The sequence below is a fragment of the Pseudophryne corroboree genome, chromosome 3 (genome assembly GCF_028390025.1).
Source record: "Pseudophryne corroboree isolate aPseCor3 chromosome 3, aPseCor3.hap2, whole genome shotgun sequence".
Lineage (NCBI taxonomy): Eukaryota > Metazoa > Chordata > Amphibia > Anura > Myobatrachidae > Pseudophryne > Pseudophryne corroboree.
Genome location: NC_086446.1, coordinates 171,377,996 through 171,522,174, shown reverse-complemented (window position 1 = coordinate 171,522,174; position 144,179 = coordinate 171,377,996). Strand labels below are relative to the sequence as shown.

Sequence of the window (144,179 nt, the reverse complement as noted above, 5' to 3'; positions counted from 1 at the left end):
CAGAATTGGCGGCTTTGTCATGTAAAAGCCCTTATCTGATTTTCCATATGGATAGGGCAGAATTGAGGACTCATCCCCAATTTCTCCCTAAGGTGGTGTCAGCCTTTCATCTGAACCAACCTATCGTGGTGCCTGCGGCTACTAAAGACTTGGAGGCTTCCAAGTCGTTGGATGTAGTCAGGGCCCTGAAAATTTATGTTTCCAGGACAGCTGGAGTCAGAAAGACTGACTCGCTATTTATCCTGTATGCGCCCAACAAGTTGGGTGCACCTGCTTCAAAGCAGACCATTGCTCGCTGGATCTGTAGTACGATTCAGCTTGCACATTCTGCGGCTGGACTGCCGCATCCTAAATCAGTAAAAGCCCATTCCACGAGGAAGGTGGGCTCTTCTTGGGCGGCTGCCCGAGGGGTCTCGGCTCTTCAACTTTGCTGAGCAGCTACTTGGTCGGGGTCAAACACATTTGCTAAATTCCACAAGTTTGACACCCTGGCTGAGGAGGACCTAGAGTTTGCCCATTCGGTGCTGCAGAGTCATCCGCGCTCTCCCGCCCGTTTGGGAGCTTTGGTATAATCCCCATGGTCCTTACGGAGTCCCAGCATCCACTTAGGACGTCAGAGAAAATAAGAATTTACTCACCGGTAATTCTATTTCTCGTAGTCCGTAGTGGATGCTGGGCGCCCATCCCAAGTGCGGATTGTCTGCAATACTTGTATATAGTTATTGTTTAACTAAAGGGTTATTGTTGAGCCATCTGTTGAGAGGCTCAGTTGTTTTCATACTGTTAACTGGGTATTGTATCACGAGTTGTACTGTGTGATTGGTGTGGCTGGTATGAGTCTTACCCGGGATTCAAAATCCTTCCTTATTGTGTCAGCTCTTCCGGGCACAGTATCCTAACTGAAGTCTGGAAAAGGGTCATAGTGGGAGGAGCCAGTGCACACCAGTAGTCTAAAGCTTTCTTTTAGTTGTGCCCAGTCTCCTGCGGAGCAGCTATTCCCCATGTTCCTTACGGAGTCCCAGCATCCACTACGGACTACGAGAAATAGAATTACCGGTGAGTAAATTCTTATTTTTCCCTTCCCCATATATTATTATATATCTTTCCTCCCTTATCGTCCTCTCTCTTCCCATTTCCATTTTGCCTCTATAGGCTTCAATAAATATTTTAGAGTTAATTGAATGCATATAGGTGTAGCAGCCCTAACCCCTTAGTTTTTAGACATGAATATATTCAAGGTTTGAGAATTGGGATTAGCTTTTGTTTCTATTGAGAGAGGTATGGTGGACTCTAGGATTCACCAGCTAAAAAAAATACATGCCTCTATAGATTATTCATTGTACTGACATTCATAATAAAGCAGTTAAAAATATATATATATATATTTTTTTTTTTTGAGAGTATATGTTATTATGTACATTATCTGGTTCTAAATCATATTCTATTGATTAAACCACCATTATATATTTTTCCATCTTTATATCCCTATATAAGTGGTGTGTCTATTGTTTTCTGGAAACAGACCAATGACCTAAAATAACGAATTATTAATTATATTTTTCTTATCTTCATCATCTCTGCTCTGCTTATGTTCCATTGGTACTTGATACCATTTATTATAGAGCTTTAATATTTGAATAGTGATTGAAGGGTTTTTTTTTTGACTCAGTTCTAACGTATTTGAAGGATTATTAGGTTTAATTGATTGCATGTGGTAATGTCTGGTTATGAGACACTGATTTTTAACCTTGTTATTAGCCCAATGCCTTTTAAATGGCAGCTGTATTCATATATATATATATATATATATATATATATATATATATATATTTTTTTTTTATAAATTGGTTTTAACTCTCTGTGTAATAATTAAAATCATTTTCTACATTGTTATTTATAGATAACAAAAATAAGAATTTACTCACCGGTAATTCTATTTCTCATAGTCCGTAGTGGATGCTGGGGACTCCGTAAGGACCATGGGGATTAGCGGCTCTGCAGGAGACTGGGCACAACTACAAAGAAAGCTTTTAGACTACTGGTGTGCACTGGCTCCTCCCACTAAGACCCTCCTCCAGACCTCAGTTAGGATACTGTGCCCGGAAGAGCTGACACAATTAGGAAGGATTTTGAATCCCGGGTAAGACTCATACCAGCCACACCAATCACACCGTATAACTCGTGATACAATACCCAGTTAACAGCATGATAACAATTGAGCCTCTAAACAGATAGCTCAACAATAACCCTTTAGTTAAGCAATAACTATATACAAGTATTGCAGACAATCCGCACTTGGGATGGGCGCCCAGCATCCACTACGGACTATGAGAAATAGAATTACAGGTGAGTAAATTCTTTTTTTCTCTAACGTCCTAAGTGGATGCTGGGGACTCCGTAAGGACCATGGGGATTATACCAAAGCTCCCAAGCGGGCGGGAGAGTGCGGATGACTCTGCAGCACCGAATGAGAGAACTCAAGGTCCTCCTCAGCCAGGGTATCAAATTTGTAGAATTTAGCAAACGTGTTTGCCCCTGACCAAGTAGCAGCTCGGCAAAGTTGAAGAGCCGAGACCCCTCGGGCAGCCGCCCAAGAAGAGCCCACTTTCCTTGTGGAATGGGCTTTTACTGATTTAGGATGCGGCAGTCCAGCCGCAGAATGTGCAAGCTGAATCGTACTACAGATCCAGCGAGCAATAGTCTGCTTAGAAGCAGGTGCACCCAACTTGTTGGGCGCATACAGGATAAAAAGCGAGTCAGTCTTCCTGACTCCAGCTGTCCTGGAAACATACATTTTTAGGGCCCTGACTACATCCAACGACTTGGAAGCCTTCAAGTCATTCGTAGCCGCAGGCACCACGATAGGTTGGTTCAGATGAAAAGCTGATACCACTTTGGGGAGAAACTGGGGACGAGTCCTCAATTCTGCCCTATCCATATGGAAAATCAGATAAGGGCTTTTACATGACAAAGCCGCCAATTCTGAAACCCGCCTGGCCGAAGCCAAGGCCAACAACATGACCACTTTCCACGTGAGATATTTTAAATCCACGGTTTTCAGTGGCTCAAACCAATGTGACTTTAGGAAATCCAACACCACGTTGAGATCCCAAGGTGCCACTGGAGGCACAAAAGGGGGCTGAATAAGCAGCACTCCCTTAACAAAAGTCTGAACTTCAGGTAGTGAAGTCAATTCTCTCTGGAAGAAAATCGATAGAGCCGAAATCTGGACCTTAATGGAACCCAATTTAAGGCCCATAGTCACCCCTGACTGTAGGAAGTGCAGGAACCGGCCCAGCTGAAATTCTTCCGTTGGGGCCTTCCTGGCCTCACACCACGCAACATATTTTCGCCATATGCGGTGATAATGGTTCGCGGTTACTTCTTTCCTAGCTTTTATCAGCGTAGGAATGACATCCTCCGGAATGCCCTTTTCCTTCAGGATCCGGTGTTCAACCGCCATGCCGTCAAACGCAGCCGCGGTAAGTCTTGGAACAGACAGGGCCCCTGCTGCAGCAGGTCCTGTCTGAGCGGTAGAGGCCATGGGTCCTCTGACATCATTTCTTGAAGTTCCGGATACCACGCTCTTCTTGGCCAATCCGGAACAATGAGTATAGTTCTTACTCCTCTTCTCCTTATTATCCTCAGTACCTTTGGTATGAGAGGAAGAGGAGGGAACACATAAACCGATCGGTACACCCACGGTGTTACCAGAGCGTCCACAGCTATCGCCTGTGGGTCTCTTGACCTGGCGCAATATTTTTTTAGCTTTTTGTTTAAGCGGGACGCCATCATGTCCACCTGTGGTTTTTCCCACTGGTTTACATTCATTTGAAAGACTTCTGGATGAAGTCCCCACTCTCCCGGGAGGAGGTCGTGCCTGCTGAGGAAGTCTGCTTCCCAGTTGTCCACTCCCGGAATGAACACTGCTGACAGTGCTAACACGTGATTTTCCGCCCATCGGAGAATCCTTGTGGCTTCTGCCATCGCCGTCCTGCTTCTCGTGCCGCCCTGTCGATTTACATGGGCGACTGCCGTGATGTTGTCTGACTGGATCAGTACCGGCTGGTTTTGAAGCAGGGGTTTTGCCTGACTTAGGGCATTGTGAATGGCCCTTAGTTCCAGAATATTTATGTGCAGGGAAGTCTCCTGACTTGACCATAGTCCTTGGAAGTTTCTTCCCTGTGTGACTGCTCCCCAGCCTCGAAGGCTGGCATCCGTGGTCACCAGGACCCAGTCCTGTATGCCAAATCTGCGGCCCTCTTGAAGATGAGCACTCTGCAGCCACCACAGCAGAGACACCCTTGTCCTTGGAGACAGGGTTATCAGACGATGCATCTGAAGATGCGATCCGGACCACTTGTCCAACAGGTCCCACTGAAAGGTTCTTGCATGAAACCTGCCGAATGGAATCGCTTTGTAGGAAGCCACCATTTTTCCCAGGATCCGCGTGCAGTGATGCACCGACACCTGCTTTGGTTTTAGGAGGCCTCTGACTAGAGATGACAGCTCCTTGGCCTTCTCCTCCGGGAGAAACACTTTTCTCTGTTCTGTGTCCAGAACCATCCCTAGGAACAGCAGGCGTGTCGTAGGGACCAGCTGTGACTTTGGAATGTTTAGAATCCAGCCGTGCTGTTGTAGCACTTCCCGAGATAGTGCTACCCCTACCAACAACTGCTCTCTGGACCTCGCCTTTATCAGGAGATCGTCCAAGTATGGGATAATTAAAACTCCCTTCCTTCGAAGGAGTATCATCATTTCCGCCATTACCTTGGTAAAGACCCTCGGAGCCGTGGAGAGACCGAACGGCAACGTCTGGAATTGGTAATGACAATCTTGTACCACAAACCTGAGGTACTCCTGGTGAGGATGGTAAATGGGGACATGTAGGTAAGCATCCTTGATGTCCAGCGATACCATGTAATCTCCCTCGTCCAGGCTCGCAATAACCGCCCTGAGCGATTCCATCTTGTGTTCAAGGATTTCAAATTTAAAATGGGTCTCACCGAACCGTCCAGTTTCGGTACCACAAACATTGTGGAATAGTAACCCTTTCCTTGTTGAAGTAGGGGCACCTTTACTATCACTTGTAGTGAATACAGCTTTTGAATTGCCTGTAACACTGCCTCCCTGCCTGAGGGAGTGGTTGGCAAGGCAGATTTGAGGAAACGGCGGGGGGGAGACATCTCAAATTCCAGTTTGTACCCCTGAGATACTATTTGAAGGATCCAGGGATCCACCCGTGAGCGAGCCCACTGCTTGCTGAAATGCTTGAGATGGGCCCCCACCGTACCTGGCTCTGCCTGTGGAGCCCCAGCGTCATGCTGTGGACTTAGAGGAAGCGGGGGAGGACTTTTGCTCCTGGGAACTGGCTGTATGCTGCAGCTTTTTCCCTCTACCTCTGCCTCTGGGCAGAAAGGATGCGCCTTTAACCCGCTTGCCCCTATTGGGCTGAAAGGACTGTACCTGATAATACGGTGCTTTCTTTGGTTGTGAGGGAACATGGGGCAAAAATGTAGACTTCCCAGCTGTTGCTGTGGAAACGAGGTCCGAGAGACCATCCCCGAACAATTCCTCACCCTTATAAGGCAGAACTTCCATGTGTCGTTTGGAATCTGCATCACCTGTCCACTGCCGAGTCCATAACCCTCTCCTGGCAGAAATGGACATTGCACTAATTTTGGATGCCAGCCGGCAAATATCCCTCTGTGCATCCCTCATGTATAAAAGTGCGTCTTTTATATGCTCTACGTTCAGCAAAATAGTGTCCCTGTCTAGGGTATCTATATTTTCTGACAGGGAATCTGACCACGCAGCAGCAGCGCTGCACATCCAGGCTGAAGCTATAGCTGGCCTCAGTATCACACCTGTGTGTGTATATATAGATTTCAGGATAGCCTCCTGCTTTCTATCAGCAGATTCCTTCAGGGCGGCCGTCCCCGGAGACAGTAGTGCCACCTTCTTCGACAAGCGTGTGAACGCTTTATCCACCCTAGGGGATGTTTCCCAGCGTGACCTATCCTCTGGCGGGAAAGGGTACGCCATTAGTTACCTCTTTGAAATTACCATCTTTTTATCAGGGGAAGCCCACGCTTCTTCACACATTTCATTTAATTCTTCAGATGGAGGAAAAGCTACTGGTAGTTTTTTCTCTCCAAACATTATACCCTTTTTTGTGGTACCGGGGGTAACATCAGAAATGTGCAACACATTTTTCATTGCCTCAATCATGTAACGTGTGGCCCTACTGGAAGTTACATTAGTCTCTTCGTCGTCGACACTGGAGTCAGTATCCGTGTCGACATCTGTGTCAACCATCTGAGGTAGCGGGCGTTTTAGAGCCCCTGATGGTTTTTGAGACGCCTGGGCAGGCACATTAGGTATGTCGTCAAACCTTTTATGTAAAGAGTCGACACTATCACGTAATTCCTTCCACAGCACCATCCACTCAGGTGTCGACCCCGCAGGGGGTGACATCACATTTACAGGCATCTGCTCCGCCTCCACATAAGCCTCCTCATCAAACATGTCGACACAGCCGTACCGACACACCGCAAACACACAGGGAATGCTCTGACAGAGGACAGGACCCAAAAAAGCCCTTTGGGGAGACAGAGAGAGAGAGTATGCCAGCACACACCAGAGCGCTATATAACACTGGGATCCCACTATCAATGAGTGTTTTCCCTATAGCTGCTTTTTTATATATATTACATATATATATATATATATATATATATCTATACTGCGCCTAAATTTAGTGCCCCCCCTCTCTTTTTTACCCTTCTGTAGTTTTCTCAGACTGCAGGGGAGAGCCAGGGAGCTTCCTTCCAGCGGAACTGTGAGGGAAAAATGGCGCCAGTGTGCTGAGGGAGAAGCCCCGCCCCCTTTTCGGCTGACTTTCTCCCGCTTTTTCTGTGATACTGGCAGGGGTAATTTTACATCTATATAGCCTCCGGGACTATATATGATGTATATTTTGCCAGCCAAGGTGTTATCTATTGCCCTCAGGGCGCTCCCCCCCCAGCGCCCATCAGTGACCGAAGTATGAGGTGTACATGAGGAGCAATGGCGCACAGCTGCAGTGCTGTGCGCTACCTTGGTGAAGACTGAAGTCTTCTGCCGCCGATTTTCCGGACTTTCTTCGTGCTTCTGGCTCTGTAAGGGGGACGGCGGCGCGGCTCCGGGAACGAACACCAAGGTCGGGTCCTGCGGTCGATCCCTTTGGAGCTAATGGTGTCCAGTAGCCTAAGAAGCCCAAACTACCACCAGTTAGGTAGGTTCGCTTCTTCTCCCCTTAGTCCCTCGCTGCAGTGAGTCTGTTGCCAGCAGATCTCACTGAAAATAAAAAACCTAAATATACTTTCTTTCTAGGTGCTCAGGAGAGCCCCTAGTGTGCATCCAGCTCGGCCGGGCACAAGAATCTAACTGAGGTCTGGAGGAGGGTCTTAGTGGGAGGAGCCAGTGCACACCAGTAGTCTAAAAGCTTTCTTTGTAGTTGTGCCCAGTCTCCTGCGGAGCCGCTAATCCCCATGGTCCTTACGGAGTCCCCAGCATCCACTTAGGACGTTAGAGAAATGCTTTTTATCTGCACATTAATGTACTACCAATCGAGGGCTATGAACAAATAAGTAGACATAGCTCTGATCTCTTTGCCCGTTTGTTAGTTAATTGACAGCTGCAATAGTAATTAGGGAATAAAGGTGTATAAAAGAGCCCAAAGGTATTGGAGGCGGTACTTCTGATGAAACAGCCCCGGGATTGAGGCTGAGAAACGCGTCAAGCACCCCGCCTGGCAATTTGCCCATCATCCTGCTGAACACTTGCATATACACGGCTCACATCCAGCAGTACGGCCCGGACGGTTTTTAACGGCAAATTCACCGCCCGGCACTCTGCACGGCACATTGCTGACCGCCACGGAAACACAAGACACAAGCTGCTTCCGACAACCGCCTAACAATTACAGAGAGGGAGCGGTCGGTTTTATCCACACTATGGAGTAAAGTCTTTTCAGTCATCCACAGCTCCGGTTAGAACGTTCTCGGCTTCAGTGCCATCAAGTGGGCAGCCGGCGCCCACAAATTACTACACGATCAATTGCACCGTCTGAGGCTGGGGTAAGCATAATTAACAGACTGCCAAATAGCGTTCTTGCTTAACACTGTTATTGTGCCACATATAACAAATATACAAAATAAATTACCCCCTGCTAAGCCTCTTAAGTTGTGTCAAACATTACCGGAGCATTGGAGGAGTGGAATTATTAACCGTGAACTTTGCAAATTTCCTCATTATTGATGGACTTTCACGTACACTTTTAGAAGCATCTCATGGACCCTTCTGTCCAGTGAATACACGTGTGGAGTTTTATACAAAATAAATTGGTCTATTGCAGAGTGTCACATTATGTCATTCTAAACATTAATGGATACATTGTTATTAGGAGCATTTTGCTAGTGAGTTACAGTAAATTGTTACAGTGTTTTGTGCATGTTACTAAGAAGGTTTACATGTTTTTAGTCACAGGATGTTTAATAATACATTTTTAAATAAATATTTATATCGATAATGATAGCGCTTCATTTTGTTTGATATCCAGGTATTGAATACACCCCAAAGCATTCAAATCTTTAAATGCTCTCTGAAATCCCATCTGTTTGTTACAGCTGACTACTTCTACCTATACTAGCCAACCTCACAGCTTTTCTAAATGTCACTCAGATCCACACTCGTTTCTGTGATTTCCGTGGTGTCCTCTTCCAGTGAACATGTAAGCGCTCTCATAAGCAGGGTTCTGCATAGCCTAAAGCTGGATATACACTAAGATCTTTCCAATTTGGCTGGTTGGAACGAAAATCTTGTAATATGTCTTGGAACAAATGACAATCAACCATTTGCTCCAAAAATCCAGTAAACGGACAAAAACGCTTATTCGGATAAATTGATTAAAACAAACGGATTTAACCAATTTGTCTGAACGACCATTTTTGTCTGTTTACCAGTGTTTGGAAGCAAATGCATTTATTATTAGGGGCAGACTAGATGGGCCAAGTGGTTCTTATCTGCCGTCCAATTCTATGTTTATTTTCTCTACCATGCATGTATGTCACATGTTCCCCACTGGCGCAGAATACTGTGGCTGATTCAACAGCGACAACAACATAATAAATGGCTTTTAGCTAAATGCGCGGACAGCAGACTGTTCAGTGAGTTGGACATTAACAAGGGCTCCCATACACTGTGGTCCATGGATAAGCACGTAAAAAGCCAACATAGTAAATGGCCAATTACATTTGCCAGCCTATTGACCAATGTATGGAAGAAAGAAAAGCACTTTATCCAAGGGGTAAGGGATGTCTGAATTGCCTGGCAGTTTGGTTTTAGAACATATAATGCAGAATATACTGCTACCAGTGGATAAAAAGGAAGTGATGCAGATATGTTAATCCATGAATCCCCCAAATTCTGTCCTTGGTCCTCTTCATTTCTCGCTCTATACATCCTCACTAGGTAAGCTCATTAGTTCTTTTGATTTCCAATATCATCTCTATGCTGATGACACTCAAATCAATCTTTCCTCTCCGAACCTCTCCCCTGCTCCCCTCACTCGAATCTCTAACTGTCTCTCTGCTATCTCTGTTTGGATGTCCTAGCGCTTTCATTAACTTAATATGTCTAAGACCGAGCTGATCATCTTCCCTCCCTCCTGCATAACCTCGTCTCCCACAATTTCATTAGTGTGCTGTCTTGGAGTAATCCTTGACTCCTCCCTCTCCTTCAAACCACACATTCAGCACCTCTCACAAACCTGCCGTTTTCATCTAAAAAATATTTCCAGGATCAGACCTTTTCTCACCCAGGATGCTACTAAGACCCTCATCCACTCACTGGTCATCTCCAGACTGGACTACTGTAAACTCCTCCTGACTGTCATTCCTGACAAATACCTCTCTCCACTCCAATCTATCCTCAATGCTGCTGCCCGGCTCATCTTCCTCACCAAACGCACTATGTCCACCTCTTCTCACTTACAAGACGGTCACTTGCTCCCTTTCCCTTTCAGAATCCATTTCAAGCTTCTCACACTCACAAAGCCCTCGCCCACTCCTCTCCCATTTACATCTCTGAACTTATCTCCCTTTACACTCCCCTGTCCTCTTCGCTCTGCTAATGTTTGCCGACGCTCCTGCCTACTGAAAACTTCCTCCCACTCCTACCTCCAAGATTTTTCACGTGCTGCTCCATTTCTCTGGAATTTCCTACCTCTCCCCCTCAGACTGTTCACCTCTCTACAAAACTTCAAACGGGCTCTCAAGACCCACTTCTTCACCAAACCCAGCCAAATCTCATCCTAAGCCTCTGTTCCACGCTCTCTATGTACCCCATCTGTGTCACCCCTGTCTGTCTGCCCCTCCCTTTTAGAATGTAAGCTCTCATGAGTAGGGCCCTCTTCCCTCATGTGCTTATCCTTTTCTTACTTTAATAATCTTCAACTGCACCAAATCCAGCAGTCTTCTGCCACCTGATACTTATTTCAGTGTTATCTGCTGATGCAGCTATGTTTATATACCCTGTACTTGTCCTATATTGTCTTCAACTGTAAGTTGCTGTTTTCCTGTTTTGATTATTTGTTTATGTACTCTGTAATTGGGCACTGCGGAACCCTCGTGGAGCCATTTAAATAAAGGATAATAATAATAATAATAATAATATAAAAATAGGATTTTAATACCTACCGGTAAATCCTTTTCTCTTAGTCCGTAGAGGATGCTGGTGACACCAAAAGAACCATGGGGTATAGACGGGATCCGCAGGAGACATGGGCACTTTAAGACTTTGAAAAAGGGGTGTGCACTGGCTCCTCCCTCTATGCCCCTCCTCCAGACTCCAGTTATAGGAACTGTGCCCAGGGAGACGGACAAATTTAGAGGAAAGGATTTATTGTTAATTTAGGTGATATTCATACCAGCACAGACCACAAGCACGCCACACAACGTGGCATTCAACAGAACCCAAGCCAACGGCATGAACCAATGTCAGCAACAGGCTGACTATAAACATAACACAACATGCGTGTAACCAGAATTAATAACTGCAGATACAGTACGCACTGGGACGGGCGCCCAGCATCCTCTATGGACTAAGAAAAGGATTTACCGGTAGGTATTAAAATCCTATTTTCTCATACGTCCTAGAGTATGCTGGGGACACCAAAAGATCCATGGGGTTATACTAAAGCTCTAGAACGGGCGGGAAAGTGCGGATGACTCTGCAGCACCGATCAACCAAATTTTAGGTCGTCATCGGCCAGGGTATCAAACTTGCAAAACTTCGCAAAAAAAGTGTTCGAACCCGACCAAGTAGCAGCTCGGCAAAGTTGCAGCCGCCCAAGAAGAGCCCACCTTCCTAGTAGAATGAGCCTTCACCGATTCCGGTAATGGTAATCCGGCCGTGGAATGAGCATGCTGAATCATGTTACAGATCCAGCGTGCAATGGTCTGTTTGGAAGCAGGGCACCCAATCTTGTTGGGAGCATACAGGACAAACAGAGCCTCGGTTTTCCTAACCCGAGCCGTTTTCCGAGCTCTGACCACATCCAAAGATTTTGACTCAACGAAAGCATCAGTAGCCACTGGCACCACAATAGGTTGGTTCATGTGGAAAGATGAAACCACCTTCGGCAGAAATTGTTGCAGAGTCCTCAACTCTGCTCTATCTTCATGAAAGATTAAATAAGGGCTCTTGTGACACAAGGCTGCTAACTCAGACACGCGCCTTGCGGATGCCAAAGCCAACAGGATGACCACTTTCCAAGTGAGAAATTTCAACTCCACCGTCTGTAAAGGCTCAAACCAATGCGATTGAAGGGACTGCAACACCACGTTAAGATCCCATGGTGCCACAGGGGGCACAAATGGAGGTTGGATGTGCAACATACCCTTCAATAAAGTTTGAACTTCTGGAAGGGAGGCCAATTGCTTTTGAAAGAAAACCGATAAGGCTGAAATTTGAACCTTAATTGAGGCTAACTTTAGGCCCGCATCCACACCTGTTTGTAGGTAAATGGAGAAAACGTCCTAGCTGAAATTCTTCCGCAGGAGCCTTCTTGGATTCACACTTCCTCCAAATGCGGTTTTAATGGTTAGACGTTACTCCCTTCCTGGCCCTGCGGAGAACTTTTGTGACTTCTGCCATTGCCGCTCTGCTTTTTGTTCCGCCTTGGCGGTTTATGTACGCTACTGCTGTCACATTGTCCGATTGGATCAGCACGGGCAGATTGCGAAGATGTTCCGCTTGCACAAGGCCGTTGTAAATGGCCCTTAACTCCAGAACGTTTATGTGGAGACAAGTTTCCTGGCTTGACCATCTTCCTTCAAAGTTTACCCCTTGCGTGACCACACCCCATCCTCAGAGACTTGCATCCGTGGTCATTAGGATCCAGTTCTGGATTCCGAACCTGCGTCCCTCCAGGAGGTGAGAGCTGTGCAGCCACCACAGGAGCGATATTCTGGTCTTTGAAGACAGGACTATCTTCCGGTGCATGTGCAGGTGGGATCCGGACTACTTGTCCAACAGGTCCCACTGAAATACTCTGGCATGGAATCTGCCAAACTGAATGGCCTCGTAGGTCGCCACCATCTTCCCCAGCAACCGAGTGCACTGATGGCTTGACACTCTTGGTGGTTTCAGAATTCGTTTGACTAGGCTCTGAAGTTCCTGAGCCTTTTCCACCGGAAGAAAAATTCTCTGTAGTTCTGTGTCCAGTATCATCCCTAAAAATGACAACCTCGTTGCCGGAATCCACTGTGATTTTGGCAAGTTCAGGAGCCAACCGTGTTGTTGAAGAACTGTCAGAGACAGGGCCACGTTTTTCACCAACTGGTCCCTGGATCTCGCCTTTATCAGGAGATCGTCCAAGTACGGGATAATTGTGACTCCTTGCTTGCGAAGGAGAAACATAATTTCCGCCATTACTTTGGTGAAAATCCTCGGAGCCGTGGACAGACCAAATGGCAATGTCTGAAATTCGTAATGACAATCTTGAATTGCAAACCTTAGGTAAGCCTGATGCCGAGGATAAATGGGGATATGTAAGTAGGCATCCTTTATGTCCACCGACACCATAAAATCCCCTTCCTCCAGACTGGAGATCACTGCTCGGAGAGACTCCTTTTTGAATTTGAATTTTTATTTTATTTTTTTATTTTTATTTTTTTAGGTAGAAATTGAGGGATTTCAGGTTCAGGACTGGCCGGGCCGAGCCATCCGGCTTCGGAACCACAAAAAGACTTGAATAAAAGCCTTCTCTTTGTTGTGACCGGGGAACCCTGATGACAACCTGATTTTGACATAACCTTTGTATGGCGTTGCAAATTTCCTCTCTGTCCGGGAAAGAAACTGGCAAGGCCGATTTGAAAAATCGGTGAGGGGGGACGTCTTGAAACTCCAGTTTGTACCCTTGGGATATTATCTGCAAAACCCATGGGTCCAGGTCCGAACGAACCCAGCACTGACTTAAGAGTTTGAGACGTGCCCCACCGGTGCGGACTCCCGCATAGGAGCCCCAACGTCATGCGGTGGAATTGGCAGAAACCTGGGAGGACATCTGCTCCTGGGAGCCTGACAAGGCTGGTGACCACTTACCTCTTCCCCTTCCTCTAGTAGCAAGGAAGGAAGAACCTCGGCCCTTCCTGTATTTATTGGGACGAAAGGACTGCATCTGGCAGTGGTGCGTTTTCTTTTGTTGTGGAGGAACATACGGAAAAAAGGATGACTTACCCGCGGTAGCTGTAGATACCAAATCATCAAGGCCTTACCTTTATATGGAAGAGACTCCATACTTTTCTTGGAATCAGCATCAGCATTCCATTGGTTAATCCACAACGCTCGTCTAGCTGAGACAGCAATGGCATTGGCCTTTGATCCCAAAAGGCCAATATCCCTTGCAGCTTCCTTTAGGCAAACTGCCGCATCCTTAAAATAACCCAGCGTCAGGAGGATGTTATCCCTATCTAGGGTATCTATGTCAGATGACAAGTTATCTGCCCACTTTTCAATAGCACTACTCACCCACACCGAGGCAATGACCGGTCTGAGTAATGTGCCTGTGGTCGTATAAATGGATTTGAACGTAGCTTCCTGCTTACGATCTGCAGGATCTTTAAGGGCTGCCGTGTCCGGTGACGGGAGAGCTACATTTTTAGACAGCCGCGATAGGGCCTTGTCCACAATGGCCACAATGGGGGGGGGGGGGGGGGGGGGGGTGACTCCCACTTTTCCCTATTCCCCGTGGGGAACAGATAAACTACCGGAATCCTTTTGGGAATCTGAAACCTTCTGTCAGGATTTTCACAGACTTTATCAAATAAAGTATTCAGTTCATGAGAGGGAGGAAACGTTATTTCAGGTTTCTTTTACTTATACATACAGACCCTTTTATCCGGAACAGCAGGGTCCTCAGTAATACGCAATACCTCTTTAATAGCCACAATCATGTACTGAATACTCTTTGCCAATTTTGGATCTAATCTGGAATCACTATAGTCGACACTGGAATCAGTGTCCGTGTCGGTATCAGTGTCCACCAACTGGGTAAACGTACGTTTCTGTGACCCCGAGGGGACCTGAACCTGTAATAACATATCTTCCACAGATTTCTTCCAAGTTTGGGTCTGAGACTCAGACTTGTCCAATCTTTTACTAATACGAGCAACATTAGCATTTAAAGCACTTAATACATTTACCCAATCAGGAGTCGGCGGTGCCGACACGGTCACCCCCACCGCCTTCTGCATCTCCAATAGTCTCCTCTTGTGAAGAGCACTCAGCCTCAGACATGCCGACACACGTGTAATACACTCTCACAGACACACTGGGCTTATAGGGGACAGACCCACAGAGAAGCCTGTCAGAGAGACACAGAGGGAATTTGCCAGCTCACACCCCAGTGCCATATCAATGGGTCAGCAGCGGTAACTAAAATGCCCCAAAACCTCTGTAGCGCTTTTTATATAATATAGCACCAAATGACCTGCCTCCCCCCCGTTTTGCACCCGATACTTGTTCAGCAGTGTGAGCTAGGACCAGCGTCTCTGCAGCCAGCGGAGAGGAAATGGCGTCGAGTGTGCTGTGGGGACGAAGCTCCGCCCCCTTAATGGCACGTTTCCGTCCCTCTCTTAATAATATAAAATATACTGGCGGGGGTTAGGACAGTGTATAACACTAATGTCCCCTTGCCAGACTTTTTTCTGAGGTGACTTAAGCTGCCCAGCGCCCCCCCCAAACACCCTGCATCCAGTAGTGCTGTGTGAATGAGCGGGAGCTTGGCGCGCAGCGTCCGTGTGCTGTGCGGTACCTCATGGAAATGCCGTCACTGAAGTCTTTTTTCTTCTTCGACTCACCTGTCTTCTGGCTCTGTAAGGGGGGTGACGGCCGGCTGCAGGAGCAGCATCTGAGCGTACCCAGCGATCAAACCCTCAGGAGCTAATGGTGTCCTGTAGCCAGAAGCAGCCCTTGAACTCACTAGAAATGGGTCTTAACTTCTCTCACCTTAGTCCCACGAAGCAGGGAGGTTGTTGCCAGCAGCCTTCCTGCACATAAAAAAACCTAACAAAAAAGTATTTTCAGAGAAACTCAGTAGAGCTCCCTGTAGTGCGTCCAGTCTCACTGGGCACAATTCTAAAACTGGAGACTGGAGGAGGGGCATAGAGGGAGGAGCCAGTGCACACCCCTTTTTCAAAGTCTTAAAGTGCCCATGTCTCCTGCGGATCCCGTCTATACCCCATGGTTCTTTTGGTGTCCCCAGCATCCTCTAGAACGTATGAGAAACGAGATTTATGGTAAGAACTTACCATTGTTAAATCTTTCTGCGAGGTACACTGGGTTCCACAGGGAATAACATCAGGGTGTAGAGTAGGATCTTGATCCGAGGCACCAACAGGCTAGAAGCTTTCACTGTTCCCAGAATGCATAGCACCGCCTCCTCTATAACCCCGCCTCCGTGCAAAGGAGCTCAGTTTTGTCAACCAGTCCAATGCAGTAGCAGGTAAAAGATGACAACCGTTAGTAGCCACAAACACCACATTCTCACGACAGGAGAAGGTGTCAGCGGCTTATGCCATACAAACCCAAACAAGCTAAGTGCATCAGGGTGGGCGCCCTGTGGAACCCAGTGTACCTCGCAGAAAGATTTAACAACAGTAAGTTCTTACCATAAATCTCGGTTTCTGCAGTGGGGTACATTGGGTTCCACAGGGAATAACAATGGGGATGTACTAAAGCAGTTCCTCATGGGAGGGGACGCACTGTAGCGGGCACCAGAACCCGGCTTCCAAAGGAAGCATCCTGGGAGGCGGAAGTATCGAAGGCATAGAACCTTATGAACGCCCAAGAAGGTCCAACAGACCGAGTAGAATGGGCTTTGATGGTAGCAGGAGCTGGAAGGTCAGCCTGTACGTAAGCATGTGCAATAACCATTCTAATCCATCTGGCCAAGGTCTGCTGGTTAGCAGGCCAGCCACGTTTGTGAAAACCAAACAGTACAAAGAGAGAATCAGACTTCCTGATAGAAGCCGTCCTCTTCACATAGATACGGAGAGCCTGTACCACATCCAAAGACCGCTCTTTGGAAGACAAGTCAGGAGAGACATAGGCCGGAAACACAATCTCCTGATTAAGGTGGAAAGAAGACACCACCTTAGGTAGGTACCCAGGACGTGTTCCAAGAACCGCTCGGCCACGGTGAAAAATCAGATAGGGAGACCTACAAGACAAGGCACCCAAATCCGACACCCATCTAGCAGAGGCAATAGCCAGCAGAAACAACACCTTCAGAGAAAGCCACTTAAGGTCTGCAGATTGAAGAGGTTCAAACGGAGACTCCTGTAATGCCTCCAGAACCACCAACAAATTCCAAGGAGCCACAGGCGGGACGTAAGGAGGTTGAATCCATAACACACCCTGAGTGAATGTATGAACATCGGGCAGAGTGGCAATTTTTCTCTGAAACCAAACCAACAAGGCAGAAATATGAACCTTGATGGAGGCCAGACGAAGGCCCAAGTCCAGGTCCTGTTGTAGAAAGGCCAAAACTTTGCCCGTACTAAACTTGTAAGCATCATGATTGTTAGATGCGCACAAAGCAAAGTAAGAACTCCAGACCCTATGGTAAATCCGAGCAGAAGCCGGCTTACGGGCCTTCAACATAGTCTGAATGACCGCCTCAGAAAATCCTTTGGCCCTCAGTACGGAAGCTCAAGAGCCATGCTGTAAAAGCTAGGCGGGCCAAATCCTGGTAAACACAAGGGCCCTGAACGAGGTGGTCGGGTCGTTGTGGAAGCATAAGAGAATGCTCTAACGAGAGACCCTGAAGGTCTGAGAACCAATGCCGTCTGAAGTAGGATTCCTACTTCGTGCTTGAACTTCCTTATTACTCTGGGCAGGAGTGACACCGGAGGGAGCACGTATGGCAGCCGAAAGTTCCATGGAATTGCCAGAGCATCCACAAATGCTGCTTGAGGATCCCTTGTCCTTGCTCCGAAGACTGGAACCTTGTGATTGTGTCGAGACGCCATCAGGTCCACATCTGGGAGGCCCCAGTTGTCCACTAGGAGTTGAAATACTTCTGGATGGAGGCTCCACTCTCCGGCGTGTACGTCCTGACGACTGAGGAAGTCCGCTTCCCAGTTTATGACTGTGGCCGGAGAGACCCCCAGCCACGAGGAGAGTGGCCGCCGCGGCACTGAAGGGGTTAACCCCTAGTGCCCGGCGCCATTTTAAAAGACAATGGGCGCTTGGCGCCAGATTTGAAATATACTGTGGGCGCTAGGCGCCGTGTTTTATAAATGGTTAAAAAATGTATTTATATGTATGTGCCGTGGTCCCGGACCTCTCCGGAGACCACGGCAGTGAGGGCAGCCCCCGGCGCGCTCAGCAGAGTGTGCGCGCCGGGGGAGAGGGCAGCCGCTGACCGCCGGAGTCCGGGAGCTCCGCTCCCGGCAGCGGTCAGTGCAGCCCCGGGCGCACTAGCAGTGTGCGCGCCTGGGGAGAAGGGGACTGCTGCAGCCGGGAGATCAGCTCCCTCTGCAGCCGTCGGGTGTGCGCCGCCGGAGTCCGGGAGCTCCGCTCCCGGCAGCGGTGAGCACAACCCCCCGGCGCACTGAGCTGTGTGTGCGCCGGGGGGGGGGGGGAGAAGGGTGAGCCGCTGCGGCTGGGAGCTCGGCTCCCGCTGCAGTGCTCTCCGTGTGTGCCGCCGCTGGGGCTGCTGGCCGGCAAGGGGGGTGCGCCGCAGCCTGGCTCCCCGCCGGACGCTGCGAAGAGACACCAAAATCAGCGCCGCATACAGGGGACCGGGCTAGCCGGCTCCCTGCGCGGCGAGGCCACCACAGGCGCCGCTCATGGGGGACCAGGATAGCCGGCTCCCTAGCGGCGTGGGTGCAATTAGGCTGGTGAGCAGGATGATGAGCGCTGGGGTCCGGGAGCTACGCTCCCGGCACCTCAGCGCTGCAATAGAGCCAGAGTCACGGCGGCCGGGACAAGTGTCCCGGGCCACCGGGCTTCGGTACAGGGGGGTACGCCGCTGCGTGCGGCGAGGCCACAAAGTTAGTGCCACACTGGGGGGACAGGGAGAGCCAGCTCCCTGGACCCCAGTGGCAGGCAGGCAGGCTGGAGGGTGGGGGAAGCCAGCCCCATACCTCCAGCACTGAGAGAGCCCTAGCAGCCAGGCTGCAGGGCTAGGGGAGCCAGCACTGGGTACAGGATTTAACAAACCAGACATTGTGTAAAAAATTTATAACATGTACAGTGTGATCTAAATGTAATGTATTTAAAGGTAAATTGCACTTACTTGGTTGTGTGTCCCAGGAGGGGGGAATCCATGGCTGTGCAGGCTGATGGATTCTCCCAGACCTTTTCCCTAAAAACGGAATGCTTTCCCATCCAGCCTCACACTTCCAAGGGGCACAGGGAGAGAGAGAAGCAGCTCAGCTATGAAACAAGCTGAGTGGTTTCTTGGAGCTTCATGGAGATCACCCGTAGTGGCCTAGTGACCTGGACCGGGGAGCCAGGCTGCCCAGCTGTGGAGCCCAAATCCAGGCTGCAGGCAGTGAGCTGGGTCCCGGGCAGGTTTCTGGAAGTCAGATTTAGGAGGGAAAACTTCCCCCCAGCCAGACTGAACGGCACCGGGGCGTATCCTGATCCTCCAAGATGGGAGAGTCAAAGGAGACCGACCACTCCCCACTGTCCATAGGGAACAATGTAGCTGTGCATGTGACCAAGGCATGCACAGCTCATGGGTAAACATTGACTGGTTGTGCACCACAGGGCGGGCTTACCCCCTGTGGTAAGGGGTCTTGGAGAGGGATAAAAGGAGAGCAGTTGGCCCATAGGAGTGTGGATTGTAACATCTTATTCTGCTGAAAACATCTGATTGTATGCTGTTGCCCCTAGCAATAGGGAGGAGCCTTTTTAAAGGTTATTTATCATTGAGCAATAAACATCATTGCCTCAAGAAGACTGCTTCATCTTGTGACCAACAGGGTTAGGCCAAACCTAGCCCCGTCCTCCGGCTGTCCAGGGAAGCACCTAACGTCTCCAAGCTCCGCCTTCTGCCAGCTACCGGTAGAGGCCTAGCAAGTGGCTAGTGGGGATTCGTCAGCACCACACAGGGGTGGTAAGGCAGTGCGTCGGCACATACAGAGGAGAACCGTCGTTCCAAACGCCACGGACGGTTAGGAGTTTGGTGGTGGCAGCATAAACCCGCCCACAGCGCAGTGGGTGGAGTCAGTAACAGGCGGTTACTGACGGTAAGCGGGAATCCCCTATGTGGTCAGGCCTCGTGTGACTTGACCTTCCATTCTGTGCGCAGCCAACGGGACGCGAAAGCGGCGAGTGCTTTCGTACGGGACCGTCCTGTCACAATGACCCTGGGAATGAACACTGGCGATATGGCTGGCAAATAGTATTCTGCCCACCGAAGAATTCTTGATACCTCCCTCATTGCCATGTGGCTTTGAGTGCCGCCTTGATGATTTATGTACGCCACCGTGGTGGTGCTGTCTGACTGTACTTGAACAGGTCTGTTCTGTATTAGATGCTGGGTTAAGTTCAGTGCGTTGAACACCGCCCACAGTTCCAGAATGTTTATCGGGAGGAGAGACTCCTCCTTGTTCCACCGACCCTGAAGGGAGTGTTGCTCCAACACCGCGCCCCAACCTCTCAGACTGGCATCCGTCGTCAGAAGGACCCAGTTGGAGATCCAGAAGGGACGACCCCTGCTCAATCATTGGTCCTGCAGCCACCAGCTGAGTGACAGACGGACCTCTGGAGACAAGGAGATCATGTGAGACCTGATCCGGTGAGGCAGGCCGTCCCACTTGGCAATTTCTGCAGTGAGCGGGAATGGAATTGAGCATACTCCACCATTCGAAAGCTGACACCATGAGACCTAGCACTTGCATCGCCGAATGTATCAACACTTGTGGATGAGATAGGAAGCATCGAATCCTGTCCTGAAGTTTGAGGACTTTCTCCTGAGACAAGAACAACCGCTGGTTGAGAGTGTCCAACATTGCACCCAGGTGCACCATGCTCTGAGCAGGGACCAGGGTAGATTTCTTCCAGTTGATAAGCCACCCTTGTGCTTGCAGAAACTGGAGCGTCATATCCAGATGGCGTAGGAGAATCTCTGGGAAATTTGCCAGGATCAACAAATCATCCAGATACGGGAGGATCCTGACCCCTTGATGGCGGAGTACAGCCATCATTGCCGCCATGACCTTCGTGAAGACTCACGGGGCCGTTGTCAAACCAAAAGGTAAAGCACAAAATTTATAATGGAGGTTGCCTACAGCAAACCTCAGGTACTGTTGTTGCGACATTGCAATAGGAATATGCAGGTAAGTATCTTGAATGTCCAGGAAGACCATATAGTCCTCGGGCTCAGTGAGGTGGTAATTAAGAAATTCATCTCATGCTCTTATCAGTCTTCAGTGAACCAGTCTATTTCAGTTGACGTTTCATCTGCCCTTGTGCCTTGCCAGAGTTTTGAAAGGGGTCCACTTTGTCCGAGGTTTCTACCTAGCCGGGGCCATCCGAGGTTCCTGAACAGCCGGGGCCATCTGAGGTTCCTATCTATCTTGGTTCATCCGAGATTCCTGTTGCCAGCTCAGAGACTCCAGCAATCAGCTTACCTGTTGGTTTTCTTCAGCTTCAGTCTACTGTTCCTGCTGGGAAATCTACAAAAAGGAGAAAGAAGAAAAAAGGGAAAGTCTAAGTTGAAAGCCTCTGTTGGACTTCCTTGGCAGCATTAGGATACCCTGATATGCCCTCTACCTTTTGATTCAGACTCTGACATGTGTTGAGTGTCTGGAATCCGTTCCTTAGGGAGGGGGTACTGTCACGATCCATGCAGTTTCTCCTCCGTGCCTGGGGTGGCGCCCTCTGCTCTGGTGCTCATCACTCTGCTCTGTATCTGCAGCTTGGTAATAAGCTGTTGGGATAAGAAAAAGAGAGTGGCTGCGCAATGTGTAAGAGCATATATATGCTAATTAGGAGCTGACATGTAAGAATGTATAAATGTTTTATTATATGGATAGCATTGATTAAGCACGTAAAAACAATATTATAGTGCAATATAGTAAAATATAAAACAGAAACACCTTGAACTTAAAATTGTATAATGTCCTCCGGTTTTAATGAGGAAGCAGATCAAATTGAATGTCCATATACTGATCCACAATCAGGTAAGCAGCTGAACAACAGATGTTAATAAACGGAGGCCGTAATAGGAAGTCTGAGTGTGGCAACAAACAAAACTGCTGTATGAATAAATACCTCTCCGTGGGCTGGTTCCGACCGAGCGTCATCGGTCGTATGTTCCTGCAGTGCCCAACGCTGAATAATGCAGCAGAAGGAGAGTGTGTGTTTATCCCTGAATGGATGGAAGCAGTTAATCAGCAGCGTGCCGACGGAGGTCACCGGCGGCAGTTAGCAAAGCCGTGACCGGAGCCGAGGTCTCTCTGTAATTCACCCAGAGGATGGAAATCACCGGCAGCAGGTGGATAAGCCGGGACGGGAATCCGAGTGTGACAAACTCAGCAAGCAGATGGAAATTACCGGCGGTGGAGGAGGAAGCCGGGGCGAAGGCCGAGTTGTCACAGGCTATGGACAGCAGCTTGCTACCTGTGTGAGAAGATGAAGTCAAGGTGTGCAAGTAGGCGGGGTCCTGACGCGTTTCGTCACAGATCATGTGACTTTATCAAAGGTGTATCCCAGCCTGTAGGACTAGCAGTATTTAAAGCCCAAATTGAATTAGCAACATTTGTCAACAATTAACAATCTATTAAACAGATTACAAGTCAGCTCCTAAAAACTTAATTGATTATTGGTCCACATAAGAAAACAATAATCAGCAGATTAGTGTGTATAGAGAACAGCTATAGTGAGAGATAAAATAATATCGGTTTACATAATGCAAACTGAATGAATTTAAATCATTTAAATACGGATCCAAATTAGGGGTTAAATCCTAGTTATAGCAATGTGCATTTAAACACATAATTAGACAGCATAACAAATAAATAATACATAACTAAAATAAATCCAGAGCTAAGGTTGTGTGATGATAATATACCAAAACACAGCTACGATATATATAGGTCTATCAAAAATAAAAAAACAATATTTAAAAAGTATATAAAAAGGTATATAAGGGACAACAGCATGGAGACATAATAAAATAACAACTGAGGATCGAACACTCGGCTATGCCGTATAGTTGGAGTTCATAGAGAGAGATATATATATAGTGTAGTCCTCCAGCCCGTTGAGCCACAGGGCTCACTAGTGAATAACTAGATGCAATAGAAACATTTAAGATGGATGAAAAGCCAACAGATATTGTAGATCTATGATTAGAAAAAGAGTTATACGTATCATTAGTATAACCTAAAGAGGAGTTTCCAGAACTTCTGCATTGATGTAGAGTATACATTAAATGATAAATAATAATTGAGTCTGTGACTTCAATAATATTAATCTATATGAAATATGTATATTAGTTGTCAGATATAACAATTGAACACAAATGTAAAATAAATAAATAAAGAATGAAACATGAAAAAGGGTAAGGAATATGGAATAAAAGGTTTACAAAAAATGATGGCAGTATCATATACTATAATAGATGATGTCTATGTTAGACAAATATTAAAGTTATTAATCAAATGAAGATTAATCAATATAATAAAGATGTTAATCAAATTATTTGGTGTTTAATGGTAATTTTATTGTAAAGAAAAAAAAAGGAGAAAAAAAAAAAGGGAGACAAATAATTAAGCTGGTAGAGGAGGACCGCAGGAATAGAGTCAGGGTTAGCATAAATTCATTTCAATGGATTAATTCAATCCCTCAGGAACTAGAGTTTTAAGTTTATGAATCCAATAGTTTTCCCTGAGGCATAACTTTCTGTATCTATCTCCACCACGATCGGTAGGAGAGATGGTCTCAATGCCAATAAGTTTAATTTCCTCAGGATTTTTTTGATGTGTTTCTGAAAAATGTCTTGAGACACTATGAAAAAGGAATCCTTTAAGAATATTCCGTCTGTGTTCTAGAAATCTGATACGTAATCTGCGTGTCGTTCTACCTGCATAGATGAGATTACAGCTGCAAATTAATATATATATTACATAAATGCTGTTGCAATTAATGAAGGAACGTATGTTGAATGGTGAGTTGTCAGATGAAAAAAACTTCTTAGAGTTATTCTGAATGTAAGAGCAAGAGATACATTGTTTGGAACTGCATTTGAAACAGCCTATAGTTTTGGGAAGCCAATGTAACGTTTTATCTAAGGTATCGGAAATTTTGGGGATCCTTTTATCTGTAAAAAAAACTAGGAGCAAGATGTCGCTGAAGACTGTTCGACTTTTTAAAGATAACCGACGGGGTCTCACTCAGTTCAGTTCTTAAAGCTTGATCCGTGAGAAGAATGGGGTAATTGTTGTGAATAATCCTCCTAATCCTTGAAGAAGAACTATTGTATTGTGACATGAAATGTGGTTGATCATGATCAAATATTGAATGATTTTTCTTATTATAGGTTAATAAATCTTTTCGATCTAAAGCATCAACTTTTTCACGAGCTGTTTGAATAAGAGACAATGGATATCCTCTGTTACAGAGTGACCGAGATAGATCATCTGCCTGTGATCTGTAATTGTCATCATTACTACAGTTACGTTTGATGCGTCTTAATTGACCACAAGGAATGTTGTTTAACCAAGGTTTATAGTGAGAGCTATCATAGTGTAAGAAATTTTGAGTATCAACATCTTTCCTAAAAGTTTTAGTAGAGATTTGGCCATCAATTATGGTCAGGTAAATATCCAAAAAGGAAAATCGAGAATTTGTCCATGGTACTAGTGAAGCACAAATTAAAAGCATTATCATTAAGTGTATTGGAAAAATTGGAAAAAAGTGAAATATCCCCATCAAAAATAAAGAAGAAAGAAAAGGTCATCTATATAACGGCCATAGTAGACGAGGTCTGCGCCGAAGTCCCGCCCCCACAAATGGGCATCCTCAAAGGCACCCATATATAGGTTGGCGAAACTCGGCGCGAACCTCGTCCCCATGGCCGTTCCAAGTATCTGTAAATAATATTGTTTATTAAAGATAAAATAATTATGAGATAATATGAAGGTAATGGAATCAAGAATGAATTGTTGTAAATCCATGTCTATGGATTCTGATTTGATAATCAGCAACAACAGAGATGCCCTTCTGATGAGGGATATTGGAATATAGCGCTTGAACATCACAAGTCAAAAAGAAAAAGGAATCTTTCCATTTAATATTGGAAATTTCATTTAAGAAAAAGGTGGTGTCTTTGATATGTGAGCGAAGTGAAGATGCAATCGGCTGCAAAAAGTGATCAACAAAATGTGATAACCCTTTAGTTAGGCAATAACTATATACAAGTATTGCAGACAATCCGCACTTGGGATGGGCACCCAGCATCCACTACGGACTACGAGAAATAGATTTACCGGTGAGTAAAATCTTATTTTCTCTAACGTCCTAAGTGGATGCTGGGACTCCGTAAGGACCATGGGGATTATACCAAAGCTCCCAAACGGGCGGGAGAGTGCGGATGACTCTGCAGCACCGAATGAGCAAACTCTAGGTCCTCCTCAGCCAGGGTATCAAACTTGTAGACTCTTGCAAGAGTGTTTTAACCCGACCAAGTAACAGCTCGGCAAATTTGTAAAGCCGAGACCCCTCGGGCAGCCGCCCAAGAAGAGCCCCTTTCCTCGTGGAATGGGCTTTCACAGATTTAGGGTGCGGCATTCCAGCCGCAGAATGTGCAAGTTGAATCGTGCTACCGATCCAGCGAGCAATAGTCTGCTTAGAAGCAGGAGCACCCAGCTTGTTGGGTGCATACAGGATAAATAGCGAGTCAGTTTTCCTGACTCCAGCTGTCCTGGAAACATATACTTTTCAGGGCCCTGACTACGTCCAGAAAACTTGGAATCCTCCAAGTCCCAAGTAGCCGCAGGCACCACAATAGGTTGGTTCACATGAAAAACTGATACCACCTTAGGGAGAAATTGGGAACGAATCCTCAATTCCGCCTTATCCATATAGAATACAGATAAGGGCATTTGTATGACAAAGCCGCCAATTCTGATACACGCCTGGCCGACGCCAAGGCCAACAGCATGACCACTTTCCACGTGAGGTATTGTAGCTCCACGGATTTAAGTGGCTCAACTCAATGCGACTTCAGGAAATCCAACACTACGTTGAGATCCCACGGTGCCACTGGAGGCACAAACGGGGGTTGACTATGCAGCACTCCCTTAACAAAAGTCTGAACTTCAGGCAGTGAAGCCAGTTCTATTTTGGAAGAAAATCGATAGAGCCGAAATCTGGACCTTAATGGAACCCAATTTTAGGCCCATAGTCACCTCTGACTTGTAGGTAATGCAGAAAACGACCTAGCTGAAATTCCTCCTTTGGGGCCTTACTGGCCTCACAGCACGCAACATATTTCCGCCATATGCGGCGATAATGGTTTGCGTTCACTTCTTTCCTAGCTTTAAATAGCGTAGGGATAACTTCCTCCGGAATGCCCTTTTCCTTCAGGATGAGGCGTTCAACCGCCATGCCGTCAAACGCAGCCGCGGTACGTCTTGGAACAGACAGGCCCCCTGCTGCAGCAGGTCCTGTCTGAGCGGCAGAGGCCATGGGTCCTCTGAGATCATTTCTTGGAGTTCTGGGTACCAAGCTCTTCTTGGCCACCCGAAACAACGAGTATAGGTTTTACTCCTCTCCTTCTTATTATTCTCAATACCCTGGGTATGAGAGGCAGAGAAGGGAACACATACACTGACTGGTACACCCACGGTGTTACCAGAGCGTCTACAGCTATCGCCTGAGGGTCCCTTGACCTGGCGCAATATCTTGGTAGCTTTTTGTTGAGGCGGGACGCCATCCTGTCCACCTGTGGCCTTTCCCCACGGTGTACAATCATTTGGAAGACTTCTGGATGAAGTCCCCACTCTCTCGGGTGGAGGTCGTGTCTGCTGAGAAAGTTCTCAGTTGTCCACTCCGGGAATGAACACTGCTGACAGTGCTAACACATGATTTTCCGCCCATCGGAGAATTCTTGTGGCTTCTGCCATCGCCATCCTGCTTCTTGTGCCGCCCTGTCGGTTTACATGAGCGACCGCCGTGATGTTGTCTGACTGGATCAGCACCGGCCGGTGTTGAAGCAGGGGTCTAGCCTGGCTTAGGGCATTGTAAATGGCCCAAAGTTCCAGAACATTTATGTGTAGGGAAGTCTCCTGACTTTTCCATAGGCCTTGGAAGTTTCTTCCCTGTGTGACTGCCCCCCAGCCTTGAAGGCTGGCATCCGTGATCACCAGGACCCAGTCCTGTATGCCGAATCTGCGGCCCCCCAGAAGATGTGCAGTCACCACCACAGTGACACCCTGGCCCTTGGAGACAGGGTTATCCGCCGATGCATCTGAGAATGCGACCCGGACCACTAGTCCAACAGATCCCACTGGAAGATCCTTGCATGGGACTTGGCGAATGGAAATTCTTCATAAGAAGCTACCATCTTTCCCAAGGCTCGCGTGCATAGATGCACCGATACCTGTATTTGTATTAGGAGGTCTCCGTCTAGAGACGCCAAATCCTTGGACTTCTCCTCCGGGAGAAACCCTTTTTATCCTGTTCTGTGTCCAGAACCATACCCAGGAACAGTAGACGCATCGTAGGAACCAGCTGTGACTTTGGAATATTCAGAATCCAGCCGTGCTGTTGTAGCACTTCCCGAGATAGTGCTACTCCGACGAACAACTGCTCCCTGGACCTCGCCTTTATAAGTAGATCGTCCAAGTACGGGATAAGTACTTCGGCCATTACCTTGGTAAATACTCTCGGTGCCGGGGACAGACCAACGGCAACGTCTGGAATTGGTAATGACAATCCTGTACCACAATTTTGAGGTACACCTGGTGACGAGGGTAAATAGGGACATGCAGGTAAGTATCCTTGATGTCCAGTGATACCCTGAAATTTTCCAGGCTTGCAATAATCGCCCTGAGCGATTCCATTTTGAACTTGAACCTTCGTATATAAGTGTTCAAGGATTTCAATTTTAGCATGGGTCTCACCGAACCGTCTGGTTTCGGTACCACAACATTTTGGAATAGTAACCCCGGCCTTGTTGAAAGAGGGGTACCTTGATTTTGTCAGGATTTCTGATTTAGTATGTCCCCGGAGGGGGCACTAGTGGGTCAGTGTAGGAGTGATAGAGGAAACTGGGAAACGGACAAAAAGTTCAGCGCATGTGCGCTTGATATTTATTATCACACAGGGATAACCGATGACAGGAACAATGAATAATAACTTAATCCGATAAATGAATATTTCAAAAGTCACTGGTAACAAATAAGCAATGAAGATGAACTTGAAACTTGATATAAATGATAAGGCAATAATGAAATCAGATGCAGCAAACAAAACTCTGGTATATAACGAATAGCCATCAAGGCACACAGTCTCTGTAGAAGCATACGTCTTTAAGCCAAGCAAGGCCCTAGCAGGAGACAGTCCTAACACAGCAAGATGTTAAGTGCTAAAGGCAATGCACAGTGTGGAATGCTGGTAATTAGGTGAAGAGGCTGAGAACACACCTGAGGAAAGTCTCTTACTGCACATTGGTGTAGCAGACTGTGGCTGAAGTTTGTAGCAAACTGGAACAATGAAGACTGGAGACTGGAACACAGGAACTTGCACACTGAATGTGACTCGCAGGAGAGCTGGAGTGGTTGCTGCTACTTGTAGTTCCACAGGAACACTGGAACAGGGAAACAACTTGGAGATGCCAGAAATAGGAGATTGCTGGAAACAAAGAATTGAAGACTGGAACCTGGAACTGGAACGGAACTGCTGGGACCTGTAGTTCCACAGGTCCAATACACAGGGGTATCTCTGCAGACAGAGGACTGCAAACAGGAGACGCCTGTTCACAGAATGTGACGTGTTGTCCAAGGCTGGAACCTGGAACTGGAAAGGAACTGGAACTGCTGGGACCTGTAGTTCCACAGGACCAATACACAGGGGTATCTCTGCAGACAGAGGACTGCAAACAGGAGACGCCTGTTCACAGAATGTGACGTGTTGTCCAAGGCGATGAGACTGAGGCAGGAGCTGGAGTTTATACACCTTGGTCTGTGGTGATTGGGTGTGGCATCTCTGTGAGAGCACACCCCGCTGGATTAGGTGTTCAGATCAGCTGTGAGTTAGCTGAAGCACTGTGTACTCCAGGCTGCAGTAGACTGAAAACTAGAACTGGAACCGAAATGAACTGCTGGAACCTGTAGTTCCACAGTAGTGATGCGATGGAGAATGCAGATTCATGACCGTTTTCTCCTGCTGGAAGTACAGCTTGTGAATTTCCGCCAGTACTACCTTTCTCCGAGGGCAGCAGGCAAGGCTGATGTGAGGCAACGGCGAGGGGGAGTCGTCTCGAACTCCAGCCTATATCCCTGTGATACTACTTGCAGAACCTAGGGATCCACCTGTGGGCAAGCCCACTGATCCCTGCAGTTCCCGAGACGCGCCCCCACCGCACCTGTCTCCACCTGTGGAGCCCCAGCGTCATGCGGTGGACTCAGAGGAAGCGAGGGAAGATATTTGATCCTGGAACTGGCTGACTGGTGCAGCTTTTTCCTTCTTCCCTTGTCTCTGTGCAGAAAGGAAGCGCCTTTGAACCGCTTGCTTTTCTGAAGCCGAAAGGACTGTACCTGAAAATACGGTGCTTTCTTTAGGCTTTTGTGAGGAAACCTGAGGTAAAAATTTTTCTTCCCAGCTATTGCTGTGGATACAAGGTCCCAGAGACCATCCCCAAACAATTCCTCACCCTTATAAGGCAGAATCTCCATGTGCCTTTCAAATGCAGCATCACCTGTCCACTGCCGGGTTTCTACTAGCCTCCTGGCAGAATGGACATTGCATTAATTCTGGATGCCAGCCGGCAAATATCCCTCTGTGCATCCTTTATATATAAGACAACGTCTTAAATATGCTCAATGTTAGCAAATATTATTATCCCTGTCTTAGCGTATTAATATTATCTGACAGGGTGTCAGACCACGCTGCAGCAGCACTATTTATGCTGAGGCAATTGCAGGTTTCAGTATATAACCTGAGTGTGTAAATACAGACTTCAGGATCGCCTCCTGCTTTTTATCAGCAGGTTCCTTCAAGGTGGCCGTATCCTAAGACGGCAGTGCCACCTTTTGACAAACGTGTGAGCGCCTTATCCACCCTAAGGGATATCTCCCAACGTGACCTATCCTCTGGCGGGAAAGGGTACGCCATCAGTAACTTTTTAGAAATAACCAGTTTCTTATCGGGGGAAACCACGCTTCTTTACACACTCCATTCATTCATCTGATGGGGGAAAAAAACAGTGGCTGCTTTTTCTCCTCAAAAATAAAACCCCTTTTATGTGGTACTTGGGTTTATGTCAGAAAATGCGTAACACATTTTTCATTGCCGAGATCATGTAACGGATGTTCCTAGTGGATTGTGTATATGTCTCAACCTCGTCGACACTGGAGTCAGACTCCGTGTCGACATCTGTGTCTGCCATCTGAGGTAACGGGCGTTGTTTTGAGCCCCTGATGGCCTTTGAGACGCCTGGGCAGACGCGGGCTGAGAAGCCGGCTGTCCCACAGCTGTTACGTCATCCAGCCTTTTATGTAAGGAGTTGACACTGTCGGTTAATACCTTCCACCTATCCATCCACTCTGGTGTCGGCCCCACAGGGGGCGACATCCCATTTATCGGCCTCTGCTCCGCCTCCACGTAACCTTCCTCATCCAACATGTCGACACAGCCGTACCGACACCGCACACACACAGGGAATGCTCTGACTGAGGACAGGACCCCACAAAGTCCTTTGGGGAGACCGAGAGAGAGTATGCCAGCACACACCAGAGCGCTATATAATGCAGGGATTAACACTATAACTGAGTGATTTTTCCCCAAATAGCTGCTTGTATACATATATTGCGCCTAAATTTAGTGCCCCCCCCCCTCTCTTTTTAACCCTTTGAGCCTGAAAACTACAGGGGAGAGCCTGGGGAGCTGTCTTCCAGCTGCACTGTGAAGAGAAAATGGCGCCAGTGTGCTGAGGGAGAAGCCCCGCCCCCTTTTCGGTGGACTTTCTCCCGCTTTTTCTGTGATACTGGCAGGGGTAATTTTACATCTATATAGCCTCTGGGACTATATATGATGTATATTTTGCCAGCCAAGGTGTTATTTATTGCCCTCAGGGCGCCCCCCCCCCCAGCGCCCTGCACCCATCAGTGACCGAAGTGTGAGGTGTACATGAGGAGCAATGGCGCACAGCTGCAGTGCTGTGCGCTACCTTGGTGAAGACCGAAGTCTTCTGCCGCCGATTTTCCGGACCTTCTTCGTGCTTCTGGCTCTGTAAGGGGGACGGCGGCGCGGCTCCGGGAACGAACACCAAGGTCGGGTCCTGCGGTCGATCCCTCTGGAGCTAATGGTGTCCAGTAGCCTAAGAAGCCCAAACTACCACCTGTTAGGTAGGTTCGCTTCTTCTCCCCTTAGTCCCTCGCTGCAGTGAGTCTGTTGCCAGCAGATCTCACTGAAAATAAAAAACCTAAATATACTTTCTTTCTAGGTGCTCAGGAGAGCCCCTAGTGTGCATCCAGCTCAGCCGGGCACAGAAATCTAACTGAGGTCTGGAGGGGGGTCTTAGTGGGAGGAGCCAGTGCACACCAGGTAGTCCTAAAGCTTTCTTTAGTTGTGCCCAGTCTCCTGCGGAGCCGCTAATCCCCATGGTCCTTACGGAGTCCCAGCATCCACTTAGGACGTTAGAGAAATATATGTTAAGTGCTTATTTATGTATATAAACTCTTGCACGAATAACTGGGCAGCATTTACAAAACGTCCACTCTATGGATAGCTACATGCATGCTCCCCAGCCTGGACAGGAGTAATGTGATTATAACAGGTATAGCATTTGCATACTTCCCAACATGACCCTTTCCAGGGGGGGACAGAATGTTAAACTTCTGGACTTCGCGCTTAATTTATGATTGCCATCATCTGTACTGAAACATCTTTCTTATCCATTAACCTGTTTAAAACAGGTGCTAGCAATCATACATTAAGAGGGAAGTCCAGAAACAGAGTATTGTGTCCCTCCAGCAACATAAGAAAGTTTTCCTACTACTACATACAACAAGCCAACACAACCAATAAAATGACACCATATTAAGAGACCCTGGATAAAGTTTACACACAGCCAGAGCAAGACCATAAATTGCCGAAGTAAATCAATTGGAATTAATTTAGATCATCCCAGACTGACACATCACCCAGACAGCAGATTTGCCCCAACAAAGATGGACCTCGCCCGACAGGGGGTGTTCTGGCCTCCTGCAGGAAACTTCTCAGTACAAGTCACAAAATGTAGGTTATAGATGCAGACATCGCTATGAGCAGTGGGCTTTGTAATGAAATATCGCCGTCAGTACTACTAATAAATAAATATATCACTCATTGCTGAATAGTTAACAGTTCATACGTCGCTGGTGGAGCTTGATCTATGTGAGTATCAACATTATCTACAACGCATGGAAACTGCGTTGTGTTCACCAGTGTCAAAAGCTTAAATAAAAATTAGGAACACATCGATCTATATTAATATAATGTTACAAAAAAACAAACAAAAAAAAACAGGCACCATTGTGATCTACTAAGCGCCTAGTGAGGTAGGTGAACAGGGAGGGTCAGGGCCTGTGAGTGGGAGGGACTGCAAGTGAGGGTTGTGTCTATGTTCCTTTCGTGGAAAGGACCTGGAAGTGACAGCACGAGAGAGAAGAAGAGAATTTCCGCCCTTACAGCGCGTAAATGTTTTATCAATTCTCCCTTTGTTTTAGGTTATTTTGGTTTTATCTGTGCACCATTGTACACTCGCTACACTTCAGGGTCGGTGTCTCGCTCTGCTCGCCACACTATTCCAAGTAGTTGGTGACATGTACCTAGGGGATTATGGGAAAGGTCCTCTCCACGAAGGGAAACTAGAAGGTTGCTTCTATTGTTCCTCTCGTGGAAAGGACCTGGAAGTGACAGCACGAGAAGGCAGAAGGGAAGGGGCAGAAACAGGCCAGCAGCAGCAGCCGGGGGAGAGAGGGATAGACTGCAGGAACAAGTGTGATAGTCCCAGTGAGATGTCCACACATATAGTGCCCACAGAGACCCACAACCGGGCAACATGAAGGTAGCAGCAGAAGAGGCCCAGCCCAAGAAGCTGGAGGAGAAGGCACTGAGGTAACGTTGCATCCATCCCCCCATCATGCATGCTACAGGACCAGCAGAAAGCATGCTGCTCAGTCTCTGCATGTTTGCAGGCAGTGAGCTGTATGGTAGTAAGTGGTGGCCTGCTGGCTGTCCTGTGCTGGTGCACACACCCCTTTCCTAAAATCAGCGTGCACTCTTCCTTTCAGCCTTTATAGTATACACGTCTCTCTGTTATTGTGTTCATGTTGCCTATTTGTCACTGTATCAGTTGCAGATATTTTGTGGTAACCTGTTTATTTTGAGATTATTATTGATGGATGGTCAATGGGAAATATTATTGGTTCTTTCATGTTAATAGTGTTGTGTTTAGCACATCTGCACCGTATGGCTGCCTGAAAGCTGTAATATCTTGCCTGGAACACTGTATCCTGTGTATATTTTCCTTTATATTCTACAAGCATTTGCTGTTGAAAAGCATTATTTATAATTACCTTTTACCTCTGATTACCTGTCAAATTGAAATCCGTCTGCAGGGAGGAAAAGGGTGTTTGTTTTGGCGACTGCTCCTGTATAATATTATATAATAAGTGCTCCTGATCTGCATTTTACAATAAATGTGCAATATCTGCTCACCTGGTCTCAACAGGTGTAAATGTTTGCAGCCTTCTGGCCATAGGATGCATGCTCTTCTCCTTGAGGACGATTGCCTTCTCCCCCTCTTATGGTCTTGTCGTTTTCTATGCGGCTTTGTTGGCAAAAAAACTGAATACGGTTTCACTGTTTGGGAATTTGAGGGGCAGGAGACTGAATTGCAGTGCTAATGTTTGAAAGTGATTCCACTTACTTAACCCCAGTGTCCTCTATTGGAGGATTTTAAAAAAGTACGAAGTTCCTAATTTTCTTTGTATAGGTAGTCTGTATATGGTATGTCCAAATAAAATATTACTCCCAGGTCTTCTACAGTGAGATTTTATTGCTTCTATAGAAGCCTGAACACCACATCTGACACACAAATATAGGAAGAAGAAAGGCAATGTATTTGTATTTGCACAGGGAGCCTTCAAAATATTAACGTACTGTATAGTCAGAAAATGTTTGTGGTGTATGATGCCCACAAGTGAATGTTTCTGTGGATGTAGTTGGGTACGTGGCTGTACTATTGTTTCAGCATGGACTTTATTGTACACTCTATAGGGTGTGATATGATACATTTTATTCTTGGCACAAGTTGCTTGACATAGTTGCTTTGACAACCATGTTCTTTTGTATGGTTATTGACTAAAAATCATATTGGGGCTTCCTGTGTAAGTGACTGCTAAGGTGAGGGGGAGTGAGGAGCTGTGATACAGTGAGGGTCTACACCTGTTTGGACTTATGTAGACCATGGTGAATTGTAGACTGCTGTAAATATTGTTAAAGGAACTTTGTAGACTTCTTATTGTTCTTTGGGAGTGATTCATTTCTTTTAATCTGTGCCCATTGGAGAAATTAAATTGTTGATCCAATCATGCGCTCATCACGTTTTTCTCTAACGTCCTAAGTGGATGCTGGGACTCCGTAAGGACCATGGGGAATAGCGGCTCCGCAGGAGACTGGGCACAACTAAAAGAAAGCTTTTGGGCTAACTGGTGTGCACTGGCTCCTCCCTCTATGACCCTCCTCCAGACTTCAGTTAGAATCTTGTGCCCGGCTGAGCTGGATGCACACTAGGGGCTCACCTGAGCTCCTAGAAAAGAAAGTATATTTTAGGTTTTTTATTTTCAGTGAGATCTGCTGGCAACAGACTCACTGCTACGAGGGACTAAGGGGAGAAGAAGCGAACCTACCTGCTTGCAGATAGCTTGGGCTTCTTAGGCTACTGGACACCATTAGCTCCAGAGGGATCGAACACAGGACCCGACCTCGATCGTCCGGTCCCGGAGCCGCGCCGCCGTCCCCCTTACAGAGCCAGAAGCATGAAGATGGTCCTGAAAATCGGCGGCAGAAGACTTCGGTCTTCAACAAGGTAGCGCACAGCACTGCAGCTGTGCGCCATTGCTCCTTATGCACACCTCACACTCCGGTCACTGATGGGTGCAGGGCGCTGGGGGGGGGGGAGGGGAGGGGAGGGGGAGGGGGCGCCGCCGCCGCCCTGAGCAGCAATATTAATACCTTGGCTGGCAAATCATCACAATATATAGTCCCAGAGGCTATATATGTGAAAAAGACCCCTGCCAGAATCCATAAAAAAGCGGGAGAAAGTCAGCCGAAAAAGGGGCGGGGCTATCTCCCTCAGCACACTGGCGCCATTTTTCCCTCACAGGAAGGAAGGATCGCTCCCAGGCTCTCCCCTGCAGTTTTCAAGCTACAAAGGGTAAAAAAGAGAGGGGGGGCACTAAATTTAGGCGCAGATATATATATTTAAGCAGCTATAAGGGAAAATCACTCAGTTATAGTGTTCATCCCTGTGTTATATAGCGCTCTGTTGTGTGCTGGCATACTCTCTCTCTGTCTCCCCAAAGGGCTTTGTGGGGTCCTGTCCTCTGTCAGAGCATTCCCTGTGTGTGTGCGGTGTGTCGGTACGGCTGTGTCGACATGTTTGATGAGGATGCTTATGTGGAGGCGGAGCAGATGCCGATAAATGTGATGTCACCCCCTGCGGGGCCGACACCTGAGTTGATGGTTATGTGGAAGGAATTACGTGACAGTGTCGACTCCTTACATAAAAGGTTTGACGACATACCAAATATGGGACAGCCGGCTTCTCAGCCTGTGCCTGCCCAGGCGTCTCAAAAGCCATCAGGGGCTCTAAAACGCCCGCTACCTCAGATGGCAGACACAGATGTCGACACGGATACTGACTCCAGTGTCGACGACAATGAGACTAATGTAACTTCCAATAGGGCCACACGTTACATGATTGAGGCAATGAAAAATGTGTTGCACATTTCTGATGTTACCCCAGGTACCACAAAAAAGGGTATTATGTTTGGAGAGAAAAAACTACCAATAGTTTTTCCTCCATCTGAGGAATTAAATGAAGTGTGTGAAGAAGCGTGGGCTTCCCCCGATAGGAAACTGGTAATTTCTAAAAGGTTACTAATGACGTACCCTTTCCCGCCAGAGGATAGGTCACGTTGGGAAACATCCCCTAGGGTGGATAAAGCGCTCACACACTTGTCAAAGAAGGTGGCACTACCGTCTCCGGATACGGCCGCCCTAAAGGAACCTGCTGATAGAAAGCAGGAGGCTATCCTGAAGTCTGTATATACACACACACAGGTATTATACTGAGACCAGCTATTGCTTCAGCATGGATGTGCAGTGCTGCAGCTGCGTGGTCAGATTCCCTGTCGGAAAATATTGATACCCTAGACAGGGACACTATATTGCTAACTGTAGAGCATATTAAAGACGAAGTCTGATACATGAGATGCACAGAGGGATATTTGCCGGCTGGCATCTAAAATAAGTGCAATGTCCATTTCTGCCAGGAGAGGGTTATGGACTTAGCAGTGGACAGGTGAGGCAGATTCTAAAAGGCACATGGAAGTTTTGCCTTATAAGGGTGAGGAGTTGTTCGGGGATGGTCTCTCGGACCTCGTTTCCACAGCAACAGCTGGGAAGTCTGCATTTTTACCCCATGTTCCCTCACAGCCAAAGAAAGCACCGTATTATCAGGTACAGTCCTTTCGGCCCCATAAGGGCAAGCGGGTTAAAGGCGCGTCCTTTCTGCCCAGAGGCAGAGGTAGAGGGAAAAAGCTGCAGCATACAGCCAGTTCCCAGGAGCAAAAGTCCTCCCCTGCTTCCTCCAAGTCCACCGCATGACGCTGGGGCTCCACAGGCGGAGCCAGGTACGGTGGGGGCCCGTCTCAAAAACTTCAGCATTCAGTGGGCTCGCTCACGGGTGGATCCCTGGATCCTTCAAGTAGTATCTCAGGGGTACAAGCTGGAATTCGAGACGTCTCCCCCCCCCCCCCCCGTCGTTTCCTCAAATCTGCCTTGCCAACAACTCCCTCAGGCAGGGAGGCAAGTGCTAGAGGCAATTCACAAGCTGTATTCCCAGCAGGTGATAGTCAAGGTGCCCCTACTTCAACAAGGACGGGGTTACTATTCCACAATGTTTGTGGTACCGAAACCGGACGGTTCGGTGAGACCCATTTTAAATTTGAAATCCTTGAACACATATATAAAAAAATTCAAGTTCAAGATGGAATCGCTCAGGGCGGTTATTGCAAGCCTGGACGAGGGGGATTACATGGTATCACTGGACATCAAGGATGCTTACCTGCATGTCCCCATTTACCATCCTCACCAGGAGTACCTCAGATTTGTGGTACAGGATTGTCATTACCAATTCCAGACGTTGCCGTTTGGTCTATCCACGGCTCCGACGGTATTTACCAAGGTAATGGCCGAAATGATGATACTCCTTCGAAAGAAGGGAGTTTTAATTATCCCGTACTTGGACGATCTCCTGATAAAGGCGAGGTCCAGGAAGCAGTTGTTGGTCGGGGTAGCACTATCTTGGGAGGTGCTACAACAGCACGGCTGGATTCTAAATATTCCAAAGTCACAGCTGGTCCCTACGACACGTCTACTGTTCCTGGGGATGGTTCTGGACACAGAACAGAAAAAAGTGTTTCTCCGAGAGGAGAAGGCCAAGGAGCTGTCATCTCTAGTCAGAGGCCTCCTAAAACCAAAACAGGTGTCGGTGCATCACTGCACGCGGATCCTGGGAAAGATGGTAGCTTCCTACGAAGCAATTCCATTCGGCAGGTTCCATGCAAGAACCTTTCAGTGGGACCTGTTGGACAAGTGGTCCGGATCGCATCTTCAGATGCATCGGCTGATAACCCTGTCTCCAAGGACCAGGGTGTCTCTGCTGTGGTGGCTGCAAAGTGCTCATCTTCAAGAGGGCCGCAGATTCGGCATACAGGACTGGGTCCTGGTGACCACGGATGCCAGCCTTCGAGGCTGGGGGGCAGTCACACAGGGAAGAAACTTCCAAGGACTATGATCAAGTCAGGAGACTTCCCTACACATAAATATCCTGGAACTGAGGGCCATTTTCAATGCCCTAAGTCAGGCAAAACCCCTGCTTCAAAACCAGCCGGTACTGATCCAGTCAGACAACATCACGGCAGTCGCCCATGTAAACCGACAGGGCGGCACAAGAAGCAGGACGGCGGTGGCAGAAGCCACAAGGATTCTCCGATGGGCGGAAAATCACGTGTTAGCACTGTCATTCCGGGAGTGGACAACTGGGAAGCAGACTTCCTCAGCAGGCACGACCTCCACCCGGGAGAGTGGGGACTTCATCCAGAAGTCTTCCAACTGATTGTAAACCGTTGGGAAAGGCCACAGGTGGACATGATGGCGTCCCGCCTAAACAAAAAGCTAGAAAGATATTGCGCCAGGTCAAGAGACCCTCAGGCGATAGCTGTGGACGCTCTAGTGACACCGTGGGTGTACCGGTCGGTGTATGTGTTCCCTCCTCTTCCTCTCATACCAAAGGTACTGAGGATAATAAGGAGAAGAGGAGTAAGAACTATACTCATTGTTCCGGATTGGCCATGACAAAGCTAAATATTTATCTTATTTAAAACCCTTTAAGAGGTCTAAGAACACTGTACGCTATTGACGTATGGAGCACCGTAAGGGTATGCGTAACAATCGCTTAGCCGTGGTCGAGACGCTCAAGCGTCACGTTCGCTCACGGCCAAGAGATCACAGGCAGGCACGCTATTGGCTGCCGACTAACGTAATGGTTTGCTATAGCGTAGCGGACGCTCGGGACCACGAGGAGATCACCAGCGGCGCAGACGCTCACAATGTTAAACCTTTATATCTAAACCATAAACAATGTAATATGCAGTAAAACCTTAGTGTAGAGATAGGATGTAGATGCAACACCGTGTAACCTTATTAACTTAAAAGCTGTTCGAGCGTCACCGACGCTCTGGGAATACTTAACACTATAAGAAATACACAACTACCGGGCTTAGGGTCTAACGCCTTATATGGATGTTATACTTGCAAAAAGAATAATACAGTACAAGTCATACACTACAATATAACATAGACTAACTAACCAGATAACTACACAGGAAATACAATACAATACTATTACGTTTAAGGAAAAATGAGAGAGAAAGAGGAGAGAGAGAGAGATATGGCCCACAATAACAACAAAGACAATATGGTTGCGGAGAAAAACTTACGCACAAGGGGAACGATCGCATGCGCCTCGATATCCAGCTCCCGATTATCAGCAATGAGAACCGTTGAAGAGAGTGAGCTGGATATGATCGGCTTGTCTATTTATGCCCCACACACAATACAATTCAATGGTCCCTACAATCTTGTTGTTCATTGGACACAGGAATTTGTCTTCGCATTAAAACAAAAGGTCATAGGTTGATTCATACAGGTGGGCTGTGACAATTTCCAACTGCTCAGGTGGGTGGGAAACTAGGTTTCCCGCCGCATGGATAAGTAAGTGCAAATAATAGTAAATGGACATAAACTTCTTATGTCCATAACTATTCGCACGAGCGATTAATTCGCTTCAAACCAACACCGGAATATTGCTAATTAAATACTCTTCCGATGGATACTAAACACCACTATATGACCCCTGTCTGACCCTTCGTATCAAACAAAGAGGGATCTCTCTGTCCATGAACATGCTATATTAACTAAACTTTCAGAATCTATCAAAGGGACCATGATCTACAAAATACATTATATGGTTAAAATATGTAACGATTGAGTCGCACGCTACGAACACATAAACTCTACCGTAAATGCACATACCGTGCGCCTGCGGGTGCCCGCAACAGCGAGTATGCGCACGCACGGGAGAGCGCACGCATGCGCAGCGCGGACCTGTATGAGGTGCAAATATGGCAGTGTGCATCGTGATATTTTTCTGACTTTGACAGTCCACCCTTTGGCAGTCAACAATAACTGCCACTTCCTAAAACATTTCAAAACGAGAAAAATATATGTAAAATGTAAATACATTTCCATGGTTGGGTAAGGGAGGAGAGGAGAAGGTAGGAAAAAGGGTATGACCTAGTGAGATAGCAGAAGCATGTGTGTATGAATCCATGTTTGGGGGGTCATGTATCATCGTGCCGTACGTGTTGTAAATCAAGCTTTGAGGTATTGCGAAGTATACATTTGAATTCCTTCTTATCCCGTGGTACGGGTCTGTGGATGGGCTGTCAAACTTTACCGAGCTCTTTTTCGGCTGTGGTTGCAACAAAAATGGGGAAGCACATTTTAGTTGATGATACATGAATGGGGGAATATGTGATTGCTGATATCTGTGCCTGTATTCCCTATTGACTATGTGTGTCATTACCTGAAGGTTGTAGAGCTGAAGAAAAAGAACACTTATGGTAAATGCAGTGGTATTCTATGTCAGGTTAATGAACATTTGTCGGTTGAAGTCTTGTTCGGTGTCTGTTGAATGCAGTCTTCTTTGTGCTTTTGCCCAAAAGGTGCGAGCAAAAGCTTTGTCAATGTCCATAGACTTACAAAAGTGTTGGGCTAGCGTAATTTTAAAATTTCTAGGGAAACTGGGGGTCTATGGCATAGTTCATCAAATATCTGTGTATAAGGTTGTCAAAACTTCTTCTTTAATCCATCAGTTGTCTGTATACTGGATCATCAAATTCCTCGTCCAAGTGGGTCTTTTTACCTTGGAGAAAACGGAAAAACAGGTGAAAGAAACGGACCGTATAATCGCATTTTCATCACATCATTGTTTCTACCGTTGGGTCATAAATCAAATCCATTGGAATTACAATTTCCTCACTCCTACGTTTGCACTTCATTAAAGCCTGACCGCATCTAAATATCAAGCCAATGGATATGACAACACCTAAGATACATAGAAGAAACTTCCCAACATCCATTATGACTCCTTGAGCCCATTCTCCTAAACCAGAGAACCAATTTCGCGGGTTCAACCATGACACCCAACCAGTCAGCTCATTACCTACAGCAGCAAGAGTGAGATTGTGTCTCCTGCGAAATTCCCACTTCAGTTGGAGAATATCGTCCATCTTTTGGTCTATGACCTCGACCGGGTCCTCGGTACTATTCGTTATATATGTGCAGCATTTCACGCCGTACTGCGTTGCCAGTGTGACACAATATCCACCTGTCACTGCTGTGAGATAATTAAGAACCATTCTATGCTGAACCAGTTCTGTTTTATAAGCTTGAAGTTCTCTTCCAGTATACCTAAACGTGTCATCATACATTTCAGTGATATTATCTAACAAATTTGCAAGCGCAGATATGTATTTATAATTCAACACTCCTCTGGTGGTGCGAGTGAAATCTAACGCGATTAGAAACTGAATCCCGGTGGATTCATGGATCATGTCAGAGGCCGGATGCTCTGTTGTCTCTATCAGGTGCCGTTCAACTACGTGCTCGTAATGAGTATGAGTATAAGGAGCTTGGGCAACACGGTGTATATCTTTCATTTTGGCATGTGATACAGTCATTACTTCAGGCAGTACTTTTCCAATATAACACAATCCTTCAGAGTTTGGGGCAAGCCACTTATACGCCTTCCTCCCGCATATGAAATATGCATCATCGGGGAGAACATATGGGACGGAGTAGGACATAACCATATTACACATCCTCCATGTGAAATCTCCTACCCCTAATTCTCCCATCTGTCTAGTACACGTATCAGTTTGTACGATATGTGCACAGTATCCTGGTGATACTTCTCCAACTCTCGTAATCCTACTTCCTAGGGTATACCTATATCGGAAAGATTTTTCTCTACTGGCTATGTGGCGTATAAGCTCTGTATCTGTAGGCATTCTATCTGCCCTATATGAAAAGGTCATGGTTTGGTTGCTCCATGACACTTCCCAACTTCCCGGCTTTCGGGGATTGGTAATGTTAAAACATATTAGGGATCTATCCACATGATATTGGTGGAGCTTCAAACTAGGAGGACTGGAGATATTAAACCTCCTGTCCACCGGTCTCCCACCCTTTAGCTCAAGTACCTCCCCTACCGTTAAAGGAAATGGTACTAGCCCTGATTTGCTGTGACCTTGAGGTACTTGAGAGCATACCCAACAATCTGTTTGATTTAACATACTACCCACTAAGGAGTGATAGTCACTCAATGGATGCCGGTCCATGTGGATATTAAAACTGGATTGGCATTTCTTAATGCACCCATCCTCAACTACATTGTCACAAAGCCTACAGATACAGTTTTCTTCAGCTAACAATCCTTCACAATTCCTTCTATTGTCAATGCTATCGGATCGTTTTCTGATACTCGCCTTTACTTGTTGGTTAAGTTGTTCTTGGAAAACTACGCCTCCATCTTTGTCATCAGAACCCATTCCAGAACCTCTCTCGACCTCCATGGTACTCTCGCCGGAACAGACTGCTCTGGTCAACATCATAGTCAACAGGAAAATCCGGATCACAGTCTCTTGGGGCAAGTCCATCTTATAGGAGGAAACGGAGGAGAATGAGAAGGGGGGAAAAAAAAATAATTGAGGGAGAGGGGATGGGAAGTGGGGAAAAACAATAAAAGGGAACAGGGAATCGACAACTGCTTTTGATCTTGTGATCTTCAATGCTCAGGTGCCGCCTCAGTCCTCTTGGAACAGACACTCCAGTGATACCACTTCCTCTACCGTCTGTTCCTTATCACGGGACCTCTCTGGATCAGCAACCTTCTTACAATGGGACGAATGAACCCAAGTCTCTCTCTCGGCAACCTTCAATGCTGTAGTGCTAGTCAATAAGACTTGGTATGGTCCTTCCCATCTGTCAATAAGGCAACCTGAGCGTAGAAAATTCTGTATCATTACATAATCCCCAGGTTCAATGTCATGACAATTACTATCTGGTAAATCAGGAATCACCAACTTCAAATTATCATTTTGATTCCTTAGCTGTTTACTCATGTTAACCAGGTACTTTACAGTCACTTCATTGTTACACTTCAAATCATCCTGAGGGTCAATCATAACATGCGGTTGTCGACCAAACAAAATTTCAAAGGGAGACAGATTAAGAGGGGACCTGGGAGTGGTTCTGATGCTGTACAGTACAATGGGTAAAGCTTCTGGCCATGTCACTCCTGTCTCTGCCATAACTTTGCTCAGTTTATTTTTAATAGTGCTGTTCACTCTTTCCACCTTCGCACTCGCCTGTGGACGGTATGGAGTGTGCAGCTTGCTATCAATTCCCATCAACTTACACATTCCTTGAAAGACATCACCTGTAAAATTGGTACCCCTATCACTTTCGATTATTCTAGGGATACCATATCTACATACAAATTCCTGCACAATTTTCTTAGCAGTAAACATAGCGGTATTTGTGGCCGCAGGAAATGGTTCGACCCAATTTGAGAATACATCTATACAAACAAGTACATATTTCAAATTTCGACAAGGGGGTAATTGACTTTATTCAATCTGTATTACCTGAAAAGGGCCGCCTGTAGGTGGGATATGAGATGGTTCTGTTGGTATTGCCTTTCCGATATTCTTTCTCAAACAGGTAAGGCATGACATTGCTCTCTTACTCGCATGAGATGAAAATCCTGGGGCGCACCAATATGCTCTTACCAACTTGCACATTCCCTCCTTGCCCAGATGAGTCAGCCCGTTTGCTGCCTCGGCTAAACATGGAAGATATGCTCTGGGGGCCACTGGTTTACCTTGTCCATCTGTCCAGAGTCCTGAGGACTCCTGGCCATATCCCTTTACCTTCCAGACTGCCTTTTCCTGTGTGGAACACAAATTTTGCATTTCACACAACTTCTGTGTGTTGATGGTATTAAATACCATCAATTGTGTGGTGTCTGTTTGTCTGGGGGTACCAGCTGCTAACTTAGCTGCTTCGTCTGCTCGGCTGTTACCAAGTGATACTGGGTCCTTGCTATATGTGTGTGCTTTACACTTGATAACAGCCACTCTGTCGGGTTCCTGTATCGCTGTTAGAAGCCTTTTGATGTGAGCTGCATGCGCTACCGGTGTACCAGCTGCCGTCATGAAGTTTCTGAGGCGCCATAGGGCTCCGAAATCATGGACTACCCCGAATGCGTATCTAGAGTCGGTGTAGATATTGGCTGATTTGCCCTTAGCCAATTCACATGCTCTGGTTAGGGCGACCAGTTCAGCAACCTGGGCTGAGTGAGGTGGGCCTAGCGGTTCTTTTTCTATGGTGCCTTGGTCATCTACGACTGCGTATCCAGTACACAAGTCTCCCGAGTCTGACTGTCTGTGACAACTACCGTCCGTGTAGAAAGTTAGATCTACATCTTCCAGTGGGTTGTCACTGATGTCAGGCCTTGCGGTAAAATTTTGGGTCAAATATTCCATACAATCATGTGTGTCCTCCTTTGTATTAAATCCTCCTTCCCCACCACTCTCATCCTCCACCCTTTGTGCCTGTCCAGGCACACCTGGGAGATATGTTGCAGGATTTAATGCACTGCATCTCCTTATGGTGATGTTTACGGGGGCCATTAGTGCCAATTCCCATCTTGTAAACCGCGCTGATGAGACGTGCCTGGTTTGGGCAGAATTTAACAAGGCTGACACTGCATGTGGTGTATGAATTGTGAGGTTGTGACCTAGCACTACATCTTCGCTTTTCGTTACTAGCAATGCTATCGCAGCAACGCTTCGCAAGCATGTGGGGAGGGATCGCGCTACCGTATCTAGTTGAGCGCTGTAGTATGCTACTGGCCTGCTGGCATCACCGTGCTTTTGGGTTAGGACGCCTGCCGCGCAACCAGCACTTTCTGTTCCGTACAGCTCAAAGGGTTTCCCATAGTCTGGCATACCTAATGCTGGCGCCTGCGTTAGGCACTGTTTAAGTCTCTCAAATGCCATCTCGGACTCGTCTGTGTGCGAAATCCGATCAGGTTTGTTTGAGGAAACCATCTCCTGCAAAGGTAATGCCAGAATGGAAAATCCTGGGATCCAGTTACGGCAATACCCACACATTCCTAAAAACGTTCTGATCTGTTGCTGGGTTTGAGGCAGAGTCATGTCTCTAATTGCTTGAATTCTATCAGCGGTCAGGTGTCTCAGTCCTTGTGTTAGACAGTGTCCCAAATATTTTACTTTAGTTTGGCATAATTGCAACTTGTCTTTGGAAACCTTGTGTCCTGTGTCTGAAAGATGAAACAGGAGCTGTTTCGTATCCTTCAGGGAGGCTTCCAATGAATCTGAACACAGTAGTAAATCATCCACGTACTGTATCAATACTGATCCACTCCCTGGTTGGAAAGACTGTAAACAATCATGCAAAGCCTGAGAAAATATACTTGGACTGTCTATGAAACCTTGTGGTAATCGAGTCCATGTGTATTGGACTCCTCTGTATGTAAATGCAAACAAATATTGGCTGTCAGGGTGCAGAGGTACCGAAAAGAAAGCGGAGCAGAGGTCAATAACAGTGAAAAATTTCGCAGTGGGAGGGATTTGCATAAGGATGACAGCTGGATTTGGCACTACTGGGAACTGACTCAACTATTTTGTTAATCCCCCTTAGATCCTGCACTAGCCGGTAACCCCTCCCCCCACTCTTTTTCACAGGGAAGATGGGACTATTGGCAGTGCTGGATGTTCTTACCAGAATGCCCTGTTGTAGCAAGCGCTCTATTACTGGGTAAACTCCTAACTCCACCTCTGGCTTCAGAGGGTACTGTGGGATTTTTGGAGCTATCCTACCATCTTTTACTTGTACAACTACCGGAGCTACGTTTGCCATTAATCCAGTGTCCTGTCCATCTTTAGTCCAAAGTGACTCTGGTATCTGGGATGTCATTTCTTCTATTTGGGATGGAGTCCTATTTGTCATAATGGTATGTGACATTAATTTTGATGGGGAGTCTAACATGTCTCGCACTTCCTGAGCGTGATTCTCAGGTATGTCCAAGAATACACCTTCAGGAGTACAATAAATGACGCACCCCATTTTACACAATAAGTCTCTTCCCAGGAGATTAGTCGGTGCCGATGCAGCCAGCAAAAAGGAATGCTTGGTATGTAAAGGCCCTATTGTAATCTCGGCTGGTTTGCTAACAGGGTAGTGCTGGACTACTCCTGTTACTCCCATGGCTGGAATTGTCTTACCAGTGGTTCTCATGCCCACTGTCGAATTTATCACTGATTTGGCCGCCCCCGTATCTACCAGAAAGTTTAATGTTTTACCAGCTACATCAATTGCAATTTCTGGTTCACTTCCAAGACTTGCAATCAATTTTACTGGCTGCAGATTACAGGTATGGCCACACCCCTATTGGGTATGGTGACCTCCCTGAATCCCGCTGGCAGCAACTATTTGTGAAGGGGTTAAATGGGAACTACCAGAGGCTTGCCAGTCTCTGTTCGGGGGGTATCTTTTTGTTTCCCCTGCATGTGGCTCATAACTCCGTTTCTGCGGACCCTGCTCCCAATGTCGTGTGTCGTGTCGTTGTCTAGGGGGTTGATATGAGTTTTGTGAATTTTTCACTCTACAATCTCGTGCCATGTGTCCCTGTCTATGACAAGAAAAACAAGTTACCACATTTGACTTACCCACAGGGTTTGGTGATTTATACAAAGGCTGCCTTGTGGTCAGGGCCTGTATACTTACGGCCATTAATTTATCACCTTGTGATTCCCTGTGTCTGGTGATATTCCGATCGTGATCAACAGCTGCCTCTCTCAAAGTAGCCACCGACAGACCTCGCCAACATGGTTGCGTGGTCTGCACCCTTGTCTTTAATGCCTCTTTTAAACCATCCATTAGTACAGATACTGCTACTTCTCGATGGTTTATGTTTGTTTTAATGTCCTCTATGCCTGTGTATTTTGCCATTTCTAGTAATGCCCTGTGAAAATATTCTGCAGCAGTTTCTGACTCCTTTTGTTTAATGGAGAAAATCTTGTTCCATTTAACTACAGCTGGAAAATACTCTTAACTGTAAACTTATCCTTTTTACATTATCTTTGTTGTACACATCTGTAAGAGGTACATCCTGATCCAATCCACAGTCAGCTAAAAATTGAGCTGCGTCGACATTAGAAGGTAAACATGCCCTCAGCAATATCTGCCAGTCTTTGTTATTTGGCTCTAAAGTGTTCCCTAGGTCTCTGATGTATTTTTGGCTAGCAACTAAGTCTTTCCTAGGGTCAGGGAATTCAGACACTATGGTTCTTAATTCCATTCGGGAAAACGGGCTGTACATGGCAATGTTCCTAATGGGAGTGACTCCTGTGGTGTCTGTTTTCCCATTTGGAACAGCTATCACCCTAACAGGATTAAGTCTAGCAACATCATTCTGTGTAGATTCTACAGCCTGTGGTGAAATGGTTTCAGCATAGTGTATGGTGCCGTACTTACCCGTAGATACGACCTCACCTGTCCCTCCGCTAGGGGCCTTTGTTACTAATCTTAAGGGTTGGGCCGTGCCTACTGTAGTTTCTGATATGGTGGCTGATAGAGAGAGCGCTGATATTGTTGCCGATTCGTCCTCTTGATCACACTCCTGGGGAAAGTTCAAAACAGGGTACAACTTGCACGGGTTAATACTTGCATCGGTTAACTTATTAACATTTACACAGTTGCTAAGTGTTTGTTTGTTACACCCTAGTGCGTCATTCTCCGCAACCAATTTCTCTCCTGATATGTATGGTGGCGGCGGGGCCGTGGCTATCAATTTCTTGATAGGATTAGATCCCGCCGCCAGAGCCAATCCTCTCTGTATTTCACCCTCCTGTTGCCATAACTGCAAATAATCATAATGTTGGATTCGTCTCTTTGTTGATTTAATGAGACATGTCCTCCTCCTTAAATTTTGTAACACTTCTGGGCTAAAGCTACCTACTCTTGGGAATTTCTCCCCGTCATGCACTGTCATTCTCTCCCATTCATCACATAAAACCTCTGTGTGTGAACCATATTTTTCACACATTACGTACCTTGCCGACCCGACTGGTCGGTTCACTGAATCAACCCGAACCGAGGTTGATCGCCCCCTTCCTGAACAATTGGCCCCCATAACTTGCAGGTGTTGCTTTCACCGCCTCTGACCTTCAATCAGGGTCTTCAGCGAACCCTTACAAAAACCAAAATGTTCACGATAGGCTGACGGTGGCGGTTTACCGAGTACCCCACTCACTCGCCCACGCCGACCAATACGACCTACACACTGCCTTAGCGCTGGCGTACTCGACCCAGGGCCCCTAGGAACCTCTATTTACTGGAACATGTGAGTGTGTTCCGCAGAGCATTGACCCTTTCCAGTAACTATTGGTTGTTGGACAATTCCTGAGTGACCAGCGAACTTCCCTTTAGAAAATAAAAAATTACACAAATCACGTCAGAATGTACAAATAGTGTTTATGACCGGTTTCGTACACAAATGGTACTGGTCAGACTAACTAATGCACACAATTACGTGCGGTACAATCGTTCAGCACATAAGCAACTAATCTTATGTGCAGAGCTACCTGTGGAATCGAAAATTTCGGCTGCGAATTCCTTCAGCCAGAGCTTTATTGGCCTATATGGGTTCTGCACCAACCCCCTGGGTTGTGCTACTTATCTCTATCTATAGCGGACTTCTTTGTCTGCTGTACCTGGACCTCCTGGTCTGTTCTGGACCTCCTGGTCTGTGCTACAGTATGACCTCCTGGTCTGCTTTACTCTACTGCTCAAATTTTATATTTAACAAGGGATGCCTCCCTAGCCACCATGTACGACACTTACATGCATGTACCTCTGCGAGAACTCGACTTCTTGTGGTTCAACCTTGAAAATTGTATAAACTTATATATACAAAACACTCACTCATCACATGTACACTTTTGTTTCTATTTCTATTTCTGCGCAGAAATTTTCTTTAAACCAGATGTGTTGTAAATTTGGAGAAGGATCTGTTAGTCTAAATTTCGGACACTAAAATAAACTTGCGCTATTTATCGCGTTGCCACCTTTTCGCCTGTTAAAATATAACACTAACGTGTGATTTGAGTTACGTGGGCGTACCCGGACGCTCCGTTGCGTAATTTACGCTGCGTGCGTCGGCCTTTGCGTACGCGAGTCTCAGCCCTTTGTTAGAGACACGTGTACACAAAGCCAATGTCCACCGTAACACAACTAACACTTTTATCAATGTAGATGATCCTCGATCATCTACCGAGCCCCACACCAATCTCTCCTTGTACCTTTAGGTAGAGCTGCGTGTGTGCTTTACACTTTATCCCTTAATGCATTACTTTTACACTTTAACTATGAAATAGCGACAAATCTCTCTTAGCACGTTTATCAATTATAAAATGGCAAACAGGAGAGTGATATGAAAATACACGAATTAAAAAGAAATGCAGATATGTGCGTGCGTACGCAAGACAGAAATAAACAGTTTTAAAAGACACTAGCGTGTTGTTCTTACCTCCGGTTCCGGATTCCCTCAGCACCCTTTACTAAGCGAAGCAGACGCTTATACAGACAGCACTACGAGGAATATGATCTCCCGCCCTTTGCTGATGGATAATGTCTGCTGAAATTACCTAGCAGAGATATGTGAAGGACAGGACGAGCCGCCAATTGACAAAGCTAAATATTTATCTTATTTAAAACCCTTTAAGAGGTCTAAGAACACTGTACGCTATTGACGTATGGAGCACCGTAAGGGTACGCACGTTGCGTAACAATCGCTTAGCCGTGGTCGAGACGCTCAAGCGTCACGTTCGCTCACGGCCAAGAGATCACAGGCAGGCACGCTATTGGCTGCCGACTAACGTAATGGTTCGCTATAGCGTAGCGGACGCTCGGGACCACGAGGAGATCACCAGCGGCGCAGACGCTCACAATGTTAAACCTTTATTTCTCTATCGTCCTAGTGGATGCTGGGGTTCCTGAAAGGACCATGGGGAATAGCGGCTCCGCAGGAGACAGGGCACAAAAAGTAAAGCTTTTTCCGATCAGGTGGTGTGCACTGGCTCCTCCCCCTATGACCCTCCTCCAGACTCCAGTTAGATTTTTGTGCCCGGCCGAGAAGGGTGCAATCTAGGTGGCTCTCCTAAAGAGCTGCTTAGAAAAAGTTTAGCTAGGTTTTTTATTTTACAGTGATTCCTGCTGGCAACAGGATCACTGCAGCGAGGGACTGAGGGGAGAAGGAGTCAACTCACCTGCGTGCAGGATGGATTGGCTTCTTGGCTACTGGACATCAAGCTCCAGAGGGACGATCACAGGTACAGCCTGGATGGTCACCGGAGCCGCGCCGCCGGCCCCCTTGCAGATGCTGAAGTCAGAAGAGGTCCAGAATCGGCGGCTGAAGACTCCTGCAGTCTTCTAAAGGTAGCGCACAGCACTGCAGCTGTGCGCCATTTTCCTCTCAGCACACTTCACACGGCAGTCACTGAGGGTGCAGGGCGCTGGGAGGGGGGCGCCCTGGGAGGCAAATGAGTACCTATAAAGGCTAAAAATACCTCACATATAGCCCTAGAGGCTATATGGAGATATTTAACCCCTGCCTAATTTTTCTAAATAGCGGGAGACGAGCCCGCCGGAAAAGGGGCGGGGCCTATCTCCTCAGCACACGGCGCCATTTCCTCTCACAGCTCCGCTGGTCAGGACGGCTCCCAAGTCTCTCCCCTGCACTGCACTACAGAAACAGGGTAAAACAGAGAGGGGGGGGCACATTTATGGCGATATTTTGATATAACAAAGCAGCTATAAGGGAGCACTTATTATAAGGCTATCCCTGATATATATATAGCGCTTTTGGTGTGTGCTGGCAAACTCTCCCTCTGTCTCCCCAAAGGGCTAGTGGGTCCTGTCTTCATTAGGAGCATTCCCTGTGTGTCTGCTGTGTGTCGGTACGTGTGTGTCGACATGTATGAGGACGATATTGGTGTGGAGGCGGAGCAATTGCCAAATATGAGGATGTCACCCCCTAGGGAGTCGACACCAGAATGGATGCCTTTATTTATGGAACTACGGGATAGTGTCAACACGCTAAAGCAGTCGTTTGACGACATGAGACGGCCGGACAATCAATTAGTGCCTGTCCAGGCGACTCAAACACCGTCAGGGGCTGTGAAACGCCCTTTGCCTCAGTCGGTCGACACAGACCCAGACACAGGCGATGACTCCAGTGGTGACGGTGACGAATCAACCGTATTTTCCAGTAGGGCCACACGTTATATGATTTTGGCAATGAAGGAGGCGTTACATTTAGCTGATACTACAGGTACCACTAAACAGGGTATTATGTGGGGTATGAAAAAACTACCTATAGTTTTTCCTGAATCAGAAGAACTAAATGACGTGTGTAATGAAGCGTGGGTTGCCCCTGATAAAAAGCTGATAATTTCAAAGAAATTATTGGCATTATACCCTTTCCCGCCAGAGGTTAGGGAGCGCTGGGAAACACCTCCTAGGGTGGACAAGGCGCTAACACGCTTATCTAAACAAGTGGCGTTACCCTCTCCTGAGACGGCCGCACTTAAAGATCCATCAGATAGGAGGATGGAAAATATCCAAAAAAGTATATACACACATGCAGGTGTTATACTACGACCAGCTGTAGCGACTGCCTGGATGGGCAGTGCGGGGGTAGTTTGGTCAGAGTCCCTGATTGAAAATATTGATACCCTGGACAGGGACAATATTTTACTGTCGTTAGAACAAATAAAGGATGCATTTCTTTATATGCGTGATGCACAGAGGGATATATGCACACTGGCATCACGGGTAAGTGCTATGTCCATTTCGGCCAGAAGAGCTTTATGGACGCGACAGTGGACAGGCGATGCGGATTCAAAACGGCATATGGAAGTTTTGCCGTATAAAGGGGAGGAGTTATTTGGAGTCGGTCTATCAGATTTGGTGGCCACGGCTACAGCCGGGAAATCCACCTTTCTACCTCAAGTCACTCCCCAACAGAAAAAGGCACCGACTTTTCAACCGCAGCCCTTTCGTTCCTTTAAAAATAAGAGAGCAAAGGGCTATTCATATCTGCCACGAGGCAAAGGTCGAGGGAAGAGACAGCAACACGCAGCTCCTTCCCAGGATCAGAAGCCCTCCCCGGCTTCTACAAAAGCCTCAGCATGACGCTGGGGCTTCTCAAGCGGACTCGGGGACGGTGGGGGGTCGTCTCAAAAATTACAGCGCGCAGTGGGCTCACTCGCAAGTAGATCCCTGGATCCTGCAGATAATATCTCAGGGATACAGGTTGGAATTAGAGACAGATCCACCTCGCCGTTTCCTGAAGTCTGCTTTACCAACGTCCCCCTCCGAAAGGGAGACGGTGTTGGAAGCCATTCACAAGCTGTACTCTCAGCAGGTGATAGTCAAGGTACCTCTTCTGCAACAAGGGAAGGGGTATTATTCCACTCTTTTTGTGGTACCGAAGCCGGATGGCTCGGTAAGGCCTATTCTAAATCTGAAGTCCTTGAACCTGTACATAAAGAAGTTCAAGTTCAAAATGGAGTCACTCAGAGCAGTGATAGCGAACCTGGAAGAGGGGGACTTTATGGTATCCTTGGACATCAAGGATGCGTATCTCCACGTTCCAATTTACCCCTCACACCAGGGGTACCTCAGGTTCGTTGTACAAAACTGTCACTATCAGTTTCAGACGCTGCCGTTCGGATTGTCCACGGCACCTCGGATCTTTACAAAGGTAATGGCCGAGATGATGATTCTTCTTCGAAGAAAAGGCGTATTAATTATCCCATACTTGGACGATCTCCTAATAAGGGCGAGGTCCAGAGAACAGCTAGAGATGGGATTAGCACTGTCTCAAGAAGTGCTAAAACAGCACGGGTGGATTCTGAATATTCCAAAATCCCAGTTAATGCCGACAACTCGTCTGCTGTTCCTAGGGATGATTCTGGACACGGTTCAGAAAAAGGTTTTTCTCCCGGAGGAAAAAGCCAAGGAGTTATCCGAGCTTGTCAGGAACCTCCTAAAACCAGGAAAGGTGTCTGTACATCAATGCACAAGAGTCCTGGGAAAAATGGTGGCTTCTTACGAAGCAATTCCATTCGGCAGATTCCACGCAAGAATTTTCCAAAGGGATCTGTTGGACAAATGGTCAGGGTCGCATCTTCAGATGCACCTGCGGATAACCCTGTCTCCAAGGACAAGGGTGTCTCTTCTGTGGTGGTTGCAGAGTGCTCATCTATTGGAGGGCCGCAGATTCGGCATACAGGATTGGATCCTGGTGACCACGGACGCCAGCCTGAGAGGCTGGGGAGCAGTCACACAAGGAAGAAACTTCCAGGGAGTATGGACGAGCCTGGAAACGTCTCTTCACATAAACATTCTGGAACTAAGAGCAATATACAATGCTCTAAGCCAGGCAGAACCTCTGCTTCAGGGAAAACCGGTGTTGATCCAGTCGGACAACATCACGGCAGTCGCCCATGTGAACAGACAGGGCGGCACAAGAAGCAGGAGTGCAATGGCAGAAGCTGCAAGGATTCTTCGCTGGGCAGAGAATCATGTGATAGCACTGTCAGCAGTGTTCATTCCGGGAGTGGACAACTGGGAAGCAGACTTCCTCAGCAGACACGATCTTCACCCGGGAGAGTGGGGACTTCATCCAGAAGTCTTCCACATGCTGGTAACCCGTTGGGAAAGACCAATGGTGGACATGATGGCGTCTCGCCTCAACAAAAAACTGGACAGGTATTGCGCCAGGTCAAGAGATCCGCAGGCAATAGCTGTGGACGCGCTGGTAACGCCTTGGGTGTACCAGTCGGGGTATGTGTTTCCTCCTCTGCCTCTCATACCAAAAGTATTGAGAATTATACGGCAAAGAGGCGTAAGAACGATACTAGTGGTTCCGGATTGGCCAAGAAGGACTTGGTACCCGGAACTTCAAGAGATGATCACGGAAGATCCGTGGCCTCTACCTCTAAGGAGGGACTTGCTTCAGCAGGGTCCCTGTCTGTTTCAAGACTTACCGCGGCTGCGTTTGACGGCATGGCGGTTGAACGCCGGATCCTAAAGGAAAAAGGCATGCCGGAAGAAGTCATTCCTACTTTGATTAAAGCAAGGAAGGAAGTAACCGTGCAACATTATCACCGAATTTGGCGAAAATATGTTGCGTGGTGCGAAGATCGGAGTGCTCCGACGGAGGAATTTCAACTGGGTCGATTCCTACATTTCCTGCAATCAGGATTGTTAATGGGTCTCAAATTGGGATCTATTAAGGTTCAAATTTCGGCCCTGTCGATTTTCTTTCAAAAAGAATTGGCTTCAGTCCCTGAAGTCCAGACCTTTGTTAAGGGAGTGCTGCATATACAGCCTCCTGTGGTGCCTCCAGTGGCACCGTGGGATCTCAATGTGGTTTTGGACTTCCTAAAATCTCATTGGTTTGAACCACTAAAAAAGGTGGATTTGAAATATCTCACATGGAAAGTGACCATGCTTCTAGCCCTGGCTTCTGCCAGGAGAGTGTCAGAATTGGCAGCTTTATCTTACAAAAGCCCATATCTGATTTTCCATTCGGACAGGGCAGAACTGCGGACTCGTCCGCATTTTCTCCCTAAGGTGGTGTCAGCATTTCATCTGAACCAGCCTATTGTAGTGCCTGCGGCTACAAGTGACTTGGAAGACTCCAAGTTACTGGACGTTGTCAGAGCATTAAAAATATATATTGCAAGGACAGCTGGAGTCAGAAAATCTGACTCGTTGTTTATATTGTATGCACCCAACAAGATGGGTGCTCCTGCGTCTAAGCAGACGATTGCTCGTTGGATCTGTAGCACAATCCAACTTGCACATTCTGTGGCAGGCCTGCCACAGCCTAAATCTGTAAAGGCCCACTCCACAAGGAAGGTGGGCTCATCTTGGGCGGCTGCCCGAGGGGTCTCGGCATTACAACTTTGCCGAGCAGCTACGTGGTCAGGGGAGAACACGTTTGTAAAATTTTACAAATTTGATACTCTGGCTAAGGAGGACCTGGAGTTCTCTCATTCGGTGCTGCAGAGTCATCCGCACTCTCCCGCCCGTTTGGGAGCTTTGGTATAATCCCCATGGTCCTTTCAGGAACCCCAGCATCCACTAGGACGATAGAGAAAATAAGATTTTACTTACCGATAAATCTATTTCTCGGAGTCCGTAGTGGATGCTGTGCGCGCATCCCAAGTGCGGATTATCTGCATAAATTGTACATAGTTATTGTTAACTAATTCGGGTTATTGTTGAAGGAAGCCATCTTTCAGAGGCTCCGCTGTTATCATACTGTTAACTGGGTTTAGATCACAAGTTGTACGGTGTGATTGGTGTGGCTGGTATGAGTCTTACCCGGGATTCAAAATCCTCCCTTATTGTGTACGCTCGTCCGGGCACAGTACCTAACTGGAGTCTGGAGGAGGGTCATAGGGGGAGGAGCCAGTGCACACCACCTGATCGGAAAAAGCTTTACTTTTTGTGCCCTGTCTCCTGCGGAGCCGCTATTCCCCATGGTCCTTTCAGGAACCCCAGCATCCACTACGGACTCCGAGAAATAGATTTATCGGTAAGTAAAATCTTATTATCTAAACCATAAACAATGTAATATGCAGTAAAACCTTAGTGTAGAGATAGGATGTAGATGCAACACAGTGTAACCTTATTAACTTAAAAGCTGTTAGAGCGTCACCGACGCTCTGGGAATACTTAACACTATAAGAAATACACAACTACCGGGCTTAGGGTCTAACGCCTTATATGGATGTTATACTTGCAAAAAGAATAATACAGTACAAGTCATACACTACAATATAACATAGACTAACTAACCAGATAACTACACAGGAAATACAATACAATACTATTACGTTTAAGGAAAAATGAGAGAGAAAGAGGAGAGAGAGAGAGAGAGATATGGCCCACAATAACAACAAAGACAATATGGTTGCGGAGAAAAACTTACGCACAAGGGGAACGATCGCATGCACCTCGATATCCAGCTCCCGATTATCAGCAATGAGAACCGTTGAAGAGAGTGAGCTGGATATGATCGGCTTGTCTATTTATGCCCCACACACAATACAATTCAATGGTCCCTACAATCTTGTTGTTCATTGGACACAGGAATTTGTCTTCGCATTAAAACAAAAGGTCATAGGTTGATTCATACAGGTGGGCTGTGACAATTTCCAACTGCTCAGGTGGGTGGGAAACTAGGTTTCCCGCCGCATGGATAAGTAAGTGCAAATAATAGTAAATGGACATAAACTTCTTATGTCCATAACTATTCGCACGAGCGATTAATTCGCTTCAAACCAACACCGGAATATTGCTAATTAAATACTCTTCCGATGGATACTAAACACCACTATATGACCCCTGTCTGACCCTTCGTATCAAACAAAGAGGGATCTCTCTGTCCATGAACATGCTATATTAACTAAACTTTCAGAATCTATCAAAGGGACCATGATCTACAAAATACATTATATGGTTAAAATATGTAACGATTGAGTCGCACGCTACGAACACATAAACTCTACCGTAAATGCACATACCGTGCGCCTGCGGGTGCCCGCAACAGCGAGTATGCGCACGCACGGGAGAGCGCACGCATGCGCAGCGCGGACCTGTATGAGGTGCAAATATGGCAGTGTGCATCGTGATATTTTTCTGACTTTGACAGCCAAGAAGTGCTTGGTACCCGGAACTTCAAGAAATGATCTCAGAGGACCCATGGCCTCTGCCGCTCAGACAGGACCTGCTGCAGCAGGGGCCCTGTCTGTTCCAAGACTTACCGCGGCTGCGTTTGACGGCATGGCGGTTGAACGCCGGATCCTGAAGGAAAAGGGCATTCCGGAGGAAGTCATTCCTACGCCGATTAAAGCTAGGAAAGAAGTGACCGCAAACCATTATCACTGCATTTGGCGAAAATATGTTGCGTGGTGTGAGGCCAGGAAGGCCCCAATGGAGGAATTTCAGCTGGGCCGTTTTCTGCACTTCCTACAGTCAGGGGTGACTATGGGCTTCAAATTGGGTTCCATTAAGGTCCAGATTTCGGCTTCACTACCTGAAGTTCAGACTTTTGTTAAGGGAGTGCTACATATTCAGCCCCCTTTTGTGCCTCCAGTGGCACCTTGGGATCTCAACGTGGTGTTGGATTTCCTAAAGTCACATTGGTTTGAGCCACTTAAAACCGTGGAATTGAAATATCTCACGTGGAAAGTGGTCATGTTGTTGGCCTTGGCTTCGGCCAGGCGTGTGTCAGAATTGGCGGCTTTGTCATGTAAAAGCCCTTATCTGATTTTCCATATGGATAGGGCAGAATTGAGGACTCGTCCCCAGTTTCTCCCTAAGGTGGTATCAGCCTTTCATCTGAACCAACCTATCGTGGTGCCTGCGGCTACAAAAGACTTGGAGGCTTCCAAGTTGTTGGACGTAGTCAGGGCCCTTAAAATTTATGTTTCCAGGACAGCTGGAGTCAGAAAGACTGACTCGCTTTTTATCCTGTATGCGCCCAACAAGTTGGGTGCACCTGCTTCAAAGCAGACTATTGCTCGCTGGATCTGTAGTACGATTCAGCTTGCACATTCTACGGCTGGACTGCCGCATCCTAAATCAGTGAAAGCCCATTCCACGAGGAAGGTGGGCTCTTCTTGGGCGGCTGCCCGAGGGGTCTCGGCTCTACAACTTTGCCGAGCAGCTACTTGGTCGGGGTCAAACACATTTTACTAAATTCTACAAGCTGAGGAGGACCTAGAGTTTGCCCATTCGGTGCTGCAGAGTCATCCGCACTCTCCCGCCCGTTTGGGAGCTTTGGTATAATCCCCATGGTCCTTACGGAGTCCCAGCATCCACTTAGGACGTTAGAGAAAATAAGAATTTACTCACCGGTAATTCTATTTCTCGTAGTCCGTAGTGGATGCTGGGCGCCCATCCCAAGTGCGGATTGTCTGCAGTACTTGTATATAGTTATTGTTTAACTAAAGGGTTATTGTTGAGCCATCTGTTGAGAGGCTAAGTTATTGTCATACTGTTAACTGGGTTTTGTATCACGAGTTATACGGTGTGGCTGGTATGAGTCTTACCCGGGATTCAAAATCCTTTCTTATTGTGTCAGCTCTTCCGGGCACAGTATCCTAACTGAAGTCTGGAGGAGGGTCATAGAGGGAGGAGCCAGTGCACACCAGTTAGACCAAAAGCTTTCTTTTAGTTGTGCCCAGTCTCCTGCGGAGCCGCTATTCCCCATGGTCCTTACGGAGTCCCAGCATCCACTACGGACTACGAGAAATAGAATTACCGGTGAGTAAATTCTTATTTTCTCTATCGTCCTAAGTGGATGCTGGGGTTCCTGAAAGGACCATGGGGAATAGCGGCTCCGCAGGAGACAGGGCACAAAAAAGTAAAGCTTTTACCAGATCAGGTGGTGTGCACTGGCTCCTCCCCCTATGACCCTCCTCCAGACTCCAGTTAGATTTTGTGCCCGAACGAGAAGGGTGCAATCTAGGTGGCTCTCCTAAAGAGCTGCTTAGAGAAAGTTTAGCTTAGGTTTTTTACTTTACAGTGAGTCCTGCTGGCAACAGGATCACTGCAACGAGGGACTTAGGGGAGAAGTAGTGAACTCACCTGCGTGCAGAGTGGATTTGCTGCTTGGCTACTGGACACTAGCTCCAGAGGGACGATCACAGGTACAGCCTGGATGGTTACCGGAGCCGCGCCGCCGGCCCCCTTGCAGACGCTGAAGAGAGAAGAGGTCCAAAATCGGCGGCTGAAGACTCCTGAGTCTTCATAAAGGTAGCGCACAGCACTGCAGCTGTGCGCCATTTTCCTCTCAGCACACTTCACACAACAGTCACTGAGGGTGCAGAGCGCTGGGGGGGGCGCTCTGAGAGGCAAATAAAAACCTTATTAGAGGCAAAAAATACCTCACATATAGCCCACAGAGGCTATATGGAGATATTTAACCCCTGCCTAACTTCAAAAATAGCGGGAGACGAGGCCGCCGAAAAAGGGGCGGGGCCTATCTCCTCAGCACACAGCGCCATTTTCTCTCACAGAAAAGCTGGAGAGAAGGCTCCCAGGCTCTCCCCTGCACTGCACTACAGAAACAGGGTTAAAACAGAGAGGGGGGGCACTGATTTTGGCGATATTGTATATATATAAAAGATGCTATAAGGGAGAAACACTTATATAAGGTTGTCCCTATATAATTATAGCGTTTTTGGTGTGTGCTGGCAGACTCTCCCTCTGTCTCCCCAAAGGGCTAGTGGGTCCTGTCCTCTGTCAGAGCATTCCCGGTGTGTGTGCTGTGTGTCGGTACGTGTGTGTCGACATGTATGAGGACGATGTTGGTGAGGAGGCGGAGAAATTGCCTGTAATGGTGATGTCACTCTCTAGGGAGTCGACACCGGAATGGATGGCTTATTTAGAGAATTACGTGAGAATGTCAACACGCTGCAAGGTCGGTTGACGACATGAGACGGCCGACAATCTATTAGGACCGGTCCAGGCGTCTCAGAAACACCGTCAGGGGTTTTAAAAACGCCCATTTACCTCAGTCGGTCGACACAGACACGGACACTGAATACAGTGTCGACGGTGAATAAACAAACGTATTTCTCATTAGGGCCACACGTTAAGGGCAATGAAGGAGGTGTTACGTGTTTCTGATACTACAAGTACCACAAGAAAGGGTATTATGTGGGAGTGAAAAAACTACCTGTAGTTTTTCCTGAATCAGATAAAATAAAATGAAGTGTGTGATGATGCGTAGGGTTACCCCGATAGCAAATATTGGCGTTATACCCTTTCCCGCCAGAAATTAGGGTACGTTGGGAAACACCCCTTAGGGTGATAAGGCGCTCACACGCTTATCAAGTGGCGTTACCGTCTCCAGATACGGCCGCCCTCAAGGAGCCAGCTGATAGGAAGCTGGAAAAATATCCTAAAAAGTATATACACACATACGGTGGTTATACTGCGACCAGCGATCGCCATCAGCCTGGAGATGCAGTGCTGGGTTGGCTTGGTCGGATTCCCTGACTGAAAATATTTTATTCATGTAGAGCATTTAATAGGATGCATTCTATATATATGTATGTGAGATGCACAGAGGGATATTTGCTCTCTGGCATCAAGATAAGTGCGTTGTCCATATCTCCCAGAAGATGTCAGGGACACGACAGTGGTCAGGTGATACAGATCCCATACGGCAGATGGAAGTATTGCTGTATAAAGGGAAGGAGTTATTTGGGGGTCGGTCCATCGGACCTGGGGACCACAGCAACAGCTGGGAAATCCAACCTTTTTTACCCCAAGTTACATCTCAGCTAAAAAAGACACCGTCTTTTCAGCCTCAATCTTTCCTTTCCCATGAGGGCATGCAGGCAAAAGGCCAGTCATATCTGCCCAGACATAGAGGTAAGGGAAGTAGACTGCAGCAGGCAGCCCTTTCCCAGGAAAAGAAGCCCTCCACCGCGTCTGCCAAGTCCTCAGCATGACGCTGGGGCCGTGCAAGCGGACTCAAGGTGGGGGGGTAGTCTCAAGAGTCTCAGGGCGCAGTGGGATCACTCGCAAGTTGACCCCTAGATCGTACGAGTATTATCCCAGGGGTAAAGATTGGAGAGTCGAGACATCTTCTCCTCGCAGCTTCCTGAAGTCTGCTTTACCAACGGCTCCCTCCGACAGGGAGGCAGCATTGGAAACAATTCACAAGCTGTATATCCAGCAGGTGATAATCAAAGTACCCCTCCTACGACAAGGAAAAGGGTATTATTTTTCCACACTATATTGTGGTACTGAAGCCAGACGGCTTGGTGACACATAGTCTAAATCTAAAATGTTTTGAACACTTACATAAAAGGTTCAAATCGAGATAAAGTCACTCAGAGCAGTGATAGCGAACCGGAAAAAAGGGGACTATATGGTGTCCCTGGACATCAAGGATTACCTCCATGTCCAAAATTTGTCCTTCTCATCAAGGGTACCTCTGGTTCGTGGTACAGAACTGTCAATATCAGTTTCAGACGATGCCGTTTGAATTATCCACGGCACCCCGGGCCTTTTTACCAAGGTAATGGCCGACAAGATGTTTCTTCAAAGAAAAAAGGCATCTAAATTATCCCTTACTTGCACGACCTAAAAAGGGCAAGTTCCAGAGAACAGTTGGAGGTCGGAAGAGCACTATCTAAAGTAGTTCTTCGACGGCACGACTGGATTCTAAATATTCCAAGAATCGCAGCTGTTTTCCGACGATACGTCTGCTGTTCCTAGGGATGATTCTGGACACGGTTCAGAAAAAGGTTTTTCTTCCCGAGGAAAAAGCCAAGGAGTTATCCGACCTGTCAGGAACCTCCTAAAACCAGGAAAGGTGTCTGTACATCAATGCACAAGAGTCCTGGGAAAAATGGTGGCTTTTTACGAAGCAATTCCATTCGGCAGATTCCATGCAAGAATTTTCCAAAGGGATCTGTTGGACAAATGGTCAGGGTCGCATCCTCAGATGCACCTGCGAATAACCCTGTCGCCAAGGACAAGGGTATATCTTCTGTGGTGGTTGCAAAAGGCTCATCTATTGGAGGGCCGCAGATTCGGCATACAGGATTTGATCCTGGTGACCACGGACGCCAGCCTGAGAGGTTGGGGAGCAGTCACACAAGGAAGAAACTTCCAGGGGGTATGGACGAACCTGGAAAAGTCTATTCACATAAACATTCTGGTACTAAGAGCAATCTAAAATGCTCTAAGCCAGGCGGAACCACTCCTGCAAGGAAAACCGGTGTTGATTCAGTCGGACAACATCACGGCGGTCGCCCATGTAAACAGACAGGGCGGCACAAGAAGCAGGAGTGCAATGGCAGAAGCTGCCAAGATTCTTCGCTGGGCGGAGAATCACGTAATAGCACTGTCAGCAGTGTTCTTCCCGGGCGTGGACAACTGGGAAGCAGACTTCCTCAGCAGACACGATATACACCCGGGAGAGGGGGGTCTTCATCCAGAAGTCTTCCACATGCTAATAAACTGTTGGGAAAGACCAATGGTAGACATGATGGCGTCTCGCCTCAACAAGAAACTGGACAAGTATTGCGCCAGGTCAAGAGATCCACAGGCAATAGCTGTGGACGCACTGGTAACACCTTGGGTGTACAAATCAGTATATGTGTTTCCTCCTCTGCCTCTCATACCAAAGGTATTGAAGATTATACGGTGAGGAGGAGTAAGAAATACTAGTGGCTCCGGATTGGCCAAGAAGGACTTGGTACCCGGAACTTCAAGAGTTGGTCACGGACGACCCGTGCCCTCTACTTCTGAGAAGGGACCTGCTACAACAGGGTCCCTGTCTCTTTCAAGACTTACCGCGGCTGCGTTTGACGGCATGGCGGTTGAACGCCAGATCCTAAAAGGGAAAGGCATTCCAGAAGAAGTCATTCCTACCTTGATTAAGGCAAGGAAGGAAGTCACCGCGAAACATTATCACCGCATTTGGCGAAAATATGTCGCGTGGTGCGAGGATCGGAGTGTTCCGACGGAGGAATTTCAACTGGGTCGTTTCCTACATTTCCTACAATCAGGATTGTCTAGGGGTCTCAAATTGAGATCTATTAAGGTTCAAATTTCGGCCCTGTCAATATTCTTCCAAAAAGAATTGGCCTCAGTTCCTGAGGTACAGACTTTTGTTAAAGGAGTACTGCATATACAGCCTCCTGTGGTGCCTCCGGTGGCACCGTGGGATCTAAATGTAGTTTTAGATTTCCTCAAATCCCATTGGTTTGAACCATTGAAAAAGGTGGATTTTAAATATCTCACATGGAAAGTGACTATGTTACTGGCCCTGGCTTCCGCCAGGAGAGTATCTGAATTGGCGGCTTTATCTTATAAAAGCCCTTATCTAATCTTCCATTCGGATAGGGCAGAACTGAGGACTCGTCCGCATTTTCTCCCTAAGGTGGTATCAGCGTTTCACCTGAACCAACCTATTGTGGTGCCTGCGGCCTCTGGCGACTTGGAGGACTCCAAGTTGTTGGACGTTGTCAGAGCCTTAAAAATATACATTTCAAGGACGGCTGAAGTCAGAAAATCTGACTCGCTGTTGATACTATATGCACCCAACAAGTTGGGTGCCCCTGCTTCTAAGCAGACGATTGCTCGTTGGATTTGTAACACAATTCAACTTGCTCATTCTGTGGCAGGCCTGCCACAGCCTAAATCTGTTAAGGCCCATTCCACAAGGAAGGTGGGCTCATCTTGGGCGGCTGCCCGAGGGGTCTCGGCATTACAATTCTGCCGAGCAGCTACGTGGTCGGGGGAAAACACGTTTGTAAAATTCTACAAATTTGATACCCTGGCAAAAGAGGACTTGGAATTCTCTCATTCGGTGCTGCAGAGTCATCCGCACTCTCCCGCCCGTTTGGGAGCTTTGGTATAATCCCCATGGTCCTTTCAGGAACCCCAGCATCCACTTAGGACGATAGAGAAAATAAGAATTTACTTACCGATAATTCTATTTCTCGGAGTCCGTAGTGGATGCTGGGCGCCCATCCCAAGTGCGGATTATCTGCAATACTGTACATAGTTATTGTTAACAAATTCGGGTTATATTGTTAAGGAGCCATCTTTAAGAGGCTCTTTCTGTTATCATACTGTTAACTGGGTTTAGATCACAAGTTGTACGGTGTGATTGGTGTGGCTGGTATGAGTCTTACCCGGGATTCAAATTGCCTCCCTTATTGTGTACGCTCGTCCGGGCACAGTACCTAACTGGAGTCTGGAGGAGGGTCATAGGGGGAGGAGCCAGTGCACACCACCTGATCTGGTAAAAGCTTTACTTTTTTGTGCCCTGTCTCCTGCGGAGCCGCTATTCCCCATGGTCCTTTCAGGAACCCCAGCATCCACTACGGACTCCGAGAAATAGAATTATCGGTAAGTAAATTCTTATTTTTTCTTTTCTTCACAAGCCCAAATAGGTTATCCACGTACAGTCCTGCCCACACATAGGGTGCCCAAACCACGGACTTTTCACACATTTCTTCTTGCCACCTTAGCTGGCTGCGAGAGTAGTTGTTGATGATGATGATGATATTATTATTATTTTCTCTTGCGTCCTAGAGGATGCTGGGGTCCACCAGGAGCCATTGGCACTTTAAGAGTTTTAGAGTGTGGGCTGGCTCCTCCCTTTATGCACCTCCTACCAGACTCTGTTTAGAAAATGTTCCCGGAGGAGCCGGTCACAGCTAGGGGAGCTCTCCTGAGTTTTCCTAGAAAAAGTAATTTTTTAGAGTTTATTATTTTACAGAGAGTCTGCTGGCAACAGCCTCCCTGCAGCAAGGGACTGAGGGGGGAGGGAGCAGTGTCCACCCTGCGGGGTCTGAGCCACTGTCTCCGCTGACTGGACACAGCTCCAGAGGGGTCTGATAGTTTTCCGCCAAATGGGACCGCTCGCCCCAGCAGCATGCTACCACCCTCTTGCAGAGCTGAAGAATCGGTGGCAAGTGAGACACCGACCCCCCCTAGCAAGCGGGAGATCGGTTTGAAGATGGCGGCACAGGGTAGGAACGCAGTATTAACTGCGCTCCGGGGATGGCTCAGTGGTACATGGTGCGGTGCTGTGACGGGCGCCCTGAGCCAGCGCGACACCCTACACTGGTCCAGAAGCCTGTAGGGGGCCCCGGCTCTCAGCCAGCACTAATTCCTCAGGCCAGTATAATCCATGAAGAGCGTTAAGACAGCGCCATTAAGGGGGCGGAGCTTCACCTCAGAGCGAACCCAGCAGCGTTTCAGCGCCATTTTCCTGCCTGCACAGCGCTGAGAAGGAGAAATCAGGTCCCTCCACAGCAACTCCTACTATCTGTAAATGGTACCAGGGGGTTGTAGAAGGGGGGGGTCAGCTGCACAAGTCAGCGCTGTCAAGGGGTCTCCCTTTGGTAAAAGCGCTGTGTGTGGGTTGGCTCCAATCTCTGTCTCTCTTGCCATTCTTGGTGGGGGGGACTCTGTCTGCCCTCACGTGTGTGTGTGTGTGTGTGTTTTGTGTGTGTGTGTGTGTGTGTGTGTGTAGAGTGTTTGGTGGTCTCCTTTAGCTATGTCTGTGCTATCCTGATTACATGGAATGGGATCATCCTGGGAGGACAAACCCTCCGCAGCATATGACACAGTGTCGTGTCATATGCTGCAGAGGGTTTGTCCTCCCAGGATGATCCCAGTCCATGTAATCAGGATAGCACTGGTTTAGCACAGATACCAGCAAGGGAGCCTGAGTGGTTTTCCTCTATCAAATCTTTGATTTCTGACAGGGTTGCAAGTAATGAATCTGCAACCCAGGAATTACAGAGCTCTATGGCAGTATGGCCGGTTGCCGGTACCTCAGGACGCTCTGCTATATACTCCCATAAGCGTGCGCTTGTGCGTTTCACACAAGATGACACGGATACCGATTCTGACACCACAGACTGATGGAGATGTGTTGCAGGGGTCCGCATCTCTTGCAAAGAGGGTACAATTGTTGATAGAGGCTATCAGGGATGTGTTGAATGTTAATGATACCACACCTGAGCAGGTTGAGGAGGCCTTTTTAACTGAAAATAAAAAAGCCTCGCTAACCTTCCCTGCGTCAAAGGAATTGAAAGCTATATTTGAGAAAGCATGGGAAAACCCTGAGAAAAAATTCCAGGTCCCTAAAAGGGTACTGGTGGCGTTTCCTTTGCCTGAGGAGGATAGGAAAAAATGGGAAAACCCGCTGATTGTTGACGCATCAGTGTCCAGACTCTCAAAGAAGGTGGTTTTGCCTGTTCCAGGATCTACCGCCTTAAAGGAGTCGGCTGATAGAAAAAATGTTAACAGACTTAAATCAATGTATACTGCTTCATGGGCCATGTTACGTCCCACTATTGCTAGTGTATGGATTGCAAAGGCAATAGTAAAGTGGTCGGCTACCTTACTTGAGGATTTGGGTATGATGGATAGGGATGATGTTGCATTATATTTACGCAACATACATGATTCAGCAGGTTTTATGGTAGAATCCATGAAAGACCTGGGTTACATGGCTGCGGGAATCTGTTCCATGTCTGTTTCAGCTCGTCGGGGACTGTGGCTGCGCCAGTGGTCGGCCGACGCGGAATCCAGAAAAAGTGTGGAGTCCCTACCCTATACAGGTCAGGCTCTCTTTGGGGAAGCTCTAGACGCGTGGACATGCACATGTGTTTGCCCTTTTCACTTTGGGAATTGCTCATGGTAGCATGAACTGCCGATCAACCGATTGTTTGGCCTAGTGTACTAGGTGTTGGGAGTGGGGTGCAAGATAGTGTGTGCAGGGTAGTGACGGATTATGCAGGGAAGGGAGTGAAGTAGTGTATTGGGTGAGAGGTAAGGGGGGTACACACACAGATCAGTGCTTAAATTCTAAGCAATCTGACTATGTTGCTTAGAAGTTGAGCACGGATCTCTCCGTGTGTACCCCCACAGCGATAGCAATGCGCGGCCCCGCGCTTCACTGTCGCTGGTGCTAGATTGAGCTTGTATGGGGCTGTAGTGTACTGTAGGTGGTGCCGGGAGTCGAGATTAGCAGTAGTACTGTAGTGTGTGCAGGGTGAGCGGTGTAGAGTAGCAGCAGTAGTAAAGTGTTTTTTTTATTCTATTTAGTAGTGCAGTGGTTTTCCAAACTTTTTTGTATCACCAACTGAGTATCAGAATTTTTTTCACGGCACCGCTAGTCCAAAAGTTTTTTTATTTAAAAATTCTGAAAATAATATTAAATTAAGTAAAATGTTTTTCGAAGGGGTAAATTCAGTTTCAGCACGGATTGAATAGTGCCAGTAGGGGTCTCCCGCAGCTAATCAATTTAGCGCTCCGTAAATCAGAGAATGCCGGTTCTCGCAACTTAAACCTGCTGTTTTGTAGGGAGAACCAGCATTCTCTGACATAACTGCCCCGCTGCAATGTTGTTTGCGCTGCGGCACAAAACACATCGCTGTCCTAGTTGTGTAATCATGTACTGTACGATAAGATTTGATCGGCGTCCTCTTAAAACTCCAGTCAGGTGCATTCTGTCCTTCCTCCAGATGAAATCCTCTATTGCAGCAAGATATGTTAGTTGAAACAACTAAGAAGGGAGCGGGACAAACCACTTGCTAAACTAGCCAGTGGGAATATAAATGTGTTGGATTGAAAAATTAGACCTATTTACAGCATTTCTAATAGCTTAGTATTAAATTCAAAGCAAAAATTTGTTAACTCTCACCCCTTGGTGGATGAGAGAAAAAAAGGGAGATCTTAAGTCTATAATTGTCGGGAATTCGAACTCTCTCCCCACCCGCGAGTTCATTGAATTGGTCTGACCATTATAACCTATAGGGAGAACAAATTGTCAGGAATTGTATATACATCGCCAACTAAACAGTCACATTGGCGAGAATTGAATTGACCCCATTGGGGCAGATGTATTAACCTGGAGAAGGCATAAGGAAGTGATAAACCAGTGATATGTGCAAGGTGATAAAGGCACCAGCCAATCCGATCCTAACTGTTAATTTACATATTGGATCTGATTGGCTGGTGCCTTTATCACCTTGCACATATCACTGGTTTATAATTTCCTTATGCCTTCTCCAGGTTAATACATCTGCCCCTCTGTTTGAAAATTGACAGCAACTGGTTGGTTGGTACTTTATCTCCATCCACTATCTCTCTCCATGGCTTATTACATAGTTCCCTTAATATCAAGCGAAGTAGCAATATGAAGGAATACACCAGAGATCTCAGCTGCTTTTCACTGATACGGACTCCTGCTGAGTGCGGACACCAGCCAGATTGGCTTATATCATAAACACAGGATCACTCATTTATATCAATTCGTCTATATACTGTACCAGACTATGCTTATTCCCTAATACCATTCTATTAGCCGATAGCCACTACCAGGTTCATGCAGTGAAAGTAATGGCTGCTGCTGCATCTCTGCTAAATCTGCTTCCGGCGTGTGATGTTCTGTGTAGAACGATACAACCATGTGTTAATAAACCGGATTGGAGGAGATCATGAACCAGGATCGGAGTGAGCAGCAGTAATACCGGGGCCATATAAAATAACACCCGGATTAATCTGCAGGATCCTGAGGTGACCATCCTTACTGTGCTTAAAACCAAGAGGGTCGCAATGAATTGGATGACTGGTCACTTTATGATTTCTCAGCTACTGCGGGAATACTTGTTCAGCCATCCAGAGCTGGGAATTGTAGTTCCAAGTGGGTAGAGGTCCATTTGGTCTGATTATAGAAGTATTATTGTTTAGATGAGGACTGATATAGGGCAGAAATGACTGCTGTGCTGTGCTGTACTGTACATCGGTGAGAGAACAGCAGTCCTCTAGCTCAGGCATTCCCAACCACGGTCCTCAAGGCACACCAACAGTGCAGGTTTTAGTGATATCCAGGCTTCAGCACAGGTGACTTAATTAGTAGCTCAGTTATTTTGATTTAACCATCTGTGCTGCAGCCTGGATATCACTAAAACCTGCACTGTTGGTGTGCCTTGAGGACCGTGGGTGGGAATGCCTGCTCTAGCTTATTAAACTGACATTAATACAGTGGTCATAATAAACATATTTTGGGCCTAATTCTGAGTTGATCGCAGCAGGACATTTTTTAGCAATTGGGCAAAACCATGTGCACTGCAGGGGAGGCAGATAGAAAATTTGCAGAGAGAGTTAGATTTGGGTGTGGTGTGTTCAATCTGCAATCTAATTTGCAGTGTAAAAATAAAGCAGCCAGTATTTAGCCTGAACAGAAACAAAATAACCCACCCAAATCTAACTCTCTCTGCACATGTTATATCTGCCTCCCCTGCAGTGCACATGGTTTTGCCCAACTGCTAAAAAATTTCCTGCTGCGATCAACTTGGAATTACCCCCCATATTTTATCCGGTGATCACCTCTAAGCTTATTAGTAATAGTCACACAAGTGTTAGTATCTAAGGTCATTTCTGAATAGGTAAGGCCATCAACCATCATTTGTGAGCAACCATTGATGATCAATACTTTGCCATAGATGTTGGGTCAAACATAAGTATACCATGGCAGCAGAGGTCTATCTGCGGCAGTAAACCGTCACTGTTGGGCTGATGCACAGTTGAACGCAAGTTAGTTCTGCATCCTGTGCATTTTCACACAAATGGTGTACTCTGGTGCCAAGCTTACGTAAGTACTAGTGATGGAAAGTGGTACTGAACTTCATTTGTCAATGGACATGTATAACTAGGTGTTCACACATAGGCAGAGCTCAGAGGGGTGTGTAGGTGGGCTTTGCAGAGTTGTGCGTATGTTAAATTATCATGTAGTTGATTGGCGTCTGGTCACAGAAATTCTTATTGGTTATACGTGCAAATAACATTTTATTATAGCCAGTACTCTCACCTCCACATCTGCCCTTGCAGTTTATTTTAGAGTCTAAGGGGGACATTTACTAAGCAGTGATAAGAGCGGAGAAGTGAGCCAGTGGAGAAGTGGCTGCATCAACCAATCAGCAGCTCTGTATCATTTTATAGTATGCAAATTATAGATGTTACTTCAGTGCTGATTGGTTGCCATAGGCCAACTTCCCTCTAAATCTCCATATACATTTATTTCATGGGATATTAAACATCTATAATTACCTGGTCTGCTATTTTTATTTTAAAATAAAATGTTTATCCAAAGTGAAGATGAAATATCTGTAAATGTCATTTTGTTTTCTTATCCAGGCATCAGTGACTCTTCACTTTGCTACAGATATTAGATAGTTGCATTGATTGTTTTGTCTGAAGCACATATAGACTGAGCTCGGTGAATCTAAGAATTATGTCACCAAATGAGATTGCACTGCTGTGATAGACTCTTGTGGAGCTGCGGTATTCAAATGATACATCACGCCTAATCTCCTTTCTAAAGTGATCCCTGTTACTCCTATTGCGCCCATAGTTATCATGTTTACCTGCGTAAAGGGTTGGGTGCCCTCGCTACCCCGTGGGTAGCGAACTGAAGTGATTATACCACGCCCGTCAGCAGAAACAGAACGGGTGTGGAAGGGGTTGAATACCGCCCATATATAGTGTCCAGCAGGACACATAGGGACTCCAATTCAGTGAAAGCACTGTGACATATTTTCTTGCATCTCTTTCTCCACACAGAATGGCAGAGGAAACTCCCCCAGGCACAGAACACCAAGAAACATCTGACATACCAATACAACAAGGTGGCCATGACACTCCAGGAACATCTTCCTCCTGTCTCTTACCATCTCACACTGTTGAAGCGCCACTGCGTAAATCACAGTCTGTGCTGCAGATTGACCGCCAGCAGATCCAGGCTGTGGAAGTGGCAAACCAAGCTCTGGAACTGCAGGGCTTGGGATTGGCAGTATACGATCAGGAGGTGTTGGAACGCGGAGTCCTCGAGCAAGTGGATAATGCCATTAATGAGGCCAGTCGGGCTGCACGTGTTGCGGAAGCTGAAAAGGAACAGCAAGAGCTCTTGGATGAGTTACGGTAAGAGAAGTACCAACCCATTAAAGACAGAAGATGGTAAAATCGGACGTTATTGTTGTATATAAAGCTGTTCCATAGAAAATAGTGAGAGTTGTAATTTTAATTGTTAACATTTCAGTATATTTCTTTGATATCGTTGCCACTTATATAACAATATAATCTTTTAACATTTTCCTAAATACAATGTTCATTTGGCCATGCTCTATTTTACCAGGTACATTTTGAAAGCCTTCGTGCCTGTCTTGATTGAACACAACCGATTAATTTTGCTAGTGTAGTGGCATAATATAATACTATTTAGCATATATTCTCCTATTTATTTAAATTATTTATTACCAGTTAGTTATATAGCGCACACATATTCCGCAGTACTTCACAGAGAATATTTGCCCATTCACATAAGTCCCTGCCCCAGTGGAGCTTACAGTCTATATTCCCTACCACACGTGTACGTACACACACACACACACACACACACACACACACACACACACGCTAGGGTTAATTTTGTTGGGATCCAATTAACCAAAGCACCTGGAGTAAACCCACACGTATGGGGAGAAAATACAAACACCACACAGAGCCATGGTGGGAATCGAACCCATGATTTCAGTGCTGTGAGGCAGTAATGCTAACCAATACACCATCCGTACTGCCCTATAATAGTAACAATACTGTTTACAAAACTAGTAAATAATGCATTAATTTTAATGTATGCAAAGTTTTATGTAGAGATCTTTTGTCACGGACAGCAGAGGAATTCTAATCTTTTTCTTCACAGTTCATGTGTCACTTCCCTAAGACAAATCAACAAAATTATAGATCAACTTGCTCCGCAAGCTGCAACCTGCAAAGAGATTGACCGGAAACTGGACTCTGTAAAGCGGCAGAAACATAACAAAGTTAGTGCAGTTATGGCACACTTAATGTGTTTTATAAAGTGTTTGTGCTTTGTTGACGTGTGTGAATGTAGGAGAGAGGAGAACCCAGGTGCATAATTCTTTATAGCCGCTAAATGAGAGCGATCAGTCATTTGTATGTTGACATGGAATCCTATGCCTTTTCCATTAGTGGAACCTGTGTATTTGGCAGTTAGTAAGAACTAACCAGGGTGCAAGCCAACTTTTTTCTTACAAACTTATATTTAACATTCAAAACCTTCATAGAATTTTTACTTATTTATTAATATTTACTTATATATCACCATGGTTCATTCCGCTTTACTTTGCTTTATAATCCTGATTTAAGACCCTTATCTGATCCATTCTAACATAAAACCTCATGACCCCCATATATCCTGTCATTTAACGCTTTGGTGCCTAAAACAATCCAAATGAGCAATGTCCCTTCTATATGCCCTAGCAGTTGCTTAGAGTGACGGGAAGGCAATGATCACAAAGTAAAATTGTTTCTCATCAGCATAAGGGGTTTAAGTGTTAGGTTGTAAAACCCGGTGCTTCTGATCATGTTTACGTCCAATATTTAAAAAAAGCAATGCTTTTACTAACCGTGTTTTGCTAGTAAAAGTAATGCCCTTTTATATATTGGGCATAATCACAATCCGAAGAGCTGAATTTTACAACCTGACACTTTGTAAAACTTGAAATCAGTAGCTTGAGAGAGTTGGACATGTAAAAGTCACGTTCTGTAAAACCATTTCAGAATCCTTAGCAGATTATAGTAAACTCTTCATTGTAAAACAAAATACTGCAGAGCAATAAACACAATTAAAGACGCAATCCCTAGATATCTGATACTGTCTTTCTTTTTTATGTCAGGAGCAGCAACTGAAGAAACTTCAAGCTAAACAGAGACGCCTGAGAGCAGTATTGGGCGATAACCAGGAGGAAATGGATATTGATGAGGAGCAGTTGGGTGATCTTGAAGATGGTGAGCTTTCAGGGGTTTGTTACTGAGCAAGACAAGGAGGGGAATTCAGTTGGGTGCGAGGTAAAAAAAACCTTGCGCAGAATTTTGTATTTCTGCACTTATGCACTTATGTATTTATGCACTTACCCGCAGTATCCAATTTGATAAAACGCGATTGCAGGGTTTTCAGCACTGCAAACCCTGTTGTGCGAATAAAATAAATAAATGATACCGTCCAGTGTTCTCCGTGAGTCCCAGTGGTTCCCCCTCTATTTTTGCACTGGGGAGGGGGCCGCTGGGATGCAGAAAACATCGCTTCAGAAGGTGACTAATTACAGACTAATTAAGCAAATTTAAAACGTCCAATTACTTAATTAGTCCTCAAGGGAAGGGGGTGCCAGAGCAAGTCCCGGTGATTTTTCCTAAAATTCACTGTTTTATGAAAAATCAGACTTGCTTTGGAGTTGTGATAAAAAAGATGCAGTGATTTCTACGTCCTATTTTCAGTCCTGCAGTTACCAAAATCCCGCAGCTACGTGAAAAATCCTGCTCTGTGGGGTTTTCAAAATTCCCACCGTCTGTTGAATTCCCCCCAAGGATTACCAGATTAATGATAAACTCAGGCAGTACATTTCTTTTTAATTCCTTGTTCCTTAATTATTGTTTTCTTTTTAAATTGTTGCTATTTTTGTAGCTGTATCTGATAATCCGTCAGATTCTAAAGCATATGTTTACCTATGTCCTGATGTTTGTTTTATCAGATGCGATGCCCACATCTTTGGGTAGTATGCTGATGCCATCCCAAGAAAGTGAATGGGAAGATCTCATCCGCACAGGACAAATGACCCCATTTGGCACAAAGATCCCCCCAAAACAAGATCGTAAACCAAGAAAGCTGATGTTAAATGATTCCTCAGATTTTGAGAAGTATCTTAATGATCAAGCACAAATGGCAGCACAGCGGAAGCGGAAGTTCACTCCCAAAAAAGCTAAAAAGAAACCAGAAGTTCAGAAGGAAGCTAAAGATGTACCAAACGAACATCAAATTGCCACCGTCCCATCTGCTAAGAATAAGTTGAAAAAGAGAATGAGAAAATTACAGAACAAAGCTTTCCAGAATCATTCCAGGGTAGGAGTCCCGCGTAAAAAATATGATGCAATTGCTGAACAAGACAGTCAAGCAAACGATGATAGTGACGGCTCTACTTACACACCTGAAGAAAGAGAACAGAATATGGAAGAAGAGGATGAAGAATGTGTGCTTGACAGCCCAGGATCTGACTATGAGTTAAAACCACTTCCCCGGAAATCACTTAAAAAAAGGGCCCAGCATCAGGATCTGGACCCAGAGTTTCTCCCAAGCTCTGATGAAGATGATGGAGAGTTACCCCACTCAGCAAAAGATAAACGGTGCAGAGATGATGGAGACGTCAAATTGTTTAAACAAAGGTTACGGTATGTTTCTATGAAGTATATTGCACTTTATTGAAACTCTGTGTTCTAGTTTGCTCTTTCATTTATTTAATCTTTTTCCTTAGACTATGGCAAAAGCAGCGACTTAAAGAGAAACATCAGCGTATATTAGCTGAGGAGTCAGAGGACAGTGATGTAGAGTTTGATGAGGGGTTCCACGTTCCTGGATCTTTGTGGAAAAAGCTGTACAAGTACTGATTTCCTATGCTTCATCATATAATTTTTGCTGCACGTGTATGTTTAACTTTTGTAAATGGGTTAGGTGAGAAATGAGACTGATCACAAATTGTATTAATAAACCCTGCATTTTAGTTTATTGCCAAAGTTTTGTAACAACCCTACAATTGTTTTGTGACTCTTCTTCAGAATATTAATATTTTAGCAGCTCTTGATCACTGTCTAAATCTATTCAGAGTGCTGTCACCTGGTCTCTGCACACAAATATGTATTATCCACTGACCAATGTATGTATATATATATATATATATATATATATATATATATATATATATATATATATATATATATACTCGTGGTAATGGTCGGCACTCTCAAGTATAAACTCACGTAGCCCTGGTGCCCTCCTAGGTGTGTGCACACCAAACAGTATATAGCGGAGATAGGCGGCACTCCCGGGACTTATTCAAAAAATACACGGGACAACACCCGTGAGCATCAGCATCAACGTTTCGATTTTATTAATCGTCTTCAGGATAAAACATGTACCAAGATAACAAACATTTATAACTCACCAATACCCCTTTTCCACTTACGATCACGGGTCGCAGCCGGGAGCCTGACACGGGAGCTGCCCCCTGCTGCGACCCGTGCTCGTCCCCTTTCCCATCAGCAGTCACAACCCGGCATATGCCGGGTTGGTGACGCTTCTAGTGACGCGGCAGGGGCGGCGCAGGGAGATCACATGATCTCCCAGCGCCGCCCTTCCATACAGTGTAAACGGGAGCCGTGTCGCATCGACACGGCTCCCGTTTACACTAGAACCCTACCCGGATCATTCCCGTGTCCTACCCAGGTAAATAGCCGGGTAGGATTCACGGGTCACTTGATCCGGGTTGACCCTTTTCCACTTGCCAAAAACACGGGTAAATGCGCGCCCCCGTGCATTTACCCGTGTTTTTTGAGCTAGTGGAAAAGGGGTACAAGTGAATGCACGCCTCCTCCTGCCGCCAGGCTCCGGGCATCCGTCCACTCCCGATGACGTCACAACACCGCGACGTGCGCCCTCCAGCGCTCACATTAAGATCCGTACCGGACTCCCGTTGCCTAGCTACAGCAGACATGCATAATCATGTGACTTGCCACCACCATGCTATATGGAAATATGAAAGGAAACACAAATCAAGCAAATCATAACAGCTAAAATGCAATCCATCCTACCCTGCTTACTGCAATTGTTTAACATTATCTGAATCGACAATACTGTAATATGCTAAGCATTATATACTTTGTTAGACGAAACTTAATTAAACAAAAACTGGACTACTATTAAAATCTATTCCTGGTGCTTATTAAAGAAAGCAATTTAGTCCAAAATTCTCGTTCAGACCATGTGGGGATACAGTATTTAATCTATGTATCCACCTCGCCTCACATTGCAAGAGGGACCTGTCCCTGTCACCACCTCTCACTTTTTTCTCTACTTGGTCAATGATTTTGTATCTTAAGGTGGACAGTCCATGTTTGTGGGTTCTAAAGTGCCTGGCTACTGGCTGTTCTTGAGCAACTATTTGACCCTTAACCGCTTTTCTAATGGATGAACGATGTAAGTTCATCCGTTCTTTGAATTGTCTAGTGGTCTTCCCTACATAGAGAAGACCACATGGACACCTAATAAAGTACACTACATGAGTGCTGGTGCAGGTAAGTACTTTCTTAATGGGAATGCGTTTACCAGTGTGGGGGTGCGCAAATGTGTCTCCTTTTTCAAGGTAACTACATGTGGTGCATCCCACACACCGGTAGCAGCCAGGTTTTCTGGTAAGGAAATTGGGCTTGTTGAGAATTTTGGTGTTTTCAGAAATATCATTTTTCACCAACCACTGCTTGAGGTTTTTACTGCGTCTAAAACTTGGCATTATTTTGGTTTTTTCAAAGACCTTAAGGTCCGGATCTGTAGTGACTAGTGGCCAGAGAGTTTTAGTTTCCTTGACCACCAGTCCACTCTGTGCATGAAATTGTTGTACGAATGGTATTCTAGGATCATCTCCCAATTTCTGCTTATTAGTTACTAATACTTGTTCTCTGGGTATCGCTAGAACTTTTTTCTTGGCCTCAATTAATTGCTCATGTTTGTACCCTCTTGCTAGAAATTGCATGATCATACGATCAATTTCATTATTAGCATCTTCCACAGTGTCAGAAATGCGATGTGCCCTGACAAATTGGGAGAAGGGAAGCCCTTCCTTGGTTGCTCTGGGATGCTGGCTCGAATGATGTAAAACATTATTCCGATCTGTTTTCTTCCTATATAGGGTAGTATGTAATGTGTCATTTTTAAGTTGAATAGTAACATCTAAATAGTTGACCTCACAATCACTGATAGTATACGTAAATTTAATATGTTCATTTGCTGAATTAGCTCTTATCATTAAATCATGGAAGTCACCCTCCTCTCCTAGCCAGATGATAAAAAGATCATCTATATATCTTAAAAAAAACAAAAATTTAGACGCTGTGTTGGAATCAGAAAAAAAAAATTCTCGTTCCACCTCTCACATATAGCTGTTTGCAAAGGCCGGGGCCACACAGGACCCCATTGCACAGCCTTGTTGCTGTAAGTACCATTTGTTGTTAAATAAAAAGTAATTATTCTTAAGGGTCAATTCTAACAAACCAATAAAAAATGAAATATCAGGGCCAGTATACAGTGGACTATCAGTAAGGATTTTCCTGGCTGCACTCAAACCTCCATCATGGGGTATGCTCGTGTATAAATTCACAACATCCAAGGAACATAAAAAACATTTTGGCAATGGAGATGGTAATTGATTTAGCTTAAGGATAAAGGTTGTAGTGTCCTTTAAATATGTATTCTGGGCTTGAATTACCGGCTGAAAATGTGTGTCCAAATATTTGGACACTTTGTAATATATAGAGTCCCGGGCAGAGATTATGGGATGTCCCGGGGGACAAAGGGGGTCTTTGTGGACTTTAGGAATTGTATATAGCACAGGAGCTACTGGAAACTGTTGAAATAACATCATTTCTGATTCTTTAAAAAATGCATTATCAGCCACAGCTTTAGAGGGGTGGTCTTCTGTTTGCCGGCGGTCGGGCTCCCGGCGCTCAGTATACCGGCGCCGGGAGCCCGACAGCCGGCATACCGACACTTATTTTCCCTCGTGGGGGTCCACGACCCCCATAGAGGGAGAATAAAATAGTGTGGCGCGCGTAGCGCGCCACCGTGCCCGTAGCGTGGCGAGCGCAGCGAGCCCGCAAGGGGCTCATTTGCGCTCGCCAAGCTGTCGGTAAGCCGGCGGTCGGGCTCCCGGCGCCGGGATGCTGGTCGCCGGGAGCCCGACCGCCGGCCAGCCGTAGTGAACCCCTTTAGAGAGTATAGCATGTAACTCATTGTTAAATGCTATTGTAGGATCTACATTTAACTCACAGTATACAGTGCTATCACCTAACTGGCGGTAAATTTCTTGACAATATTGGTCTAAATCCTGTACCACAATCCCTCCCCCCTTGTCCGCCGGACGGATAACAATGCTCAAGTCCTTACTGAGACTACGCATAGCTTCAAATTCGGCCTTAGACATATTAGAAACTTGAGGTTTATTCTTTATCTTGATATCCTCTATTTTTTGATCTAAACGTCTCTGAAAGCATTTGAGTGAGACATTGTTAGTATATGGATCAAACGTCGATCTAGGTCTTATGGCTAATGGGACTTCATTTTCTCGGTTCTTCTCATGTGCAGTTGACTGAAAATGTTCCTTTAATCTCAGATTTCTATTAAATTTATAGGAGTCCACTTTCCATTGAAAGTAATCTATGTTGGATGAAGGGACAAAGGAAAGACCCTTATTGAGGACAGCTTCTTCAGTTTCCGTCAGTTGTCTCTTGGAGAGGTTAAATACTAAGTTGTTTTCTTCTTGTTTGACTTGGCTTTTGATTTGCCTGAGCCACTGGCGACCTCTTCTTGTTCGGTTTCTTTTAATGGTCCCCGCTTGGCGCGGGTGCTGACTCCTAAAGGGGGTCTTTTATCAAGTTTTCCTCGTGCCCCTTCATTGTCACTATGGGAGGATGCTCCCCCACTTGACGTCTCAGTGTCGCCTGGGAACTTCCTAAAGTTTCGCTGCCTCTGATGAAAAAAACGTTTTCTTTCCGGATTGAAGGCCCATGTGTACACTTTGTTTTCAGCGTAGTCCCTTTGAACTGTTGCAAGTTTTTCACGTTTAAAACGTACCAACTCTCTCCGGTAACTTTCAACCTGTGTAGTTAATTTCTCCATCCATGGCTGAGTTTTGTCTGATGTCAAGGTAGGTACATGTAGTTCCTCAAATGCAGCAATTTTAGTTTTAGTCAGCTCCAGCTCCCTTGAGGATTCCTGTATGACTAACCGGATTAAATCTAGGCTGCATTTGTTTAAAATAGCAGCCCATTTGCGACAAAAGTCACTGCTGAATTTACCAATGGTAGGGATATTCCTTATACGAAAGCCACGAGGTATTTGGCCACTTCTATGATAGTCGGATAATGTTACGCCATGCAGAAAATAATCAACTTCTTTTTTGCGGAGCCTGAGGAGTTGTGTAAATAGTTGTTCGTTTGTTTCTTCACCCCCTGTGTTGGCAAAGTTCTCTTTGAAACGGATTTCATCCCATCCTTGTCAGAAAAACTCCATATTTCTCCCGCAGGTAGTGTTATATTTCTAAGTCCACTACTGTCCGCCATTGCAGGGTATAGGGTGAACAGCTGGTGTTAGATGCCGGAATTCCACCGGTATCTGAAGTCACTTCAATAAGCAGTAAACTGGTAATAGGTGCCTTACCCAGGTCACAAATCCTCGCACACACTCCCAAATGTCTAGGTAGTGCTGGAAGAAACAGTGTCCCAATATGCTCGTGGTAATGGTCGGCACTCTCAAGTATAAACTCACATAGCCCTGGTGCCCTCCTAGGTGTGTGCACACCAAACAGTATATAGCGGAGATAGGCGGCACTCCGGGGACTTATTCAAAAAATACACTGGACAACACCCGTGAGCATCAGCATCAACGTTTCGATTTTATTATTCGTCTTCAGGATAAAACATGTACCAAGATAACAAACATTTATAACTCACCAAGTGAATGCACGCCTCCTCCTGCCGCCAGGCTCCGGGCATCCGTCCACTCCCGATGATGTCACAACACCGCGACGTGCGCCCTCCAGCGCTCACATCAAGATCCGTACCGGACTCCCGTTGCCTAGCTACAGCAGACAGGCATAATCATGTGACTTGCCACCACCATGCTATATGGAAATATGAAAGGAAACACAAATCAAGCAAATCATAACAGCTAAAATGCAATCCATCCTACCCTGCTTACTGCAATTGTTTAACATTATCTGAATCGACAATACTGTAATATGCTAAGCATTATATACTTTGTTAGACGAAACTTAATTAAACAAAAACCGGACTACTATATAGATATATATATATATATATATATATATATATATATATATATATATATATATATATATATATATATATATATATATGTGTATATATATATATATATATATATATATATATGTGTATATATATATATATATATATATATATATATATATATATATATATATATATATATATATATATATATATATACACGATTTTTATTTCTGTATTTGTAATATATTTTAATATCCGTATTGCACATTATTCTCTTTCATTCTGCTCGTTTGTTTTCATTACTCTTGTATTTCTCTTGTTTTGTTTTCCCTACAGGTACCAGCAGACAGGTGTTCGGTGGTTGTGGGAACTGCATTGCCAACAGGCAGGAGGCATTCTGGGAGATGAGATGGGACTGGGCAAAACCATCCAGATAATTGCCTTCCTGGCAGGCCTAAGCTACAGCCGAATAAGGACACGAGGTTCTGATTACAGGCAAGCGGCTGCCCTGTAGACTGCCAGTCTAAGCCTCCCATGAATATTTCATCAGCATTATTACAGAGAGGGCGGACCTGCTGAATTATTCACCGCATTTCAATTAGATAGTTCCTTTAATTCGCTTAGTGAGGGGGAGGGGGTGTAAAAGTCCGCTTATGACAGGGAGGGGAGTTGTAGGGCACAGTTTATTAAAGAGCTAACACTAGTAATGAATTCTTGGCTTGCGCATCTGTGTCTTTGATTCAGCTTGTGTCTTACCACTGACTGCTACTCAGTGTTTGGCAATAGTATTATGTCATGGGCACAGAGAGACTTGGAGGATACTGAGAATATTAATGTCTTGGGAAAAAGTATACAACAAAACTGCAGCTGTGTGCACTGAATAAGATGTATTAACCCTTTTTTTCTAGATCATAATTGTTCTTGTGTTTGAGAATTATTTTCTACATGATGCCAGTTTTCCTCCTCTTGTGCTTTCTACTGACACATAAACGGAGTGTGAGCACAAAACTATGCATAACATTTTCATGAGCCCTCCTAGCATCATTGTTCTTGCATACAGTACAGAGACTTAATTTTTCATAAGAAACATTAGTGATTGTTTATCTTTTTCTTTATGAAGCCTATCTGCTGTCAGCTTTACATTTTATTTTTTAATCTTTGTTTTGTTGTTCTCTAAATCTGTTACTGACGTGGCCTTCTCTCTTTGTACTTCTATTTTGTGCTCTGTATGTCTCTGAACATTGGGCCTGATTAAGAGATGTACATAAACGCTATGTTACTCCAATGTTTTTAGATCTGTTCATAAATAATATGCTACAGCATTTTGGAGCTACATCAGGAAGTGCACCAGAAAAGGGGTGTAATGGCCCCATTTTCTGGTCGTGCAGTAGCCAGTGGCTCACTAGCCCCGTAAACATTAATTTTCTGGCCAACCTGTGGATTACGCTGATGACTGATGTTCATGCCGATGATCCGATGCTGTGTCATTGGACGCAGCAGTGGATCAAAGAAGCCTGCATGTGTGCGTCTTTCTACTACAGAAGCCTCCTGCTGCTTTTACACTTTTTAGTACAGGCACTGTCCACCTCTGAATCATCCCAATTGCTTGCACTGTATTAAACAAGCCACATTCAGAGGAAATGAGCTATGAATGTAGAATGCAGCTTTAGAATAGGATTTTAATACCGATCAGTAATTCCTTTTCTCGTAGTCCGTAGTGGATACTGGGGATGCCAGGCTCCAGTGGACCCGATCTATAACCCATGGTAATATACTATTCCCCAGTATCCACTTTGACATTAGAGAAATAATGTCACACAGGTGTCCACATACACCTATCCGTAAAATCACTCAGAGTAACCCCATTTGGTGTGCCGTGGATTTTGCAACTTTTTCTGTTAAATACACTTTTTAATGTGGTATATTAATCCTAAATGCTTAGTACACTATTAAGTGAATTAAAATTATAAAAAAAGTACACAAGCTGGGTAAAAAGTAAAAGACAGGTCCTACAATATAGGACCATCTGTCCTTGGCTTTTTTATACAGTAACTGGTTACCAGCCTGACGGTACAACGTAACAGTAATGTCAGCAACGGCGGCTGTGGTCACCTTTTCGGAGTAACACTTGAATTGCTCCATCGGGGTGCCATCTAGTGGCCACTGGCGTGAGGTGAGAAGCAGCGTTAACCTTTTATTATATAGGATTTTAGGTAGGGATTTTTGTGCTTTAAACGGTGTACTAAGGGGGTTATTCAGAGTTGCTAGCAAACCAACAAAGGGGGTTAGTCAGGTCACATCGCTAAGTGATGCGACCGCAAAATCACAGTTGTTGGCGTCACTGCACAACTGCATGTTCCATCCTGTGTGTGCACGGCTGCCCAAATGCGTTCAGTTCGCAAAGTGTGCAAACGCCTCTTCCTAATTGACAGGCAGAGCTGTTCGTAGAGCGGCAATGGAGTGTTGTGGGGGTGGCGCGGGGAAAATGGGGGCAGGTTGGCTTTTTTTGGGCGGCTGTGTCTAGCTGCGGCTGCAGGAGGTCATCCACAGTTGCTACGACCGCAATTAAATTGCAGTCTTAGTTACTGGGAAGGCCATTCAGCATGCTGGGCAGCCCCCAGCTTGCAGAATCTGCAAGCCTTACTGAATAACCCCTAAAGTTAGAAATTGGGCAAAACCATGTTGCACTGCAAGTGTGGCAGATGTAACATGTGCAGAGAGAGTTAGATTTGGGTGGGGTGTGTTCAAACTGAAATCTAAATTGCAGTGATTTACCCTGCACGGAAACAATATAACCCACCTAAATCTTAATCTTTCTGCACATGTTACATCTGCCCCACCTGCAGTGCAACATGGTTTTGCCCAATTGCTAACTTTATTGGTTTGCTAACAACTGTGAATAACCCCCTAAGTACTGTGCTTAGAATTGGTATTTATTGTTGCAAAGCAATTGGTATAAAGTAGCAGATTAGGCACAAAGATGCATGTCACTAGTCATTCTTAGGGGGTATCCAATTAAAGGTGAAAACACATTGGGTGCGAAAAATATCAATATTTCGCACTTTTTCCGATATTTCACCAATTTATTATTTTTTGCAATTTGTATCGCCTGAAAAAAAACAAACAAACTTTCCTCACGAAAGCATACGGGTTCAGTGAAACCTGTGTGTTCTCATGAGAAACAGCAAAGGGGCCGTCTCCGGACATTGAGGCAGGTTAAACAAAATCCCCTGCCCACTGCAGCAGCAGCAGCAGGCTGGGACTGCAGTGAGGGTACCGCGGCCCGGGAGCCGGCATTCAGTGCCGAGACCCCCTCAGCAGGGAAGCTGGAGCAGTGCTGCAGCCCCACTCTTCCCTGGCTCCTGCAGCGGTCATGTGACCAGGGAACTGGAGGTTAGCGCTGCAGCGGCAGCTGTCAGGAGCCAGCACCCGGTGCAGCAACATAAGCCCTGATAAGCCGCAGCTCATGCTGGCTTATTAGGGCTAATAGTATAGATCCCGGGCAATATCTATTACCCGCGGTAATGTACCACAGGTAATTGAATATCCCCCATAATCTGCTACTTTATTAGCTTCTTAAAACACAATTTGTGAAAAAAAAAGACTCAAGCATGGGAATTGCTGCCTGTGGTGGTACTTTTAAATCACACCTGGCGTCTCACACCACATGGCACAAAAAGGATTGGTGTATGAGAACACAGCTGTATTTCATTGCAGTTCTGTTAAAGGAATTGAATATTTCTCGTACGTCCTAGGGGATACTGGGAATCTATTTAGTACCATGGGGTATAGACTGGTCCACTAGGAGCCATGGGCACTATGGAAGTTTGATTAGGTGTGATGGCTCCTCCCACTATGCCCCTCCAACCAGACTCAGTTTCGAAAATGTGCCCGTAGGAGCCAGTCACATCTCTGGAAGCTCCTGAAGAGTTTTCTGTATGTATTTTCTAAGTTTGTTATTTTCAGGCAGGACTGGATGGCATCAGCCTGCCTGCTTCGTGGGACTTAGGGGGGAAAGGCCCAATCTTTGTCATGGTTAATAGTTCCGTTCCCCGCTGACAGGACGCTAGCTCCTCAGGGAACTATTCGCAAGCCTCACCATGGCGAGCGTACATTCATGCACGCTGCCACCCCCATCAGGGCCAGAAGAGTGGTGAAGTACTAAGCAGGCGTCCCGGTTCTAAACGGGGCCGACTGCGTCTCCCGACTGTGTACATTACAGCGGACACAGGGGGTCATTCCGAGTTGTTAGCTCGCTAGCAAATTTTAGCTGCATTGCACATGCTAGGCCGCCACCCTCTGGGAGTGTATCTTAGCATAGCAGAATTGCGAACGAAAGCTTAGCAGAATTGCGAATAGAAAATTCTTAGCAGTTTCTGAGTAGCTTGAGACTTACTCCTACACTGCGATCAGCTCAGCCCGTTTCGTTCCTGGTTTGACGTCACAAACACGCCCTGCGTTCGGCCAGCCACTCCCCCGTTTCTCCAGACACTCCCGCGTTTTATCCTGGCACGCCTGCGTTTTTCCGCACACTCCCAGAAAACGGTCAGTTTCCGCCCAGAAACACCCACTTCCTGTCAATCACTCACCGATCACTTCAACAATGAAAATTCTTCGTTCGGACGTGAGTAAATCTACTAAGTTTTGAGCTAAAATACTTAGCGCATGCGCCCTGCTTACCATGCGCATGCGCATTTTCGCATTAATCGCTCCGTTGCGAAAATCGGCAACGAGCGAACAACTCTGAATGACCCCACAGTACCCAGACTGACAACAAAGCCATAAAAGGAGTCTGTCTCCATTTTATGCACATAGACACATACCACATACAGCCAGTATAAAGAGGAGTGGGAAGACTGCGCGCCATTGAAGGGGCGGGACTTCACTATGAGCGTATCCAGCAGCTCACAAGCGCCGTTTTCCCTACTGCAGCTGGCACAGACACTGACTGACAGGAACGCGCAGCTCCTCCGGCGGGACTCCAGATTCCCTCAGCAGTACCAGGGGGTCATAGCAGGAGGGGGGAGCGATTTATTAGTGTACTAAGTCCCTAATCTAGGTACTTAGTCTGCGACCCGGCTAAGCTTGGCATTAGCGAAAAGGGCACCGCGTGCTGGTTCCATACACACTCTGTGTCTCCCTGGAAGGGCTCTTTGTGGGTTAATTGTGCATTTAACCTTTTCCTGTGTGAGTGCGCTGTCACTGTTACAGTAGGTCAGGCAAAGAGTGTGTTTCATGTATGGCACAGTGTTCCTCTTCAGGGGGTTCACTAGTGTGTACTCAGTGTAGTATCCCTGCCCAGGGTTGTGGGGCAGAACCAGCATGGCTGGACTCCATTAGGGGAATGATTTCCACAATTTCTACTAAGTTATCTCAGAATGAGAAAGACGCAATACTTAAGACAGTCTGTGACTGCGTTTATGAAAAAAGACTCTGTACCCAAACCAGCGTCTCAGTCCCCTGCCATTTGTACGCAAAAACGTACTTTGGCCCATATCCTGCAGTCGGACTCTGATGAGGGGTCAGAAATGGAGGAGGGTGAAGTGGACTCAGAGGTGGGGAGGGTACTCTGTCGCAGGGAATAGAGGCTCTCATAGCAGCTATCAGAGAAGTTCTGAATATCCCTGATAAGGTGACAGAGGAGAGTGGGGAATCTTATTTTAATATAAAGAAGAAATCCTCTGCTTCTTTTCCTGTGTCAAAGGAACTTAGGGGGTCATTCCGAGTTGATCGTAGCTGTGCTAAATTTAGCACAGCTACGATCATGAACGCAGCATGCAGGGGGACGCCCAGCACAGGGCTAGTCCACCCCGCATGTCAGTGAGGGCCCCCCCCCCCCCTTAGAAGTGCAAAGGCATCGCACAGCGACGCCCATCGACCGCCTCTGCCTGTGAATCAGGCAGAGGCGATTGTTGCACAGCGACAGGTGGCCATGCGCCGGCGCACTGCGGTGCCGGCGCATGCGCGGTTCTGACCAGATCGCTACGCTGCGAAAAACTGCAGCGTGCGATCGGGTCAGAATGACCCCCATAATACCCTGTGGGTTAATCCAGATAAGAAATTTAAAATCCCAAAACGGTTGTTTATCTCTTCCTTTTCCTCCTGAGGATAGGAAAAAATGGGACAATCCACCGATAGTGGATGCATCAGTCTCCAGGCTCTCACGAAAAATTGTATTGCCTGTCCCGGGTGCAGCCTCCCTAAAAGATGCGGCTGATCGCAAAATTGAGACTATGCTCAAATCTCTGTATACAGCTGCTGGGGTGTCCCAGAGACCCACTATAGCATGTGGGTGTATTACACGAGCCATTGCTAAATGGTCAGGTAACCTAATTGAGGGGTTGGATACATTATCTCAAGAGGAGATTGTTTTGCTCCTGCAACACATACAGGACTCTGCGAACTTTATGGTGGAAGCCATAAAAAAAGCTTGCTTAATGCACGCACTACAGCTATGGCAGTGTCGGCCCGCAGGGGCTTATGGCTACGCCAGTGGACTGCGGACGCGGACTCCAGAAAAGGCGTGGAAGGCCTGCCTTTCACAGATGAGGCCTAATTTGGAGATTAACTAGACAAATGGATCTCCAAAGCTACTGCGGGAAAGTCCACATACCTACCTTCTGCAGCTCCCCCAGTTAGGAAGGCCTATTCAGGATCCAATTTACAGTCCTTTCAGACTGTCAAGTTTAAGGGCAAGGCCAGAGGTTCTTCTGCCGCCGCCAGAGGTGCTAGAGATAAACCATGGAAACCGGCTACTGCCGATTCACAGGAACAGAGCTCGGGCTCTGCTTCCTCCAAAACCTTCCGCATGACGGTGGATCGCGGTACCTGGAAGACAGGCAGGTGGGAGCCCGGCTAAATTTCTTCAGTCACATCTGGAAAAGATCATGTCAGGATTCCTGGGTCATAGACCTTATCTCCCAGTCTACAGACTGTAGTTCCAGGAACTCCTATCTCACAGATTCTTCAAATCAGGCTTACCAGTTTCACAAGAGGAAAGAATAACCTTACAAGACGCCATTCAGAAACTGTTATAGACCCAGGTCATTGTTCCAGTTCCACCTCATCTACAAAACAAGGGTTATTATTCCAGCTTGTTTGTAGTGCCTAAGCAGGATGGTTCAGTAAGACCGATTCTGAACCTGAAGTCGTTGAACCCGTACTTAAGAGTGTTCAAATTCAAGATGGAGTCTCTGAGAGCGGTGATCTCAGGTCTGGATGAGAGGGAATTCCTAGTGTATCAAGGATGCATTCCTTCACATTCCGATCTGGCTACCTCATCAGGCTTATCTCCGGTGTGCACTGCAGGACTCTCTCTACCAGTTCCAGGCCCTACCATTTGGTCTGTCCACGGCACTGAGGGTGTTCACCAAAGTGATGGCAGAGATGATGTTACTTCTCCGTGAACATAATTCTGTACCTGGATGATCTTCTGATAAAGGCACTGTCCAGGGAGCAGTTGTTGGAGAACATTGGTCTCTCAACCAGACTACTCCTGGATCATGGGTGAATTCTGAACCTACCGAAATCTCACCTAGAACCAACGCAGAGGCTTCATTTCCTGGGAATGATACTGGACACAGTCTCAGAAAGTACTCCTTCCCTTGGAAAAGGCAATGATAATCCAGTCGCTGGTTCGGGCTGTCCTGAAACCAGCCCGGATCTCTGTGCAACTCTGCATACGCTTTCTGGGGAAAATGGTGGCCTCTTGCGAGGCGATTCAGTATGGAAGGTTTCATGCGAGGCCCTTCCAGCTGGATCTGTTGGACAAATGGTCCGGATCGCATCTTCACATGCACCAGAGGATTCGCCTGTCCCCAAAAGCCAGGATCTCCCTCCTGTGGTGGCTACAAACTTCTCACCTAGTGGAGGGTCGAAGGTTCGGGATTCAGAATTTTGGATTCTGTTAACCACAGACGCAAGCCTCGGAGGTTGGGGCGTAGTCACCCAGGGGGTACAGTTTCAGGGAAGATGGTCAAGTCAGGAAGTTGTCCTTCCAATAAACATCCTGGAGCTCAGGGCTATCTACAACGCCCTTCTGCAGCCTCCTTTCTTCTTCAGAATCAAGCTATTCAGGTCCAGTCGGACAATGTGACGCAGTGACATGCATTAACCAACAGGGTGGAATGAAAAGCAGAGCCGTAATGTCAGAGGGGTCAAAAATTCTCTGGGCGGAAAAACACGCTGTGGCGTTGTCGGCGGTCTTCATTCCGGGAGTAGACAACTGGGAAGCAGACTTCCTCAGCAGATACTACCTGCACCCGGGGGAATGGGGCCTTCAACCGGAGGTGTTCCGGTGGTTGACACGTCGGTGGGGATATCCACAAATCGACATGATGGCCTTCTGATTCAACAAGAAGCTCAAGCAGTATTGTTCCAGGTTGAGAGACCCACAAGCCGTGGCGGTATACGCCCTGACAACTCCATGGGTCTACCAGCTGGTGTACGTGTTTCCTCCACTTCATCTGATCCCAAGAATTCTAAAAAGACTTAAAAGGGAGAAGGATCAAGCAATCCTCATTGCTCCGGACTGGTCACGAAGGGCCTGGTATGCGGATCTTTTTTTAGATGCTGCTCAAAGATCGGAGGCCTCTACCTCTTCGAGAGGATCTTATGCAGCAGGCCTGTTCGTCTATCAAGACTTACCGCGGCTGCGTTTAACGGCATGGAAGTTGAACGGCTGATTCTAGCCAGTAGTGGGATTCCTGACAAGGTCATCCCAACTTTGATCCAAGCCAGGAAGGGGGTAACGGCTAAACATTACCACTGTATCTGGAAGAAATGCGTCTCTTGGTGTGAGAGCAGACCATATTCTGCGGTGGAATTTCATCTGAGACATTTCCTTCTTTTTCTGCAGTCGGGAGTGGATGTGGACCTACATCTAGGCTCCATAAAGGTCCAGATTTCGGCCTTGTCTATTTTCTTTCAGAAACAATTGGCTTGTCTCCCTGAGGTCCAGACATACTTGAAAGGTGTTCTGCACATCCAACCTCTCTTTGTGTCTCCCATGGCACCTTGGGATCTCAATTTTCTCACCACTTTTTCCTTTTCTATATCCTTCTCTCAAAGTATGTCCGTCTCCTCGGGCACAGTTTCTAGACTGAGTCTGGTAGGAGGGGCATAGAAGGTGGAGCCAACACACACAAACAAACTTCTATAGTGCCCATGGCTCCTAGTGGACCAGTCTATACCCCATGGTACTAAATGGATTACCAGTATCCCCTACGGACTATGAGAAAAGGATTTACCGGTCGGTAATTAAAATCCTATTTTCTCCCACATCCATAGCACAAACCCATTATGTTTAAATAAAGAAGTGAACGTATGTTATTTCTTTCTTTCTGCCATATTGCTGATTGTCAGTTTGTTTGAATCCACCAATCAGTACATTGCTTTTTCTCTCACGTAGATCTATAAAGCTTTAATCCTTTGTCCTGCCCCAGGGAGGGCAATGCTAAACCCTGTCTGCTTTCACAGTTTTAGAATGGTTGATTTTCTTACTTTTTAAGCACAACTATGGATTTATCAATGAGGTGTTATTGATTACTAATAACCTTATAATTACAAAAATACTGATTTTACTTTGCAGGTACGAAGGACTGGGTCCCAGTATCATTGTATGTCCAGCCACTGTAATGTACCAATGGGTCAAGGAATTCCATACTTGGTGGCCTCAATTGCGTATAGCTGTCCTACACGAGACTGGGAGCTTTCCTGGGAAAAAGGTAATTAATACTATCTTCTGTCCATCTGAATGCATTGTCACTTGATCTTCTAACATTTATTTTAGAGGTCTTTTAGCAAAATCAGTAAATTGATAGTTTTGATCCATTCTGTATAAGAAATACAGCGCACCTTCTAGGGGATTGCCTGAGCAATTTAGCTATCATACGTTAACTGTGCAATCATCCCAGTTGATCTTTTTATACTGGTGTTTGATTTCTGGACATTTTAAAATACATCTGCTTTGGACCCCAAATAACAAACAATCTAAATTTACAGGGATTAAATTGTTTTTAAGAAAAGTTAATAAAAAAATGTTGTTAACCTTTTTATGTGTGACCCTAAGTCAGGGGTGGGCAATTAATTTCTATAGGGGGCCACATGAAAAATCTGAACTGTGTTGGAGGTCCTAACCAATGATAACTTGAACTTAATTATGCTCAATATATAATAAAAGCACAAACCTACTTTTTAATGTCATTTTTTTTTCTGCTATTGGCTTGTAATTTGCACTGTATGACGGGTTGCTGTCCCATTGCTGCAAGACTCACCCTGGATGCTGGTCTGACGGGATCTCTAAAGCACCCCGAAGTTTAAGCAGGAAGTGACGGGGCAAAGCCATCTCCCGCGGGATACACGTCATCAGGCGCTGGTTGCTAGGGACCCAGGGGGCGGGGACCGCCGGCAGTGACTACCCGTGCTCTGCGGCTCTGTAGCTTGCGACTTGCGGGCAGTCACTGGGCCTCAATTGTTAAGCTGCATCGCAGGGTCTTTGTGACCTATCGATACAGCACAGTGTGTGGTGCAGGGAGCTTGTGGGCGGAGAGCTGCGGGTGCCGTGTGTGTAAGATAAAGGGGGGGAGCCGTGTGACTGGAATAAATACGCGGGCCGGACAGGGATTGCCAGAGGGCCGTACTTTGCCCAGGTCTGCCCAAAGTGGTACTATGAGCTGTTGCATGTTGTAGACACAAGTACTGAGCTGTTTATTATTAGAATTTGTTTATAGGGTGCCTCAAACTTCCGCAGTGCTGTACAGAGCAGTGATACAAACATGGTAGACATAATATCAAAGTCACAGGGTAACCAGCATAATATACTTTATATATAAAATTAGTTTGTATGGTAGTCAAAAAAGGGTGCTAAAACCTAACACAATTTCATTGGTTATCTTATGTGTTAGAATTTGGAATGTTTGAATCAATCTCTTTTTAGATTCTGATATACCTCTATATCATGTATCCCGTAAGATTACCATATATAGTATCTTCATTTTATGCATTTATTAAAATAAATAAAAAATCAAATACATTAAAACCAAGACATTGACATTTCTCTTACGTCCTAGAGGATGCTGGGGACTCCGTAAGGACCATGGGGTATAGACGGGCTCCGCAGGAGATAGGGCACCTAAAAAGAACTTTGACTATGGGTGTGCACTGGCTCCTCCCTCTATGCCCCTCCTCCAGACCTCAGTTAGATCTTGTGCCCAGAGGAGAATGGGTGCACTGCAGAGAGCTCTCCAGAGTTTTCTGTGAAAAAGAATTTTGTTAGTTTTTTTATTTTCAGGGAGTCCTGCTGGCAACCGGCTCCCTGCATCGTGGGACCGAGGAGAGAGAAGCAGAGCTGGCTTGTTAAGTTGGGCACTGCTTCTAAGGCTACTGGACACCATTAGCTCCAGAGGGAGTCGGAACACAGGTCTCACCTGGGGTTCGTCCCGGAGCCGCGCCGCCGTCCTCACAGATGCCGAAGATAGAAGCCGGGTGAGTATGAGAAGGCAAAGAAGACATCAGGCAGCAGAAGACATCAGATCTTCATGAGGTAAGCGCGCAGCGGTAAGCTGCGCGCCATTGCTCCCAGTCACACACACACACAAGCAGGCACTGAAGGGTGCATGGCGCAGGGGGGGGGGCGCCTTGGGCAGCAATATTCCTCATATTTGGCATTGATAAGCATGGATTAGGCTGTGGCACAGTAAATCCGGTAACCCCCGCCATTTTTATATAGAAAGTTGATGGGACCGAAGCCCGCCGTCGGGTGGGCGGGACTTGATCCTCAGCACTGACCAGCGCCATTTTCTCCACAGAGACTGCACGAGGAAACGCTGGCTCCCTGTTCTCTCCCCTGCTGAGCTTCACAGGCTGGAAAAAAGAGGAGGGGGGCACTTTGGCGACGCAGTGAGTGGAGATTACAATTATATACATATAACAGCGCTATCTGGTCATATATTCCAGTGTTTTTAAGCGCTGGGTGTGTGCTCGCATACTCTCTCTCTGTCTCTCCTAAGGGCCTGGTTGGGGTTTTGTCCCCTTATAGGTAACTCCCTGTGTGTGGGGTGTCGGTACGTGTGTGTCGACATGTCTGAGGCGGAAGGCTTCTCCAAGGAGGAGGTGGAGCAAATGAGTGGTGTGTCCCCGTCGGTTGTGCCGACTCCAGATTGGATGGACATGTGGCATACGTTGCATGCAAGTGTGGCATCTTTACATAAAAGGCTTGATAAGGCTGGTTTAGGGGGGACATCAGGCGGTCAATCCTCAGATTGGACCGACTCACAGGGCCCGTCGGGGTCTCAAAAGCGTCCCTTAACACAAGACACTACTACCGACACGGATTCTGATTCCAGTGTCGACTATGACGAAGTAAAATTGCACCCTAGGGTGACTAAAACCATTCAGTGTATGATTGTGGCAATAAGGGATGTGTTGCATATTGTGGATGAACCCTCGGTCCCCGACACAAGGGTACACATGTTTAAGGAAAAGAAACAGATTATTAATTTTCCCACATCTCATGAATTAAATGAGTTCTTTTGAAAAGCTTGGGAGACTCCGGATAAGAGACCGCAGATCCCCAAAATAATTTTTATGGCTTACCCTTTCCCTAAGCAGGACAGGGAGATTTGGGAATCACCCCCCACTGAGGACAAGGCCCTGACGCGCTTGTCCAAGAAAGTGGCGCTACCGTCTCCTGACACAGCGGCCCTTAAGGACCCTGCAGATCGCAGGCAAGAAACTACCTTTAAGGGTATTTATTCTCATACGGGTGCTGTGTTAAGACCGACGATTGCGTCGGCATGGGTGTGTTGCGCAATTGCAGCTTGGACAGATGAGCTGACAGATCAATTTGATACTATGGATAAGGATTCTATATTCCTAACTCTAGCCCATATAAAAGACGCAGTCTTATTTATGAGGGATGCTCAAAGGGACATTGGTTTGCTAGCGTCTAGGGCCAATGCCATGTCTATCTCAGCAAGAAGATCCTTATGGACTCGCCAATGGACGGGTGATGCGGATTCCAAAAAACATATGGAAGTACTACCTATAAGGGTGATGTATTGTTTGGGGATGGGCTGAAGGACCTGGTTTCCACAGCTATAGCAGGTAAATCAAATTTTTTACCATATATTCCCCAACAGCAAAAGAAAGCAACACCCTATCGGATGCAGTCCTTTCGGTCGCACAAGTCCAAAAGAGGTCGGGATCCTCTTTTTTCGCCAGAGGTAAGGGCAGAGGCAAGAGAGCACCTGCTTCGTCAGGTGCCCAGGAACGTCCTCCCCGGCTGCTCCAAAACCCACAGCATGACGCTGGGACTCGCATGAGGGAGTCCGCACCGGTGGGGGCACGTCTTCGACTTTTCAGTCAGGCCTGGGTCAGTTCGGACCTGAATCCCTGGGTGTTCGAAATAGTTTCCCAGGGTTACAAATTGGAATTCGAGGAGGTGCCCCCGCGCCGATTTTTCAAATCGGCCCTACCAGCTTCCACATCAGAAAGGGATGTAGTGTTAGCTGCAATTCAAACGCTGTGTATACAGCAAGTGATAATCAAGGTTCCCCTGCACCAGCAGGGAAGAGGTTACTATTCAACCCTATTTGTGGTCCCGAAACCGGACGGTACGGTCAGACCGATTTTGAATCTGAAATCCCTAAACCTGTACATAAAAAGATTCAAATTCAAAATGGAATCTCTCAGAGCAATAATAGCCAACTTGGAGGAGGGGGAGTTTATGGTGTCTCTGGACATAAAGGATGTGTACCTTCATGTCCCCATATATGCCCCCCATCAGGAATACCTGAGATTCGCTGTACAGGATTGTCATTACCAATTTCAGACGTTGCCGTTTGGACTTTCCACGGCCCGAGGATTTTCACCAAGATAATGGCGGAAATGATGGTGGTCCTGCGCAAGCATGGAGTCACAATTATCCCATACTTGGACGATCTCCTGATAAAAGCGAGGTCAAGAGAGAAATTGCTGAGCAGTGTGGCGCTCTCTCTGAGAGTGCTCCAGCAACACGGTTGGATTCTAAATTTACAGAAGTCACAGTTGATCCCGACAACTCGACTACCGTTCCTAGGTATGATACTGGATGCGGAACAAATGAAGGTCTTCCTCCCAATAGAGAGCCCAAGACATCCAGAACATGGTCAGAGACCTGCTAAAACCGAAAAGGGTGTCAGTTCACCAATGCACTCGAGTTCTGGGGAAAATGGTGGCGGCCTACGAGGCCATTCCCTTCGGAAGGTTCCATGCAAGGACTTTTCAATGGGACCTTCTGGACAAGTGGTCCGGGTCCCATCTGCATTTACATCGGAAAATAACTCTGTCCCCAGGAACCAGAGTGTCCCTCCTGTGGTGGTTGCAAAGTGCTCACCTGCTGGAGGGTCGCCGGTTCGGAATTCAGGACTGGATCCTGGTTACCACGGGCGCGAGCCTCCGAGGATGGGGAGCAGTCACACAGGGAAAGACTTTTCAGGGTCTTTGGTCAGACCAGGAGTCCTGTCTACACATCAATGTGTTGGAACTCAGGGCCATTTACAACGACCTTCGACAAGCGGAGAGTTTTCTTCGAAACCTTCCGGTTCTGATTCAATCAGACAATGTCACAGCAGTGGCTCATGTGAACCGCCAAGGCGGGACAAGAAGCAGAGTCGCGATGGCGGAAGCCACAAGGATCCTTCGCTGGGCGGAAAATCATGTAAGCGCTCTGTCGGCTGTCTTCATTCCGGGAGTGGACAACTGGGGAAGCAGACTTCCTCAGCAGACACGATCTCCATCCAGGAGAGTGGGGACTTCATCAAGAAGTCTTTGCAGACGTAACACGTCTTTGGGGAACTCCTCAAATAGACATGATGGCGTCACGCCTCAACAAAAAAATTCGGAGGTATTGCGCCAGGTCTCGGGACCCTCAAGCAGTAGCAGTAGACGCACTGGTAACACCGTGGGTGTTCGAATCGGTCTACGTGTTCCCTACTCTTCCTCTCATCACGAAAGTGTTGAAGATCATAAGACGAAGAAGAGTACAGACGATACTCGTTGTCCCACACTGGCCTCGAAGGACTTGGTACTCGGAACTACAAGAGATGCTCACAGGAGACCCCTGGCCTCTTCCTCTGAGGGAAGACCTGTTGCAGCAGGGGCCCTGTGTATTTCAAGACTTACCGCGGTTACGTTTGACGGCATGGCGGTTGAACGCCGAATCCTAGCAAAAAAGGGGATTCCGGAAGAGGTCATCCCTACTTTAATAAAGGCTAGGAAGGAGGTGACAATAAAACATTATCACCGTATCTGGCGAAAGTATGTGTCTTGGTGTGAGACCAAGAATGCACCTACGGAAGATTTTCATTTGGGTCGTTTTCTCCATTTCCTACAGACAGTAGTGGATATGGGCCTGAAATTAGGCTCGGTTAAGGTACAGATTTCGGCCCTCTCGATTTTCTTTTAGAAGGAATTGGCTTCTCTTCCAGAAGTCCAGACGTTCGTAAAGGGAGTGCTGCACATCCAGCCCCCTTTTGTGCCTCTAGTGGCACCATGGGACCTGAACGTGGTGTTGCAGTTCCTAAAATCATACTGGTTTGAACCGCTTAACAAGGTTGAGTTGAAATTTCTTACCTGGAAGGTGGTAATGTTGTTGGCCTTAGCATCAGCAAGGCGAGTGTCAGAATTGGCGGCTCTATCACACAAGAGCCCCTACTTGATTTTTCATGTGGATCGAGCTGAATTGAGGACACGTCCGCAATTTTTGCCTAAAGTGGTTTCGTCGTTCCATATGAATCAACCTATAGTGGTGCCTGTGGCTACCGGTGACCTGGAGGATTCCAGATCCCTGGACGTAGTCAGGGCCTTAAAAATTTATGTAGCCAGGACGGCTAAAATTAGGAAAACAGAGGCTCTGTTTGTCCTGTATGCGGCCAATAAGATTGGCGCTCCTGCTTCAAAGCAGACTATTGCTCGCTGGATCTGTAATACGATTCAACAGGCTCACTCTACGGCTGGATTGCCGGTACCAAATTCGGTTAAGGCCCATTCCAATAGGAAGGTGGGCTCTTCTTGGGCGGCTGCCCGAGGTGTCTCGGCTTTACAACTTTGCCGAGCGGCGACGTGGTCGGGGTCAAACACCTTTGCTAAATTCTACAAGTTTGATACCCTGGCTGATGAGGACCTAGCGTTTGCTCAGTCGGTGCTGCAGAGTCGTCCGCACTCTCCCGCCCGATTGGATGCTTTGGTATAAACCCCGTGGTCCTTACGGAGTCCCCAGCATCCTCTAGGACGTAAGAGAAAATAAGATTTTAAACCTACCGGTAAATCTATTTCTCCTAGTCCGTAGAGGATGCTGGGCGTCCGTCCCAGTGCGGAAACTCTGCAAGACTTGTATATAGTTGTTGCTTACATAAGGGTTATGTTACAGTTGACATCGGTCTTGGACCGTTACTGTTGTTTTTTGTTCATACTGTTAACTGGTTATGTATGTTCCAGGTTACATGGTATGATTGGTGTGGGCTGGTATGAATCTTGCCCTTGGATTGCTAAATCCTGCCTTGTATTGTCCATCTCCTCTGGGCACAGTTCTCTAACGGAGGTCTGGAGGAGGGGCATAGAGGGAGGAGCCAGTGCACACCCATTGTCAAAGTTCTTTTTAGGTGCCTTATCTCCTGCGGAGCCCGTCTATACCCCATGGTCCTTACGGAGTCCCCAGGATCCTCTACGGACTAGGAGAAATAGATTTACCGGTAGGTTTAAAATCTTATTTTTAACATTTAGCACAATACATATATTACAGTGTTGGAGTTGTTTTAAGCATTTGGAGTTGTTTCTTATCGCTGTTAGGGTAGAGAATGATAATTTTCTATATTGTGCTAGATGACATGGTAATCCCATTAAGTTTTTTAGAACAGAGGCCCTCATTCCGAGTTGATCGCTAGCTGCCGTTGTTCGCAGCGATCATGCTAAAAATCTGCACTTCTGCGCATACGTACTTTCACAAAAGCCGATGCAGTTTTACACAAGCTCTAGCGACGCTTTTCAGTCGCACTGCTGGCCGAAGAGTGATTGACAGGAAGTGGGTGTTTCTGGGTGGTAACTGACCGGTGTTTCTGGGTGGTAACTGACCGTTTTCAGGGAGTGTGTTGAAAAACGCTGGCATGCCAGATAAAAACGCAGGAGTGGCTGGGGAAACGTAGGCGTGGCTGGCCGAACGCAGGGCGTGTTTGTGATGTCAAAACAGGAACTAAATAGTCTGCAGTGATCGCAAGCTAGGAGTAGGTCTCGAGCTGCTCAGAAACTACACAATCTTTTTTAGTTGCAGCCCTGTGAACCTTTCGTTCGCATTTCTGCTAAGCTAAGATACACTCCCAGCGGGCGGCGGCTTAGCGTTTGCACGGCTGCTAAAAGCAGCTAGCGAGCGAACAACTCGGAATGAGGGCCAGAGTTGCATGCATCTGTCTTTTATTGTCAACGCGTTTCGTTCATTCTAGACTTCCATCAGGGGATCAGCCAAAATATGGCATACATATTTCCCACATAATATGGTTATTTGGTGGTCGCTTTCACCCAAATAAAAGACTGATTTAGTCAATCAATTGGTAATGTGATGAATATCAACTACCCACTTTTTTATATATACAGAGTTCATCAATACCTTCAGACATTAAATTGAGCTATACTCTATAGAAGATATCTATGTGCTCTGTTCTGTATGCTGGTGGTGAATATACATAGGGCCCGATTCAGACCTGATCGCTGTTGTGCAATTTTGCAAGGCTGACGATTATCAATTGACCACGCATGTGTACAGATCGTAATGCGCAAGGCCAAATTACGAAAATATCCAGTGTTTTTTTCCGATTGCTAGACGTACGCAAGTTGATTGACAGCTGGCATTTGGGGGTGGTAACTGGCTGTTTTCTAGGAGTGTCAGGAAAACACAGGTGTGCCCAAGCTTTTTCAGGGAGCCCAAATGTTTTCAGGGATAGAATCGGGCCCCGATCAGCCTGATTCTATCGCAGTGTAGATGTAGGTCCTGGGCTATGCACAGACTGGAAAACTCATTAGATGGTGAGTGAGTTGCGAACAGAGATTTTCGCAGGCCTAAAGGGCCCTACACACTTAAAGATTTTACTGAAAGATATGAACGATCTTGTTCATTAATGAACAACATATCGTTCATATCTTTCAGTGTGTAGGCACCAGCGATGAACGATGCACGGCCCTGCGCTTGTTCATTGTTTGTGTTGGCTCGTTCATACCTGCAGGCCAATATGGACAATCTCGTCCATATTAGCATGCAGGGCTATGGAGACGGGTGACGGGGGGACTGTAGAAACTTCACACACACACACCGCCGCCGTATCTGCCATCTGGCTTCTCGACGATCAGTCGCCAAGTGTGTGGGGCCCTTAAGAAGACTTGCACGAGTTGGATTTTCACTCTGAGCGGCGACTATCTGAACGCAAACCTCTGTAAATTTGCAGAGGAGAGATCAGGTCCGAATTACCCCCATATTTACAAGTGGTCAAGTTATACTTATACATTTTGGCATAGGTGGTCATTCCAAGTTGTTCGCTAGCAGTTTTCGTTCGCAGCGCAGCGTTTAGGTAAAAAAGCGGCTCTTCTGCGCATGCGACGCAATGCGCATGTGTGACGTACTTTCACATCAGCCGATGCAGTTTCACACAAGGTCTAGCGACGCTTTTCAATCGCACTGCTGTCCGCAGGAAGTGGGTGTTTCTGGGAGGTAACTGACCGTTTTCAGGGAGTGTGTTGAAAAACGCAGGCGTGTCAGATACAAACGCAGACGTGCCTGGGGAAACACAGGCGTGGCTGGCCGAACGCAGGGCGTGTTAGTGACGTCAAAACAGGAACTAAACAGTCTGAAGTGATCGCAAGCTAGGAGTAGGTCTCGAGCTGCTCAGAAACTGCACAATCTTTTTTTGTAGCAGTGCTGCGATTCTTTCGTTCGCACTTCTGCTAAGCTAAGATACACTCCCAGCGCGCGGCGTCTTAGCGTTTGCATGGCTGCTAAAAGCAGCTAGCGAGCGAACAACTCGGAATGAGGGCCATAGTTCTGAGAAATGTAGTGGGAAAGTGATGAAAAGAGAAAGGAAGACCCTGCTTGTAAGAGATTGTTATAAAAATGGTTGAGTATTTCAGAACAGTTAACTCTCTTAGCATCTTTTCTTCATATAAGAACATAGAATTTGATGACAGATGAGAACTATCTAATCTGCCCTAAACACATGTACATGCACACACTTACACTCTAGGATTAATTTTTTTTTGTCGGGAGCCAATTAACCTACCAGTATAGTTTTGGAGTGTGGAGGAAACCGGAGTACCCAGAGGAAACCTATGCAAGATCTGGGACAAAATACAAACTCCACATACTTAGGGTCATGAGGGGAATCGAACCTACTGTGAGGCAGTAATACTAATCGTTACACCATACATACTGCCCATATGTTTGGCTCTTGTGCAAGACTTTCTCAACATTCACTTTAAAATTCCAGTGCAATAATCAGTCACCTGTATCATACAGACTATGAAATAAAATTCAGTCTAAATGACTTCATTCAGTGTATTGGTACTCTGTCCACATTGTCACTTTTAACCACAATATAGTATCATCATCACTGAGCCATAGCTAGAAAGAAGAATTATGTTTTCTCTATCATCCACTAAGGGACACTGGAAGCTTACGCTGGGGATAGAGACTTGGATTGCTGGGAGCTGGCACATGTTAATTTAGAAAAGTGTGTTGCTCCTCCCCCTCTAGTACCCATCATCCCCAGTTAGAAAAATGTGCCTGAGGGAGCTAGGTCACACTGGAGCTTTCTCCAGTCTTTTATTAGGTATTTTCTTTTATTGTATTTTTATTGTATTTTAGTGATAATGTCCACTGCTTCTATTACAGCAGGGATACAAGGCTTGCCTGAGATTGCACTGAAAGAGGTTATCAGAGCTACCAAAGCTGCTGCGATACCTCCATTTAACTGGCTTGCGGCTGCTATCTAAAAGGGGCTAAAACCATCACCAAGGGCACTGTGAGTTTTTGCTCCACCTACAACAGCGGCTAATGGCTCAGGAGGGGATGCGGCTCCTCTGTGCAAGCGCGATCCGGTGTTACCGCTTTTATGGCTGGTGGCAGCGCATAGCGGCAGTCAGCAATAAGCTCTCAGGAGGCAAGAGGCTGCAGAGCGGTCGCTCGACGCTTCCACTCCCCTGTACAGGATCCCTGCAGTCTGAATACCGTTGAACACAGCACAGGCCGTTACAGGGGTGAAGTACACTCACTCCAATGGCCATTACAGGCAGCAAGATTATAGGGACAGCGCCCAGGGTGGGGGCGGAGCCTCACAGTGGCGCTTTTTCAGGGCAAAGCCAGGAGATAACATTCTGCATAGTTGCAAAAGAATGTTAATATTCCATTATAGACTACACAGTCTTTTACTACTCTGTACCACTCCTCATAATAGGCAGAGCACAGGTGTACCACTTCACCAGAGTCACAGACTGCCGTGAGAGCAAAATTTTCCACAGTTGCTGTGGATAAGTCTCCTACCAGCTACAGGCAAGTCTGCACGTCCCAGCCATTCCGATACGAAGGTCGTGAGTACGCTGAGGTCTTGAGCTGGTTGGGGGAGACAGGGAATTCAGGGGTGGGTTGTGTGATCTCCTCCTCTACTGCCCACATTATTCTCACTCTGTATACCTATAACAAGTGTGTGTGTACTTATTTGTTGGTGAGTGTATTCATGGGCCATGACAAGCAGGTCAAACACAAAGGCTTCTCAGAAGCTATTTTCCTGTACCCAGTGCAACACAAAATTTACCCTTGCAAACCCACAGGGTAACTCTACCTTGTGCGAGTCCTGTACAATGACAGACTCAAACAGGTCTGATGAGGTTTCTAACACTCCACCTTGGGTCACAGTTCTGGCCGAATCCGTGGCTGCTTTATCGACAGAACTGTCCGAGTCACGTAGGTTGGAACTGACGTGGGCTAAGGACTTGGCTAAGTCCATGGAAAATCTTGTAAACGCTATGGGATCTTCTAGTAGACTTTCTCCTACTTCTTCCCTTAGGCGGATCTGTGGCTGCTTTATCGACAGAACTGGCCGAGTCACGTAGGTTGGAACCGACCTGGGCTAAGGACTTGGCTAAGTCCATGGAAAATCTTGTAAACGCTATGGGATCTTCTAGTAGATTTTCTCCTACTTCTTCTCTTAGTCAGAAACGTCCACTTCCTGCGGTCCTTCAGTCTGATGACTCCGATGAGGAACAACAGCATGAGGATGTGGAGGAAGGCGAATGGGAGGTAGTCCTGGAGGAACCAGAATGGGAGTTGGACTCCGGTGCCCAGGGTGTAGAATCTTTGATTCTTGCGGTAAAGAAAGTACTTAATTTTCAAGGAGATCCTGTACCGGAACCAAAAGAATTTCAATTATTTGGCGAACAACAGACGGCTTTGGTTGTCTTCCCGTTTTTTTTTCAACTATTACACGATAATCTGGCGACGGCATGAAAACAGCCAGACAAGCGTTTCCAGATTCCGAGGAATTTTTTCTCACTACTCTTTTCAGTCATCCATGACAGCTAAGTGGAAAACTCCTCCACCTGTGGATGCGTCAGTCTCTCGACTGTCCTAAAAGACAACGCTGCCAGTACCAGGAGCCACTTCACTTAAAGACGCCTTGGATCGTAGCCTGGAGGCTACTCTTAAGTCCATTTACTCTGCAGCAGGGGCTCAACTCAGGCCATACCTGGTAAGCTCATGGGTTAACACGGCCATTGTCAAATGGGCTGAAGAGTTAGGCAGCGGGTTAAAATCCCGGTCATCGAGATCAGACCTAAGGGTCTACCACACTGAACACATATGTGAATCGGCTGGGTTTTTGGCTGCAGCAGCCAAAGACATCAGTTCCATTAATTCCAGAATTTCTGCCTCTGCTATCTCTGCGCATCATACTTTGTGGCTATGCTCTTGGCATTTGGATATTGAATCAAAGAAATCGGCTGAGGCGCTCCCATTTACAGGTGATATGTCCGGACCAGAGCAAGACCAAAGGTAGAAAAGCCAGAGGTCATCCACATACAGCGGTGCGTCGTGCAGAGGCCAAGACGACAGAGAACAGGTGGCATGACGGGTTACCATCCCACCTGTGGGCACCACAGGTTGTTGCACGGCTCCTGACATTCCATTAGGTTTGGGTACACAACTCATCGGATCCCTGGATTCACTGTTTGGTGTCGGAAGGATACAAAATAGATTTTTCAGTTTTTCCTCTGGACCTGTTCTTCACAACAGGACTACCACAGTCTCCAGACAAAGCAGTAGTTCTACAAACTGCCATTCACTCCCTTCTCGCAGCAAGGGTAGTGGTACCAGTCCCATTACTCCTATCTATTCGTGGTACCCAAACCAGACGGATCTGTCAGGCCGATTCTCAACTTAAAGTCCTTAAACGAATACCTGACACTTTATCGCTTCAAGATGGAGTCCATCCAATTAGTAATAGCGAGTTTGGAACCGGAAGAATACCTGATCTCCTTGGATATATACAATGCATCTCTACATATTCCCATGTGGGAACCGCATCAAGCCTATCTGCGGTTTGCCATCTTACAGGATTACTATCAGTTTCGGGCTCTGCCGCTCGGGTTATCGGCGCCCCGGATCTTCACCAAGGTCATGTCTGTAATGATCACACACCTGCAATCGTTGCACTGTCCCTTATCTGGACGATTTGTTAAGGCACCACTAGAAACGACACTTCTAGAACATGCTTGGTTGACGTACCAGACTCTTATACGTCATGGGTGGATCATCAGTTTATACAAGTCTCTGCTGATTCCAGCTCAGCGCCTTTTATTTTTGGGATTAATTCTCGATACGAAACAGAGAATTTTTCTGCCGAAGGACAAGGCGCAGGACATCTGTCATATGGTCCAGATGGTCTTAAGGCCCAAATGGGTGTCATTACACTTTTGTACTCTCCTCCCGGGGAAGATGGTGGTAGCCTTCGAAGCCCTGCAACTAGGCCGGTTCTACTCCAGACCTTTTCAATTGAACCTTCTTTCTCAAAGGTCTGGCTCTTACCTACAACTGCATCTTTGGTTAAGGTTATCGGACACGGATGTCGCTTCTATGGTGGCTCCAGATCCGCAATCTCTTGGCGGGACGTCATTTCGGATTTTGGAATTGGGCCATTCTGATGATAGACACTAGTCTCCGAAATCTGGGAGCAGTGGTCTTGAAATACCACTTTCAAGGAAGGTGGTCACATCAAGAAAGTCCGTTACCCATAAACGTTCTGGAACTCCAGGCAATTTACAACGCACTGACGGCAGCTTCCAGATTTCTTCAGACTCATCCTGTTCAGATACAATCAGACAATGCAACGGCGGTTGCATACATCAACAGACAGGGCAGAACTCGCAGTCGCCTGGCAATGCTGGAGGCCTCTCAAATTCTGAAATGGTCAGAGACAAATCGGGTGAATCTGTCCGCTGTCTTCATTCCGGGAGTAGACAACTGGAAGCAACTTATCTCAGTCGCCAGGACATTCATCCGGGGGAGTGGGCTCTCCATCCGGAGGTGTTCCACGCTCTCGTTCAAAGGTGGGGGTGTCCTCAAATCAATCTTATGACATCGCAACTAAATCATCAACTACTGAAGTATGTGTCCGAAACCAGAGATCCAGCGGCAGAAGCAGTGGATGCACTCATGACACCCTGGACTTTCGATCTGGAATACATATTTCCACCCATTCCGCTTCTCACACATGTTCTCAAACGCCTAAAACGCGAGTCAGTCAGGATCATTCTAGTCTCTACAAACTGGCCTCGGAGAAGCTGGTTCTCGGATCTTCAACTACTTCTAGCAGACTATCCGTGGCCTCTGCCGCTACGACACGACCTTCTGCAACAAGGCCCGTTTTTTACACCCCAACTTAACACAGCTACGTTTGACGATGTGGCTGTGGAGACCGCTATTCTAAGACGTAGAGGTATTCCTGACTCAGTCATCCCCACCATGCTACGGGCCAGGAAGCCGGTCACGGGGGATCATCACTGTAGCTGGCGTTCTTATGTTTCCTGGTGTTGGGGCCGACAGATTCCTTCCAAATCTTTGACTATCAATTTCGTGGCTTTCTCTTCAACACTGATTAGACTCCGGCCTCCGTTTGGCATCCTTAAAGGTTCAAATTTCTGCCCTTTCTATTTTTTTCCAACGCCGTCTGGCCCTTCTACCGGAAGTACAGACTTTTTTTCTACAAGGGGCGCTCAGACTTCAGCCTCCTTTTGTACCACCTACGGCACCATGGGATCTGTCTCACTTGGAAAACTGTTCTTTTATTGGCTCTGGCGTCGGCTCGCAGAGTATCCGAATTGGGTGCACTGTCGTGCAAACCTCCCTACCTTGAAGACCGAGCGGAACTTCGGACTCAGGCTACCTTCCTGCCTAAAGTGGTGTCAGCTTTTCATATAAATCAACCCATTGTAGTACCGGCTATTCCAGAGGTACCTGGACACTCCTCTACTCTGGACGTGGTACGAGCTTTACGTATTTATGTCGATGACGGGGGGATGATGGGTACTAAAGGAGGAGGAGCTACACACTTTTTCTAAATTAACATGTGCCAGCTCCCAGCAATCCAAGGTCTCTATCCCCAGCGTAAGCTTCCAGTGTCCCCTGTGGAATCGGAAAAGGATTTACTGGTAGGTACCAAAATCCTGTTATTTCCAACGCTTCACATTTATCAGATGGCTGTACATATGAAGTTATCGTGGAGATTTTAAGTAGCCAGCAGAGGGGGCTAGAAGACCACTCAACTTTTACTTGTCACTGCAGATCTGAAAGTTGACACGTTTTAAATGAAGTGTGACAGAGAAAAAGGCTAAAAGGTGTAATCTGTATAATAAGTTAAATTAAAAAAATATTATATATAAAATGTACTAGCATTAACAAATATTTCTTAATTACAAATGTTCCTGCATGCACACAGAATAAGCAGAATTGTCTGTGTATTGAAAATGGTTCTTATGTTTTCAAATTAATTTACTAGTGATGCAAACTTTATTGCACAGCAATTGATTGGTATAGCATTTTCTTGTGAATAACATATACAGTATATTTCTGAGTGTCCCTATACAACGTTGTATTATACTGTACATACTAGTGCTCTAACCCGGCTCCAGTTTGCTGTCCCACTGCCCTGCACTGAGACTTGTTTATTCACTGCTGAAGGTATAAATAAGGGTCAGTTGCTCCATGGATCTTATCTTTATTATACTGACAGGCGGATTTATCTCTCCTGACTTCTCTGGGAACTCAGAATAGTCCCTGGAGTGTAGGAAGGAGCAAGGAGCTCTCCTGTAAAGCAGAGGCATGCTGTATCAGGATAATTACCGGCACAGGCTAGTTAATCTAACAAGAAAGGAGATGGAGGAGCCCTGTCTTACTGATGTGCATGCAATCTGTGGAGAGATGTTTATTAAGGGCTAGAGTACAGGTTTTTATTAACTGTACTACTTATTACAGTTTGAACATTGTGTCTAATGTTTTAAATGGTATGTTTTAGTTGTTCATTACCTCTATTTCAAGTTTATCATGTTACTTATCTGTTCCTGATGAAGCCTGTGAACGGTTTTAATTGTCTGCTTTCCTACTTCTTGTGTCAATTCTGTGTTTCTGTTGGGAGTATTCTATAAAAGCAGAACAGACAAATTGATGTAAAATATAATTTCTGCTCTGCAATCCTGGACACCAGTTTATAAGGGCATCCTGTAAATGGAGAAACCCTAAGGATTGACATCTAAATGAATAAAGGGAATGGGAGACCCTTGTCACGAGGAGAGCTACCTACAGAGCAAAGGATGATCTCCTATGTAATTATATAGGAGACCCAAATAAATTTGCTGTAAACCTATTCAGGATTTATTAATATTGGATAATCCAGTTTGTTTAAATCAACAGTATATTATGCAATCAGAGCCTTTTATTTATTATTTACTTTATATGTTGAATTAGTAATGGACATGCATGTTGGTGACACTGGACCAGCTCTAATTAAATGCACTTGGCCAATGGATTTAAACGCAAACCATTTGTAGTGGAGTATTATTATGTCTCCCCCCTCCCCTGTCCCCTGCTGATTCAGCTGCCCCCTTCCCCCCTGCTGATTCAGCTGGAGGATGGCAACTATTAAATTAGAATAGATCCCACTCATATTATAGATACTTGGATTGAATTTTGGGACTCTGAGTAATAAAAATACCCCAAAGGTGGCATTCAACCCTTTGGCTTCCAGCTTTAGGTTTCCGGTAATTGGACAGCCCACACTTATGCAGCTGGATGTTACTGCTTAGTGCAGTATTATTAATTTGCTCTTTTTTATGTATAACCAATAAAATAACTTAGATAAAAGAAAGCTTAATATGTTCTGGAAAAACAGTATTAAATTAACTACAGTAGATTTATATAGAGGCTTAATACATCTGCCCCATAGTGTCTTGCGGGAAGAGTTCACCTCTTCACTTGTTGATAGATAAATTTCACGGTGATAAAGTACCAGACAATCGGCTCCTGTCATTTTTCAAACCCAGCCTGTAACGTATCCGTTAGGAGCTGGTTGGCTGGTACTTTATCGCAATGAAATGTATCACTTTTCAAGGCTTAGTACATCTCCCCCTCTATCACCAAGTGAAGAGGTGAACTCGTCCCACAAGACTCTATGGGGCAGATGTATTAAGCCTGGAGAAGTGATAAGTGGAAGGTGATAACGCACCAGCCAATCAGCTCCTAACTGTCACGTTACAGGCTGGGTTTGAAAAATGAGTTAGGAGGTGATGCGTGATCACCTTCCACTTCATCTTTTCTTCTGGCTTAATAAATCTGCTACTTGGGGGTCTATTTACTAAGCTGTGACGAGAGATAAAGTACCCACCAATACGCTCTTAACTGCCACGTTAAAGTTTTATTTCCTTCTGTATGCTGTTTGGGCAACAGCATACCTGCACCGTGGGAGTTGGGGGGGGGGCGGTCACTGACCTCTTGAGGCGCAGAGCCGCTTCCCCACTGCAGGACCACCGTCCTGAGGGGCTGTTTCTTCAGCAGGGCATGGCGCCTTGGCTGTCGCCGCCGCAGCATGCCGCACACCCCTAACGCTGCCAGAGGGTGATCATTTGTGGTGAGTACACACCGGGGACCCCATTAGGGGGGGTCACCCGGTTCACTGTGCGGCTGAAGCGCAGGTGAGGCATACGGGTCCCTCCTGGGGGGGACCCGCTGTAGCTCCTGCGTGAGACTGGCTAAAATGCATTGTACCAAGCATTTATGCGAGAATACAAACATAGGGAGACATGGCCAGTATAAATATAAAGCAGTAGCTCTGGCACCATGGTGGGGGGCGGAGCTACATGAGAGCGGGCTCAGCGTCATTTTGGCACCTTCCTCTGCATAGTAGCAGCCTCAACAGTTCCTCCATAACAGTCCCTGGATCACTAGTACCGGGTGTATGGGGGAGAGCCGCTAAAGTGTGCACAAGTAACATCCCTTTGAGGGATTTTTCATAATAATCTCACTGTTTACATATAAAACGCTGACAGCCTCACTGGGGCTGTGCAGCGCTAGGTGCGCTGGTGTCCTCTCTCCTGTGTCTCCTCTCACATGCAATAGGGCAGGCTTGTATTGTATTTCAGGCTGTGTTGTATGTGTATTGTACCTGTTTTTCGTATTCAGTATGGTAAAACAGAAGTTATGCAGTGTTTGTAATGCTAGATTCTCTCCCAGTTCATCTGGCTCAATACCTTGTGTGCAGTGTAGTCAATAATCTCCGAATGCTGATATCAATGTGGGGGAGAGTCCAGAACTCTCCTGGTTGGGGGCTATCAAAACTATGATGTCGGATATGTCATCTCAACTCACTGCAAATGCCAAGCCCAAAGCTCCAGAATGTTGATCGGAAGTAGGGCCTCAGGAACTGCAACAAGCAGTGGCAAGTCTAACTGCTACAAGTCTGTCTGCTACAGGTGCACAAAAATGTGCTCTACCTGCACACCTATCAGATACTGGTGATGATATACAGGATGATGTGGACCCCATAAGTGGGGATTCCACCCCTACCAAGGGTATTGAACCCCTCATAATGGCTATTCGGGATGTGTTAAAGCTCCCCCTGGAGGATGCTACTACTCAGCAGTCATTTTTCCTCCCACAAGACAAACTGACAGTCACATTTCCTGATTCCAAGGAATTGGATGACTTATTTAAAATAGCCTGGAAAAATCCAGATAACAAATATCAGGTATCCAAACGGTTTCTGCATACATTCCCCTTTGCCCCTGAAGGCAACGCAGCTAGAGGTACCAGAGGTAAGCCTAAGAAACCAGCCATTGCCGGATCCCAGGATCAAAGCACAAGTTCTGCTTCCGCAAAGACTTCAGCATGATGGTGCCCACCCACCCCGAGGGGATCTCGTGGTGGGAGCTCGGTTACGTCACTACAGCCACATCTGGGACGGTTCCTGCCAAGATGCTTGGGTAAGGGACCTTATCTCTCAGGGTTACAAGCTGGAGTTCGGCGGTACTCCTCCCCAACAATTTTTCAATTCAGGCTTACCAGCTTTGGAAAATATGCGCGATACGCTGCTACTGGCCATCAACAAGTTGGTCCAGTCCCAAGTCATTGTTCCAGTCCTACTATAACAACAAGGACAAGGTTACCACTCCAGTATGTTCGTGGTACCAAAATCAGACTGGTCGGTGAGACCCATTCTGAATCTGAAGTCCTTGAATCCTTACCTGAAGGTTTTCAAATTCAAGATGGAATCTTTGAGAGCGGTGATCGCAGGCCTGGAGCCAAAAGAATTCCTTGTGTCCCTGGATATCAAGGACGCTTACCTCCATATCCCAATTTGGCCACCTCATCAGGCTTATCTGCGGTTCGCCCTACTGAATGATCACTACCAATTTCAGGCGTTACCCTTCAGCCTGTCTACAGCTCCGAGGGTGTTTACGAAGGTGATGGTGGAGATGATGTTTCAGCTCAGGGTCCAGGGGGTCAACGTAATTCCCTACCTAGACAATCTCCTGATAAATGCGAGTTCCAGGGAGCATCTACTGCTCCGTATAGATTGCACTATCCATCTTCTGTCTCGCCACGGGTGGATCCTCAATCTGCAGAAGTCACACCTGGAACCATCTCGGCGGCTCTGTTTCTGGGGATGCTACTGGATACTGTAGCACAGAAAGTATTCCTCCCAGAGGTCAAAGTTAGATTACTTCAAGAAATGGTTCGCAGGGTTCTCCAACATGCTCGTGTATCCATTCATCTTTGCATAAAATTGTTAGGGAAGATGGTGGCCTCGTACGAGGCGATACAGTTCGGGAGGTTTCATGCCAGACCTTTCCAATTGGACATGCTGAACAAGTGGTCCGGTTCACATCTTCAGATGCACCGGATGATTTGGCTGTCGCCCCATGCCAGGATTTCACTTCTATGGTGGCTACAGTCTTCCAACCTACTGGAAGGACGACACTTTGAGATTCAGGATTGGATCCTCCTCAAGATGGATGCGAGTCTGAGAGGATGGTGAGCTGTCACCCAGGGGGCGCAGTTCCAGGGCAGGTGGTCTGCCCCAGAGGCCCAACTTCCGATCAACATTCTGGAAATTTGGGCTATCTACAATGCTCTGATTCAGGCATCCCCTCTACTCCGGGATCAGGCAAGCCAGGTGCAGTCTGACAACGCCACGGCGGTGGCGTACATCAATCGACAAGGAGGAACAAAAAGCAGGGCCTGCATGCAAGAAGTGTCAAGAATACTCCTCTGGGTGGAAAGAAATGCAAGAGCACTGTCCGCGATCTTCATTCCGGGAGTGGACAACTGGGAAGCGGATTTCCTGAGTCGCCGCGACCTCCACTCGGGTGAGTGGGGACTACACCCTCGGGTGTTTCAACAGATCAGCGACAGGTGGGGATGCCCACAGATCGACTTGATGGCCTCTTGATTCAACAAGAAGCTTTGTTGCTATTGCTCACGTACCAGGGACCCTCAGGCGAGTGCAGTGGATGCGCTGACATCGCCTTGGCCTTACCAGCTGGTCTACCTGTTTCTTCCGATTCCACTAATCCCAAGGGTGCTCAAATGGATCAGGCATCAAGGAGTGAGGCAAATATTACTTCTCTTGTTCTGCCTTCAATTAAATGATATTGCTTATTTTATTTAATTTCTGACATCGGATTACTTTCAGACAGGAATATACTGTAAGTTGTACACTAATAATGAAATCCTAATCATTATACCCTGAGGAAAGTATCACAGCTATATAAAACCTCATCAGCTCTGTGCATTTTCTCTTTACACTGTTACCTTTATATCATGTTAAAATGCACTTGCTTTTTTCAAGTTAAAGACTATTGTCCTTTTCATAAGTCTGCCTTTTTTGATCTTTTTGAATTCATTGCTACATATTCATTGCAGATAAGGCTGATTGGAGAAATTGGAAATGGTCGCGGCGTCCTCATTACCTCCTACTCCAATGTGCGCTTAATGCAAGAAGAAATACAGAAATATCACTGGCACTACATTATCTTGGATGAAGGACACAAGATTCGCAATCCCAATGCAGCTGTCACTCTGGCATGCAAGCAGGTGAGTGTGAAAGGTCTTACAATGAGGGCCGTAGCTGTGTATGATAGTTACTGTTGAATTGCTAGAGTAAATATAAAAATTGACAGCGGCAATTTGCATATCTGTCATATTCAGAGTAGGGTGGAACTTGGCAGCCAGATCAGTCTTTCTGTGTAATAGGGGTTTATGGGCAAGACTCAGTATTGTGGGCATATATGCAGAGCTCCGTGTGAATCATACATGAGGGGAAGGGAATCCTTTTTCTGACATATCTCTTGCACCTAGCATGGGATCAGTGCAACGGTTTGGGGCTGCATGGCTTTCTGCTTCCCCCTGCATTAGTTCTAAAGATAATTGCATTAGCATAAGGTAGTAATTCAGGCTTCTGTGTCTGCCGGCAACTGCAGCCATTTTGCGAGAGAATTATCCCCATTGTGTGCATGGAACTAAATGCAAGCAGTGATGTGACTGATTCTCTCCATGCATTACTTTTAGTGTGGTCCGCCTAGCAGACGTCATCTGCCACCTAGTACAGTGACATGGCCAAAAGTCAGTCTACACTGACATTTCATATAGAAACGTGAACACAGCGTGACTTATTGGGCGCATCACATTGCAGCTCACTGCTTGGAGTCGCCCCCACCTGAAGGAGGATCCTGGCTGCCTCCTTCACCTCAACCCTGACCTGCCCTGCACTGGAGGAATTGCAGCCTCACAGCCTTCCCTTATCCTACCCAGAGCCTGCCAAGCACTAAGTGAGATACAGGCTGGGAGGGGGTCTAGGGTGCACGATGAGCTTAACGTCCTGTTACCTCCCCCCAGTCCATGATCCTAAAACACCCGCCACCCCCACACTGGCTACTTTTAAAAAGTGCTCTGCTACGGAGCATGCAGTGCCTAAAACTGCACCCCCATCTTTCTGCACACTTAACCTGACCACGTACCGCTAACGTAAATCATTTCTGGGGTGAGCACTGGTATATGTAGGGCTGCATCGGCTACTTTGTTTGTGAGCAATACATTGGCAAGGGAGTTATAAGAGCAAGAATAGTGTATAAGCGGATGAACACCAAGCTAAATTAATAAAATGTGTATTTTTTTTTTTGTTTTGTTTTTATAACCTCTTTCTCTTTTGCCAGTTTCGTACCCCTCATCGTATAATCCTGTCTGGATCTCCAGTTCAAAACAATTTGCGGGAACTGTGGTCTTTGTTCGACTTTGTTTTCCCAGGAAAGCTCGGTACGCTGCCTGTTTTTATGGAGCAATTCTCTGTACCAATCACCATGGGAGGGTACTCAAATGCATCTCCTGTGCAGGTACACCTTTTTTTACCAGATTCAGTTAATGCTCACAAATGTACAATAATTTTAAGTAGGATGTGAGATTTAAAAATAACAATTGTCACACTCCTCCTTATCAAATTATTTAGCTATACCTTGCTATAATTATTGTAAGATAAAATGCCAGCGTAAATCAGCAGCAATTATTTACTAGTTTGTCTCCCTCTTTCCATCATTAATTCTGGAAGTAAAGGTTCCAGGTGGTAAGTGAAGCGCAACTATTCTTGCATATCCTATATAAGAAAAAGCTAACGCTGCACCTCGCCTCTGTGGGGGGAATTCAACAATTTTGCACATTGACAGCCACTAGATGGTGCCCCACAGAGCAATTCAAGTGTTGCTCTGTTTGGACGCGCACAGCAGTTGGCGCTGACACTACTGTTATGTTGTTCCTTCATTTTGACGGGCTGGTAACTACTGTAGTACCATCCTATACTTTTTGCAAAAGTTGTGATGTCATATCACAGCAAATTTGGCTCCTGGGGATCAAATAGTTGTCTTGCCTCATTGGTGATACTGTACTCTTCTCTTGCTGCACCATACACTCAAGTACACTACAGGTGGCAGGGTTTGTCCTAGAAACTAGTTATACTACACAACGCCTTGCCAACCTTTGTGGATAGGTGCTAAGAATTGCACACTCAGAATAAACAAAGCAGTAATTTTTTTTTCTGCTGCGGGGTACACTGGGCTCCACAAGGATAGACATTGGGGTGTAGAGTGGGATCTTGATCCGAGGCACCAACAGGCTCAAAGCTTTGACTGTTCCCAGAATGCACAGCGCCGCAGCCTCTATAACCCCACCTCCCTGCACAGGAGCTCAGTTTTTTAGTTGATGCTGCAGTAAGCAGAGGGGCCGGGGGTACTATTCTCCGCTGTTTCTAGTCCCGAAACTGAATGGGTCCTCCCGGCCCATTCTCAACCTCAAGGCATTGAACAGGTTTGTGAAGATTTCCAAGTTCCGTATGGAAACCCTTCGCTCTATAGTTCTGGCCTTGGAACCTGGGGACTACATGGTCTCCCTGGACATACAGGATGCTTACCTGCATATTCCTATAGCAGCGTCACATCAACAATATCTGAGGTTTGCTATTGGCAACCTACATTACCAATTTCGAGTGTTACCTTTTGGTTTAACAACGGCTCCGCGAGTCTTCACCAAAGTCATGGCGGTGATGACGGTGGTACTCCACCGTCAAGGGGTCAGGATACTGCCGTATCTGGACGACTTGTTAATCCTGGCAGATTCCCCAAAACTTCTCCTACGTCATCTAGATATGAGGGTCCGGTTTCTACAAGCCCACGGGTGGCTCATCAACTGGAAGAAATCCTCCCTGCTCCCTGCTCAGAGCATGGTGCATCTGGGAGCGCTATTGGACACTCTCAACCGGAGGTTGTTCTTGTGTCAGGAGAAAGTCCTGAAGCTTCAGGACAGGATTCGTTGCTTCCTTTCTCGTCCGCAAGTGTCAATACATTCGGCAATGCAGATGCTGGGCCTCATGGTATCAGCATTCGACATGGTGGAGTATGCTCAATTCCATTCTCATTCCCTCCAGAGGCTGATTCTAGCCAAGTGGGACGGCCTGCCTCACCGGATCAGGTCTCACATGATCTCATTGACTCCGCAGGTCCGTCTGTCGCTGCTCTGGTGGCTCCAGGACCACCGATTGTGCAGGGGCCGTCCCTTCTGGTTATCCGACTGGGTCCTGTTGACGACAGATGCCAGTCTAAGAGGTTGGGGTGCGGTGCTGGAGCAACACTCCCTTCAGGGTCGGTGAACCAAGGAGGAGTCCCTCCTCTCAATCAACATTCTGGAATTGCGGGCGGTCTTCAATGCATTGAACCTAGTCCAGCATTTAATTCAGAACCGTCCTGTTCAAGTGCAGTCGGACAACGCCACCACAGTGGCTTACATAAATCATCAAGGCGGCACTCGAAGCCGTCTGGCAATGAAGGAAGCCTCACGGATTCTACATTGGGCGGAACGCCATCTACTGGCCATATCGGCAATCTTCATTCCGGGAGTCCTGAATTGGGAAGCGGACTTTCTCAGTCGTCAGGACGTACATGCCGGCGAGTGGGGCTTCCATCCAGAAGTGTTTCAACTTCTAGTGGAAAAGTGGGGTCTTCCAGACGTAGATCTGATGGCGTCTCGACACAATCACAAGGTTCCGGTCTTCGGAGCAAGGACCAGGGATCCTCAAGCAGCATTTGTGGATGCGCTGGCGGTGCCGTGGAGGTTTCGGCTGCCGTACGTGTTCCCTCCAGTGTCACTCCTGCCCAGGGTAATTCGGAAGTTCAAGCAAGAAAAAGGAATTCTACTTCTCATAGCTCCAGCGTGGCCCAGACGGCTCTTGTTCTCAGACCTGCAAGGCCTATCGTCAGAGCGTCCAATTCTACTTCCACAATGCCCAGACCTCCTCGTTCAGGGCCCCTGTGTCTACCAGGACCTAGCCCGGCTGTCTTTGACGGCGTGGCTCTTGAAGCTTCCGTTTTAAGGGCTGAAGGGTTTTCTGAGGCGGTCATTCAAACTATGTTGCGGTCCCGGAAACCGGCTTCTGCTCGGATTTACTATAGGGTCTGGCATTCTTACTTTGGTGCGCATCTAACAATTATGACGCTTCCAAGTTTAGTATAGCCAAGTTGTTGGCTTTTCTTCAGCAGGGCCTGGACTTAGGCCTGCGTCTGGCCTCCCCCAAGGTTCATATTTCTGCCTTGTCAGTATGGTTTCAGAGAAAAATTGCGACCTTACCTGATGTGCATACCTTTACTCAGGGTGTGTTGCGTATCCAACCTCCATATGTCCCGCCTGTGGCTCCTTGGGACTTGTGGGTGTTTTTGGAGGCGTTACAAGAGTCTCTGTTTGAACCTCTTGGTTCAGCTGATCTTAAGTGGCTTTCCCTTAAGGTGGTGTTTCTGCTGGCTATTGCTTCAGCTAGAAGAGTGTCTGATTTGGGAGCTTGTCCTGTAGTTCCCCATATCTGATATTTCACCGTGACCGGGCGGTTCTGAGGACTCGTCCCGGATATTTACCTAAGGTGGTCTCCTCGTTCCACCTTAACCAGGAGATTGTAGTTCCGGCACTTGTTTCTCCTGATCGGACTCCCAAAGAGCGGTCTTTGAATGTGGTACGGGCTCTCCGTATCTATGTGAAGAGAACTGCTTCCATTAGGAAATCTGATTCTCTCTTTGTACTGTTTGGATTTCACAAACGGGGCTGGCCTGCTCACAAGCAGACTTTGGCCAGATGGATTAGAATGGTGATTGCACATGCTTATGTGAGGGCTGGTCGGTCTGCTCCTGCTCACATTACGGCCCATTCTACTCGGTCTGTTGGACCTTCTTGGGCGGCCCGCCGTGGTGCGACCCTTGAACAATTGTGCAAGGCAGCTACGTGGTCTTCAGTGAACACGTTCATAAGGTTCTATGCCTTCGATACTGCCGCTTCCCAGGATGCTTCCTTTGGACGCCGGGTTCTTGTGCCCGCTACAGTGCGTCCCCTCCCATAAGGAACTGCTTTACGACATCACCAATGTCTATCCTTGTGGAGCCCAGTGTACCCCGCAGCAGAAAATGAGATTTATGGTAAGAACTTACCTTTGTTAGATCTCTTTCTGCGAGGTACACTGGGCTCCACAAGGCGCCCACCCTGACGCACTTAGCTTCTTTGGGTTGGTATGGCATTAGCCGCTGACACTTCTCCTGTCGTGAGAGTGTGGTGTATGTGGCTACTAACCGTTGTCGTCTCTTTTCCTGCTACTGCATTGGGCTGGTTAACTAAAAACTGAGCTCCTGTGCAGGGAGGTGGGGTTATAGAGGAGGCGGCGCTGTGCATTCTGGGAATAGTCAAAGCTTTGAGCCTGTTGGTGCATCGGATCAAGATCCTACTCTACACCCCAATGTCTATCCTTGTGGAGCCCAGTGTACCTTGCAGAAAGAGATTTAACAAAGGTAAGTTCTTACCATAAATCTCGTTTTATTTTTTTCCAAGCTCTCCTTGCCTTAGTAGAAAAAACATTTTTGGTAAGTAATTCAAGCATCTTTTTTTTTTTTTTTTTTCCTGATGCCTCAGTTGGGTAGGTGTCAGAAGTGTAATTTGTTGTTTGCAGTGACCGTGACCCTTTGGTGGTACAGTATCATTTTGATATGTGAATGTGCTCCATCCTGAGACCATTACAGTTGAATAGCTATATCCATGAGCAGAGCCGGATTAAGCATTTGGGGGGCCCGGAGCACTAAAGACAGGGGGGCCCTCCCCCTCCCGTCATCACCACCCCCTGGCTGTGCCTGCTGTTTGTTCCCCACTCCCGTCCATGAGGCAGCAGCATAGGGCAGGTCCTACCTGCACACCTGCGGTGGGGGCGGACTCCAGAGCCTCCTCTCGGGCAGCATGGGAACCGATTGTGCACATCTCCAGCCTCCGCCACCACCACCAGCTCTTCCAGTAATTGTGTTGCTACTGGTGGTGGAGACTGCAGGTGAGCAGAATTGTCAGTGAATAGTAGCAGTGCCAGCAGGGGCAGAACTATACTTTTCTTTTAGGGGGAGCTGGCAGTGGACGTCCCCCCACTGTGAGAAGTTTGTGTTTCAGAAAGAGAGGGGTGCCAATAACAAGAACTGGCGCAGACGTTTAAGAGGAGAGAGAGTGCAAGAGATGCGGAGAGGGGGGCAGAGAGAGTATAGGGGGACAGAAAGGCAGAGAGGGGTGCTGAGAGGAGAGAAGGGGCAAGAGAGGGGGGTAGAGAGGAAACAGAGATGGGCAGAGAGGGGAGAGGGGTGTGAGAAAGAGAGAGAGGATAGGAGAGCGAGGTGCAGAGATATTACAAAAAACATAAAAATCCAACAGTCCATAGGCAAAAGTAAATACAGCCATACAACGCTGTTCTTCCATCACTGTAGCCCCAAGCATAAAAGAAAGATACTAACATTAAATATATGTAAGCAAATAAAACAATAAATATATCCCGGCGGCGCCGCTACCTTTTGTTGCCTCTGAGTCCATGTCATGTACTGTATGTGGGCTGCTTACTTCTCTTGTACATCTCTCTCCCTCTCCTCCCATTGCATCTATGCCCTTTTCTTCTTCTTTCTCCCCTCACTACTGACAGACGAACCGGGGCTAACTTATGGTGGGTCTCAGACACTCTGAGCCTCCCGGCCACCCAGAGCAAGTGCGGGCACTGCGGGGCTGCTGTAGGGTCCGCCTCCGGAAGGAAGAGCAGAAGTGTGGTGATGATGGCTATCGCTAGCCAGTGCTCCGCGCTCGGATGCCTCCCAGGCTGCTGCTGACGTTATATGGTCGCAGCTATGTTAATCGATGTGCCTATAGCTACACATAAGTACACTGTCACTGTGGCTGTGTGTTACAGGGGAGAGGGTGGGTGTGGATCTGCCACTGAATGCCACAGTTGGGTAGGAGCGGCTCTGGACAGGGGGGCCCGGGGTTACTAACCCCCAGTGACCCCCCTCTTAATCCGGCTCTGTCCGTGAGGAGAAAAGCTTATATGCGAACACACCTGTTTATTCCTGAGAAGATTTTACTCTGAATGTGGTCATATTTAAGAATTTTCTTTTTGGGGAGGGAATGTGAAGTTGGGTTTTAATCCAATTAATACAATACAATTCACAATCTCTCATCTGATACCAGGATTAGCAGCAGAGACGTGTTGATCTGCCTCATCCATGAGCCGATGGTGAAGGGATTCACCTCCAGGGTCTATTAAACATTTATTTGTTTAAGAACTCCCTAGAAGAATAGGGTCAGTGGTAACGGAAAAAACTCGTAGTCTGACAGCTGTTGGCAGGATTTGGGTTTGCAATGCAGTAAACAAAGTACAGCTTAAACTTTGGATACACAGACAATTATGGATAATTAGCTCTTTAGGCAAATGCCTGAAGCACTTGGAAGCCATGGAGACCTTATATAGGTGACCCATGTTTGTAAAAAAACAAAATAAGGTACGACTGCTGTGTGTAAGTAATAACCAGTCATTTCTGAGTGGGACAGAATCTGGGCATTTATTGTTACAGAAGCTGCCAAAGTGCTAAGCATCGGTTAGGTCATTAAAAAAAAATTAAAAGTAAAAAAATCAATAATTATATATCAATAAATCAATATATAAGTACATTTGGACACTGACACAACGGGGCTGATGTATTAAGCCTGGATAAGAGATAAAGTAGTGATAAGTGGAAGGTGAATAACGCACCAGCGAATCATTGTGGGTTAGAAAAATGACAGTTAAGAGCTAATTGGCTAGTGCATTATCACCTTCCACTAATCGCTGCTTTATCACTTCTCCATTCTTAATACATCAGCCCCAATATGGGTTGAATTTGAGTCTTTGAAAAGTCAGTTAACGGTCTGTTTTTTCCTGTCTATTAGATAGCGGGGGGGGAAAACAGACTCCCAACTGACTTTTCAAACAATTAAATACCCCCCTATGTGTTGTGTTTGCTGTTGACCAAAACATAACACATGGTCTGTAAAACAAGGTGGAGGTAGTGTGATGTCATGGGCTTGCATGGCTTCCAGTGACACTGGGTAACTAGTATTTATTGATTATGTGACAGAATCAGACAAATGAATTCTAAAGTAAAATACTGTCAGGGAAGACTTCTAAACTGCGCTTAGATATATCTTTCAATAGAATAGTAACAGTTAGTTCAGCTGAGCAAGTCAACAGCTTCACACATCACGATTAAGGCACCAAGTCATCCTCTGGACTATACGTGGCTCCAGATGAATCACCTAGTGTATATGTATGTGTGTGTATGTATGTATGTATGTATGTGTATGTATGTATGTATATATATATATATATGTGTGTGTATGTGTATATATATATATATATATATATATATATATATATATATATATATATATATATAATGTATGTATATATAGTGCCGATCGACCGACACTCAACTCACCACTTTTCAGATAAAGTACCTGGGTGCCCTCCCACAGATCAGCTAGGAACCATGCAGACAATACAGAGAGGACGGACGGCACTCCACGGATTTGTAAATACAGCTAACAGCTACACAAGCTTTAACATCAACATTTCAGGTGCTGTATTATTGGCACTTTTCGTCACCTGACGAAAGGTGCCAACCAAGTAGCACCTGGAATGATGATAAAAGTTGTGTAGCTGTTGGCTGTATGTACAAATCCGTGGAGTGCCGTCAGTCCTCTCTGTATTGTATATGTGTGTTAAACAAAAGTAACAAGATGCACCTCTAATTGTGCAGCATTTTCTAATAACACCTTTCATGTGCTCCATAAATTAATTTTTTATAAAAAGCCTTGTACCAAATATAAGATTAAATGAGTTTATTTGACATAGTTGATATTTTTTATTTTATTTCTAATATTTGCTGTATATTTTAGGTGAAAACCTCGTACAAATGTGCTTGTGTTCTCCGTGACACCATTAACCCCTATCTACTAAGACGTATGAAGGCAGATGTAAAGATGATCCTCTCTCTCCCTGACAAGAATGAACAGGTAACCTATCTTGTTTCTATATTATGGTCTTTTCTATTCATTCATTTGAAGTTCATTGGGGTAGATTCACTTATCGTGCCACTATAGCTCTACCTGCTTTGCTTTTTATTGAGGCAAAGCAGCCAGCAATGCCGACTAGACCACCAGAAACAGTCCTTCAATGCCCCTCAGCCCCTCCCCCCCCACAAGTCATCGGACCACCACACATGCCTTTGCAATGGTCATCAGATTTTTACGCACACACACTATGTCGCATATTCATATTATGTAACACACTGTATCGAAAATTCATATTATGCCACACACTATGTCCTAAATTCTGAAGTGCCTGGTTAACCTCATCCGTGCCAGACACAATCTAAGAAATCACTTAAAAGTTGGCAGACATTAAGAAGCCTCTGTAAATATCAACCAGCAAATCATTTATTGTCTGTTTTGTCTGGCAGCTGCTTTCTCATCTGGGGCTTACCCAGTGTGGGGTACAGCAGACACATACATGGTGGCACTCTTTCTTTGCCCTCCTATTCAAGACTTTAGCTGACTCATAGCATGCATTTATTTACCAGCCTCTGATCTTGGCCTAAATGTATTAAGACTTAAGAGATAAAGTGGATACGGATAAAGGGGTCTATTTACTAAGACTTGGATGGAGATAAAGCACCAGCCAATCACCTCCTAACTGCCATGTCACAGGCTTGGTTTGAAAAATGACAGGAGGTGGTTGGCTGGTACTTTATCTCCGTGCTTCCAAGGCTTAGTAAATACATCTCAAAGAGAGATAAATGACCAGCCAACCAGCTCCTGTCATTTTTCAAACACAGCCTGTGACATGGCAGTTAGGAGTTTGTTGGGTGGTCATTTATCACTCGTTGGGATAGATGCATCATCGCTTGGAGAGTGATGAAGTGGAGATAGAAAAAGCACCGGCCAATCAGCTTCTAACTGCCGTGTCATAGGCCCTGATTGAAATATGACAGTTAGGGGCTCATTGGCTGGTCATTTATCACTCTCCATTTTATCACTCTCCATTTTATCACTCTCCAAGCGATGATGCATCTAGCCCAGAATCTGTCTCCACTTTATCTCTTGTTAAGGCTTAATGCATTTGGGCCCTTGTCCTTTACAGTCTGTGCGCAGCATTGTGACTATGGAGGCTCAGACTGCACTTATTGGCATCTGTCCCCGTCATACCCTTCTCCTGCATCCAATCATGCACGCAGCTCCTCTTGTGCCGCTTGCCCTGATCTTGCAGAACAGAGCTGGATGGAAGCCCCTTGCAGGCTAGAAGAACATGCAAGGTGGAGGCTCATGTGCAGAGCTGCTGCTGGATGGGGTTGTCAGTGCAGATATAGGAGGAACAGAGGGTTCTCCCCCAGTCCCTAAGCAGGCTGATACAGTGAGCCTGTGCCTCTTGCTCACACCATATTAAGCTCTACAAGGTGCATTTAAACAGGACCTCCGTGTAGCCCTGCGGCAACTCAATCAGGTCAGGTGTGATCCCCTGTGAGGGTCCGTCCCCTTTGGCGGGCACGGTGGTGTAGCCCTGGAGAGAGTCCATCCGTCTTTCGATCCCCCCCAGCATGCTGCACCCACTGCAGGGAGGTAGAAGTGGCTCCAGGCAGATTCTCTTTCACCTCGCAGAGTCGCACACTGGCAGAAGGCGGAACAACACTGAATGTGGCGGGTGTGCGCTCCGACCCACCTACAACTGTAACCACTCCCTTAGGAGTGACCTGGCCCCTTGGATTTGTCGAGCCCTGTGTTAACATCTCAGCTGCCAGAGTAGGGGAGTTTAAACTACCCCCTCTGGCAATCCCTACCAGAGAAAATCAGCCTAGTGCTGATGCGCTGTGTTTTAGCTCCTGGCCGGCTCCAAAACGCATGCTCGTGATCTCGCAACCATCACCAGATCTTTTATGTGCAGCAATAGCTGCCAGTCTCCAGGGATGCTGCTGCAGGTTAATATACATAACGGCAGGTATACCTGCCAATATGTGAAGAAAAGATGAGCCACAAAAGCTTACTATTCTTCTTCGTCCATAGGAAACATGGGGATGACACTGGTATAGGCTGGTAAACTGGAGTCTGGGCACAAAACTGTAAAGATTTTTTTTCCCAGTAGCCTAGGCTCCCTCTCCCCTATACCACGCCCCCAGCTTAGAGGTGCAGTTTGTGTTTGGTGTCTCATGTACAGGGCTGGATTAAGGCTGGTACCATTAAACACAGGGTTATAGTCCCCCTTGTGGATTCCGACTGGAGGTCGGGATTCCGATCTTTGGTATCTTGACAGCCGGCAAAATGAATGCCTCCCATTTATTTGTACACTCAATTGTGAACAGCAATTTATTGGCATTCACATAGATATCACTTATATGCATAGTCCACTTATTAATTTATTTGTGGCGCTCTAACATTCCGTGCACTACCCCTTAATAGTACAGTTTGGATAACTTTTGTGTGTAGGGGCATTCTTGGATTTGCATTAACATGTCTTTTAAGAGCAAAGCACCTGGGGAGTTATGGTTCAGGACCGCAATGGTCCCTGCATCCAATGTTTCACGGCTATGCAGTGGGAGGTCCTTTCAGCCACAGTTTCCAGTCTGGAACCAGCATGGGCTTGCGCACTTTCACAGGTAATGTTGCAGTTAATCAGCTTGCAACAACCAGGCCGACTTCCCCTGCTAGTCTACCTACAGGTGTGGGCCAGGCTACCAGCGTGCACTGTTACTGGTTCCCCTTTTCACATCTTTTTAGTGTTTTGAACTGAGTGTGTGCCGGTCTCCTTCACCTTGGCTTGGGCTAGTTAACATAACTGTGGGCGGGGGTATAGGCGATGCTGGGAAAGAAATCTTAACTGTTTGGTGCCCAGGCTCCAGCTCACCATCCTTGTGTCCCCTGTGAATTCGAAGAAAAGGATTTAACAGGTAAGAACATAAATCTCCTTATTTATTAATTCACAATTTGGTATATAGCACAGCAAATTCAGTTGCGCTTTACAATTGGAAACAACAGTGAAAAAACAAAACTGGGTAATAACAGGCAGTAATAGAGGTAGTAAGGTCCTGTTCACAAGCTTACAATCTATAGGGAAGTAGGCTTTGACACACAAGGATAGGTGCTATCTATTACATAATGGCACACCAGATTGCAAGGGTTCTTTTGTAGGCTGTATGATATGGTCACACAGCAATGTTGTCCAGGGGTCAGGAGGATGGGTAAGTGAAGAAAGAAAACAAAATGAGAGGTATGAGTGGACTGTACAGTGGGGATATAATTGGGTAGGAAAGTTTTATGAAGGTTATGTATGCGGCTCTGGAATTTGATAAGCTTGCCGATGAGTTTTCAGGGAATGCTTGAAGGTTTGGAGACTAGAGGAGAGTCTTATTGTGCATGGGAGGGCATTCCACAGAGGTGCAGCCTGAAGAAATTCCTGCAATCGTGAATGGGAGCAAATAATGAGTGTGGATGAGAGATGTTGATCTTGTGAAGAGCGAAGATGTCGGTTTATTATTTTTTTAATACATGTGAATTGCTGGATGTTTGCAGATGCCATAGAAAAAAGAGATTTATTTTTTTCTTGGTTATACGCTTTTCATACATACCAAGGCTTGTTGTAAGTGTCAAATAGCACATTTGATACCACCTTCTACTACATCTACCCCATTGGATCATGGGCATGTTGAGAGAGATGTAGTAAACATTCAATAGAGGAGAAGGGCCTAATTCAGACCTGATCGCTCCTCTGCTAATTTGCAGAGGTTTGCGATCAGATAGTTGCTGCCCAGAGTGAAATTCTGCCCCGTGCAAGTATGCCTACGCTGTGTAAAAAGCTTTGCAAACGCTGGTCTGCTGCAAATCCATTCGCAACTCACTCACCATTGAATGATTTTTCCAGTCTGTGCGTAGCGCAGGATCTACTCCTACAGTGTGAAAGAAACAGGCTCATCGCGCCGGAGCTGACGTCACACACCTCCCTAAAAACGTTTGGGAACGCCTGCGTTTTTCCTGGCACTCCCAGAAAACGGTCAGTTACCACCCACAAACGTCTGCTTCCTGCCAATCAACCTGCATTCACCTAGCAATCAAAAAAGATGCTGGTTTCTTTCGCAGTTTGGCCTCGTGTGTGCTCATTACAATCCATATGCATGTGCAGTCGCTCGATAATCGTCCGCCTTGCTAATTCACACAACAGAAATCAGGTCTGAATTACCCCCAAGATGCCCAAAGCAATAATTCAGATTCTAGCTAGCATTTATCCAGAGCATTCTATAAAATGATTGTTATAGTAGATGCTGATTGGTTGTTACGGGTAGCGTCTACCCAGTAGAACTTTAATTATTACTTTGGCACTTTCTTATATCTACAAACTGTACTTTAAATTCAACCCTTCTACATACGTACTACAAGTTCAATATGTTTTGTTTGGAAGGTGCTATACAAAGTATAACAATGACATGTTTATGTATTGGCTAGAGTTTTGTCCCATTAATACTACATTTTATTCTGGTTGATGTAGGTTCTGTTCTGTCGTCTGACAGAAGAACAGAGACAGGTGTACCAAACCTTCATAGACTCAAAGGAGGTATATGGGATACTGAATGGAGACATGCAGGTGAGCATACCAAGCAACACAGGACACAGATCCAGCTGGCATTTCACAATCTTTCAGTTGTCCAGGCCACTCTAGTTTTCAGGAGATATAATATGATATAGATATGAGATATAATATGTAATTGAGATTTAATACACAGTGACAGGGCAAACCCTGATTAACTTCACAGTGTTCTACTGAGGTGAGGGGCTGGATCCATGCACTGACAGGAGGGAAGACTGTATCAGGGCTTCAGGCAGCCAGTGACCGCTGTAAAGGCTATTGTGCTAGACATGCACAGTAAGAGATTATACAGTGTATGCTCACAGAACAGATGCATACTGTATGTCAATAACAATCTAGTATTATGTATTACAGTGACAGACTCAGAATAGACTATAGTGTTATCTGTATAATATTTTTCAGACATCATTCATTTTTAAATATGTCTGAAAATATTTAATGTTCATTACAAAGGTTTCAAAATACTCTAATAGTCATTAATTGTATCTTGCAATATAGGATCGCAATCAGCTCACTCATTTTGCATCCCACAGGTGTTCCCTGGTCTCATTGCTTTGAGAAAGATCTGTAATCACCCAGATCTGTTCTCTGGAGGCCCTAAGATTCTGAAGGGGACCAAAGATGAGGATCTGGAGGAGGGTGACCAATTTGGTTACTGGAAGCGCTCAGGAAAATTGGTAGTAGTGGAGGCACTTCTGAAGATTTGGCATCGGCAAGGGCACAGAGTTCTTCTATTCACCCAGTCACGACAGGTTGGAATGTGTTTGCTTAAACATGTAGGGCCAGATGTATTGGAATGCAAGATGGCTGGAGCTCCGAGACTCCGGCTGAACTAGTAAAAATTTTTTTGTAAAGCAGGAAACCTTTACAAGGCAAAACCAACCTGGTTTTGCCTTGCAAACGTTTGCTGCTTTAAAAAACGTATGAGTTCGGCCAGAGACTCAGAGCTCCAGCCATCTCGCATTCCAATACATCCGGCCCAAATAGTTTGTTATATTTTCTATGACTTTTCTTCTGATGGGTTGGAAAAAAGACTACATTGCATCTCTGTATGGTAAATTCTAATTTCTTTTTAGAACCATATTATGTATTACTAGTTATTTATATAGCACACACATATTCTGCAACGCTTTTACGGAGAATATTTGGATATTCACATTAGTCCCTGCCCTTGTGGAGCTTACAATCTATGGGGCAGATGTATGAAGCCTGAGAAGGGATACAGAAGTGATAAACCAGTGATAAGAGCAAGGTGGTAACACACCAGCCAGTTGAATCCTAACTGTCATTTTTCAAATCTGTGATGATTGGCTGGTGCGTTATCACCTTGTGCTTATCACTGCTTTATCAATTTTTTTATCTATTCTTTAGGTTAATACATCTGCCCCTATATTCCCTACCACCTGACATGCACACTTATTCATGCTAGGACTAATTTTGTTTGGAACCACTTAACCTACCAGTATTTTGTGGGATTGTGGGAGGAAACCAGAATACCCAGAGGAAACTCACTCAAGCATGGGGAGAATATACAAACTCCACACAGTGGGAGTTGAACTCATGACCTCAGTGCTGTGAGGTAGAAATGTTTACCATTACACTGTCCGTGCTGCCCAGAGGGAGGTAGAACAGCACCATCATAGCTGCCAATTTCATTTTACTACCGAAAAATAGCCTAGATCATTCTTCCCAGCAATACCATGTTTTTTGTTTTTTATATATTTACAGTGAATTCTTCTTAAAGTGTCATTTACAACTTGTGATTTAAATTTCCATTTGGGCAGTTATAGATCTAATTAGCTTATATAAGCAGAGGGGGAAAAAAAGCACATTGTTAAATCCAGTTTATGAACCTTCCATTATCCACCTCTCCTGGTAGCGAATTTCAATTCTAACCAGAAAAAACAATGTTCATGATACCATTTTATTCTGATCCTGGTGACATAGTCATTCTATACATAAATATTATTATTTTTTTTAAGTGTCTTTTTTTTCGTCATCGTCAACTAAGCTAATTGTTCTAAGTTTTATTTATCAGATGAGCACTCCAGTTTCTTTATGTCCTTGTAGAGTATTGCCCCTGTGTCCTCCTAGGGTAGTGCCGCCATGTTCTTGTAGAGTAGTGCTAGCACAATAAGCAGTCTGTATGTACAGTATTACCTTTTTCAGTGAAAGTTGATTATTTTGTAGCTAAAGGTTGCAGCAGCAGAAACTCCCAGCTCTGTTTCAGGGAGCAATATGTAAATGTATTCTTGTGTGTGAAGCCCCTCTTGTTGTCAGATGTTACAGATCCTGGAAGTATTTTTAATGAGTATGGGTTATCCTTACGTGAAGATGGATGGTACTACAACTGTTGCTTCACGGCAGCCTCTCATCGCAAGGTATAATCAGGTACATAACAGAAGAATAAATTAATTGCTTTTCTTATGGAAGCCATGATGGGCTGTATTTATTTATAGTACACTGCATGTACTCCGAAGTTGATAAAGCTTAACTGCACCTCACTTAGTGTGACTTCACTGAAATAGTTGTTGTTGGCCTGACTCTGTGTGTTTCAGGACACCTCGATCTTTGTCTTCCTTCTTACCACCAGAGTTGGAGGGCTGGGTGTCAATCTGACTGGAGCAAACAGAGTAATTATTTATGATCCTGACTGGAATCCAAGCACAGACACCCAAGTAAGTTGTTTTTATATAAGGAAGGAATTAAGGCTTTGAGCATCCTCTAAAATTATGTTTCTCTTCTTTATAAGAAATTAGCAGTACATTAGCCTTTGCGTAATGAATCCATGTTTACATTTAGATTCTGATGATTGAGACATTAATCTATTTCATTACCAGGCTCGGGAGAGGGCATGGAGAATTGGCCAAACCAAACAAGTAACTGTATACAGGCTGCTTACTGCTGGGACCATAGAAGAAAAGATTTACCACAGGTACACCAAGTACAAAACCCAGGCTATAAACATACAACCCTCTTCTCATGTGGTAACACAGGGTACGAAATGATTCGACGGCTGCTGTAGCTCTTTAAAAAAGTAATTCGTGATATATATCCTATTCACTGTACTTTGTTTTCTAGTGTTTTAGCATAAGTGGAATACACAAGTCATGTTAATATTTGTATAGAAAGACACCTGTAAATAATGTACAGATGATGAGTCCGGATGTCATAATTTTTGCCTTTATTATGGATCATACGGAATAATGCAGCCCTTCTGAGTGTTGGAAGTCTCCTCCGATTTGTTAAAAGTAAAAGAACCATTTTTTTTATTTTTATTTTTTTACCAAATGATCGTACAGTGAATATAGTGTAGTAAATATTGGGTGAAAGTACAAAGGGTGCTAAAGGTCTGATATCAGTTGAAAAACTACTTTACTGTTTGTGAATTCTTACACAATTTGCTGCTACAGTAACTTAAACAATACAAGTAGATCAGACTAATACAAACAAAAACTGCTGAAAGCGCCTCGTAATAAATTGTTCTATAAAAAAAATTCCCCACTTTCAATGCGCTGCTGTGTAGGCACTGTGTATTTGCCTAATTGAAGGAAACTAGATTGAAAAAAGACCTCAGCTGCGCAATGAAATTGGAAACATGAAAAAAAGTTGACGTATGCTGAGATAAATTATAAAGAACATTTTTAATATGACAATAAAAGAAATTTCATACAATAAAACATATAGTCTGGACTTAAACCTTATAAGGAAAATAGTAAAATACCCTGTACTGGATATCAGATAAAACAAGCACTTGTGATGTGATCAGTAACAATATGCAACATTTGTATCCAACAAGTAGAAACAGTATCGTATCCTGGATATGAATGAATTGTTAGAATGTGGAGTAATTCATAAGTTTTAGACTGGTAACTGCAGTCCCGTGAATGTATTAATGGAGCTCCTTTATGTAGAAATGCTCCGATGTCGGATAAAGTCAGAATTACCTCTCCCGTGGGCTGGTTTCTAACCGAGCGTCCTCTGTTAGATTATCCTGCGTTGCCCACCACGTAGCTGTCACTGGGAGGGCGAGTGCAAAGCTTGCACCGGGCGGAGTCCTACACGGAGACGCTGCTGGAGGTATGAAGGAGCCGCTATGGAGACTGAGTTGCCAATGCTGCTCGGCAGGCCTCGATGTCAGCTGCGGCGCGCAGAGAATAATATGCCACTGCAGGGGCTGCAAGGCCAATATCGGTCTCTTAGTATAGATGACAGTGCTTGTCATGCAAAATGCTGGTTAGGCAGAGTGTAGAAGTCCAGTAGGTAAAAAAAAAATTTGAGGAGTCCTAACCGGTTTCGTCACGCTCCACGTGACTTTCTCAGTCACGTGGTGGGCAACGCAGGATAATCTAACAGATGACGCCCGGTTAGAAACCAGCTCACGGGAGAGGTAATTCTGACTTTATCTGACATCGGAGCATTTTTACATAAAGGAGCTCCATTAATACATTCATGGGACTGCAGTTACCAGTTTAAAACTTATGAATTACTCCACATTCTAACAATTCATTCATATCCAGAATACGATACTGTTTCTACTTGTTGGATACAAATGTTGCATATTGTTACTGCTCACACCACAAGTGCTTGTTTTATCTGATATCCAGTACAGGGTATTTTACTATTTTTCTTATAAGGTTTAAGTCCAGACTATATGTTTTATTGTATGAAATTTCTTTTATTGTCATATTAAATTTTCTTTATAATTTATCTCGGCATACGTCCGCTTTTGTTCATGTTTCCAATTTCATTGCGCAGCGGAGTTCTTTTTTCAATCTAAACAATACAAGTGAAGTGAATTCTGAACCGTTTTAGTATGTTTAATTTTATTCAAAGTAGCTGAAAATAACTGATCCTTAGTTGATTATGACCTGTAGGATCAGAAAATATGTAATTCATCTTATGCATATCATCCGTTTTTGCAAAACCGAGGAAAAGGCATCCCCAATCTGCTCACTACAGTTCTCTCTTATGCAAACTTATGTATGTTTCTTTATGTAATGATTTCTTGAAAATGTCATTGCATGTGTGGGGAAGTTGCTCAGTGAAACAGTTTAGTATTGCATACTAACTGGTGATTACCTCTTTTGAACATTAACCCATTGTGGTCAGGTGTACTATGTCTTTATATTTAGTAAGGTATAGTCGTGGTGTAAAGGACAGAGTATGATTACTGATTAGTAAAAGAAAACAAATACTGAGCAACATCCCCAAACAGGTAATTTCAACTTTAAACTTGTCATTCATTTTGTACGCTCTGGACATGGCTACTACTAACAAATGCACAGAAACATTTTTTAAAGCTATGTCTGCAAATGCTAGGAGCTTAGGAGACAAAATTCCAGAGCTAATTGCGATAATGACAAGGGATAACCTGGATTTTGTGGCTATTACAGAGTCTTGGTGCAATGAGAATCATGACTGGGACTTAACTATACCAGGATACAATTTATTTAGGAAAGATAGAATAGGAAGAATAGGAGGAGGGGTAGCAATGTATGTGAAAAAAAGCATAAATGCCACTTTAATACAAAATATTGAAGCCAAAACTGAGGCCCTTTGGGTCACCATAGAAACTGGGAAGAAGGACATTATTCGCATTGGGGTGATCTATAGACCACCAGGCCAGGGGCAGGATTTGGACAGGAACCTATTGTTGGACATCTCTAAAATGGCTTTTAAGGGAGAAGTCATAATCATGGGAGACTTTAATTTACCTGATGTAAATTGGGAGGGGTCTTTTGCAAGTTCAGCTACAAGTGGCAAATTTCTACATTCCTTACAGGGAGCATCTCTCAAGCAATTGGTGAGGGAGCCCACTCGCAAAGACTCAATATTAGATCTAATTCTTACAAATGGTGATAGAATATCTGATATATATGTGGGTGAGCACCTGGGATCCAGTGATCATCAAGCAGTATGGTTTAGTATAAAGACAGGATCCAACTCCTCTCACACAAAAACAAAGGTGTTGGATTTTAGAAATGCAGACTTTGCAAAAATGGGGAGATGTTTAAGTGATTCATTGGCAGACTGGAGGAACTTGGAAGGGGTGCAGGAGAGGTGGAAAAAAATTAAAAGTGCATTACTAAGTGTAACAGACCTTTGTATCAAAATGGTTAGGAAAAGCACCAGGAAAAGGAAGCCAGTGTGGTTCACAAAAGTAGTATCAACTAGTGTGAAAGCAAAAAAGATGGCTTTTAGGAAATACAAACAGACTCAAAATAATAACGACAAAGAGGAGTATCTGGACAGACGGAAGGATGCTAAGAAAGTGATCAGACGTGCAAAGGCAGAAGCTGAGGAGAAAATGGCCCAGTCAGTAGATAAAGGGGGCAAAACTTTTTTTAAGTATATAAGTGAAAGGAGAAAATCAAATGGAGGAATAATAAGACTTAAGACAGAGAGTGGGCATTTGGTGGAGGGAGACAAGGCAATAGCAGATCACCTAAATAATTATTTTTGCTCAGTATTTACTACAGAAGAAGGGATGGGGCCACAGTTAAATTGCAAGGACATTCATAAAAATAAGGTAGATGAAAATACATTTACAGAGGAGAAGGTCCTAACAGAACTTTCAAAACTAAAAGTGGATAAATCAATGGGACCAGATGGAATACACCCAAGGATACTCAAAGAGCTAAAAGATGTCCTGGTTACACCTTTAACAGAATTATTTAACCAGTCACTAAATACAGGTGATATTCCAGAGGACTGGAAAAGAGCAAATGTAGTTCCACTGCACAAAAGTGGAAGCAAGGAAGAAGCAAGTAACTACAGACCAGTAAGCCTTACATCAGTAGTAGGGAAAGTAATGGAAAAACTATTAAAAGAAAGAGTAGTGGAATATCTTAAATCAAACAACTTACAGGATCCAAAACAGCATGGATTTACTGGTGGGAGATCATGCCAAACAAATCTTATTGACTTTTTTGACTCTGTGATGAAAATAATAGATCAAGGGGGAGCTGTAGATGTAGCATATCTAGACTTTAGTAAGGCATTTGACACTGTCCCACATCACAGACTGCTAAATAAACTTGAAAGCCTGGGGGTGGATTATAAATTAGTGAAATGGATAAGAACCTGGTTGCAGGATAGGAAACAGACAGTTGTAGTTAATGGAGTGCAATCTATGGAGGGAAATGTTACCAGTGGAGTACCCCAGGGATCTGTACTAGGTCCAGTTCTCTTTAATATCTTTGTTGGTGACATTGCAGATGGTATTGAAGGGAAGATATGCCTTTTTGCAGATGATACAAAGATATGCAACAGGGTAGACACACCGGGAGGGGTCAAACAAATGATTGATGACCTAGGTAGGCTTGAGAAATGGTCAAGAACGTGGCAACTACAGTTTAATGCTAAAAAATGCAAAATCATGCACTTGGGTCTCAAAAACCCAAAGGCTAAGTATAGTATCAAGGGTACTATAATGGAAACTACTGAGGAGGAAAGAGATTTAGGAGTCACTATTTCAAGTGACTTGAAGGCAGGAAAGCAATGCAACAAAGCAATGAGAAAGGCAAGTCAGATGCTTGGTTGCATTGGGAGAGGAATCAGTAGCAGGAAAAAAGAAGTGATAATGCCACTGTATAGGTCATTGGTAAGGCCCCATCTGGAATACTGTGTCCAGTTCTGGAGACCCTATCTCCAGAAGGATATAAATACATTAGAGAGTGTACAAAGAAGGGCAACTAAAATGGTGCATGGCCTACATCACAAAACTTACCCGGAAAGGCTAAAAGATCTTAACATGTATAGTTTGGAGGAGAGAAGGGAAAGGGGAGACATGATAGAAACTTTCAAATATATAAAGGGTCTTAACAAAGTTCAGGAGGGAAACATTCTTCAAAGGAAAAGAAGTATTAGAACTCGAGGGCATACATTGAGACTGGAGGGGGGGAGGTTCAGGGGAAATTTAAGGAAAAATTACTTCACAGAAAGGGTAGTGGATAAGTGGAATAGCCTCCCATCAGAGGTGGTAGAGGCTAAGACTGTAGGGCAATTTAAACATGCTTGGGACAGGCATATGAATATCCTTACAAAGAATCAAGGTTAAAAAAGGGTTGAGATTGCCTAAAGGATAAAATAAAAAAGGGGCAGACTAGATGGGCCAAGTGGTTCTTATCTGCCGTCAAATTCTATGTTTCTATGTTTCTATGTTAAAATATTCTACTTTAAGAAAACTTCATAAACCACCTACTGTATGTGCAAACAAACAACACCACATCCTGCCTTAACTATATATTTTTGTTCTTAGGCAAATTTTTAAACAATTCTTAACGAACCGTGTTTTGAAAGACCCAAAACAGAGGCGCTTTTTCAAATCCAATGACATGTACGAGCTGTTCACCTTGAGCAGTCCAGATGCAAATCAAGGGACGGAAACCAGTGCTATCTTCGCAGGTATTGATTAAGCAGAATTAATTTTCCACTCATGCAGAAAGACTGACCATGAAAAGTTTGTTTTGTTTTTTTTGTTTTGTTTTTTTAAATTAATTTTGCTGCCTGCATTTAATGGGCTAATGTCCAGTTCAGTATACACATGTCATCAATTCCTCATTAATGTAGTGTAACATCATGAACGTTATTCAGTAGGAGGTTTCTTACTGTGCCTCACTTCTAAATAAAGCCTTGAAATATGCAGTAAATTTATAGGTAATATTATGGGGACCACTGCAGTCTTATACACAACATCCATAAGAACAGATATAGACCTATCCATATATCGATATAGATATAACTAGGTAATATATGCATTGGTCTCACTTCTCAATCCTTCATCATGGTTTATGGTCAATGCAGACAGCATCTTATATATTTGATTTGAACATAAGTAAATACAGGACTCTTGTCTCTTGCAGGAACTTTTTCTGATGTTAAACTTTCAAAGCATCCTAAGAAACATTCAGTAGTAGATGCGAATTGTGCATCTGTAGGAAATTCACTTAACATTAATACACCAGCTGTGCCGTGCATATCCTCTCCATCTGGCAATGGCACCCTTCCTCCTTACGTTGATACCTCAGTACAAGATGCCTTAAAGATGAACTCTAGTGTAGGAAAAGGTACTGGCACCAACTGGGGAGTTCACAAAGAAAGTGGGCAGACCTCGTCTTCAGCATCAGAAAGCAGCCATTGCAAACACAAAGCTAAAACGAAGCACCAGGGCAGAGAAAAGAGGAGAAAGAAAGATGCCAAGTTTGAGGGAAAGAGGATTCCCCATTTAGTGAAGCAAAAGTTATATACAAAGGACGTGGAGGAAAGCCGAAAGACAAGTGATGATTATGTTCTTGAGAAGCTATTTAAAAAGTCTGGTAAGTGACACTATTGGGGGTGGTCCTCCTGCCCTCAAAGAAAAGTTTACCTTAAAAGTGCCCAGCTCATGTGCCCTCATCATAACCCCAATAACCTCATGGGAGTATTATCCCCAGAATGGCAGAAGGAGAGACTACATTATATCCCTAATTACACATTGAGAGCAATCGCTATTTATCAGAGCGGTTTAGTTTGTCTAACATCAGTAACTAAGACTTGCCTGTGCCTTGTATCTCATCACGTATGCTTGTGTTTTCCCTTTTAACAAAAATTGTTTTGAAAGCTTAGTACTATTTGTCTTTTATAGTCCAATGCATCGTTTTATACATGTGCTAACCCAGTCTCTGTGGTCCTCAGGTATTCACAGTGTGATGAAACATGATGTTATTATGGATGCCTCTAACCCAGATTATGTGCTGGTTGAAGAAGAAGCAAGTCGAGTGGCCCAGGAAGCTTTGCGAGCTTTAAAAGTCTCCCGTCAGCGTTGCCGTTCCGCCTCCTCCGGGATCCCAACATGGACCGGGGCACATGGTGGTGGTCCTGCAGGAACTAGGTGATAACACTGCACAAAGTATATATGATAGATATAAAGAACAAGTAAACTCACTAATTATAGTATGATCTATTACATTATTTGTGTTACTGAGTGTTGCCTTACAAGATGGTTACTTAACCAATGAGATGTTTGAGAGATGACCGAGCCATATCCACATGGTAAGCTACAGGATCTCATCTGTACTCCATGTGTCGAGCATCATTCTTCTCAGCACTGCACTTGCTACTATAGGAGGCTATTCAGCGATGGACTACTAAAATACTGGGGGCCGCCCAGCACAGGGCAAGGCCGTCCAGCATGTGTGTTGTGCTGCCTCCCGATGCGTTGGCATTTAATTGAGAACAAATCAGTTAGAAGACTACCCCTGACTGCGCTTTCAGGTGGTCAAGCGCCATCTTTTGTCTCGGAGCGGCTGCTTGTGATGTCACGCAGCCTCCCCGGAAACGTGTTTAGAGCAGTGTAGGACAGGCAGGGAGAAAGGAGTATATACTTAGGATCGATTGGAGCCTGAAAATTGAGACTATGTTTGACGTTTCTGACTGCTCCACCAGATATGCAAAAAAAGACCAGCAGGAGTCCAAGGTGACAGCATAGATATCGTGGAGCCTGGGGGAGCGTAATTGTTAAAAATGTTAATGTCCGCTAATTATTTCACTGTGCTAATGTGGGTACTGTGTACAGATTGGTCAGTCCATCTCTCTCCAGAATGTTGGATATTAAATGTCTAATAGCATTGGACTGCAGTAATCCAAACATGTTTAAAATAACTACAGTATAACAGTGAGTAAAAAAAGTGAAAACCTAGTCATAATCAAGCAATCTATTATTATTATTATTATTATTATTAACAATAATTATTATAATAATTATGTATATAATAATATTTCTTTATAACTAGTTGAAGTACCAGGCGTTGCTCGGGTTTAAATTTTCTAGTTATTAAGTTATCAATGAGTTGGATGTAACTGTCAACACATATTAGAAATAATTAGTAGCTTAGTAGCTCTTCCAACACACCCATGAGGTGGCTCAGTGTCGTTTTTGTTTTTGGGGTGTCACCAGTAGCCCTGATCCCCAGCTTTTCTTTCTGTTCAGTTTTATTACTTTTCCATTGCGAGAGGGGTTTAAAGTTATCCTTTTGGGCAGTACGGATGGTGTAATTGTTAGCAATACTGCTTCACAGCACTGAGGTAATGGGTTCAATTCCCACCCTGACCTTAACTGTGTGGAGTTTGTATATTCTCCCCGTACTTGTGTGGGTTTCCTCCTGGAGCTCTGGTTTCCTCCCACAATCCAAATATATACTGGTAGGTCAATTGGATCCCAACACAAATTAACCCTAGTATAAATGTGTGCTTGTGTACATGTGGTAGGGAATCTAGATTGTAAGCTCCACTGGGGCAGGGACTGATGTGAATGGCCAAATATTTTCTGTAAAGCACTGCGGAATGTGTGCGCTATATAAATAACTGGTAATAAAAAATTATTTTGTTATCAGTGTTAATATTCCAAGGCTTTTGAATACACAATTTTTTGTCTTCCCACCTCCGTTTCTGTCAGTTATTTTAGTACGTTAAAGTTTTCATCCAAATCAATCCAGTGGAAAGCCTGGAGCAGGCTCATTGTCTCGAAGTTCTGCCCAGCGTACACAAACGAGAGGTCTGCCTGGGACCCGAACCCCCTAGTTATGTCTTCTTGGATCCAGTGTTACCACTCTGAAGTTTTCTTCCAATTCCATTCAGTGGAAGGCCCAGAACAGGCTAGTTTAAACCCGCCAGTATTTACAGTTGGATAATGAATAGTATGTGTGCCAAGTTTGGTCCAGATTCATCAAGCCATGTAGGAGCCTATGAAGAACAAATTATACAGTCATATTTTCATTTATATGTGTAGATTTGACAAAAAAAGTATTCAGTGCTTTACAGAGAGTATGTAATAAGATCAGTCCGTGCCCCATTGGAGCCTGCAGCCTAAATTCCCAGCGAAACAACCACAAAACAATTGTCCTGGATTGTTTTGTTCTGTGGAATATGCTGGCGTTTATCAAATAAATACATGTTAATAATAGCTTTTAAAAAGTGGAACAGACCTCTTTCCTGAGAGAAGTACAATTCCTTTTAATAACCTGTAGATGGTGCCAAGGGTGCTCCCTTTTTGTGGAATGCATGTAGTGTGTAGGAAATTATACTCTCCAGCCACCCTACTAAATTCTGCCGTCATGTCTTGTAAAGATGGTGATGCGCTTCTCTGCACTGTGGTGGACGCAAATTTTCCACCACATTAAAACTAGTTTAAATCACCAGCAATGTACAACCTCCCCTCCAGGATCTTTGGGCTGGGAATTCTAAAATGTGGTCAAGTACGGTAATATGTAATAAGTGTACAGTATATAGCAACAACAAAAAAATAAGATGCCATAATAAAACTATTAGTTATTTACATTTAATGTTACACTAAAGGTTGCATTTTATCTATGTGATATTTGGTAATGCAACGTCTATTTTATTACAAATATTTTTTCTTACTATATGTCTGATGCTTCCTTAATGTGTTTCCTTGTAGACGATTTGGTCAGAAAAAGAATCCTCTCTTGCTCCGCCCTGATCCCCCTGAAACGAAGCCCCTCCAGAACAAATGCAAGGTAAAAATGGCATACTTATGTTTAGCGGCTTTGGTGAACCTTTTATCACTAGAATATGAAATAATTTAAAACTGGATTTCTGCCTGTAGAATTCTTAACTACCAGGTAGTGTAAATGTCACATGAATGGAAATTGCCTTTAGCTGCATTGCGGTAATAAAGAATAACAGTGCCATAAAAAGGTGCAAGTAAACAATGTTATGCGTAAACTATGTATGTATGTGCGTGTATGTGTGTGTATATATATATATATATATATAATTTATGATAATGTACACAGCGCTGTGCAGAGTAAACATTTAACATTGAACAAGCTATTAGATCTCACATGCCATACACAATGTAATGCTATGCCAGAAATACCAGGGGGTAAATGTAATAGATTTGGATGTGTGGTATTTTGAACGAAAATGCCCGTATCTTTGAAGCAACAATCGTTTACAAGGCAAAACCAGGTTGGTTTTGCCTTGTAATTGACCGTCGATTTAAAAAATACAGGCATTATCGTCCGAAATCCCGCACTTCTGGCATCTCAGAGCCTATTACGTTTACCCCCACATGTTAATATCACACCGGATTGGTCAAGACAGATAACTGTAGCATGTATAGGGCAACTTGCTGAAGCCAATAGGAGTCACAGTAATCAGTACTCATTGATCCTGTACCCAATGTATGGAGGATCAAACAAATTGCTGAGGGGGAGAAAGAGACAAGGGAGTGGAGAACTGGTGCCATGAAGTATGCGTGGGAAGAACAAGATGGAGTGCCATGCCTGTAAGAGTTTACATACTAAAGGGAAGGAAAGTATAGTTGGAGGGAGAACTGAGAAAGATAAATGGTGCAGGGATTAAAAATAATTTGATCTGGGTAGGAGAGAGGAGGGTATCCAGTGAAGGGAAGAGGATGGGTTCAAGAGCAGCATCTTGTGAGGGATAAAGGGCGTTGAAGGTGTAAGGAAGAGACCAAAGTAGAGGATATGGTGGTCAGAGAGAAGAATGTGTAAATTAGTTAAATAAATAAAACGGTGAGAGTACGTTAAGTGAGTAAGAGTCCGAGATTGCCGGAGGGGCAGGATGTCGCCTGATCTCAAATGTTTTTTAAAAGTGCAAACACTTAAAAGGCAAAACCATGCCTTGTAAGTTATTGCCCCTTTAAAAAAATGTCCAAGATCGTCCGGCATCTCTGGCGATCTCAGACTCCATTACATCCCGCCAATGATACGCAGTTTGAACAAGTGATTTATATCCTGCCTGCTGGATCCTCCCTCTCCTCTTCATCCTTTACGGACCACTCTATTTGTCTCTTCTAGTCCATTCACCTTTAAGTCATAATAACCTACACCACCCCCAGTGCGCCTTTCCACTTCCCAAATAACATTGCTCTGCCACTTCCTTTCCTCCAATCTTGAATTTCTTATCCTGGGTTACTTGAATATCCTTGTGGACAATTCCATGAAAGCTGTTGCTTCCAAATGTCTTCTCGATCACCTACAGCGCTCATTTGATCTCACCAAATTTACCTCCTCACCCCCTTTGAAACTGCTAAATTATGTTTTGGTGAAGAAATTCAATATTCGCCTATCTTCTTTTGAGATCTGATATTTAACTGCACTTTTTCTGATAACAGCATGGCAACTCTAACAATCGGTAATAAATGTAAATTATGAAGACAGATGTAGTTGCCTGTGCAGTGTATGCTATATATATTAAATCAGCTTAGTGGCGAAGGATTAGAAACGGGGTATATTTTCCCATCATTTCATACTTAATATTGTTTTTAGATGCACACCGCATCTGCTGTTTAACTTATTCCGTTTGTCCATTCTGCTTTGTGACTGCTACGTTTTTTATTTTCTTCCAGGACCACAAGATCATTAAGCAGCAAGACCAATGTAAGACCGATGCCCCCTCTCATTTCAGCGGTGAGCTGCAATCCACAGATGCAAGTAATTCTGCATTGTCCTCATCCTCTTTGCTTGCTCGTATGAAGGCAAGAAATCATTTACTGCTTCCTCCCAGAGATATCAATGAGACAGGAGCTGGAACTCCCACAGCAGACCCAACTGAGCATGATGAGCTACTGACAGATATGAGGAATTTCATAGCATTCCAAGCGCAGGAGGATGGTGAAGCCAGTACACAAGAGGTGCTTCGTGAGTTTGAGAACAAACTATCTCCCTCACAGTCATGTGTCTTTCGGGAACTTCTGCGTAGGTTGTGCACCTTTCACAGAAAAAGTAATGGTGCCGGAGTCTGGAGACTTAAACCTGAATTCTGCTGAGCTTTCCCCAATGCATGGAGAAGTTGGTGTAGTGCTACACGGTAACAGTGTCAAATATCAATGATCAGAAGAGGATTTTGAACATTACATGACTCCAAGCCATGTCTGCCTCAAGGCAAACCCAACCCATGGTTGGATTAATTAATTTATTTTACAGGGGCTGGGGGTGTCTTTTTATTCTTTCATTATTTTATAGGATGATGTTGGCCATGCAGCATTTTATAAACAGAAGACTACAAAAAGAAAAAGAAACAATATTTACAGTAGTGTGATGTTCTCTATCATTCACCATCAGTGATGGTTGCATAGCATACTCTGGTTTTGTAGCATCTACTAGCATTATTGTTTAAGGGTTCGGTCACACCTCAGTGCTATTAATGCACTTAAGTCCGAAACTATTGCCTAAATAGTTCATTAAAAAATAAGATAAATGGTCTCTTATGTGCTCATTCCCTCCATTAAGGTAGAAATTCAATTATCTGCCAAGGTAAGTTCTTGATGTTGGTTGCTGCAAGGTGCCTAATATTATAGAAGTATAAGTGAACAAAGCGCATTGGAACAAGCTTTTTGTATCCGTTTCTGTATGTATAAATCTCTGCATACAGGATTAATTTGCAAAACTGTCATTTAAACATAAAGTAACAGGTTGACGGACTAAGAAAACAAGACAAATGGCTGGACTACTCTAATCTACACTTGTGTGAGCAGCCTTAAGGAGAAATACAAGTATTGTGACTACTGTTTTTGCTCATCAGGTAGCTCGGCCTGTTCTTAAACTTGACCCCTTTTACGTTGGTGCACAATAGGGAAACACTACAGGTTTATTGATCCCATCAAATGTACTGTACCCCAGTGTAACATTTTGCCACATTCTTAAAGTAATACCTGGTGATAATAATACAAGCCATGTACCTTGTGATATATCAAATAAGATTGTTAACACAAGGTGTCTTATCTACCTCACTCCCGGTAGAATATAGAATGGTTATTGATTCCATGAGCTTCATTTTGTAATGCCAAATGTACTTTTTTCGTATGCTGTAATTTCTACAGTTACATAAATATGAATGAAAACAGTTGCGAGAAACTTACCTCCTCTATGCTGCTCTACCATATATACCAATTTAAGGGGGAGATTTATCAAAGCTTGTATAGAAATAAAGTACTAACCAATCCGCCTGTAAAATAACAGGAGCTGATTGGTTCGTTCTTTATCTCTCTCCACTTTAGTTCTCTGCAAGCTTTGGTAAACTATCCCTCTAATATAGAAGAGTAAAGAGACGCTATAGAGATTGATTATCTTTAGAGAAACATTGTGAGATTCCACCTCACCATCTCTTGTTAAGCAATGGTTTCATCAAAAACAGTCTGTAAACATTGGAATATTGCAATAAACAATTTGTACTAACATTTCTGTCTGTATGGTGGTGAAATCATTCTATAAGACCTTTTAAACAATAAATATATTTATATTATATTTGGTCTGGAATAAGGCACCATGATCATAGCCTTATAAACCAGCAACCCAAATAGGCAATTAAGTTGGCTACTTGTGTGCTAAAATTGAGCACTGCTCCCTGTCAACGTCTGATCTGTACCTTTCAGATACTTCTTGGGACTGGGGGAAATTGCTGTGGTCTGAGATCTGTGATCCCTGTGTGGACTTGTATGTCACTATTAAATTAGATGTTCAACCATTGATTAGGTATTTTCACCCAAGCAGTTCAAGGATTTGCACACTAATTAATTTAATGAAGCTTATTTAGATGCATTGACTTACACTAACCTTAAATTGTATAAAAAAAATATTAAGGGCCTAATTCCGCATGTGACACATCAGTAATGCGAGTGCATATTGCCGGTTTCAGGCCCAGTGTGGACGCGCAGGTCTTGATCTGTGCATGGACAGGCCTTGATGCGAACGCCTCTGCTTTATTGACAGACAGGCATTCGTGAGGCGGTAACAAGGCGTTGTGGGGGTGTGGTGTCGGGGGTGGGTACAGGGTGGCCACGTCACACGTGGCTGTTGTGAAGGGAAATGGGCTGGGGGCTTCCCTTATTTACCAATGCGATTGCAATTGTATTGTGATCTCTTTGCTGACCGCCATTAGCATGCTGGGCTGAAGGTGAATAAGGCCCTAAGCCACTTGTAAGCTATAAACCTATACATTTAGTGATAAAAAAACAATGTTAAGTTTTTCATAAATGAAGTTATGAAACCAAGCCCAAATTTATTTCATTTGTCTTAGAAGGATACATTCAATGTATCTATGAATTTTAAATGATGGCACGAAGTTGTAATGTTAACTATCAAAGTGATCGGACCAGAGGCGTAACTAGGGGCGTGCGAGCAGGGTGCCGTGGCCGGCCCAGCATAGGGGGACGCCACTGGCCAGGGCAACGTACCTGCTCGCCCACCCGCCTGCCTCCGTCGTTGCACTGTCGCCGCCCTCCCGCCTGTTACCAATTCGGCGCCAATCTAGGTCCGTGGTGCCCGGCGGCGTTCCTGCAGCAGCTACCAGCCTCCCTCCCACTTATGTTTAATGCGGTACTGCTGCTGTGAGGGAGCGTGACCGCGACTCCAGCGTCACGCTCTTTGAGCTCCCTGCAGTCCTCACAGACAGTCCCATGCTCTCGGCTGAAGGTAAGGGGGGATGAAACCTCACACACTTTCTTTCTGTCTGTGGGGGGGCGAAGGTAGGAATGTTCTTTAAGCCCCCTCTTGGCAACAACATGGATCCCAGAGCATGACACCCAGCGCATGAAACACCTGGCAACGAGCATGACAAACAGCACGTGAAACCCCTGGTAACAAAGCATGAAACCCCTGGCAACAAGCAGGTAATTTAAAAGTAATTAGAAGCTTTACTGTAGAGCATAATGTATCAAGGGCATTGCAGTGTATGGCATAATATGGTGCAAGGAGCATTACTGTGTGGGGCTTAAGATGGTGGAATTTTTTTTTCCTTCCTATGTTGGCCGTGGCCTGAAGTTGCAGGGTCAAAAACTGGGGTGTAAGGTAGTCTTTCCCTGCAAGGCCACACCCCCTCACGATAGGCACGTGCCTTCAGAGCGCACAAAACTGTATTTGTATATTTAGGGGAGACCGCATATTTTTACTGTTCGCACTGGGAGACAATAATTTTTTTTTTCCAGGTGTGTGTTGGAAGGGGGACACCATTTTTAATCTTGCCCTGGACTCCAAGAACCCTAGCTATGCCTCTGGATTGGACTCTTAAAAAGTTATTTTAGAGTTTTTTATTTTACAGGGAGGCTGTTGGCAACAGCCTCCCTGCTTTGTGGGACTAAGGAAGGAGGAAGTAGTGTCCGCCATGCGGGGCCTGAGCCATTATCTCCGCTGACAGGACACTAAGCTCCTGAGGGGATCGAGCGTTCCCCGCCACGGGATCGCTCACCCTGGCAGCATGCCAGCACCCCCTTACAGAGCCAGAAGATCGGTGGAGAGTTAGTCACCGGCCCCCTAGCAAGCGGGGAGCCGGTGTTAAGATGGCGGCAACAGGGTATGGAGCGCAGTACTAGCTGCGCTCTGGGGCTCAGCGGTACATAGTGTGGCACTGTAAGGGGCGCCCTGAGCCAGCGCCTACACCCTACACTGACCTCTAAAGCCTGTCGGGTCCCGGGATCTCAGCCAGCATAAATCCTCAGGCCAGTATAATCCTATGAAGAGCGGGAAGACAGCGCCATTAAGGGGGCAAAGCTTCTCAGAGCGGACCCAGCAGCGTTCTGCGCCATTTTCCTGCCTGCAGAAACGCTGTCAGTGATGTGCAGTCCCTCCAGAGCAACTCCAGCTATCTCTCACGGTACCAGGGGGTTGTAGAAGTGGGGGGAGGCTATGTAAAGACTGTGTAACCTATTAAGGTACACGGTCAGCGCTGGTTTAGGGTCTCCCTATACCTGGAAAGCGCTGTGTGTGGGTTGGCTCCAATCTCTGCGTCTCTCTTGCCATTCTTGGGGGTGAACCTCTGTCTGTCCTCCCCTGTGTGAGTGTGTGTGTGTGTGTGTGTGTGTGTGTGTGTGTGTTGAGTGTGGAGTGTCTGTGGTCTCCATTAAGCTATGTCCAGGGACTCTGTGTCATATGCTGCAGAGGATATGTCCTCTCAGGATGATCCCATTCCATGTAATCAGGATTGCACTGTTTTAGCACAGATACCAGCAAGGGAGCCTGAATGGTTATCCTCTATCAAATCCATGATTTCTCAGATTTCTACTAAGGTTGCACAGAATGAATCTGCAACTTATGTTTTACAGAACTCTATGGCAGTTTGGTCTGGTTCTGTTACCTCAGGGCCCCCCTCTGGAGGTTCCCATAAACGTGCTCTTGCACAGATTATGCAGGATGACAAGGATACCGACTCTGACACGGCAGACGGTGATGCGGATGTGCTCAGGGGGGCTGCATCTCTTGCTAAAGGGGTGCAGTTGATGATAGAGGCTATAAGAGATGTGTTGAATATTGCAGATAGAACACCTGAGCAGGTTGAGGAGGCTTACTTCACTGACAATAAGAGAGCCTCGCTAACCTTCCCTGCGTCCAAAGAATTAAATGCTATATTTGAGAAAGCATGGGAAAACCCGGAGAAAAAATTCCAGATCCATAGAAGGTTTCTGGTGGCTTTTCCCTTTCCTGAGGAGGATAGGAATAAATGGGAAAATCCACCCATAGTGCACGCGTCTGTATCCAGACTCTCTAAAAAGGTGGTTTTACCTGTTCCAGGATCTACCGCCTTAAAGGAGCCGGCTGATCGCAACATTGATACTACGCTCAAATCCATATACACTGCTTCAGGGGCGATACTACGGCCTACTATTGCCTGTGCGTGGATTTCCAAAGCTATAGTAGAGTGGTCAGGCACATTACTTGAGGATTTGGATACTGTGAATAAAAGTGACGTAGAATTGTTTTTACGTAACATTCAGGATTCTGCAGGATTTGTGGTGGAATCCATGAAGGACCTGGGTTCAATGGCTGCAGGAATTTCTTCCATGTCTGTCTCAGCTCGTCGAGGACTGTGGCTGCGCCAGTGGTCTGCCGACGCGGAATCCAGGAGAGGTGTGGAGACCCTACCCTACACAGGTCAGGCTCTCTTTGGGGAAGCGTTGGATGCATGGATCTCCACGGCTACAGCGGGTAAGTCACCTTTTCTTCCCTCAGCTGCACCTGCTGTGAAGAAACCTTATCCTTCAGCGGCATCACAGTCCTTTCGTGTTGCTAAAACAAAAAGGCCAAACCGACCAACACCTTCTTTAGAAGAGGTCGGCCAAAATCCAAGAAACCTGCTGCTGCAGGTTCCCAGGAACAGAAACCTGCTTCTGGTACACCAAAGTCCTCAGCATGACAGTGGACAGCGCAGCCTGTAGGTAGGGCCGGTGGGGGAGAGACTCAGACATTTCAGTCACGTCTGGGTGTTGTCCGGCCTGGATCCCTGGGTACTAGATATTGTGTCCCAGGGGTACCGGCTGGAATTTCAAGATCTCCCTCCTCACCGGTTCTTCAAATCAGGCTTGCCAGCTTTGCCGGCAGACAGGGCTACCCTACAGGGAGTCCTCCAGAAGCTGGTGGAGGCACAGGTTATCGTACCAGTTCCTTCCCAGATGCAAAACAAAGGTTACTATTCGAACCTTTTCATGGTACCGAAACCGGATGGTTCGGTCAGGCCCATTCTGAACTTAAAATCACTAAACCCCTTTCTGAGGGAGTTCAAGTTCAGAGGGAAAAGGGCCCTAATTTGCACACCTTAATTAGGTAGTGAGGTGCTACTCTGCTTGAGACTTAGTAAAGTGTACAGAGGGAAAAGGTAGCAGGTGCACTATCTCACACTAGCTCAACCTGTAGTAACCAGAGGCACTTAGCATATTCCTGGCCAGGGCTATGAGCTTACCCACCGCATCAAGGTAGCCTCTCATTGGGTAAGTCCCTAACACTAACTATAGGGGTTCAGGTCCGGGGGGCAGGACACCCCAGAGCCACC

The 144,179-nt window shown here is 45.7% G+C and overlaps 1 protein-coding gene across 3 annotated transcripts; it reads left to right on the top strand.

Moving 5' to 3' along the window:
- The first annotated feature begins 31,923 nt into the window (after window positions 1-31,923).
- ERCC6 (ERCC excision repair 6, chromatin remodeling factor) lies at window positions 31,924-139,599 on the top strand. 3 transcript variants are annotated; one of them, XM_063958604.1, is made up of 21 exons: window positions 31,924-32,025; window positions 69,970-70,326; window positions 71,108-71,228; window positions 72,105-72,216; window positions 72,957-73,650; window positions 73,734-73,859; window positions 79,633-79,791; window positions 88,886-89,021; window positions 109,778-109,948; window positions 111,067-111,243; window positions 118,661-118,777; window positions 123,294-123,389; window positions 123,926-124,144; window positions 125,673-125,783; window positions 125,951-126,070; window positions 126,233-126,327; window positions 131,656-131,801; window positions 132,260-132,712; window positions 133,071-133,266; window positions 135,832-135,910; window positions 137,770-139,599. In XM_063958604.1, exons 2-21 carry the CDS (start codon window positions 69,971-69,973, stop codon window positions 138,187-138,189), a joined length of 4,104 nt encoding a protein of 1,367 aa, XP_063814674.1. In that variant the 5' UTR covers window positions 31,924-32,025; window position 69,970; the 3' UTR covers window positions 138,190-139,599. The 3 variants fall into 3 exon arrangements, with proteins under 3 accessions (XP_063814674.1, XP_063814673.1, XP_063814672.1); XM_063958603.1 differs by lacking the exon at window positions 31,924-32,025 and adding an exon at window positions 32,357-32,462; XM_063958602.1 differs by lacking the exon at window positions 31,924-32,025 and adding an exon at window positions 32,577-32,886.
- The last annotated feature ends 4,580 nt before the right edge of the window (window positions 139,600-144,179 follow it).

Excerpts from the sequence above, each read along its gene's own strand:
- ERCC6 (XM_063958602.1), top strand. The coding sequence starts at position 32,831 with ATGAAGGTAGCAGCAGAAGAGGCCCAGCCCAAGAAGCTGGAGGAGAAG. Across the intron at positions 73,860-79,632 it reads TTGTGGAAAAAGCTGTACAA|GTACCAGCAGACAGGTGTTC; the intron begins GTACTGATTTCC and ends TTTTCCCTACAG. Across the intron at positions 123,390-123,925 it reads TACTGAATGGAGACATGCAG|GTGTTCCCTGGTCTCATTGC; the intron begins GTGAGCATACCA and ends TGCATCCCACAG.